The sequence below is a fragment of the Salvelinus fontinalis genome, chromosome 2 (assembly GCF_029448725.1).
Source record: "Salvelinus fontinalis isolate EN_2023a chromosome 2, ASM2944872v1, whole genome shotgun sequence".
Taxonomy (NCBI): domain Eukaryota; kingdom Metazoa; phylum Chordata; class Actinopteri; order Salmoniformes; family Salmonidae; genus Salvelinus; species Salvelinus fontinalis.
In genome coordinates, this window is record NC_074666.1 from 40,530,637 (window position 1) to 40,666,381 (window position 135,745).

The 135,745-nt window shown below is 42.2% G+C and overlaps 3 protein-coding genes and 1 pseudogene across 6 annotated transcripts; 2 read left to right on the forward strand and 2 right to left on the reverse strand.

Annotated features, from left to right (window-relative positions):
* Window positions 1-8,736: 8,736 nt before the first annotated feature.
* On the forward strand, window positions 8,737-13,216 carry LOC129867064 (phosphatidylinositol N-acetylglucosaminyltransferase subunit P-like; annotated as a pseudogene).
* Window positions 13,217-18,139: 4,923 nt separating this feature from the next.
* Window positions 18,140-25,701, reverse strand: LOC129867071 (protein ripply3-like). The gene is made up of 5 exons (XM_055940225.1): window positions 25,653-25,701; window positions 19,152-19,272; window positions 19,018-19,078; window positions 18,736-18,809; window positions 18,140-18,520 (listed from the first exon to the last, which is right to left on the reverse strand). The coding sequence occupies exons 1-5, from the start codon at window positions 25,699-25,701 to the stop codon at window positions 18,313-18,315; spliced, it is 513 nt and encodes a 170-aa protein (XP_055796200.1). The 3' UTR covers window positions 18,140-18,312.
* A 6,523-nt stretch (window positions 25,702-32,224) lies between these two features.
* On the forward strand, window positions 32,225-73,676 carry hlcs (holocarboxylase synthetase (biotin-(proprionyl-CoA-carboxylase (ATP-hydrolysing)) ligase)). Of its 4 annotated transcripts, none has more exons than XM_055874990.1 (11): window positions 32,225-32,623; window positions 33,078-33,224; window positions 36,800-36,962; window positions 37,303-38,357; window positions 38,575-38,757; window positions 46,693-46,976; window positions 65,965-66,032; window positions 66,220-66,380; window positions 71,392-71,506; window positions 71,676-71,889; window positions 72,110-73,676. In XM_055874990.1, exons 1-11 carry the CDS (start codon window positions 32,345-32,347, stop codon window positions 72,279-72,281), a joined length of 2,841 nt encoding a protein of 946 aa, XP_055730965.1. In that variant the 5' UTR covers window positions 32,225-32,344; the 3' UTR covers window positions 72,282-73,676. The 4 variants fall into 4 exon arrangements, with proteins under 4 accessions (XP_055730965.1, XP_055730975.1, XP_055730984.1 ...); XM_055875009.1 differs by having other exon boundaries at window positions 32,530-32,757; XM_055875000.1 differs by lacking the exon at window positions 33,078-33,224.
* A 1,182-nt stretch (window positions 73,677-74,858) lies between these two features.
* LOC129818785 (single-minded homolog 2-like) lies at window positions 74,859-98,821 on the reverse strand. The gene is made up of 11 exons (XM_055875028.1): window positions 97,354-98,821; window positions 90,918-91,000; window positions 90,141-90,230; window positions 84,373-84,481; window positions 83,405-83,490; window positions 80,326-80,525; window positions 79,545-79,651; window positions 79,047-79,194; window positions 78,700-78,865; window positions 78,002-78,425; window positions 74,859-77,365 (listed from the first exon to the last, which is right to left on the reverse strand). Exons 1-11 carry the CDS (start codon window positions 97,526-97,528, stop codon window positions 76,542-76,544), a joined length of 2,412 nt encoding a protein of 803 aa, XP_055731003.1. The 5' UTR covers window positions 97,529-98,821; the 3' UTR covers window positions 74,859-76,541.
* Window positions 98,822-135,745: the final 36,924 nt, after the last annotated feature.

The window sequence follows — 135,745 nt, forward strand, 5'->3', positions numbered from 1 at the left end:
TATGTGCAAAGTTTTAGACTGATCCGATGAACCATTGCATATCTGTTCAAAATGTTGTATCAAGACTGCCCAAATGTGCCTAATTGGTTTATTATTACATTTTCAAGTTCATAATTGTGCACTCTTCTCAAACAATAGCATAGTATTATTTTACTGTAATAGCTACTGTAAATTGGACAGTGTAGTTAGATGAACAAGAATTTAAGCTTTCTGCCCATATCAGATATGTCTATGTCCTGGAATTTTTTTGTTGTTACTTACAACCTCATGCTAATCATATTACCCTACATTAGCTCAACTGTGCTACGGGGGACACACCAATCCCATAGAGGTAGAGTTATCAGTAGTTTAAAAAATAACAACACAATATCAACGCTGTTGTTGGAAGTATTAATAGTTTTAAACTACTGTCAACCCTTAACTAGTGTATTGTGTGATTTTAGGCATGCTCTCTCTGTGGCGATGCTGTTTAGCAAAAAAATATATATTAAAAAATAAAACATCTTCTGTTTTGTATGTTATTTTGACATTAATACGTGTCACATATCAGTTTGCAAACAAAGTAAATAAAAGTAAAGCTGCATACAAACATGGTCTCTTTTTTGCTTTCTTGAGTAAAGCAGCTCCAAAATGCAAGTATTTCACTCTAGCTCAGTGCTTTCTGTGGTGGTGGGGCAGCCAGTGGAAAATACAGAGCCCAGGGGTTGGTAATGTTCTCTAGTTGTGCCGTGATTGGCTCAGTGTTCTATCACTCATGGGGACACCACGTCACCGCAGAATCTACGGGTAGAACTAAAGAATTCAAGCCCCTTGGGTGCTGCTATAGACTTACATTAGAAGTGCCCATCCAAGAAGGCTCAAGGTCATTGGACACAGATAAAATGACGTCAAATCACATATCTACCTTAGCTTTGATTGGACTGATCATGTCATATCATACTTTCAAAATCTTAGCTAGCAAGCTAGACAAGCAGTCATCATCATGCATCAAGTCGACAATCTACTGGAAAATCCTTTTCAATCCTTGTCATATAAAGATAAATTATAGATAGAACATATCGGTGCCACCGGCCATTGAACATAAACATTACACAACAAGTTGGAAATCGCAAATTCAACAAAGAGTGCAAAGGAGCCACTGCATCCCGGGTTTGATACCAGGCTGTGTCACAGCCGGTCGTGACGGGGAGACGCATGGTACGGCGCACAATTGGCCCAGCGTTGTCCGGGTTAGGGGAGGGTTTGGCCCGCTGGGATGTCCTTGTCTCATCACGCTCTAGCAACTTCTTGTGAAGGACTGGTCGGTCGACTTCGGTGGTCAGTTTGACAGTGTTTCCTCCGACGCATTGGTACAGCTGGATTCCGGGTTAAGCGAGCAGTGTGTCAAGAAGCAGTGTGGCAGCTTGGTTCTTGACCTTCGCTGAGTCCATAGAGGAATTGCAGTGATGAGACAAGATCGTAACTACCAATTGCATATCACGAAAAAGGGAGTAACGCCATGGGCCAGAAACATTTGAATACATTGGCCATGCTGTCAGTCCAGCATGACTTCTGCCGCATTCAAAAGAACTGGAAACTCGGATCTGGGAAATCTCAGACTTCAGTGAATTCAATACAACTGGGAACTCGGATAAAACTAGCTCCAACTGGGAAAATACGTCAAATAATTTTGAACGGTGATCCAACTCTTTCTAGAGCCCACAAGTAGGCCCGCCTCACCACCTTCCTGTTCAAGTGAGCACAGCACAACAAGCTGAGTCCAAAAATGTCTTGTATGCTGCTGCATAAATTATGTAATATGCCTGCAAGATATGTATATAATAATTTGCTTAGCCTACTGTTCTGACTTTGAGGTGCACATTTAGCCTATAGCCTGTTTTAGAGAAATGTAATCCTTGAATATTGTGAGTTTTCATTGTCTGCTTATATGTCCCCTTTATTTATCCTGCGGTTCTGACTTGGTGTACAGGGAGAATATTGTCAGAACAACCCATGTTCTGAAGTCTGTCGCCATACATTTCAAAAGTGCTGAACAAAAAGTTGTATTGACTACATCCATCCTAGCTCGCTCATTAATGTCTTGATCGGAATTACCGATTTCCTCCTATCCGCTCGTCGTCCCCTTATGCCATAGTTTGTACATCTCAATTGTCAGTAGGAAGCACATTTGTGTGCCATATGTACATCTCAATTATCAGTAGAAACCAAATTTGTTTAAGCAAGTCAGCCATATCAGCTATGTTTTTTAAAGACAGTAAATGAGGCTGAATGAACTGTTTTGCTGCCAGACAAGGATCTGCTGATAGCCAGGTGTAGCAGTGGTAAGATGTTGGGACTCTGCTGTTGGGAAAGGCCTTAACCGTTTGTCGTCACCGTTTATAGTGCAATTAATGTATTGTTTAGTGTTGTGTAGTGGCTTGCTGGCATGCATCAACAAGAAATGTGGGGATTTACCTGCTAAAATCGCTACTGCTCTCTCTAATTCCTCTCTATCTCTTTTTTTCTCTCTATGTCTCTCCTCCCGGAGGACCTGAGCCCGACCATGCCTGAGGGCTGCCTGGCCTGACAACTCCTGAATGTCTCTGTTACCAATCCACCCGGTTGTACGGCGGATCCAGTTCTGCTGTTCTGCCTGCAGCTGTGGACCCCTGACCTGATTCACCAGCATGCTACCTTGTTCCAGACTTGCTGTTTCGACCCCTTCTCTCTTGCACTGTTGGTGGTAGGTGCACGCGATTCAGTTGCCCTGCACGCCGGGTAGGTGACGTGTTTCCATTTTGAACCCTTTCATATGTCTTAAGGTACAAACTCTGCCTTCCCAGGTGGAGCAAATAAAGTGCACAATAGGCCTACCACTCGCCAATCATATGGCTCAGATTACCGTGTATGCAGTAACGTAGCAGGTGTAAAAGAAAACTACAGAAAAGTTGATACTATGATATTTCTAAACTTTTTAAACCAGGACTAGAGAGAGACTGTTAACGAATACAGCATTGAGCTGCTGTTTTTATGAGTGAGTTCATGTTTGTCTTTACTCAGCACTGTCAACACAGCTGCAATGAGTGGGAAAGTGTATCGATAGGCTAGCGTTGTTATTATTACCGGCTTGGGTCTTTTTTAATATTGAGGAATATTTAAATTTCTCTGGTCATATGAGTAACAACATGAATATGTGAATGAGGGAGAAATAATGAAGTGTAAATCGAGTTCCGCCATCAGCTGGAAGACAGTGTCCCTTTTTGGTCAGGGTCAGCGGAGGAAAGGGAGGGACGTTGAGAGGCGGACCCTCCGTCTACTGCCCTCTCCCTCTAATGAGACTGGCCATCAGATCAGCCCATTAAAAAAACAACGCAAATTATTTCAATTTATACTCATTCAGCTGAGCCTCATAAGTAAAACAACAACTATTACTGTTGTCATCATAAAGCCTACCTCAAATGTTGAAATATAATTTAAAACATTGGTCTGAGAAGAACAACAATGCATTGGCAGGGCAATTCAAGAAAAGCCAATATGCAGTGATAATGTGTTGGGCCTATAGACTACTACAGTAGTGTTTTTAATAGGTTAGTGTTGCATAGGCTTACGTTTTGTAAGTCATGTAAACAAACAAAAAATCTGAATGGTAGATCTCGGCTTGCATTTTGATTCAGAAAGTGATCTCGACTCAAAAAAGGTTGGTGACCACTGCCCGGGGCTGGGTTTCTACTATGCTAACATTTGAAACTGTTTTAAGATGGTCATACCAAGGATCATTTAGCTATTTGATTTGGAATTTTTTGACCCCTGTAGGTATAAAGAAAATATATAAAACATTTTTGATGAAACATTGAATTTGGCCTTACTGCTATTAGCCCATAGAGATGCATTGAATAACAGATTCATACATGTAAAAACTTAGATAAAAAATGCAAATCAAAAGGAAGTATGATTTGAAGTGTCTGTCCTATATCGGATAGATATAAGAAACCTCAGAAGTGTTTTTTATAATTTATCGTAGGAATTACCTGTATACCTTTACATGGAAATGCCCTATTCACTTCCATTCATTTTTTGGCTCGGTACCGGGTTACCTTCAGATAAGTCCAGTGACACTTCTGGAGGTCGTAGAGCAAAACAGATTACACCATTGTGTTCGTGAGAGTCCCGCCTTTCCATAGAGGGTTCATATGAGTGTGTAACCGCTCGGACAGTACAGATATTTTCGTGAGAATACTGATTCTGACAAATACCACTGTAGCTCAGCAACCTTCCACCGCATATGCGGAAGGATTGAGATGCAGCCAATGCAAAAAAAATAATATCCAGCTTAAACAGACAGATGGGGATTTTTTTTGTGTATGCCTCGAGTGGAGCATGGGGGGGCCTCAAGCAGAGAAATTATTTTAATAAAAATATAAGAAGGAGAATATTATGCCCAACTCATGAGGCCCCTTGACGATATGAGGCCTGAGGCAATTACCTCTTCTGCCCAATGGTAATTAGCCAGTGTTTGCCACCCCTCCGAGCCTGGTTCCTCTATAGGTTTCTTCTTAGGTTCCTGCCTTCTGGGGAGTTTTTCTTAGCCATTGTGCTTTTGCATCTGCGTTGCTTGCTCTTTGAGGTTGTTGGCTGGGTACCTGAAAAAGCATTGTGAAGAGCTTTATAAAAAACAGAGCCAATTTAAAATTGTTCTCTTCAAAACATGATTTAATCCTGTTCTGTTATTTTTTTTATAGTTATTTAACTAGTCAAGTCAGTTAAGAACAAATTCTTCTTTACAATGAAGGCCTACCAAAAGGCCTCCTGCGGGGACGGGGGCTTTATAAAAAATAAAAACATAGGACAAAACACACATCACGACAAGAGAGACAACACAACAGTACATAAAGAGAAACCTAAGACAACAACATAGCATGGCAGCAACACATGATAACAAAGCATGGTAGCAACACAACATGGCAGCAGCACAACATGGAAGCAGCACAAAACATGGTACAAACATTATTGGGCACAGACAACAGCACAAAGAGCAAAAAGGTAGAAACAACAATACATCACGCAAAGCATCCACAACTGTCAGTAAGAGTGTCCATGATTTAGTCTTTGAATTAAGAGATTGATATAAAACTGCCCAGTTTGAGTGTTTGTTGCAGCTCGTTCCAGTCGCTAGCTGCAGTGAACTGAAAAGACCTGCGACCCAGGGATGTCTGCTTTGGGGACCTTTAACAGAATGTGACTGGCAGAACGGGTGGAGGATGAGGGCTGCAGTAAATATCTCAGATAGGGGGGAGTGAGGCCTAAGAGGGTTTTATAAATAAGCATCAACCAGTGGGTCTTGTGATTGGTATACAGAGATGACCCGTTTACAGAGGAGTATAGAGTGCAATGATGTGTCCTATAAGGAGCATTGGTGGCAAATCTGATAGCCAAATGGTAAAGAACATTTAGCCGCTCGAGGGCACCGCTACCTGCCGATCTATAAATTACGTCTACGTAATCTAGCATGGGTAGGATGGTCATCTGAATCAGGATTAGTTTGGCATCTGGGGTGAAAGAGGAGAGATTACGATAGGGGAAACCAAGTATAAATTTAACTTTAGCCTACAGCTTTGATATGTGCTGAGAGAAGGACAGTGTACCGTCTAGCCATACTCCCAAGTACTTGTATGAGGTGACTACCTCAAGCTCTAAACCCTCAGAGGTAGTAATCACACCTGTGGGGAGAGGTGCATTCTTCTTACCAAACCACATGACCTTTGTTTTGGAGGTGTTCAGAACAAGGTTAGGGGTAGAGAAAGCTTGTTGGACACTAAGAAAGCTTTGTTGTAGAGTGTTTAACACAAAATCTGGGGAGGGGCCAGCTGAGTATAAGACTGTATGATCTGCATATAAATGGATGAGAGAGCTTCCTACTGCCTGAGCTATGTTGTAGATGTAAATTGAGAAGAGCGTGGGGCCTAGGATCGAGCCTTGGGGTACTCCCTTGGTGACAGGCAGTGGCTGAGACAGCAGATGTTCTGACTTTATACACTGCACTCTTTGAGAGAGGTAGTTAGCAAACCAGGCTTAAGACCCCTCAGAGACACCAATACTCCTTAGCCGGCCCACAAGAATGGAATGGTCTACTGTATCAAAAGCTTTGGCCAAGTCAATAAAAATAGCAGCACAACATTGCTTAGAATCAAGGGCAATGGTGACATCATTGAGGACCTTTAAGGTTGCAGTGACACATCCATAACCTGAGCAGAAACCAGATTGCATACCAGAGAGAATACTATAGACATCAAGAAAGCCAGCCAGTTGATTATTGACAAGTAATTCCAACACGTTTGATAAACATGAGTTGACAGCAGTTAAAAACCACTAATACTTCAGTTTCAAAACCCTGAACCATTTTGTTTCATTACCACCAGACCCCTGACGAAGAGTAGCATGGGTGACAGTGCCATCTAGTGGAATATAAATGAAACTATTACAGATATTATTTAATGAAGAATATTGACATTTCTATTAACTCCTTTTCAACTCATGTATATTTAACATTGCTGTTTAATACACATTTCGATGTCCACTTAATAAAATAATAACGTTTTTGAACATGTACTGATTGCATTATTTAATTTACCCACCTTGGTAGAGTGAGCACCTCTTGACAATTATAAACAGGGTAGCTCGGGCCCTGAATGCTGATTGCCTGAAAGCGTGGTATATGAGACCGTATACCACAAGTATGAAAAAAACATTACTTTTGACTGTTCTAATTAATTGGCAAGCAGCTGTGTTGTGCACAAGAACAACCCTTAGCCGTGATATATGGTCATACCACACCTCCTCGTGCATTATTGCTTAGATAACCACTAGAACTGAACAATGAGCCTCAATACCTCCCCAAATAGCATGAACGGGAAGGATAGGATCAGAAAAATAGAACGCATCTGGAAACAAACTCAATTTCAAGAAAAAAGGAGGACCTTTATTTTGAAGCTTTTTGTGCGATTTCGGACCAGTTAATGTCGCTGATATCACGGAGCTGGCGTGAAAAGAGTAGCTGTGTTCGAACACTCATACTAACCGCACTATTTGTGACTTATATTGAGTATGTAGTAAGCTAATTGGTCTTAGTATGCCAAAAATTCCCGGACGTCGTACTAAATTCGACAAAATACGAAGTATACAAGCACTGGACACTATTTCCGTGCTTTTAGGGACCAAATTGCAATTCTTCAGAAAACGGGCGCGGCTTCACAAAGTTTTCAGATTTTAGGAAAATGGCGGAAAATATGCAGCCGAAGTCCGACAAGAGCGGATACAAATGTATTGAGACAATGTTGAGCAATGTAATACATGAATGACTTTTCAATAATACATTTGAACTAGCCAGAGAGTATATTAACTATATGGTATCTAACTAACTACCCAATATTTGTCGACTTGATTATTCACATCATTCTTAGCTAAGTGGTATAGTCGTTGTGCGTTTTCAATGGACATTGTTCATTCTGGCTATCAACTCCGATTGCAGAACACTCTGAATGTGCCAGAGCACAGAATAACACCCGTTGAATATGGCCGTGTCAGTAAACGTTGGCAAACAGAAAGCTTAATTAAATTGTTGCCAGCAGCACAGTTACAGTCACCAATGCTTTGGTTAACATGCAAACAGCCTAAACAGCTCTGCTCGGGCAAGTAAAATGGTCAGAGTGAGATGTTCTCTCAGTTGTGTCTGAAAGTAGCAAGCCAACGTTAGCCAATTAGCTTGGGTGCTTGACTGCTGTTGTGAGGTCAGAACGCTCAGATCAACCCAACTCCTCAGCCAGAGCGTCCAGTGTGCTGAAAGCTCCAAGAGCGAAACGACAATCTGACAACTCTTGATTTAGGAACGCCCAGAGTACACACTGGCACTCCAGATTAAATTTACGAACACACCCGAAATCGTTAAATGTCTGGCTAGTCATTTCTTACGCTAGCAAGAGGTTGCATAGCAACAGCATCAACTTCCGGTAGAGAGGCGAAGCGCTAGTGCGCTCAACTGAAACGATAACCTTCATTTACAGTATATTACAATTAACTAATATGTCGTATATACTCAATAAGTATGTAGTATACAGTACGAAAGGAATGGGTATTGTAAGAAATTGTAATAGATACTGGAAACTAGTAATAACAACATTTCAACATAAGCCATCTTTTATACAAAATACACATACTCCTCATTTCTCTTGGACATATGCTGGACTCATTAAGACACCAACTACAGACACACACAATTCCCCTCCCCCATGATAACCATAGACACACAGAACTCAAGGTTGGAGCACAAAACAAAGAACTATCTCAGGAACCAATGGAACGTTGACACCAGGCCTGATCAGGACTACCCAAGACCCAGATCGACCAATCGGAAGGCCAGACTACAAGATTCAACCTACTTTGCTTGTCTATATAACCTGTACAAACTTTTTAGACTGTCTCTTTTCCGGACGATTCCATACGAATCAGACAGAAAGAGCCTTGCTGCAAGATTTTACTAAGATATCTTTACATGTGATTAAACGGCCTTATTATAAAATTATCCACCTCGTCCTATGTCTCCTCTTGTTCTCCTGTCTCCAGTAAACGTTTTATCAACAGTATTTGAACACAGCTTGTGTTTCTCGTTCATTGCTAATCAGTTGCTTGTTCTACTTCCCACTCGCTTGAAGTCTCATGACAAATTTACCAACACCCACTTCCCGGAATATGGAAGTAATAAAGATGGGTACAAGATTTAGGACATGGTTCTAAATTTCCCTCCCTAGCCCTACGAAAAAGCATAAAGTTATCTTCAAATGAAGCATGTTGATGTTGTGGTGAATATCTCTAATTATACATTAGCCTATTATAACCAAGCAATTAATCTGTCTATGTGTCATATTTACATTTTACATTTTAGTCATTTAGCAGACGCTCTTATCCAGAGCGACTTACAGTAGAGTGCATATATTTTATTACATTTTTACATACTGAGACAAGGATATCCCTACCGGCCAAACCCTCCCTAACCCGGACGACGCTATGCCAATTGTGCGTCGCCCCACGGACCTCCCGGTTGCGGCCGGCTGCGACAGAGCCTGGGCGCGAACCCAGAGACTCTGGTGGCGCAGCTGGCACTGCAATGCTGCGATGCATTTACCACTATCTCCGTCTCTTTTCTATGAATTCAGATTATGTGGTGGAAAATTTGCCCTCTCCCCTGCCAGAAAGGGCCATCTACGGCTTTGTTCTGTTCCTTGGCTCACAAGTTGGCTTCTGTAAATCACAATTGTGTGACTTTTGAGTTTAGGCTATGTTGATGACTGAAGTTGGAATTGGAATGTGACGGAAGATGGCAGAACCTGAGGTTTTGTTTGAAACTGCTAGTGAGTCTAGTGAAGCTAATAGTACAGAAAGTGAGAATGAGTGGGTTACATTGGCGAAGAAAAAGAGAAACGAGAATTAAAGCTATGTTGGAAAACAGGAAACCAGTAGACTCGTTTTTAGTCGGAGTCAGGGTTTTGGATCAATGCTACTTATCTGTTTACCGTCTCCAGGAAAATCTGGAATGAGTTGGAGGAAAGTGTGGCGTCGATGAGAGTCACAAGACGTGGTCTTATTTAGATTTTTTGTGTGTCTGCAGAGCAGAAGAAGCATGACTCAAAAAGATATTTGAGTGAAATCTTTCCTTCATGGATTTTCATAGCAGGGCGCCTATCAAGGGGGTTATTTCTGGGGTGGCGCAAGAAGTAAAGGCAGAGGATATAACTGAAGAAATCGATAGAGTGGTTGGTGCACATCGACTGACCTGTATGGTGGACGGAGAAAATAAATTAACTTCATCCATGCTACTGTTCTTTGATGAAGAGTCTCTCCCTTAACATATAAAGTTAGGATTCATGAGATACCCTGTAAGAGCTTTTGTGCACACGCCCCTTCAGTGTCATAAATGTAAAAGATTTGATCATGTGTCAAGTGTGTGCAGAAGGGAAAAAGATTGTATGCCAGATGAAGGGAAATGCTGCAACTGTGCAGGTGAACATGCTCTTGAATTCTTGGAGTGCCCTGAGGGAGAATGAGGTGGCAAGGTTAAGGAGTGTCCAGCATGTCTTCTATCTGGAGGCGGTGAGAAGATTGGACGGAACGAGTGGTGGGGAAGAAGCAATGGTATTAGAGCCACCACGACCAGTGAAGGTTTCTCATCAACCGAGGGATAGTGGAATGCTACATGTTAAAAAGGTGGACTTTGTATTATGTATTGCAATGGTCATAAACTGTACGGTACAAGCGGAGAAGAATTTTAAGAAAATTGGAATCATTGTGAATGCCGCTGAACGTTTTTTGGGTCTCCGTGATTTCACAGCCGAGGCCATGCAAGAAATCTTGTCGGTGAATGTACCCTCATCACAGGCCCCTGAGCCTGTGCAAGGATGTATTTTGTAGTGGACTGTGATTGAAGAAGTGTGATAGGTTTGACATGTTTATTTATTTTGTATGACGTAGTTTTCCCCATTTCCCAAAATGTTTTTTTAATTCAATACCCCGTCCAGCCGGTGGCGGTAATGCACCATTAACATTGGATGCCAACCGCCGTTAAACCCATCGAAGAAGAAGACTGAAGTTGGGGATTCAATGCCATATTATTCTCTGTAGACTATGTGAAAAAGCCAAATGTGCTCTCAAATGGAGTGTGTTAGCCTGACTTTTCAATGTACTTTTTTGTTGTTGTAATTTTTTACTCCTTCCCCAGTTTTATATTTGGTGTGAGCCTATGTTCCAGATAAATGGCTTCATTCAGTAGGGCTTACTTACTGGCCTCATCTGATGCCGCAGTCCACCACTCTCCTTCTTGGTCAAATAGACCTTACACAGCCTGGAGGTGTGTTGGGTCATTGTCCTGTTGAAAAACAAATGATAGTCCCACTAGGCACAAACCAGATTGGATGGTGTATCACTGCAGAATGCTGTGGTATCCATGCTGAGTAAGTGTTCCTTCAATTCTAAATGAATCACTGATAGTGTCAGGAGCAAAGCACCCCACATTATAACACCTCCTCCTCGATGCTTCACGGTGGGAACCACACATCATCCGTTCACCTACTCTGCGTCTCACAAAGACACAGTGGTTGGAACCAAAAATCTCAAATTTGGATTCATCAGACCAAAGGACAGATTTCCACCGGTCTAATGTTCATTGCTTGTGTTTCTTGGCCCAAGCAAGAATCTTCTTATTATTGGTGTCCTTTAGTAGTGGTTGCAGCAATTCAATCATGAAGGCCTGATTCACAAAGTCTCCTCTGAACAGTTGATCTTGAGATGTGTCTGTTACTTGAACTCTGTGAAGCATTTATTTGGCTTGCAATTTCTGAGGCTGGTAACTCTAATGAACTTATTCTCTGCAGCAGCGGTAACGCCAAGGTCTTCCTTTCCTGTAGCAGTCCTCATGAGAGCTAGTTTCATCATTGCACTTGATGGTTTTTGTGACTGCACTTTTGCGACTGCACTGTCAAAGTTCCTGAAAATTTTTCGGATTGACTGACCTTCATGTCTTCAAGTAATGATGGACTGTTGTTTCTCTTTGCTTATTTGAGCTGTTCCTGCCATAATATGGACTTGGTCTTTTACCAAATAGGGCTATCTTATGTATACCACCTGTACCTTTTCACAACACAACTGATTGGCTCAAACGCATTAAGAAGGAAAGAAATTTCACAAATTAACTTTTAACAAGGCACACCTGTTAATTGAAATACATTCAAGGTGACTACCTCACCTTTTTGAGTTTGAGAGAATGCCAAGAGTGTGCAAAGCTGTCATCAAGGCAAAGGGTGGCTACTTTGAAGAATCTCAAATATAAACTATATTTTGATTTGTTTAACCCTTTTTTTGGTTCACATGATTCCATGTGTGTTATTTCAAAGTTTTGATGTCTTCACTATTGTTCTACAATGTAGCAAATAGTAAAAATAAAGAAAAACCCTGGAATGAGTAGGTGTGTCCAAACTTTTGACTGGTACTGTATTTGATAGACCCAAAGTATCAGATCACACCATGTAAAGGAACAACCTCTAATCATTGTTTTCTCAATAAAATGCAACTAACTGGATTTATGTAAACATTAGATTATTCAAATATGTAATACAAATCTCCAACTGATTTTTGTTTTATTTTATAGCGCTATATACAGTGTATTTGGAAAGTTTTCAGACCCCTTGACTTTTTCCAAATTTTATTACATTACAGCCTTATTCTAAAATTGATTAAATAGTTTTCCCCCCCTCATCAATCTACAAACAATACCCCATAATTCAAAAGCGAAAACAGGTTTTTAGACATTTTGTGCAACAAAAAAAAAAATACAAAATGGAAATATCATATTTACATAAGTATTCAGACCCTTTGCTATTAGACTCGAACTTTAGCTCAGGTGCATCCTGTTTCTGTTGATCATCCTTGAGATGTTTCTACAACTTGATTGGAGTCCACCTGTGGTAAATTAAATTGATTGAACATGATTTGTAAAGGCACACACCTGTCTATCTAAGGTCCCACAGTTGACAGTGCATGTCAGAGCAAAAACCAAGCCATGAGGTCGAAAGAATTGTCCTTAGAGCTCCGAGACAGGATTGTGTCGAGACACAGATCGGTGGAAGGGTACCAAAAAATGTCTGCACCGTTGAAGGTCCCCAAGAACACAGTGACCTTCCATTCTTAAATGGAAGAAGTTTGGAATCGCCAAAGCTCTTCCTAGAGCTGGCCACCCTGCCAAACTGAGCAATTGGGGGACAATGCAGGAGTGGCTTCGGGACAAGTCTTTGAACGTCCTTGAGTGGCCCAGCCAGAGTCCTGACTTGAACCCGATCGAACATCTCTGGAGAGACCTGAAAATAGCTGTGCAGCGACGCTCCCCATCCAACCTGACAGAGCTTGAGAGGAGAATGGAATAAACTCCCCAAATACAGGTGTGCCCACACTTGTAGCGTCATACCCAAGAAGAATCGAGGCTGTAATCTATGCCAAAGGTGCTTCAACAAGGTTCTCTAATATCTGTTTCTCTGAATCTAGTCACCTCGACTATAACCTGTAGTCCACGTTATTGTCTTGAACAGATGTCTATGCCAGAGGTCAGAGGATGGATGACTGCCAGAAGAGGGCCATACCCATATTAAAGGATGTCTTCATCAGTGAAGTGAACATAATTTTCTATTTATCACCTCAATGACAACAGATTTTTCACATTCCGTTGGAAGAACAATTTTTATTTTTTTATTTCACCTTTATTTTAATAGGTAGGCCAGTTGAGAACAAGTTCTCATTTACAACTGCGACCTGGCCAAGCAAAGCAGAGCAGTGCGACAAAAACCACAACACAGAGTTACACATTAGCAAACGTACAGTCAATAACACAACAGAAATATCTATGTACAGTACAGTGTGTACAAATGTAGAAGAGTAGGGAGGTAAGGCAATAAATAGGCCATAGAGGTGAAATAATTACAATTTATCATTAACACTGGAGTGATAGATATGGAGATGATGATGTGCAAGTAGAGATACTGGGGTACAAAAGAGCAAGAGGATAAATAACAATATGGGAAGGAGGTAGTTGGGTATGCTATTTACAGATTGGCTGTGTACAGGTACAGTAAGCTGCTCTGACAGCTGATGCTTAAAGTTAGAGAGGGAGATATAAGACTCCAACTTCAGTGATTTTTGCAATTCGTTCCAGTCATTTGCAGCAGAGAACTGTAAGGAAAGGCGGCCAAAGGAAGTGTTGGCTTTGGGGATGACCAGGGAAATATACCTGCTGGAGCGCATGCTACGGTTGGGTGTTGTTATGGTGACCAGTGAGCTGAGCTAAGGCAGAGCTTTACCTAGCAAAGACTTATAGATGACCTGGAGCCAGTGGTGTTTGGCGACAAATTTGTAGTGAGGGCCAGCCAACGGGATCATACAGGTCGCAGTGTTGGGTAGTATACGGGGCTTTGGTGACAAACGGATGGCACTGTGATAGACTACATCCAGTTTGCTGAGTAGAGTGTTGGAGGCTATTTAGTAAATGACATCGCAGAAGTCGAGGATCGGTGGGATAGTCAGTTTTACGAGGGTATGTTTGGCAGCATGAGTGAAGGAGACTTGGTTACGAAATAGGAAGCCGATTCTACATTTAATTTTGGTTTGGAGATGCTTAATGTGAGTCTGGAAGGAGAGTTTACAGTCTTACCAGACACCTAGGTATTTGTAGTTGTCCACATATTCTAAATCAGAACCGTCCAGAGTAGTGATGCTAGTCTGGCGGGCAGTTGCGAGCATACGGCACTAAGAAGTATGGCATTACCTCAGTGAAGATGCTCACTAAGAAATTAACAAATAGCTGATGCTGTTTTATATGCACTGCAATGATAATTGCTTGACATAAGTGTGGTATTGTAACGGTGGTTCTCCTCCTCTTCAACCGAAGAGGAGGAGTAGTGATTGAACCAAGGCGCAGCGTTGTGAAATGACATGATTTAATTAAGACACGACAAAACAACTAAGACAGAAAACGAACTAGACTTGAATTAACTAACAAAATAACAAAACGACTGTGTAGACAAACCTAGACATACGAACTTACAATAAAACACGAAGAACGCACGAACAGGGAAAAATAGACTACAAAAAAATGACGATGTACAAACATACCGAACAGTCCCGTATGGTGCGACAAACACTGACACAGGAGACAACCACCCACCACGAACGCTGTGAAACAACCTACCTAAATATGACTCTCAATTAGAGGAACGCCAAACACCTGCCTCTAATTAAGAGCCATACCAGGCAACCCTTAAACCAACATAGAAACAGAAAACATAGAATGCCCACCCAAACTCACGTCCTGACCAACTAACACATACAACAAACTAACAGAAATAGGTCAGGAACGTGACAGGTATGTCATATGATACTTATTTAGTATTTGTCGAGCACTATCGCTTTGAAGGGGTCCCCTTACTATTGTAAATGTCTTACAAATTATTTCCTTTTTACATTTTGTTTGGGAATATGAATGACTTCAGCCTTGATTCACAAGTTGTCTGAAAAAAAATCTCAGAAGCTCCTCAAGAAGAAAGAAAGTTATCGAAAGTTATTAGAAAGTTATTTAATGCAATTCCTGAACATTTATCACCAACTTCATACATTTTCATTTTAAAAAGTTCATTATTCTCTCACCAACTTAGGTTTCATAATAATGTCTATTAAAACCATGTGAACTGATCTTAATGATTATATTTGTGCGTTTTGGTTTAACTTAAATAGTACTAATGTTGATATGCATTTCTCAGAGAAAAGTCAGTTGTCTTGTCTTATCTTGCTATCTTTCTCACTCCCACTATTTTCTGTCTATAGTCCATTCAATGCCTGCCAAAGGTAACTGGAAGTACAGCACAAATGTAAATTCTATATGCAAAATGTTTCAATATGCTGCTGAACTGAGGGTAGACAACCAATTTACCTCTATTTGCTGCATATTTTGTTTTGTTTATTTAGCATTTTAACATTGTTTATTATAATTCAACACTGTTGATCAATTGTATTAATCCTGCAACATACCTGTACGTTATAATTGTCCCCCATCCACTGTGTTGAGCCAGTGGTCTTATTTGAAGGCCCAGGGCAAGCAGAGGGCAGTTTTGTCACCATAACTGGCATCTCTCCTCACCGTGGGAATTTGCGGAGGTTTTAGATGCACCTTTTCAATCACTTGTGACAGGACAAAGATCTGACTTGTATATGAACCCTGGGAAGTGAGGTGACCTGACCACAGCAGCTCGCACATCATTTGCTCTTCAACCTCTTGTGATAATCCGTCATCACAGCCCCTCGACTAACTAATGAAAATGCAGATAGAAAATGTTGTGTAATGGAACATGTCAAATTAGTGGTGCTGTGTGGAACGAGATTAATTAGTCTTATATTTATCCAATGACTATTAGAATTTAACAGTCAAAAATATGAGACCAGCAACTTCTCGATTTTATAATGCTTAAGCCTTTGGGTGATGTAAATCATGCATTGTGCCTGTGGTTCTACAGTATGATGTGCTCTTTTCAGTTGAGGTGAGGTCAGTAGGTTTATGACCTCCTGAACTCGTCAGACTGCAAGTGAAATGGTCACAGCACCATCTTCTCATCTTCAGGATTTCGCTGAGACTCCTCAATCAGTCTGCTGCCCACCTCAGTGACCTAGCCACCCACTGGGGACTGACAACCCCCTGGCCCCATCCCCTCTCCCCTAGCCTGTCCCAGCCAGCCCACCAGACGGGTCAGCCGGCCACCTCAGCCAAGCTGCACAGATAGACCATCATAAACAAACAAGAGGTTGGGATCAGATGGCTGGCCAGTGTTTAACCTCTGGAGGACCACCAGTTCCTGCTGCCCTGTTCGTAAGCCAAGCTGGACCTGATGATGGAGAGCCCTGGCACTATACCGTTCCCTGTGTGTGTTCGTGTGTGTGTGTGTGTGTGTGGGGGGGGAGTCAGGGATTAGGAGTAACCGATTACATGTAATCTGACTACAAAACAATTACTGTAATCAGTTACGTTACTAGCAAAAAATATTGTAATCAGCTTACTGATTACTTTTAAATTCAGAAAGGATGTTTGCAAAAAAATATGACACCTTTCTGTTTTCTCAATGAAATTCAATTCAGCATTAAAAAAAGCCGCAAGTTTAAGTTTGTTCCAGCTGAGCGAGTCTGACCGCAAGTCAGAGACCACTATGATGACACACCAAATGGTTGGATGGATCCTTTTTGTCTTATTCTAATGCCTTTTGGAAAGTAATAAAAAAAAAAATAACTGAAAGTAATCAGATTACATTACTGGGTTTGGGTAATCAAAAAGTAATGTTACTGATTACAATTTTGGACAGGTAACTAGTAACTAACGGATTACATGTAGAAAATAACCTACCCAACCCTAGAGGGAGGGGATGGTGCTGGTTGTTTGAGGGCTAAACTTGTCCCCAGGCTCAACCTCAGCCCAGGCTTTGATCACTGGACCCAGTGTCATTAGGAGTGATTAGGAAGTGACCAATTCGACTTATTTCCAATGATTTTCCAGCTGTTTTCTGATCTCTCTGAGTTCCAGGGAAATATTCAATGGTGGACCATAGTGTTTAGAAGATCCCATATAAGATCCCAACTTTGGTCACCTTAAATGGATGAGGTTTGGGGTGTTTATACTCTTTTTCTGCCATTGAAATTCACAATATGATTCATGAGAGAGATGTTCTTTTATATGTACTGAAAGAGTCAGTTGATTTGCACTGACATACAGTATGCCTGACCTTCATGATCTATTTTCCTTTTACTTGTCAGGGTTCAGTGGGTCTGTCTCAAAGGGTCTGTCTCTTCCCGTTGTAGCATGAGCCTGTACTGGCTTGTCCTAGTGGTTAGCGCGGCCTTCTATGACCTCAAACTCTACATTTTGATAGGTTCATGCCATCTTATTCCATTTTCCCTTGTTTTGCACGCACTGTACTGCCACTTTCAAGCCTTTTAGAGTATTGGTCAGCCAATATTAAATCATTTATATTCACTGTTGTTTTTGCTTAGGAGTAGGTTACTTACTAGTTTACTCCCAAATAGGAGTAGTGTGAATAGCAAATACCTGAATGAACATGTGAATTGATCCTGAACAAAAGTATAAGTCCACGTCCACAAGAAGGGTAGGAAAATTATGATTTTGAAATAAATGTTTATTACTTAACTAAAATGATATCATTGAAATACTTTTACATTTCACTTGGCATCCATACCAACATATTCACTCACTAGCTAAGCCCATAACAGTAATATTCAATTATATGCACATACATTATTTACATTTCAACCAACAAACCATCTACACAGTCCCTCATATGTCCAGCAATGTATTACACACACTTTGTCATACACACATAAAAAATTATTATAAATACAAAACATAGAAAGCATAGAAAATGTTTCACTACAAACAAAAAGAAGAGACCAGCACAAGGCCAACTTGAGTTTGCATGACAAGGTCCTGAGAACATAGGACGTTGTCAAGGAAAATGGCCATATCCAGTTTAAAGGTGTGTTGACGTTGAACTGGTGTAAAAAGAATCACCTCAGTGAGGCCACATGCAGCCAGTGACCTGGCCCTTCCCGGCTTTCTGTGGCTGTCTCAGGTGAACACATTGGGTCCTACTAGACCCTCGCCATGGAAGTAACATGTCTCCTGTGACCTGCTGCACTGTCCGTCTCCCTTGTCTAATCACACCTGCTTGTTTCCAAAACAGTAAAGACTAGCTACCTCTCTAAATTCTCTCTGAGTGGATGGGATCTGTGATCCAAACTGTGTGAATGAACCTCCAGCTCTTCCTCCATATCTTCATCATCCTCAGAGCTGGAGTCATCGTTGTAGAAGTGGAGAGTGGCTTGGACAGGGAAACTGTCCAAGACCATCTTCCCCAAATGAGACACATATTCCTCAGTCCTGGACTTGGGCATGAAGAGCCTACGGATCAGATTGCTGTATTAAGTATTTTAAAATACATCTGTGTTTTACTATTCAAAGAAATTAGCATACCGGTATACAAAAATGGTCTTTATGAAAGTGATAACATCAAATCATAAAATGTATTCACAACACAGGTCTTTTCCACAAATTAGTTTAAATGTAGTAACAATTCCAACATACTATCTTCTCTCAACTGCTAACAGTCTACATACCTGACAGGGTGCTGGAATCCATGGGCACCTTTGGACATCTGTCTGGTTCTTGATGGCACATTCCCTTGGACAAACTAAACAGGACAAGTAGGCATGTTCATTTTCAACTCAAATGAATAAACCTATACAATACCAAATACAGCATTTCTAAGGACCTGTGTCAGTAAAGTATTGAATAATCTTGTTTACTAGGCTACAGGTTTCTTGTGATGATAGGTTGGATGAAATTTAATTACTTCATAATCTAATAGTAGGCCTAAAGTAATTGCATTATGTCCTTACTTTTTCTAGACATCCAGTTTCTCTATGACAGGGAATCCATGGTCTCCATATCACTGGAAAACTGCAATAGTAGAACATTTATTGAACTGGTTTTTATTTCCATATTCCAAACAGGCTAAATATAACGTTCATACCTTAGGAGTGGCTCTTCAGACTCCCTGTATCTTCCCATGCATCTCATTATTTGGTCTTTCACTGTGAGCGACGGCAACTGCATATCCTGACCAAGAGGGAGTTTCTTCTGTCTTCGACTGACTCACTACCTGCAAACTCCTAGACTGAGGGATACGGTCAGGTATGCTGTTTATCAAGGCTTTCCCATCTTGACTGTTCACTTGAATAAACAAAAGTGGATTTGGGTGGGGGGAGTCTTTGAGATCTGTCTTCGGCTGTCAAATTGCAGGTCCCCTTCCTCCACTGAATTGAAGCTTTTCAAAGATGGATCATGAAAAGTTAGTTATTCAGATAAACAATATTTTTTTGTTATCTTTTTCATGTTGTTATTGAACTTTAAGGCCCTGGCTGTCCTTCCATTTATTTTATAGGCCTATCCTATAGTTCTTGGTAAGTTTACTGGTAATATGCATTTGTACTGGGTACATTTAGATTAAATGGAATATAATTAGTTTAATTCTGATTTAAGGAAGAAACTGTATAAGAATTTGTATAACATTTGGTGAGTTAAGGGATATGCAAATAGCCTCTCACATTATGTTCTCCTAGTAGATATAAGTTTCTTTCCCTGAGTGTTTCAAATTCTCTCTCACTTGGCCTCGGCCTCACGCTTTGAAAGTTTGCGCTGCAGTCTGCACCAATGACTGTATATACAGTATGTCTGCACTAGTGATGGGTGGTTTGACTCATAACCCGTAGTCCCCGCGGTTATATCCGCCGGGCGCGTGGGTTTAAGGTCATGACCTATTGTGTGGATGAAGGGCGGATGGATGGCAGGCGGGTTGAAAAGAGAATACCTTTAAAAATCCATAAAAATATAATTATTGTGTAATTTATATTTATAGGCTACATTTTTTCCTTTCATTATTTTAGTCTCTCTGGCATTAGTGGGTAAGCCTAAACTTTAGGGCCTAACTTTATGCGTGCCAAATAGCCTACAGTCAATCACCAAACACTTTTGAGAACAGGCAGAAAAAGTACATGTACATCCACTGAGGCAAGAAGGACAATGTCTTGGTTTATTTCAATAAGAGAAAAGCTGCGATATGTTGACTTGAAAATAAAGACAAGGGACGGCCAGAAAAGTTATATTTGGTAAAGATTTGGTGAAGTGGTAAAAGAGGATGATAGCAGTGCCGCAATGTTGTGTGATATGAGGCACTATACAAAGTTGAGTCAGTCACAAAACTGGACTTCAAATAGGCTTATGGCACATGAAGGGAACTACAGTTCAGTTCAGATGGGTTCAATAAGACTGAAATCTGGACACTGACTGTAGGTCTATAACCTCACACAGCCTTAATATTAACTCCTGCAGAATTAAGCATTTTTTGCAGTAAATTTATCCAAATGTAGGCTAAATGTTGACTCGGGAAGAGGAGTGGAGAAAGATGTCTTTCTTTCAGCATCTTGAGAGAATGGGAATGCACAGTTAGATACAGTCTGTAGAGGTGCTATCAGCATCATAAAATCAGTATTTAAACCACATAAAATAGGCTATGCATCCAAGCTGAACTGAAATCTTATCAAACAATATTTATTTTTTTAACAAGGCAAGTCAGTTAACAACAAATTATTTTTTACAATGGCGGCCTACCAAAAGGCCACCTGCGGAGACGGGGGCTGGGAATAAAAATACAATTATAGGACAAAACACACATCACGACAAGAGACACCACAACCCTACATAAAGAGAGAGACCTAGGACAACATAGCATGGCAGCAACACAACATGACAACATGGTACAGTAGCAACACATAGCAGCAGCACAAAACATGTTACAAACATTGGGCACAGACAGCACAAAATGTTGAGTCGTTTTCACAGCTTTTTATTTCTTTACAACAAGTCAAACTGATGTCATTTGGACATTCATTCTATTGATTTATAACATTCTGGTGAGCAAGGGTTTATTTAGTCTTCTAGGAAAACTTTTGGACTAGGCTAATGACAGAAGATAAGCTGCATGTACTTGCACTGAACAAAAATATAAAACGCAACATGTAAAATGTTGGTTCCATGTTTCATGAGCCGAAATAAGATCATACATTTTCCATATTCACAAAAATCTTCTCAATTTCGTTTACATACCAGTTAGTGAGCATTTTGCCTTTGCCAAGACTATCCATCCACCTGACAGGTGTGTCATATCAAGAAGCTGATTAAAAAGCATGATCATTACACAGGTGGACCTTGTGCTGGGGACAATAAAAGGACACTATAAAATGTGTAGTTTTGTCACACCACACCATGCCACAGATATCTCAAGTTGAGGGAGCATGCAATTGGCATGCTGACTGAAGGAATGTCCACCAGAACTGTTGCCAGAGAATTTAAATGTTAATGTTTTTACCATAAGCCACCTCCTACATAATTTTAGAGAATTTCACAGTACGTCTGTCACAGTTTAGTGTGAACCCCTTTTCTCACCACCCAACACAGGATTTAATGTTCTCCAGCACACAACCAACCTAGATGACCAGGACAGGTAAGTATGCTCATGGTAAGTTTTAATTTAAATTCATGGGTTAACATGGATTGGACCCCGTTTCCCCACCTCCCACAGCAGACTGCACGATTTCCCGGACTGTGACGTCACAATAAGGCCTCCCCTCAGGTAGGTTACCCTCCCCCTGACTCCCTCAGGTAAATATCGGCTATGCAAAAGATCAGCTGCACACGGAATTATTTTGATATGGCACTGCAAATCTCACACCACTGAAGTATTGTATGGCACTGCAACAAGATAGTTATTCTAAGGGAAAGCACTGCAAACAATATGGTGAAAGGCACTACAATCTCGCTCTGGAGCTGTACACAATATGGGACCCACCCTTGGCCCTGCTCTACTCTGCCAACCCCTCTAACGGACGTTCTACTATAGGACAAAATAGGGAGGACAGACAAGACAACAGGGTGGGGATAGGTTCTCGATTTCTAGGGCCCGACGAGAAGCATATCCCTACAAAATAAACCTCTGTATGGTGATATCCAGATCCACACAGCTCCCTGTCCTGGAATGCGCCCGGTCTGACACAGAACCCAAACCGCTACGCACGTGCGCCATCGTGCATAAATGTATTTTGTCCCCCCACACCAAATGCGATAATGACACGCAGGTTAAAATATCAAAACAAACTCTGAACCAATTACATTATTTTGGGGATAGGCCCGAAAAGCATTAAACCTTTATGGCAATTTAGCTAGCTAGCTTACACTTGCTAACTAATTTGTCCTATTTGGCTAGCTTGTATTTGCTAGCTAATTTGTCCTGGGATATAAACAATGAGTTGTTATTTTACCTGAAATATACAAGGTCCTCTACTCCGACAATTAATCCACACATAAAACCGTCAAACTAATCGTTTCTAGTCATCTCTCTTCCTAGGACTTTTCTTCTCTTGACTTTATCTTGCGATTGGCAACTTTCATAAATTAGGTGCATTACCGCCACTGACCTTGTTCGTATTTCAGTCACCCAGTGGGTATAACCAATGAGGAGATGGCACGTGGGTACCTGCTTCTATAAACCAATGAGGAGATGGAAGAGGCAGGACTTGCAGCGCGATCTGCGTCAGAACTGATTTCTATTTTACACCTTGCCCAAACCGGCTGCGCGCGTGCGCTATCGTGCATAAATGTATTTTGCCCCCCCACTCCAAACGCGATCACGACACGCAGGTTAAAATATCAAAACAAACTCTGAACCAATTACATTCATTTGGGAACAGGTTCAAAAGCATTAAACATGTATGGTAATTTAGCTAGTTAGCTTGCACTTGCTAGCTAACGTTAGTTTGTCCTATTTAGCTAGCTTGCTGTTGCTAGCTAATTTGTCCTGGGATATAAACATTGAGTTGTTATTTTACCTGAAATGCACAAGGATCTCTACTCCGACAATTAATCCACTGTCACGATCGTGTGGAGGATTGACGGACCAAAACGCAGCTTTAGGAAAATAAGCCTGACGGATCTGACGGATCTGGCTGCTCATGGCTAGCTGACGGATCTGGCTGCTCATGGCTAGCTGACGGATCTGGCTGCTCATGGCTAGCTGACGGATCTTGCTGCTCATGGCTAGCTGACGGATCTTGCTGCTCATGGCTAGCTGACTGCTCTGGCAGATCCTGTCTGGTTGGCGGCTCTGGCAGATCCTGTCTGGTTGGCGGCTCTGGCAGATCCTGTCTGGTTGGCGGCTCTGGCAGATCCTGTCTGGTTGGCGGCTCTGGCAGATCCTGTCTGGTTGGCGGCTCTGGCAGATCCTGTCTGGTTGGCGGCTCTGGCAGATCCTGTCTGGTTGGCGGCTCTGGCAGATCCTGTCTGGCGGGCGGCTCTGGCAGATCCTGTCTGGCGGGCGGCTCTAGCGGCTCCTGTCTGGCGGACGGCTCTAGCGGCTCATGGCAGACGGGCGGCTTTGCAGGCTCATGGCAGACGGGCGGCTTTGCAGGCTCATGGCAGACGGATGGCTCAGACGGCGCTGGGGAGACGGATGGCTCAGATGGCGCTGGGGAGACGGATGGCTCAGATGGCGCTGGGGAGACGGATGGCTCAGATGGCGCTGTGCAGACGGCAGACTCCTGCCGGCTGAGGCGCACTGTAGGCCTGGTGCGTGGTGCCGGGACTGGTGGCACCGGGCTGGGGACACGCATCTCAGGGCTAGTGCGGGGAGCAGCAACAGGACGCACAGGACTCTGGGGACACACAGGAGGCTTGGTGCGTGGTTTAGGCACTGGTGGTAAAGGGCTGGAGACACGCACCATATAGCTAGTGCGTGGAGGAGGCACTGGTGGTACTGGGTTGGGGCGGGGAGGTGGCGCCGGAAATACCGGACCGTGCAGGCATACTGGCTCCCTTGAGCGCCGAGCCTGCCCAACCCTACCTGGTTGTATGCTCCCCGTCGCCTGACCAGTGCGGGGAGGTGGAAAAACCCGCACCGGCCTATGTAGGCGAACCGGGGACACCATGCGTAAGGCTGGTGCCATGTACACCGGCCCGAGGAGACGCACTGGTGACCAGATGCGTTGGGCCGGCTTCATGACATATGGCTCAACGCTCAGTCTCAGTCGGCCGATACGTGGAGCTGAAATGTACCGAACCGGGCTATGCACGCGTACAGGAGACACCGTGCGCTCTACTGCGTAACACGGTGTCTGCCCGTACTCTCGCTCTCCACGGTAAGTACAGGGAGTAGGCGCAGGTTTCCTACCTGACTTCGCCACACTCCCTTTAAGGCCCCCCCCAAGAAATTTTTGGGTTGTACTCACGGGCTTCCAGCCTTGTCTCCGTGCTGCCTCCTCATATCGCCTCCTCTCGGCTTTAGCTGCCTCCAGCTCTTCACGAGGAAGGCGATATTCTCCCGGTTGTGCCCACGGCCCCTTACCATCCAGTATCTCCTCCCATGTCCACGAATCCTGTGTAGGTGGGTCCTGTTGCCGCTTTCCATGCCGCTTGGTCCTGTATTGGTGAGTAGTTCTGTCACGATCGTGTGGAGGATTGACGGACCAAAACGCAGCTTTAGGAAAATAAGCCATCTCCTTTTTATTGATGAAGAAGGCAAACGAAACAAACACACTTACGAACTAAACAAAACAAGAAAACGATCGTGAAGCTAAATAACGATGTGCACACACAGGCTACAAACGTATCACATAGACAACTACTCACAACAAATGAAAGCCTATGGCTACCCTAAATAAGGCTCCCAATCAGAGACAACCGAAATCAGCTGTCTCTAATTGGGAACTCATTCAGGTAACCATAGACTCTCCTAGACAACTAAACATACATAGACAACGCTAGACACATGTACTCAACACAAACCCATATACTACACCCAACAACCCCTTTACCATAGAATCACCCAAAACCAACAAAACACAAACATTCCCCATGTCATACCCTGACCTAACTAAAATAATAAAGAAAACAAAGAATACTAAGGCCAGGGCGTGACATCCACACATAAAACGGCCAACCGAATCGTTTCTAGTCATCTCTCCTCCTTCCAGGCCTTTTCATCTTTAAATTATATGGTGATTGCATCTAAACGTTCATTGTATTACCACGACTACAGGCAAAACAGTTCGTCTTTCTATCACCCACCTGGGTAAAACCAATGAGGAGATGGCACGTGGGTACCTGCTTCTATAAACCAATGAGGAGATGGGAGAGGCAGGACTTGCAGTCAGAAATAGGAACAACATCTATTTTAGCCCTGGTGTCGCAGACGCTCGTTGGTGCAATAATTGAATAACATGGATTTCTAAATTTATTTTGCAACGCTCGCGCACGCGACGCGAGTGGTGTAGTCAACCTGTAAGGGGAACACAGGAAGAATCACGTCCCTTACTTAGAGGAGCTAAAGCTCATAGATGTGTGATGTACCAATGCCTCTCTCGGTCCTCTGCTCTTAGATCACTATTTTAGCTTCAGTTCGTCGTCAGCGCAGCTGCCCACTTACTCACTCGAATTCGCCAGTAAGAATTTGCATTCCGCAGACACTGGTCCATTGCGATCACAGCAAACACCCAAACAGACAAGACATGGAAACTTGCATAGGGGACCAGTCCCCTAGCCATTCTCCACTAAATTCCCAGGCCTGAATACTTCTACGATATCACGGCAGTCCGCAAACAATCGTTTAAGTGAATGCCGGGACCTACTGTGCTGGAATGTACGATCAATCATGATCTGCCCAATTCTGTACTACCATGAAAAAAAAAATCTAAACCAAAAAATAACTTCTACCACACCAAACACTACTTCTACTATGGTATATTTGCGATCTCACAATTTAAAGTGCATTCTGCCACCTACTGTGCAGGTTGGAAACAGGATTCCAAAAATTGATTAAAATACAAAAAAAATAAAAATTAACTACTTTTCTGTTAAAAAATCTATTTAAAAAATCCCTACACAGGCTCAAGGGGAACCTGAAAGGTCAGGTCTTCAAATATAAAATCCTTAAGTCCCAAAAACCTTTCTACCGCTGCCACAATAATGTCCAGTTTCTTAGATTTCTTTGAGACGTGCCGTACAGTTTAACTATAGCAATGAACTCCACAAAATCCACCTTTTTAACACTACCGTATCTTCCCTAGCATCACATGTTTTCTCAATTATTTTCATCGCATCCGCATAGGAGATTCGATTCATTGCTCTAACTTGCCACCTCAATCTTCTTCACCCTTACAGCACACTCCAGGAATTGGGGATCATTATCCCACCACAACTGCAACACTGTCGTCCTTCAACACATCATTCTTCAATACTCTGTCCATCTGCACACATTTGAAACATGGCCAATCCTTTACAATTCTTACACTGCAATGGTTTGGGGCGAAAGCTCAAACGGCGTATTTTAGTTAACCAAGCTTCACATGCGTAGTTATTTGCTCTTTATCAAAAAACAGGACCAACACTTTTTCTCCTTTCACCCAGCGGGTTAGTTCCCGGGCACCAACCACACCAGGAATTATCTTCAGGTTTTCAACCTGAACATCCGTCGTCGCCCCTGAGATGACTCCTTTGACGGGTGCTCTACTCCGATGTTCAAAACACAAAACTTCTGTTGTCCAGATTCTTTTGAGGCTGCCTGTTCTTCAGAAATCCTGGTCACTCTGAGACTCCACTTTTCCCAGCGCAAACTTCACAATTTTCAGCACCTCAAATGGGTCTCCAACATATTCATCCTTACTCAACAAATGCATCCCAACAAATACATGCCCCACCACCACAGAAAGCACTGAGCTAGGCTGAAACACCTGCATTTTGGAGCTGCCTGTGTGTATGTGGCTTTATTAATTGAACCTTTAATTTAAGGTCTGAATACTTATGTAATTACTTATGTAATTGGCTGTTAGCCAGCCTGCCAGCTTAGTGGAGTCTGCCACTAGCATAGTCAGTGTAGTCAGCTCAGCTATCCCCATTGAGACTGTGTCTGTGCCTCGACCTAGGTTGGGCAAAACTAAACATGGCGGTGTTCGCCTTAGCAATCTCACTAGGATAAAGACCTCCTCCATTCCTGCCATTATTGAAAGAGATCGTGATACCTCACATCTCAAAATAGGGCTACATAATGTTAGATCCCTCACTTCAAAGGCAGTTATAGTCAATGAACTAATCACTGATCATAATCTTGATGAGATTGGCCTGACTGAAACATGGCTTAAGCCTGATGAATTTACTGTGTTAAACGAGGCCTCACCTCCTGGTTACACTAGTGACCATATCCCCCGTGCATCCCGCAAAGGCGGAGGTGTTGCTAACATTTACGATAGCAAATTTCAATTTACCCCCAAAAAAATGACGTTTTCGTCTTTTGAGCTTCTAGTCATGAAATCTATGCAGCCTACTCAATCACTTTTTATAGCTACTGTTTACAGGCCTCCTGGGCCATATACAGCGTTCCTCACTGAGTTCCCTGAATTCCTATCGGACCTTGTAGTCATAGCAGATAATATTCAAATGTTTGGTGATTTTAATATTCATGTGGAAAAGTCCACAGACCCACTCCAAAAGGCTTTTGGAGCCATCATCGACTCAGTGGGTTTTGTCCAACATGTCTCTGGACCTACTCACTGCCACAGTCATACTCTGGACCTAGTTTTGTCCCATGGAATAAATGTTGTAGATCTTAATGTTTTTCCTCATAATCCTGGACTATCGGACCACCATTTTATTACGTTTGCAATCGCAACAAATAATCTGCTCAGACCCCAACCAAGGAGCATCAAAAGTCGTGCTATAAATTCTCAGACAACACAAAGATTCCTTGATGCCCTTCCAGACTCCTTCTGCCTACCCAAGGACGTCAGAGGACAAAAATCAGTTAACCACCTAACTAAGGAACTCAATTTAACCTTACGCAATACCCTAGATGCAGTTGCACCCCTAAAAACTAAAAACATTTGTCATAAGAAACTAGCTCCCTGGTATACAGAAAATACCCGAGCTCTGAAGCAAGCTTCCAGAAAATTGGAACGGAAATGGCGCCACACCAAACTGGAGGTCTTCCGACTAGCTTGGAAAGACAGTACCGTGCAGTATCGAAGAGCCCTCACTGCTGCTCGATCATCCTACTTTTCCAACTTAATTGAGGAAAATAAGAAAAATCCAACATTTCTTTTTGATACTGTTGCAAAGCTAACTAAAAAGCAGCATTCCCCAAGTGAGGATGGCTTTCACTTCAGCAGTAATAAATTCATGAACTTCTTTGAGGAAAAGATCATGATCATTAGAAAGCAAATTACGGACTCCTCTTTAAATCTGCGTATTCCTCCAAAGCTCAGCTGTCCTGAGTCTGCACAACTCTGCCAGGACCTAGGATCAAGAGAGACACTTAAGTGTTTTAGTACTATATCTCTTGACACAATGATGAAAATAATAATGGCGTCTAAACCTTCAAGCTGCATACTGAATCCTATTCCAACTAAACTACTGAAAGAGCCGCTTCATGTGCTTGGCCCTCCTATGTTGAACATAATAAACGGCTCTCTATCCACCGGATGTGTACCAAACTCACTAAAAGGGGCAGTAATAAAGCCTCTCTTGAAAAAGCCAAACCTTGACCCAGAAAATATAAAAAACTGTTGGCCTATATCGAATCTTCCATTCCTCTCAAAAAATTTAGAAAAAGCTGTTGCGCAGCAACTCACTGCCTTCCTGAAGACAAACAATGTATACGAAATGCTTCAGTCTGGTTTTAGAACCCATCATAGCACTGAGACTGCACTTGTGAAGGTGGTTAATGACCTTTTAATGGCGTCAGACCGAGGCTCTGCATCTGTCCTCATGCTACTAGACCTTAGTGCTGCCTTTGATACCATCGATCACCACATTCTTTTGGAGAGACTGGAAACCCAAATTGGTCTACACAGACAAGTTCTGGCCTGGTTTAGATCTTATCTGTCGGAAAGATATCAGTTTGTCTCTGTGAATGGTTTGTCCTCTGACAAATCAACTGTACATTTCGGTGTTCCTCAAGGTTTCGTTTTAGGACCACTATTGTTTTCACTATATATTTTACCTCTTGGGGATGTCATTCGAAAACATAATGTTAACTTTCACTGCTATGCGGATGACACACAGCTGTACATTTCAATGAAAAATGGTGAAGCCCCAAAATTGCCCTCGCTAGAAGCCTGTGTTTCAGACATAAGGAAGTGGATGGCTGAAAACTTTCTACTTTTAAACTCGGACAAAACAGAGATGCTTGTTCTAGGTCCGAAGAAACAAAGAGATCTTCTGTTAAATCTGACAATTAATCTTGATGGTTGTAAAGTCGTCTCAAATAAAACTGTGAAGGACCTCGGCGTTACTCTGGACCCTGATCTCTCTTTTGACGAACATATCAAGACTGTTTCAAGGACAGCTTTTTTCCATCTACGTAACATTGCAAAAATCAGAAATTTTCTGTCCAAAAATGATGCAGAAAAATTTATCCATGCTTTTGTTACTTCTTGGTTAGACTACTGCAATGCTTTACTTTCCGGCTACTCGGATAAAGCACTAAATAAACTTCAGTTAGTGCTAAATACGGCTGCTAGAATCCTGACTAGAACCAAGAAATTTGATCATATTACTCCAGTGCTAGCTTCCCTACACTGGCTTCCTGTTAAGGCAAGGGCTGATTTCAAGGTTTTACTGTTAACCTATAAAGTGTTACATGGGCTTGCTCCTACCTATCTTTCCGAGTTGGTCCTGCCGTACATACCTACACGTACGCTACGGTCACAAGACGCAGGCCTCCTAATTGTCCCTAGAATTTCTAAGCAAACAGCTGGAGGCAGGGCTTTCTCCTATAGATCTCAATTTTTATGGAATGGTCTGCCTACCCGTGTGAGAGACGCAGACTCGGTCTCAACCATTAAGTCTTTACTGAAGACTTATCTCTTCAGTAGGTCATATGATTGAGTGTAGTCTGGCCCAGGAGTGTGAAGGTGAACGGAAAGGCTCTGGAGCAACGAACCGCCTTTGCTGTCTCTGCCTGGCCGGTTTCCCTCTCTCCACTGGGATTCTCTGCCTCTAACCCTATTACAGGGGCTGGGTCACTAGCTTACTGGTGCTCTTTCATGCCGTCCCTAGGAGGGGTGCGTCACTTGAGTGGGTTGAGTTACTGACGTGATCTTCCTGTCTGGGTTGGCGCCCCCCCTTGGTTTGTGCTGTGGTGGAGATCTTTGTGGGCTATACTCGGCCTTGTCTCAGGATTGTAAGTTGGTGGTTGAAGATATCCCTCTAGTGGTGCGGGGGCTGTGCTTTGGCAAAGTGGGTGGAGTTATATCCTTCCTGTTTGGCCCTGTCCGGGGGTATCATTGGATGGGGCCACAGTGTCTCCTGACCCCTCCTGTCTCAGCCTCCAGTATTTATGCTGCAGTAGTTTGTGTCGGGGGGCTAGGGTCAGTTGGTTATATCTGGAGTACTTCTCCTGTCTTATCCGGTGTCCTGTGTGAATTTAAGTATGCTCTCTCTAATTCTCTCCTTCTCGCTTTCTTTCACTCTCTCGGAGGACCTGAGCCCTAGAACCATGCGTCAGGACTACCGGGCATGATGACTCCTTGCTGTCCCCAGTCCACCTGGCCTTGCTGCTGTTCCAGTTTCAACTGTTCTGCCTGCGGCTATGGAACCCTGACCTGTCCACCGGACATGCTACCTGTCCCAGACCTGCTGTTTTCAACTCTCTAGAGACTGCAGGAGCGGTAGAGATACTCTTAATGATCGGCTATGAAAAGCCAACTGACATTTACTCCTGAGGTGCTGACTTGCTACACCCTCGATAACTACTGTGATTATTATTATTTGACCATGCTGGTCATTTATGAACATTTGAACATCTTGGCCATGTTCTGTTATAATCTCCACCCGGCACAGCCAGAAGAGGACTGGCCACCCCTCATAGCCTGGTTCCTCTCTAGGTTCCTAGGTTTTGGCCTTTCTAGGAAGTTTTTCCTAGCCACCGTGCTTCTACACCTGCATTGCTTGCTGTTTGGGGTTTTAGGCTGAGTTTCTGTACAGCACTTCGAGATATTAGCTGATGTACGAAGGGCTATATAAATTAACTTGATTTGATTTAATATTTCAGTTGTATTTTTTTTTTTATAGATTTGCAAAAATTTCTAAAATCATGTAGATTGATGAAGGCAAACAACTATTTAATACATTTTAGAATAAGGCTGTAACATAACACAATTTGGAAAAAGTCAAGGGGTCTGAATATTTTCCAAATGCACCGTATCTGTGACCAACATATGCATATGCATCTGTATTCTCAGTCATGTAACCAATAGATTAAGGCCTAATGAATGCATTTCTATTGAATAATTTCCAACTGAACTGTAACTGTAATTGTTGCATTTATATTTTTGTTCGGTACAATTATAGACAAGTTGACTAGAAAATAGTCTCCCAAAAAATCGGAAATTATAAGCAAAAACATATCTAAATCAAGCTACCAAAAAAATCGTTAAGCTGTCTCTGACTGTAGCCTACAGTGCAATTTCGATTTTCACTGTCAGATTTTCACTGTCTCATAAGCCTAGTCGGGCGGTTGCAGGAGAGCAAACAGCTGACCCGAGCACCACTAGCAAAGACATTACAGTAGGAAGATAGACTAAAACTGCTTCTCTAATAGACATCCCTGATCACACTTGTCGGAGAGTTAATGGCGACGTTGCCTTGCTAAATTCATGCGTACAAACACGTCATTGGGTCTAACGATCGTCTCGCGCCAAACTGCGCATGTGCAAACCGTCTAATCAAAGGCTCTCCTTCGATATAAAGTTGTTTTTGACGAAACTGAAAACGTATCAGTTTGTTGTTCTCACGTGGTTGGAGTAATAACACGTTCATATACTTAAAACATTGGCTTGGATCTAGGTTATGCTTTTATTTGAGAAAATGAATAACTAAAGAAGATGTGTTCACTTCTCAAACCCCCGTGCTGGTCTGTTTCGCAAGGGTTCTCGGAAGTCTCGCGAGGTTGTGCCTCTGGGTTTAGAAACTGTGCTACTCGTCTGCGAGCATGCGTATTGACGATTTGTAGTGGGAAGAGCCATTCGGTCAACAACAGGGCAGCCACGGTCAGGTCGAATCTGAGCTCTGTGCAGAGAGGCCATACCATATGGGCTCAAAAACGGCTTTCCAAATGTAAAGAAAATGCTAATAACGTTGTGCTACGTCTACCTTTGGGTGCGCTTTCAAAAGTGCTACACAGTGGTAATTCGGAGCACCCTGCACAGATTGTGCGGGGGGAGCAAAACCAATGCAAGTAACGTTAGCTTTACATTCTGTGCCTTGAATCCACTGGGGAAGCCTCAACTTCAGAAAGGACAACCAACCTGCCTGCAAAGTGTCAATAAGCAGCTCAGTCCACCTCTGCCTGAGGACGTTTTTCTCAAGTTGGGCGACAAGGCTATTTACATAACCGAACCTCAGGTGACACGTTTGTTTGATATAGCTAGCTAGTATGTTAGCTACCATCCGAGGCCTTGACTTGTCAAAAAACATAAGCTACTCCGCTATCAAAGAATGGGCAAGATCAGCTTGCCAGCTAAATGACAGGCGTGAAGGTACGCATTCTGCTGCTCGGGTCCATTCAGAGCACGAAAATGTGAAATAGGCCTCCGTTATTAGCTATCAGTTTGTGCATGCTCTGAGGTAAATAGCTAATCCGTCAAAATCCAGTCAATTCTGATGTGAATTTGTCAGATTTTTGGTGCACATAAACTTACATGATATGTTAGTCATTTTACATAGTTTCGTATATGTGATAGTCTTACTAATGTCTAATGATCATACTAACTTTCTAAAACATGCTTTAATATCTATCCATACCATCAGTGTCCATACTGTAGATCAGTGTATATGTTGTCTGTATTATTGTTCCTAGGCATGTGAGGACCTCAGCAAGTGGACTCTTTTGTGGGGGTCCTCTCTGAGTTGTGGCCCACGGATAGAGAACATTTCTTTCATCATAGAGGCTACATCAGGACAAAGAGTGGGCAGCCAGGCTCATCACACTACAGAAAATAAAAAAGTATGGATCACAAGTATATTTATCGAGAAGCAAAGAAACTGTCAGTTTTTGTAGACTGTCAAGCATATACAGTGGCTTGCAAAAGTATTCACCCACTTGGCATTTTTCCTATTTTGTTGCCTTACAACATGGAATAAAAAAAATATTTATGGGGGGGGAGGTTCTCATTTGATTTGCACAACATGCCTACAACTTTGAAGATGCAAAATATTTTGTGAAATAAGACAAAGAAAAACAGAACTTGAGCACTCGTAACTACCCCCTCCCCTCCCACAAAAAAAGTCAATACTTTGTACAGCCACCTTTTGCAGAAATTACAGCTGCAAGCATCTTGGGGTATGTCTCAATAAGCTTGGCACATCTAGCCACAGGGATTTTGCCCATTCATCAAGGCAAAACTGCTCCAGCTCCTTCAAGTTGGATGGGTTCACTGGTGTACAGCAATCTTTAAGTCATACCACAGATTCTCAATTGGATTGAGGTCTGGGCTTTTGACTAGGCCATTCAAAGACATTTCAAGGTTTCCCCTTATACCACTCAAGTGTTGCTTTAGCAGTATGCTTAGGGTCATTGTCCTGCTGGAAGGTGAACCTCCGTCCCAGTCTCAAACCTCTGGAAGACTGAAACAGGTTTCCCTCAAGAATTTCTTTGTATTTAGCGCCATCCATCATTCCTTCAGTTCTGACCAGTTTCCCAGTCCCTGCTGATGGAAAAACATCCCCACAGCATGATGCTGCCACCACCATGCTTCACTCTGGAGATGGTGGTGTTGGGTTTGCGCCATAGTGTCATCTGATCAGAGTACCTTCTTCCATATGTTTGGGGAGTCTCCCACATGCCTTTTAGCAAACACCGAAAGGGTTTGCTTATTGTTTTCTTTAAGGAATGGCTTTTTCTAGCCACTCTTCCATAAAGCCCAGCTCTATGGAGTGTACGGCTTAAAGTGGTCCTTTGGACAGATACTCCAATCTCCGCTGTGGAGCTTTGCAACTCCTTCAGGGTCATCTTTGGTCTCTTTGTTGCCTCTGATTAATGCCATCCTTGCCTTGTCTGTGAGTTTTGTTGGGCGGCCCTCTCTTGGGAGGTTTGTTGGGGTGCCATTTTCTTTCCATTTTTTTAATAACAGATTTAATGGTGCTCCATGGGATGTTCAAAGTCTTGGATATTTTTTTATTTTTATAACCCAACCCTGATCTGTACTTCCCCACAACTTTGTCCCTGACCTGTTTGGAGAGTTCCTTGGTCTTCATGGTGTCGCAGACTCTGGGGCCTTTCAGAACAGGTGTATATCTACTCAGATCATGTGACAGATCATGTGACACTTAGATTGCACACAGATGGACTTATTTAACTAATTATGTGACTTCTGAAGTTCATTTGTTGCACCAGATCTTATTTAGGGGCTTCATAGCAAAGGGTGTGAATACATATGCACACACCACTTTTCCGTTTGTTATTTTTTGAAACAATTTCACTTCACCAATTTGGACAATTTTGTTTATGTTCATTACATAAAATCAATTTAAATTACAGGTTGTAATGCAACAAAATAGGAAAAAACGCCAAGGGGGATGAATACTTTTGCAAGGCACTGTATGTGACAAAACTAACACTGAACAAAAATATAAATGCAACAAGTAAAAATGTAATGGGTGGGGATAGGTCACAGATACCTTTTAAAGGTAGTGGCGTGGATCAGAAAGCCAGTCAGTATCTGGTGTGACCACCATTTGTTTCCCCTCATGCTGTGTGAAACATCTCTTTGGCATATAGTTGATCAGGCTGTAGATTGTGGCCTGTGGAATGTTGTACCACTCCTCTTCAACGTCTGTGCAAAGTTTCTGGATATTGGCCTGGAACTGGAACACACTCGTACACGTCGATCCAAAGCATCCCAGACATGCTCAATGGGTGACATGTCTGGTGAGTATGCAGGCCATGAAAGAACTAAGACATTTTCAGCTTCCAGGAATTGTGTACAGATCTTTGCGACATGGGGCCGTGCATTATCATGCTGAAACATGAGGTGATGGCGGCGGATGAATGGCATGACAATAGGCCTCAGGATCTCATCATGGTATCTCTGTGCATTCAAATTGCCATCAATAAAATGGGTCACTCTGTTCACAACGTTGACATCAGCAAGCGCTCGCCCACACGACTCCATACACGCTATCTGCCATCTGCCCGGTACAGTTGAAACTGTGATTCATCCGTGAAGAGCACACCTCTATGCCAGTGGCCATCGAAGGTGAGCGTTTTCCCACTGAAGTCAGTGACAACGCCGAACTGCAGTCATGTCAAGACCCTGGTGTGGATGACCAGCACACAGATGAGTTTCCCTGAGACGCTTTCTGACCGTTTGTGCAGAAATTCTTCGGTTGTGCTTATGGAACATTTTAATTTTAACACTTTAATTTCATGAAACATGAGACCAACACTTTACATGTTGCATTTATGTTTTTGTTCACTGTAGCAAGTGAGGAATGTGCAGTCTAATGTTTTGCTGCTCGTTTCATAGCAAAGTTTGTAAATAATAGATGCAAATGATATACTTCTTCCAGGTAAGCCTACTTTGCAGTTAACATTTTAATTGAGAAAGTTTTGGGGAAAGTATTTCTGTCAACCCACAAGACGGTTATCACATCAACTTGGCTACACATAGAGTGATAGACAAAAGCGTGCACCACACAGACAGACGGGCAATATTGCTGGAAAGTAATTGGCAGAATTGTGTTAGGTTTGGCTTTTTAAGCCAGTGGTGCTTAACCAGGTGTGGTGGGATAATGTCACTGTTGCGTTGATTAGATAGTAGCTTGTTAGTGTTGGATGCTTGTGAGATTTGTTTATGACAGTTTGCGGTGGAACACGTGAAAATTGCACATACTTTCAGAATTGTTTGGTGAGCTACTCATAGGTGGGCTGTGAGCTACTGTTAGCTTGCGATCGACTGGTTGGAGACCCCTGCACTAGTTACTGTTGCCTAGGGTCGGGTTTTTGAGACTATGCTTGTATAGTTCGGGGGGGGGGGGGATGCTCTCTTTTGCTGACTGGACAGAGGATTTGAACCTTAGACAGGTCACTTTCTTTCCTTCTGAGTGTTTACTTCCGCTCCATTGTTCCTCACGTCTGGGTGGGACTGCACTGGACAGTGAAACCCCACTCTGTTCGATTGGGCTGTTTTCCTTCAAAAGGCTCAAGGGAAGACAGAGCCTCTGGCCTTTTGGAAGTCATGTTTTAAAAAGCAGGTCTTTAATATGGAGGGTCAACTGACACTTGAGATGTTAAGATCCTGGAGCCAAAATGTTTTGGTTGGAGAGGAAATCCTTAATTCCCCTTAAGCCTTTTAAAGGTCCCTTTAAACACACAAATTGTTATTTTACTCAGGCAGCAGGTAGATTTTGCTTAGTTACTCAAAAGTGGTAAAGCAGTGCAGTATCTATGTTCTGTTGATTGTTGAACTAATCCCGATCCCAACTAATCTAGAAAACTAAGTCTGATATGATCCTCTTTTCCTTCCACCGTCCACTAACGGTTAAATCCTACTGACCTGTGTACTATGCTGTGTTTTCTAGGTGCTGAAGTGGTCAGACTACTGTCTCCCTCTGGCCTGTAGCCCAGTGCAGCCGTTCAGGGCCGTGGCTCAGGCCAGCGTTGACAACTTCAGCCGCCTTGGGGTGGCGTTTATGGAAGATCGCCTTCAGCTGGATAATGGACTAGTGCCTTCAAAGATAGTCTGTGAGTGTCGTTATTGCAAAAATGTCAATGGTTTCTCATCTCGTGTGTGTATATACAGTTTTATACCTATCCTCAACTTTATTGTAAACCTAGGATATTTAAAATATAAATGTTAGTATTTTTAAGGTTATTTTTAAAAGAGGCAATTTTTTTCCTAACTGCAGATAAGTTTCAGTTCTTGGCGAATGCCATCTCAGAACTTCACTTAGCTAGGCTATATCCAAAAACATGATACAAATCAGTTTTCCAAGTCTATTGTGACATTTTTTCACATTGCTTAAAACTGAGAGAGGGACACATTTTGCAATTCAAATATTGCCCTTTGTACTCATTTCCCCAGCTGTCCTGCTCCGAGAATCTGCGTTCAAAGAACTTCTGGAGAAGGGAAAGTCGGAAAAGCACATCACTTCCCTCTCCCTCAAAAAACAGACTGAGATCATCCTCTCTGAGCCTTCTCCCTGCGAGTGGGAGGTACTCTCAGTGAGAGGCGACCTCCAGCTAACACAAAATAGGAAGTGCAGCCTCCTCCAACCGCCAGAGATCCAGAGGGCTTTAGTGGAAAGACGAGGCTCCGAGCCCCTACGAGGAGCCAGCCCTGGGGTGGACAGCGGGGACAACTCACTTGGCATCAACCACCAGCACATGGAGGGCCACGGCCGCCACCTCCACCTCTCCAGCTGCCACGAGTGCCTGGAGCTGGAGAACAGCACCATCCTCTCCGTCAAGTACGCCTCGGTCGACAACATCCCTGACCTTCCCGATGACTACGCCACATGCACGGACAGCGGGGACGAGACTCTGGACGAGTTTGAGGAGGATGAGGCAGAGAGCTTTGTTGGTCAAAGCCGGCGGGTCAACGTTACCGGGAAGCCCCCCAACGTGCTGGTGTTCACGGGTGGCTGCCAAGAGAGGTTCCAGAGGATGCGTTCGCTGCTGGGCGAGTGCATCGACATGGACAGCTACACGGTGTACCCCCTGAGGCCCCAGCAAGCCCTCAGTGAACCCTGGCTGGAGAGTGCCACCCTGCTAGTGCTGGCCTCAGACGAACCCCTTACCCCCCAGCTCCAGGCCCGTTTCCTTGCATACCTGGAGCAGGGTGGCAGGGTCCTGGGGCTCTCCTCCACCCTCTGCCCCACGGGGCTGGCCCTGGTGCCCAGGAAGAGCAGGAGGAGCCAGATCTGCAGGCTAAGCTTCACCAAGGCTGATACCACAGAGCTGGATCTGAGCGTGCTTGCCAGCGGGAGTGTGTTTGTCAGGGAGCTGCAGAGTGGTGGGGACCCTGGAGAGACAGAAGTCTGGGGGGAGCTGAAGTGGGACGGAGATGGTGTAGACAAGGACATGGTCATCGTCAGGGTGACGCGTGGAGAGGACCGAGGGGAGGCTGTGCTGTGTCAGGTTTGCACTCCACTGTCTCGATCAGTCAAAGATTAATTTCACATGTAAAGCACTAGATTTGTAAATAAAATGCTCAATAAATGGAAAGTATTGCTGCTGTTCATGTTAACTAACTTATTTAGCAATTAATATACCATATTCATTCATTTAGATGAATGTGCATTTTACAACCACTTAACCTTTCAGCTGACCTTTGCCCTCTCACCACTGACCTCAGGTGCACCTGGAGACGGCCCCCAACTCTGAAGATATTGTGTCGTCTCAGGGTTTTGACGAGCTGAAGATGAGCAATGCGTGTCGCTACGAGGTCCTGACGGAGATCATTACCTCCCTGGGCCTGAGCTGTGAGCAGAGTCAGGCCCCGCCCGCCAGCCCTGTCTACCTCCTCGCCACCTCTGAGGTACGTACCTGACTCCTCCCTTGCTACCTATCCATTAACGCTAAAGCCTCTCCCAGCCAGAGCCGTGTTCAGTATGCACAAGGTTTTTGGAATGTGCAGATATTTATTCAGAAATATATTGTGTAGAACAGACATGCTTCTGACAGAGTTAAGGAGTCATGACTGCTCTATTCATGGTATTTCTATCTGCATCGGTCAGTGTTGCATATAGTGTATGCACCTGACTAAACGTGACCTAGGCTTCCCCACCCTACATTTGATCAGTAACAAATTCTATATTTCTACATTGGCCTGTGGTGTGAGCATGGCTGGCTAGCCTGCCCCACAATATCCAGACAACTGGGGATGGAAACCTTCAACTCTCTTGTCTGTTATTAGAGTTCTCACATTACTCCTGTCCTCAAGTTGGATAAAAAAAACTCCTACTGCTTTAACAATGTTAGCTCATCAGTCTCTCAACTAGATATGCCGTGAGGCTGACTGCTGATCAAAGGTCTGTTCTAGCTCTACTGTTTGTGTTCTTGTGGAGCCCTGCCCTCACTTATTTTGACTGGCCCTCTGGACACATAAACCTGCTCTAAGCCTGTTGCCTATAATGGACATGCATTTGCATGTATTAAGAATCAAAATGGTTTCCACATGTTCAGGCCCGTCTGGGGCGTGTCTGGACTAGTGCTGCCACAATAAACATTTACCCAGGCAATTATGGTCTGGTGGTGGTGGTGGGGGTGTGTGAGGCCTGACATGGACGTAAGAGTCTCTCACACACACACACACACACACACACACACACACACACACCCTATTGCTCAGTGCACAATGCAGTTTCTCTATGTGATGTCAGTGGTGACAGTTCAAAAAGTGCCACCAGTCTGTGTGCACCCAGTCGCTTACTAGCAGGCTGAGGCTATTAATGCTATTACTCCCAGTCAACGTGCTGCCTGGCAGGCTGAAGCTATTACTCCCAGTCAACTTGCTGCCTGGCAGGCTGAGGCTATTACTCCCAGTCAACTTGCTGCCTGGCAGGCTGAGGCTATTACTCCATTGTGTTTGAGGATGAGGCCCCTGACTTTTTCATTGACATTCGAAAAGGCCCGCCGGCAAAGTGCTGTGCTCTGCTGTGGTATGTGGGGAATTAGCTCTGGGAGTTAATCAGTGTTTGAGATGGATCACTGACTATTTACTCACCCACTTCAGAGGCATCTCAGAGGGTTATGCCAGGCTCTCGCCACTGATTGGCCTAACAGGCCTCTGAGAGCAGGAAGTGAAACGCCTCAGGACCACACACCAAGAGACCAGGGTTCCGGTCTAGAAGCATGGTTTCGACTGCAACTACAGTCTTGCTTCGGTACTGCAGTTTAACTGACGCCTGGCCAAGAAAGACAATTTCCATAGACGGCCACATAGAGAAGTCAGATTAGAAAATTCCTAATAAGACGCTTTAGTCATCACCTTTGTGCACAAAACATCCATTGAATTATTCAAATTATTGTTGCTGAGGCCGATTATTTTATTTTCTCTATCGCTCACAGCCGAAGATATTAACATTACGTTGAAAACTACGGTCGGAAATCTTGGATGCTCTCAATTTCTATATACCTCCTTGCCACAGACAGCCAGGCTGTTTCTGGAGGCTTCAGCCTTAGCAGTTATGTATAATCTAGATAAACCCACAAGGGCTAGAGAGTCTAGAGTAGGTCTGTCAGATAGGGAGAAGTGCTGAAATGCAGCACTTGAGTTGGGAAAAGATTGTGAAAATGTAATTATTTCAGCCTGGGTCTTAAGACTGCAGCCCAGGTGTTATGTTACTCTAGTCTGTTGTACCCTCTTGGCAGGGGATACAAATGACAGCAGAAGTTTTCCTATGCACCTGTGGTGAAATAACTCTCCACTAGATGGCAGAATATCTCTATTTTGCTCCTTATGAGTACTACAACTCCATCTCTCTGGTATTTCATAGTGTTTGTTGTGGTGATTCGTCTTAGCAAAAAAACAAATAATTCAGTCACTTTGATTAACTTTCTTGAGTATTCTTTATCAAAGTGTGCACTTACTGAAAAATAAATCAAAGAACGTACTACCCCAGTACAGTTGTACGTCAAAATAAAATTCACGCTGCCCACGATTTGTGAGCCCCAAAACCAATGCATTATCTCATAATGCCAAATAAAGACATCAATGTACCCTGGACAGGAGAGATGTCACACACCCGTTGCCTTCCGCTTGGCAAATCTTATGGGCCCACTTGAACGACTCTGACAAGTTAAGTTATTTATTTATCCATACACTTGGCCCTAGTTGGCCTCCCTCTGCCCGACAATGCAAACGTGTTTCCCGAAAAGGCCTAAAATGTAGTTTAATTATGACTGTTTGGACTGGGCTGTGACTTCTTCACCCCACTGCCCCAGCAACTTTGTTAAAACATACACCAGGATGATGAAAGCGAGGGCATGCAGGATCGCTTCCAGATTGTTCTTGGAAAATGGAAGGTGCTTTGAGGAATTGGAGGGGATTAGATAGTGTACCACAGAAATAGAATGAACTCTATAGAGTGTATTCTGTGCACCTTGGCTAGAGCGGATGGACTGTGTGCATCTGGCAATGCAACCTCTGGAATTTGTAGTGGAGGCCCTGGTGTTATTGTTATTACCCAGGTTCCTTTGCTCTAGCCCGTCACATGGCATTGGCTTGCTCAGAGGAACTCTGTGCTCAGACAGATTGATCAAGGGAGCGTTTATTTCCCTTTTCCCCTCTACTGCTCACTTCTTCTCTCCCTATCTCCTTACTCTCTCATCCCTCTGATTTCCCTGCTATTCTTTCTCTAATCTGACAAACCAATTATCAAAATCAAATTGTATTGGTCACGTATTTAGCAGATGTTATTGTGGGTGTAACGAAATGCTTGTGTTCCTAGCTCCAACAGTACCGTAGTATCTAACAATTCACAATAATACACACAAATCTAAAATAATCGAATTAAGAAATATTTACATATTAGCTCAAGCAATGTCGGAGTAGCATTGAATAGAATACAGTATATACATATGAGATGAGTTAAGCAGTATGTAAACATTAAAATATTACTAAAGTAACTAGTGTTCCATTATTGAAGTGGCCAGTGATTCCAAGTCTATGTATATAGGGCAGCAGCCTCTAAGGTGCAGGGTTACGTAACCGGGTGGAAGCCGGCTAGTGATGGCTATTTAACACTCTGATGGCCTTGAGATAGAAGCTGTTTTTCAGTGTCTTGGTCCCAGCTTTGATGCACCTGTAATAACCTCGCCTTCTGGATGATAGCGGGGTGAACAGGCCGTGGCTCGGGTGGCTGATGTCCTTGATGATCTTTTTGGCCTTCCTGTGACATCGGGTGCTGTAGGTGTTCTGGAGGGCAGGTAGTTTGCCTCCGGTGATGTGTTGGGCAGACCACACCACCTTCCCAGAGCCCAGCGGTTGCGGGCGGTGCAGTTGCCGTACCAGGTGGTGATACAGCCCGACAGGATGCTCTCAGTTGTGCATCTGTAAGAGTTTGAGTGTTTTAGGGGCCAAGACAAATTTCTTAAGCCTCCTGAGGTTGAAGAGATGCTGTTGCACCTATATCACCACACTGTCTGTCTGGGTGGACCATTTCAGATTGTCAGTGATGTGTAGGTCGAGGAACTTGAAGCTTTCCACCTCCACTGCAGTCCTGTAGATGTGGATAGAGTCGTGCTCCCTCTGCTGTTTCTTGAAGTCAACGATCAGCTCTTTTGTTTTGTTGACGTTGAGTGAGAGGTTATTTTTCTGGCACCACTCTCCCAGGGCCCTCACCTCCTCCCTGTACTGGGCTATAGTCAATGAACAGCATTCTTACATAGGTATTCCTCTTGTCCAGATGGGATAGGGCAGTGTAATGGTGATTGCATCGTCTGTGGATCTATTGGGGTGGTAAGCAAATTGAAGTGGGTCTAGCGTGTCAGGTAAGGTAGAGGTGATATGATCCTTAACTAGAAGTGAGTGCTATGGGGCGATAGCCATTTAGTTCAGTTACCTTTGCTTTGTTGTGTACTGTAACAATGGTGGACATCTTGCAGCAAGTGGGGACAGCAGACTGGGATAGGGAGACATTGAATATCTCCGTAAACACTGCAGCCAGCTGGTCTGTGCATTCTCTGAAGAAGCGGCTAGGGATGATGTCTGGGCCGGCAGCCTTGCGAGAGTTAACACGCTTAAATGTCTCAACTCACGTCGGCCACGGAGAAGGGGAACCCACAGTCCTTGGTAGCGGTCCGTGTCTGTGTCACTGTGTTATCCTCAAAGCGGGAGGTGTTTAGCTTGTCCAGAAGCAAGACGTCGGTGTCCGTGACGTGGCTGGTTTTCCCTTTATAGTCCGTGATTGTCTGTAGACCCTGCAACATGCGTCTCGTGTCTGAGCTGTTGAATTGCAACTCCACTTTGTCTCTGTACTGATGTTTTGCCTGTTTGATTGCCTTACGGAGGGAATAAGTACACTGTTTGTATTCGGCGATATTCCCAGTCACCTTGTCATGGTAAAATGCAGTGGTTCGCACTTTTAGTTTTGTGCGAATGCTGCCATCTATCAACGGTTTCTGGTTTGGGTAGGTTTTAATAGTCACAGTGGGTACAACATCTTCTATACACTTCCTGATGAACTCAGTCAGAGTATCCGTTTATTTGTCGATGTTATTCTCAGAGGCTACCCGGAACATATCCCAGTCCGCGTGATCAAAACAATCTTGAAACATGGATTCCGATTGGTCAGACAAGCATTGAATAGACCTTAGAACGGGTACTTCCTGTTTCTGCTTATAGGAAGGGAGGAGCAAAATGGAGTTGTGCGCCCACATTTTTTTTCTTTGTCTTAAACACTATTTAGATGTTTTCAGTTCGTACTAGTCAGGTTATGATAGTTTTTAAGATACAACAGCAGACACACTGGCAGTGCTTTCAATAGAGAAACCTGCTGAGCTCCCTGCTCCTTATCCCTGTAAGCCCAGAGATGTCAGACTTGTTAAGTGGCCCAACCAGTCTCCAGTGACCGCCCTCTCCTTTGTGATTGGCACAAAGCAGATAATTGAGGCATGCAGATCAGCGACCCTAATTGATTAACCATCACTGTATTTGCTAAATATGGATTTGGGCTAATTAGGCCGTCATCCTTGTCCTCTCTCGTTGCCAAGGGGGTGCTAAACACATACATTTACGTAGCAGATGGTGCCTTGAGAGGTTAAAAAATGACCTAATTTGAGGAGATGAAAGGAGCACCACGTATCCTCTTTAATAAACCGAGTATCTTCTTTTGGTGTGGGGTGGCAGAAATGACTATTAATCCACTCACTCAAAATTCTAGTAACTTTCCCCAAATTGGAGGATTAGCTGTACATTTTCACTTCCCCTAGTTATTATATTATGAGGAAATATAAATAAATGAAAAGTAAACTACAGAACACCACTAGAAATGTGCATGTATTTTTTTCATGTATTAGTAACATGGAAAAGAACATGGATACTTGAATAATACTTGATGTAATACTTAAACTATATTTAGCTGAAAATAAATAAGAATTAGTAAAATGTTTGAATGACCATAACATGATTAAATAGCAACATTATATACTTTAAATTGGTAGCTACCAGAGATGTGGACTTGAGTCACGTGACTTGGACTCAAATACCACCCGAGTTGCAAATTTTGCGACTTGACTTTCACTTGAGCATCAATGACTCAGGATTTAACTTGGACTGGAACTATCAAGAGACTTGAGACTTGGATTACCCCCTCCTAAAAGAGCAGCACCGTCTTCCGATCTGTTAAATTCTGTTATTACACCGTGAACATACATTTCTGGCAGTTCCGTTGCTCAAAGCTTAGAATTGCAATGGGTTATATGGAAAATGACAGTTAAATTCTGTTCTGCCTCGCGCCGCTGTGCCGGCAGGTGCGGAAAGGCAAGGGGAAAAATAGAGCACTGTCCTATATTTTCAGCGCTTATCGCTTGAAAATATGTGCTCTTAGCAAGAGTTTCCCTGAATGTTTATTCTGACCTCTCATTGTGCATGTAGTGGGCAGGGGGAAAACACTTGATTCTAATTGGAGATTTCAAAATGTCAGTCAAACATTAGCTGTACTATTAACACTAGCTGTAAATCGTAATTTGGATGGCCTTTCTATTAGTAATGATTCAAAAACCATTTATTTAATCATCCGTTAAGTTTATTATGTAGGCCTATGTACTGTACAAGTATGCCTAGTGTAAGGTAAACAGATAATATAACCTGAATTAAAAAATTGCATTGAAATTAGTATAAAACACTTAACAGAGTTCTCACCAAAGAATGTGCCACTATGCCTGTCATTACTTTAAAACGAATAAAACCAACTTGAAACTGTGTATAAATGATAATAGACCTACTGAACATTCATGCAGTTTCTTGACTGTGTCCAGCTCGCTAATAGCCTGCTACCCAAATGAAAGCTAGACAGTCAAGGCGCATCGACAGTTCCAAAAACGATGGATAGAGGAATATATATTTTTTTATTATACAAATTACAGCAAAGAAAATATAGGCAATTTTCAGTGTAGCCTTCCGGACCTCGTTGAAGACAGAATGCTGCCCCTGGGGCAAAATGAGTTTGACACCCCTGATGTAAAGAGACAATCAGCAGTTAAAACAAAGTTCTGCTCGTTCCTGTTACGGTAGAAAGCTGAGGGAAGAGGCTGGGGAAATGTAACCAAATTCATAGACAGCTATGGAAGCAAGGACTGACCATCCCTAATAACATGTTAAAACAATCATTTTGATATTAGTCTATATAGTGTTTGTTTACATCTACTTTGTTTACAAACATTGGCGTAAAACAAGCATATATTTGGGGTTCTGATGGTGTATGAGAGTTTAACGAAGCTAATGAGGCATAAGTTCTATCCTTTAAGAATCAATGGGTACATATCATATACGTCCAAAAATGGATGTAGCATCTGCAGATTGGCCCTTTAAGGCTCTAGATTGCAGGAAATGTCACTTATCTCTAAGTGCTCAAATATCTCTAAGTCTCCCCCTGCCTTACCCATCAGCACCACCTTGTTAAACAATCCTGGGGAGAACCCTGACTTAACCATTGATTTGAAGACTCGAAACACAACACTTGTGACTTGACCTGAGCTCTGGGACTTAACTTGAGACTTGCCCATTATTACTTGGGACTTGACTCGAGACTCAAAGGTTAAGACTTGCGACTTGCTTAGGACTTGCTAAATTGTGACTTAGTTAGTACCGTCTCTGGTAGCTACTATAAAGAATGACCTTTTTTCTTTTTTAACCCGTGTCTGATAAAATTCATCAAAGCAACAGATTACTTTTAATTCAGACAATTCACTTTGCTGTTCTTGGCTGAGTACAAAGGATCTAGCCTGCGGCGAATGCAATGGAAGCATTCCCCGTCTGCGTAGCATCCGTATACAGCATCGTATTAGATGAGGATCATGTCAAATCTCTCTGTGGAGAAGGGGCTTCTGCTGACTTCTTGAGCAACACGTTTTTAGTGTTACGCATTGCTCTAAAACACGGAGGAGATGGTTTCTGGTGGGACTCAAAGTGTCTGATCCTTTTGATGGATGAGAAGTGACTGGAACAGAATGTTTCACTACTCTGGGAATCAGCGCCTTATTAAGCCATGTAATTGATTATTAACTGCCGTTGATTATCTTATTTAAGACTGGACTTCGGCTTGGCTCTTTAACTCTATACTGTAAATATATATAATTGAAAAAGATGGCATCATAGTTGTCTGTTTTATACGTTTTAATGGAAGGATGGGAGACATTAGGATATGAAGAAAAATATATTTCATTGAAATGAGTGAAGTGAATGGTAATGAAATCACAGAGGATTTATTCAGTCTCTCATCACACCGGCCTTGTGTTCCTCTGTCCCCAGGAGCGCAGGGCCAACTTCCTCAAGTGGCTGCACACCCAGTTGGACAAGGAAGGGCTGCTCAAGTGTTCCAAGGCATTCCTTAAAGTGGTCCCCAGCGCAGAGCTTCAGGCTGGGCCCCCCCTGCTGCCCAAGGGGACCCTGGCTCTGGTCACGGATGCCCCAGAGGCCCAGAGCTGGGAGCAGTTCAGCCTGCAGACCTACAGCCAGCACCTGGAGACGCGCGCGCTGGGACGCACCCTTCTCTACACTCAGGTCACCCCTACCACCATGGACCTACTAGAGGGGTAAGTTAACATTCCCTGCCCCTGGCTCTGGGACAGGGAGGGAGTGGGGTAGTCTGTAAGTAAGGGCCAAATTCTTAACCTAAGAGTTAGTCCAAAGTCTCACAGAACTCTCCATTGACATCGATGCATGACTTAAGCAGAAGTTTGAGTTGGCTGCACTCATATCTCCAGTTAGCATCCGGGGTTTATTGGGTGTGGGTGGTTTCAGAGGAAGATGTTCAGTTTATAGTCATTGTTAAAGTAACATGGACACATACGATGACATACGCACTGTAATACCCTTGTCAGCGTAGCGCCACGAAGTGATTCCGGGTTTAGTAGTGGTGTCTAAATGAAAGTGAAGTTGTCAGATACCAATGTGGTGTGAGAGCGATAAAAAGAGAGCGAAAGCAAATTCGATTGAGAGTGAGTGGTTGGTCCACCAACCATGCTGTGGGTTGGGGGGGGGGGGGGCATTCCGCTGGGCTGGAACTAATTTAATGGCTGAGTGAACTTACTGCAGCAGAGGCAGGCTGTACCTAATACAGGTCTTTGTCTATATCCCCACATCTCATTGGGAACTTGCCAGTCAACAGGCAGATCCCAGGAACAGGTGGAAGCTATTAGAGCTGTCATGAAGTTTGAAAAATGGATTCTGGACCTGCGCGGAATTGATTGGAACTGACAGTGTTGTCATTAAGGTTGTAAGGTAACGAAAGAGGGAGGAAAGACAAGGACGCGTGAAAAAAACAGTTCTCCAGTTGTGAGTTTTGATTTCGCGCCCTCTGATTTTTTGGCGGTTTAATTTCCAGATGATCCCGTTAGTCTTGATTAAGTGGGATTATTCTAGATGAAAGCCTCTTGTTGGAGTCCTTTTCTTTGTTTTAGCCTATATTCCCTCAAGCACATGTAGTTATTTTTTATTTAACCAGGCAAGTCAGTTAAAAACAAGTTCTTATTTTACAAAGACAGCCTACCCCGGCCAAACCCTCCCCTAGCTCGGACGACGCTCGGCCAATCTGTACAACATGCTTTTCTCAATTTGTTTGCTGGCCCGTTCTTAGCTTTGGGGTCTGTTTTTGTGCAGATGGTAGTGGAATACTGTACGACCGATCCACGGCAGTTTAGGAGCTACTCAAGTATAGCTTTTCAGTTTTCTTTGGAGGGCCACCAGTACAGTGGATTTAATAAGCGTTTCCTTTATTATAAACTATTTAATTCAAGAGGGACTATTTTTGATGCATGGAGAGAGAGTAAAGGACCCACAGTAAATGCAAAACCAATAACTGTTATTCGTCCAAAAAGCAGATTTTAGTTTTTCTGTTATAAGCCAAAGTAAGACAGGAAGTGAAAATAGGTTGAATAATTCATGGTTATAATTGAACTGGCATAAAACAACAATTAGCTGTACATTCCTATGTAAATACTTTTTTATGGTGGTGTAGTGCTCAGTGTTGGCAAGGAAATGTAAATTCAAATGAGTTGCCGCGGGCAAGAAATGTTCTGACCAATGTATTACTCAAGCAAAAAATAAATAAATGATGGAGTGTATTCGAACAAAATTATGGCATTGTTGCATGCATATCTTTTTTAGCAAACAGTAAAATGGCTAAAACTATTTTTTGCACCTCTTCCTCAACTGAAGTTTATTTAATCATAGGCTATCCATGTCACTTTCAATAGTGTGTATAATTTCCAGATAAACTGTACAATCCATTAGACATTTTTTGTACATTCTTAATCAATATTTTAGTTCACAAATAAATTAGTTAAAGCAGTGGGAAGGAAAATCCTGAGAATGTAATAACCTTATTAATATACTAAAGCTAATGATAATATACAAAGATATATAGTTTATTTAACCAGGTAGGCCAGTTGAGAACAAGTTCTCATTTACAACTGCGACCTGGCCAAGATGAAGTAAAGCAGTGCGACAAAAACAACAGCACAGAGTTACACATAAACAAACGTACAGTCAACAACACAAAAGAAAAGAAAAATAGAGAAATCTATGTACAGTGTGTGCAAATGTAGTAAATAGGCCATATAGGTGAAAATAATTACAATTTAGCACAATACTACTGTTCACTTAGAAATGTCCTTGTTTTTGAAAGAAAAGCAAAAAAATGTGTCTATGAAAATAACATCAAATTGACCAGAAATACAGTGTAGACATTAATGTTGTAAATGACTATTGTAGCTGGAAACTGCTTTTTAAAATAAAATAAAATAAACATTTATATGGAATATCTACAGAGGCCCATTATCAGCAACCATCACTCCTGTTTTCCAATGGCACATTGTGTTAGATAATCCAAGTTTATCATTTTAAAAGGCTAATCTATCATTAGAAAACCATTTTGCAATTATGTTAGCACAGCTGAAAACTGTTGTTCTGATTTAAAGAAGCAATAAAACTTGCTTTCTTTAGACTAGTTGAGTATCTGGAGCATCAGCATTTGTGGGTTTGATTACAGGCTCAAAATGGCCAGAAACAAAGACCTTTCTACTGAAACTCGTCAGTCTATTCTTGTTCTCAGAAATTAAGGCTATTCCATGTGAGAAATTACCAAGAAACGGAAGATCTCGTACAACGCTGTGTACTGATCCCTTCACAGAACAGTGCAAACTGACTCTAACCAGAATAGAAAGAGGAGTGGGAGGCCCCGGTGCACAACTGAGCAAGAGGACAAGTACATTAGAGTGTCTAGTTTGAGAAACAGATGCCTCACAAGTCCTCAACTGGCAGCATTATTAAATAGTACCCGCAAAACACCAGTCTCAACGTCAACAGTGATGAGGCGACTCCGGGATGCTGGCCTTCTAGGCAGAGTTGCAACGAAAAAGCCATATCTCAGATTGGCCAATAAAAATAAAATATTTAGATGGGCAAAATAACAGACACTAGACAGAGGAAGATTGGGGAAAAAAGTGTTATGGACAGACTAATCTAAGTTTGAGGTGTTCGGATCACAAAGACGAACATTCCTGAGACGCAGAAAAAATGAAAAGATGCTGGAGGAGTGCTTGACGCCATCTGTCAAGCATGGTGGAGGCAATGTGATGGTCTGGGGGTGCTTTGGTGGTGGTGAAGAGGGAGATTTGTGCAGGGTAAAAGGGATCTTGAAGAAGGAATGCTATCACTCCATTTTGCAACGCCATGCCCATACCCTGTGGACAGTGCTTAATAGGAGCCAATTTCCTCCTACAACAGGACAATGACCCAAAGCACAGTTCCAAACTATGCAATAACTATTTAGGGAAGAAGCAGTCGGCTGGTATTCTGTCTGTAATGGAGTGGCCAGCACAGTCACCGGATCTCAACCCTATCGAGCTGTTGTGGGAGCAGCTTGAACGTATGGTACGTAAGAAGTGCCCATCAAGCCAATCCAACTTGTGGGAGGTGCTTCAGGAAGCATGGTGTGAAATCTCTTCAGATTACCTCAACAATCTGACAACTAGAACGCCAAAGATCTGCAAGGCTGCAAATGGAGGATTCTTTGACGAAAGCAAAGTTTGAAGGACGCAATTATTATTTCAATTAAAGATTATTATTTATAACCTTGTCAAAGTCTTGACTATATTTCCTATTCATTTTGTAACTGATTTCATGTGTGTCTTCATGGAAAACAAGGACATTTCTAAGTGACCCCAAACTTTTGTGTGTGTGTGTATATAAACCTTTCCCCCAAATGCAACTTTAATGATAGATTAATCAGTTCTTCAACTCATAAATGAGAACGTGTTCTCAACTTGCCTACCTGGTTAAATAAAGGTAAAATAAAATGGTGGATCATTTATTTTATAAGTAATAGGCCATTGAGGGGGAGCTTATTAAAAGGAGAATTGGTTGGGGGGTAAAGTGCCTGGCTCATCGGCTGGGGGAGCTGATGAAGACGGAGGATTGGTATAGGGGGTGGGGGAATATATTGATGGCCAGGCTGGGTCTGAGCTCAGTGGGGAGGCGGTGTGTTTGTCCAGAGTATTAGTGCTTTGTTTGGCCAGTAGCAGCTAATAATAGGCTGGCCCCAAGACAGATCACAAGGTCACAACCAAGCTGGAATATCAATGCTTTCAGCCAGTCCCGCTGGGTTGTGAGCAGGTTACACACTCACTAACCCCGCCGCTTCACACTCACTAAACCCGCCGCTTCACACTCACTAAACCCGCCGCTTCACACTCACTAAACCCGCCGCTTCACACTCACTAAACCCGCCGCTTCACACTCACTAACCCCGTCGCTTCACACTCACTAAACCCGCCGCTTCACACTCACTAACCCCACTGCTTCACACTCACTAACCCCGCTGCTTCACACTCACTAACCCCGCCGCTACACACTCACTAACCCCGCCGCTTCACACTCACTAACCCCGCCGCTTCACACTCACTAACCCCGCCGCTTCACACTCACTAACCCCGCCGCTTCACACTCACTAACCCCGCCACTTCACACTCACTAACACTTCTCATACAGTCTGATAGATTACATAGAGGCTAGATTCCCATCAGTCATATTGTATATTTTTTATTCAATTGCTACTCAATTCGCTACTTAAGAACGTCTCATGACTTATCAAACCAAAAGCCTTTGAGACATTTTACAAGGACGCAGATATCTTGCACATACAGTTGAAGTTGTAAGTTTACGTACACCTTAGCCAAATACAATTAAACTCAGTTTTTCACAATTCCTGACATTTAAAAATACCCTGTCTTAGGTCAGTCTTAGGTCAGTTAGGATCACACATTTATTTTAAGAATGTGAAATGTCAGAATAATAGAGAATGATTTATTTAATCTTTTATTTCTTTCATCACATTCCCAGTGGGTCAGAAGTTAACATACAGTCAATTAGTATTTGGTAGCATTGCCTTTAAATTGTTTAACTTAGGTCAAACGTTTCTGGTAACCTTCCACAAGCTTCCCACAATAAGTTGGGTGAATTTTGGCCCATTCCTCCTGACAGAGCTGGTGTAACTGAGTCAGGTTTGTAGGCCTCCTTGCTCGCACACGCTTTTTCAGTTCTGCCCACAAATCTTTCTATAGGATTGAGGTCAGGGCTTTGTGATGGCCACTCCAATACCTTGACTTTGTTGTCCTTAAGCCATTTTGCCACAACTTTGGAAGTATGCTTGGGGTCATTTGCGACCAAGCTTTAACTTCCTGACTGATGTCCTGAGATGTTGCTTCAATATATCCACATAATTTTCCTGCCTCATGATGCCATCTATTTTGTGAAGTGCATCAGTCCCTCCTGCAGCAAAGCACCCCCACAACATGATGCTGCCACCCCCGTGCTTCACGGTTGGGATGGTGTTCTTCGGCTTGCAAACCTCCCCCTTTTTCCTCCAAATTTTGTCCCATAGTGTTTATACTTGCGTACTATTGTTTGTACAGATGAACTTGGTACCTTCAGGCGTTTGGAAATTGCTCCCAAGGATGAACCAGACTTGTGGAGGTCTACAATGTTTTTTTCTGAGGTCTTGGCTGATTTCTTTTGATTTTACCATGATGTCAAGCAAAGAGGCAGGAGTTTGAAGGTATGCCTTGAAATACATCCACAGGTACACCTTCAATTGACTCAAATTATGTCAATTAGCCTATCAGAAGCTTCTGAAGCCATGACATAATTTTCTGGAATTTTCCAAGCTGTTTAAAGACACAGTCAACTTAGTGTTTGTAAACTTCTGACCCACTGGAATTGTGATACAGTGAAATCATCTGTCTGTAAACAATTGTTGGAAAAATTACTTGTCATGCACAAAGTAGATGTCCTAAACGACTTGCAAAAACTATATTTTGTTAACAAGAAATGTGTGGAGTGGTTGAAAAATGAGTTTTAATGACTCCGACCTAAGTGTATGTAAACTTCCGACTTCGACTGTATCTTTGCTCCTTGTCTCAGTCGTCATCTCTATTGTATATGTGTGATACTTTGGCCACAGTCAGACTGTGAAAATGGTGTCATAAAAGTGTCAGTTCATTAGTTTGCTGCAATGTTTGATAGTCCATAATCATTTCTCGTGGGAGATGGTGGTGTGGGGCATCAAGACGGATCAGTGGCAACCCGTCACCCAGACAGACATCTTCCTCGCATTCTCCATCCGACTGACATTTAAACTGGACTGTTTTGTGGAAGTGTTTATTTGTGAACAAGGTGGGATAAGACCCTATGGTGTTCCTGAATGCTACTCCACTGGGTCCACTGAGCCATAATGATGCTTTTCCTGCTCAGGTGAACCTGATCCCTGCGCCTGGAGCGCTACGCTTCCTTTTGTCCCGGTTCCTCTCATTCTCTCTCATTCTCTCTATCTGAGTCCAGGCGGCAGGTCCGTCAAGAAAAACCCCAGGGCCCACTTTTCCTCTCCTCTAACTTCTCCTTTTTCTTTCATTAAGCAGAGAGGTTGGGCCTGGTGAGAGGAACAAGTGATGGACGTAAAATGCAAATTACTTGAAAGATGACCACCAGCGGTGTAATTTAGCAGTGAAAACCCACGCCATATTTGGTTTGAGTTGCAGGGACATAAACAGGACCCTGTTAAGCTAATGGGAGCATAACACTTCCCTCCTCTGGAAGTAGGAATAAGACAAACACGGTGAACAAGGGGCTCTTCTGGTTAAAGCAGCCCCGTTGTCGGGCCAAAGCCCTGGCAATCAGTGTTTGTTTTGACTGGGAATCCAAAATCCAAACTGACACTGTATGGAATTAGGGTCCTGTTTCCTGTGCAAAATATGAACCTTGTACGGGTAGAAAACAAGAAAGGGGAGCGCGAGCGAGAGAGAGAAAATGGATGCCCCATAACTGCAGCAGCAGGTTTGTACATAAAAATCGAATTGGTCCAATTGACCTTGCATGCTCTACCTGCAATTATCTAAAATTGTAAGCAGATGCCTAAAGTCCTCATTTCATATTCTGGTGAACATCTGGCGCGGCTGACCAGAGTTAAAGTTTACATCTCCAGCAAGTCGGCATGCTAAGGAGCTGGAGTCTGCAGGTCGGGCTTTGAGGAGAGGACCCTGCAGGGCACAGGCCTCATAGAAGCATTCAAGTGGAGCAGGAGAGAGAGAGCGAGAGACACACACACTCGCACAAGTGGGAGAATAGAGAAACACCCTGACACCCTCCGGCACAGATGAACAACAGGAGTTAAAATGAAGAACACATTTTGTCATCGGAAATTCAATAGGCATCATCAGGGTGGAGGAGAATAGGTGCTCAGGACTTTGTGATAAAGGTTCTACATATGTCATGAAAACGCAAGCTCCAAGGAAAGACTGAAATCCTGTCCAAGACATCGTTCTTTAAACAAAGACATCACAGCTCTAAAGAAAGAAATCGAGTGGCGTCCCTCCGTATGTTCTGATGACTAGCGTTTCTGACTAAACCTCTAGGGCCATTTTAAAGGGTCCAGCAGAGTCAGGGAAAAGAGGGCGACCTGCCCTCGCCCGCCCTCAGAAATAGACGACGCCTCCCATTGATCACCTCTAAGGGTGCTATTTGAAAATGATAATTTGTGCCAACAGGATTACCTCAATTAATCACATTTACAGATTAGTTTTTCCTCTCCTATCGATCAGCACCTTTATTTCGGCTGATGATCAATGCAAACTAGCTTAGGCTAACCACGGCAAATCCAATTGTGAAAAAGAGCATCGACAGCAGAAATAATCTCTTAATTTGAGATATTTTGATCTGGGGGATTGGATGGAAGAGTGTTTTCATGATAAATGGCTTTCAGTAAAAGGTCTCCAAATTAGAGATTTAGGCCTATATCACTCTGCCTGATGAGTTATGATTTGAATTGAAGTTTTATCAGAAAATAAAATCCAGTCAAGTCAATTAATTTTGTCATTGAAAATTACTATAATGACTTGGAGCCAGTCATCCACGTCAGTGTGGGCAAAAAACGGGTTACTGTTTATTTGCCGTCACCCGAACAGCCATTCCCTGTGACAGGCAGCATGCTGTTGAGAAACATCTTCACCTGGCCTGTTTAAGAATCAACAGAGCATAGCTTCATCCCTAGGCCTAGGGCTAACCTTTGGGCTGAAAATCCTCTTTTTGTCTGCTATGTGTAATGTGTACCTCCCCACACCATTCTCTCCTATACCCCCGAAAACAAGGTAAGCGGCTGGGCCTTTACACTAATCCAGGACCCACACACACACACACACACACACACACACACACACACACACACACACACACACACACACACACACACTATATGTCAGTCTAGGGAGGTATGAGTTACCACTCCTCCCCACTTGTCCCTCTGACCTATTGGCGCTGAGTAAGTGACCCCTCTGGCTTAGCTGCCCCCCCAAGACAAAGCCCTGGGAGCCTATCTCTGGTCCGGCCAGCCAAACAAAGGCCTGGCCGGACTTAAAAGGGCCCTGCTCTTCTTCTGGGAGAGGTGGTCCCATCTTTCATCCCCAGACATGTTACTTTGTAATGTCTTTTTTCTGGGCTTGTTGTAATTATGAGCTGGACAATGGTCCCAGCCTGGTCAGTGAAGATGAAATGAATGCTTCTGCTGGGTGGGGTGGTTGAGTACTAAGGGTTACTGCTGCTGGATGGGGTGGTTGAGTAGTAGGGGTTACTGCTGCTGCGGTGTTGGCACTCAGTCTCTTCCTCTCTCTCGCTCACTTGCTCTACCCATTTCTGCCTCTCTCCTAATCTTAATCTAGCTGTACCTCTCCTTTCCCTACTTGAAGGTATTGCTCATTCAGGTTTGGCAATAGTTGACCTGTAACTGTTCGGTCTTAAGACGTCAGTTCCTTGTTTTTAAAGTCACAGCATTGTTTTGATTTGAATAGGTTAAGTGTAGAGAGATGGAGGGGAGAGTGAGAAATAAATAGAGAGAGGGAGGGAAAAGATTGTGTGTCTTTGTGGGTGCACAGTGCAGGTTGAGGATGTAGTCCCTGCACTTGTGGCCACTGCTGTTTCTAATCAGGGCCATGCTGCTGATTTTGAAGAGACCAACCTGGAGTAACACAGCTGTTTTGTGCTACTGGCCTTGGCTCAGGGGGAAGCAGGCCGTATCGTTTGGCTGCCGCAAGCAACCCAGATAGATTGGAGGGAGGTGTGCAATCCGTCTTGCTTAAAGACAAGAATTTCCTTCATATTTCGAATACAGTTCTTTGTCTGAGTCACATGTTTTCTGGCTCAAGGGAACGTTGCAATCTTATTGCAGCAGTACAAAGGGAGTTTTATATTTACGTTTTTATAGTCCTGCATCCTAAATGCTTTATATTCCTACAGTACCAGTCAAAAGTTTGGACACACCTATGGGCTCCCAAGTGGCACAGCGGTCTAAGGCACTGCATCTCAGGGCTAGAGGCGTCACTACAGACACCCTGGTTCGTTCCAGGCTGTATCACAACCGGCCGTGATTGGGAGTCCCATAGGGCGCCACACAATTGGCCCAGCGTCGTCCGGGTTTGGCCGGTGTAGGGCGTCATTGTAAATAAGAGTTTGTTCTTAACTGACTTGCCTAGTTAAATAAAAATCTACTCATTCAAGGGTTTTTCTTTATCTTTACTATTTTCTATAGTGTATAATAATAGTGAAGATATATCAAAACGATTAAATAACACACATGGAATCATGTAGTAAGCAAAAAAGTGTTAAACAAATCAAAATGTTATATTTGAGATTCTTCAAAGTAGCCACCCTTTGCCTTTATGACAGCTTTGCACACTCTTGGCGTTCTTTCAACCAGCTTCATGAGATGGTCACCAGGAATGCATTTCAATTAACAGGTGTGCCTTGTTAATTTGTGGAATTTCTTTCCTTAATGCGTTTGAGCCAATCAGTTGTTGTGACAAGGTAGGGGTGGTATACAGAAGATAGCCTTATTTGGTAAAAGACCAAGTACATATTATGGCAAGAACAGCTCAAATAAGCAAAGAGAAACGACAGTCCATCATTACTTTAAGACATGAAGGTCAGTCAATGTGGAAAATATCAGAGCAATCGGGGGAGAAGGGCCTTGGTCAGCGAGGTGACCAAGAACCCGATGGTCACTCTGACAGAGCTCCAGAGTTCCTCTGTGGAGATGGGAGAACCTTTCAGAAGGACAACCATCTCTGCAGCACTCCACCAATCAGGCCTTTTTGGCAGAGTGGCCAGACGGAAGCACATGACAGCCCGCTGGGAGTTTGCCAAAAGGCCCCTAAAGGACTCTCAGACCATGAGAAACAAGAATCTCTGGTCTGATGAAACCAAGATTGAAAACTCTTTGGCCTGAATGCCAAGCGTCACGTCTGGAGGAAACCTGGCACCATCCCTAAGGTGAAGCATGGTGGTGGCAGCATCATGCTGTGGGGATGTTTTTCAGTGGCAGGGACTGGGAGACTAGTCAGGATCCAGGGAAAGATGAACGGAGCAAAGTACAGAGAGATCCTTGATGAAAACCTACTCCAGAGCGCTCAGGACCTCAGACTGGGGTGAAGGTTCACCTTCCATCAGGACAACAACCCTAAGCACACAGCCAAGACAATGCAGGAGTGGCTTTGGGACAAGTCTCTGAATGTCCTTGTGTGGCCCAGCCAGAGCTCAGACTTGAACCCGTGTGAACATCTCTGGAGAGACCTGAAAATAGCTGTGCAGCGACGCTCCCCATCCAACCTGACAGAGCTTGAGAGGATCAGCAGAGAAGAATGGGACAAACTCCCCAAATAAAGGTGTGCCAAGCTTGTAGCATCATACCCAAGAAGACTCGAGGCTCTAATCGCTGCCAAAGGTGCTTCAACAAAGTACTGAGTAAAGGGTCTGAATACTTATGTAAATATGATATTTCTAAAAACCAGTTTTTTTCTTTGTTTAGATTGAGGGGGGGGGGAAACAATCAATTTAATCAATTTTGGAATAAGCCTATAACTTAACAAAATGTGTAAAAAAGTGTCTGAATACTTTCTGAATGCACTGTACATACAGTCAGGTCCATAATTATTGGCACTCTTGATAAAGATTAGCAAAAAAGAGTGTATAAAATAAATAACAGGACATTTTAATCCAAAACCTGTTTGACTCTGCCAGGAGTGGATCTTCCAGTAAGATAGTAAACCCAAGCACTAATAAAATCCACAAAGAAATGGACTGGCCATCTCAATCACTGGACTTGAACCCCATTGAAAACCTGGCTTGCTAAAATGAAATGGAAGCCATTGGACGTCTATTACGGAATGCTAACAAAATTGGCACAAGTAATAACGAATTCCATGGAGGCTGGTCGCTAAATATGCTAACGAGCGCAAAGAAATAAATGAATTGTAAAGACAGGCAATCCAGCTCATAAAATTATACATAGGTAAGAGATACCGAATGTACTTTTTGGTGAGTTTGGACATTTACAAGTGAGACATTGTACAAATTAACAAAGTTTATATTCATGCTTGTCTGAAGGAAGAACAGTACTGGCTCTGGAGCATCATGTGTACACATTATTTCTGTGTGGAGTCTGGAGTCGCTAGGGCAACGGGTCTGCCTGCTCTGCTCGGATAAGAGGGAGGGAGGAGACAGCCAAGAACGGAGAGGAGAAAAAAAATGTAAAGGAAATCAAAATAGCAGTGAGGGCTGTACAGATTTCTTAAACATGGCAGACAGATAACACTATATGATGCTCCCGCCTGCTTATTAATTCAGCCACTTACTTCAATAACGCAGAATTCCAAGTTTAACTTGCTGGTTAACGCAACCCCAGTGTTTTTCACACAAATAAACGCAAAAAATTTGACTTGCTGTGTTTTGTAAACGCAGTCTATCAACAGACAGTGCTCTGACTGGTGTGTCGCTACTTTTCTCCAGTACTTTTCGGTGTTGCCTACTTTTTGTGTAAACTATTTTTGTCTCTTAAAATTTTAAAGATGAACTTTATGCAAAGCATTAGGAAATGTAGCTGGCTACATTCTTTCTATGATAAACATTAGAAATGTGATGGCCATGCGTAGTTTTTGAAAAAAAATACCTTGCTTTTTCATTGTAAGCTCATTTACTTTCGTGGCTGCCAGCCAAATAGCTTTGCACTTCTGTTGTCATCTGATAAAAATGGAGCAATTTGCTGCGGAATGTGCTGCACTCATTTTCTATAGTTGCACACCCCTGATCACTCTATTGAGGGGGGGGGGGGGGACAAAAAAACTTGACTTTCAGTATGAAAAGCTATCTCCCATTGTGCTATTTACAGACAAACACGTGACTGGCTCAACTGTTTTGGCGAACTACGGTGATCTTCATAATGTGACCGGTGAAATGAACAATGTGATCTGCTTTATTTCCTAACTTCTGCGCTAGTTGACTGCAGGTATTGTACTTATAAAGTAGCTACAAATATAAAAATGTATTGAAAAACTTCAAAGAAATAGTTGACGTATTGATAAACCATCCCATGTCTATTTCCAAATACCCCTGTATACCGCCCAAGCTTAGTTTCCTTGTCCATTTGTGTCACTTGCAGGTGAAAGCCCTTCCATTGTAGCCGTCTAATTGTTAATTGTGGGCCTTTTCTTTCCGTTTTTGTGGACGTTATTGAGAATTTTTCGAATGTGTTTGGGCTTTTCTGAGCCAGCGGTGACCTCTGTGGCACTCTGTGTATGTGCTTTCAAAATTAGATTGACTTTCTAGAGGAATGCATTAGCCCCCCAAGCTTTACAGCCCTGGACTGACTGAGCTGGCCCTTATTAGAGATGGTTCTTCATTCAAACACACACACACACACACATGCACGCACACACACACACACACAAACACCCATACCCCCCACCTCCTTCTTTATTGACAATCTCTCATTGAGCGTATAAGAGCATTACCATGTTTAGGACTGAGTTGTTTTGTGTGATCTCATATTTGCATTGTAGAAATGTATTTCACGCTGCTTTGCATGCTAAGCTGGCCCAGGGAGAAGAGGGGGAACTTTTTAGATGTGACAAAGCCCAAGAAAAAAATACATTTGGGGGGGTAAAACACCCTCCACCCAGACACGGTTAATTTTGGTTCCCAGCTTTGGGACAATGCAGCTTTTCTCTCTCCTCTCTCTGTGGCTGGGCTCTGTACTGACTCTATAATAGAGACCAGAGCAGTCTGGGAGGAGGAAACAGACTTGAAGTGGCTCTCCCTTTCTTTCTCTGTCTCTCCCTATGGCACTCTCTCACTCTTACTCATAATATTCCACCATTCAGTAGGCCTATTTTGACTACAGTTCTGTTTTTTAAAAAGTGCTTTTGAGACCTTGGACTAATAATGACGCTGGACTTTTTCCAAATTTTGTTACGTTACAGCCTTATTGTAAAATTGATTAAATATTTTTTTCCCTCAATCTACACACACTACCTCATAATGAAAAGGCGAAACAGGTTTTTAGAATTTTTTGCAAATGTTTTAAAACCAAAAAAACTGATACCTTATCTACATAACTATTCAGACCTTTTGCTAGGAGACTCGGAATTGAGCTCAGGTGCATCCTGTTTCCATTGATCATCCTTGATGTTTCTGCAACTTGATTGGAATCCACCTAAATGGTAAATTCAATTGATTGGATATGATTTGTAAAGGCACACACCTGTCTATATAAGGTCCCACAGTTGATAGTACATTACAGAGCAAAAACCAAGCCATAAGGTTGAAGGAATTGTCAGTAGAGCTCCGAGACAGGATTGTGTCGAGGCACTGATCTGGGGAAGGGTACCAGTGGCCTTGGTCAGCGAGGTGACCAAGAATTCGATGTTCACTCTGACAGAGTTGTAGAGTTCCTCTGTGGAGATGGGAGAACCTTCCAGAAGGACAACCATCTCTGCAGTTCTCCGCCAATCAGGCCTTTATGATAGTGGCCAGACGAAAGCCACTCAGTAAAAGGCAGAGGCCAATAACATCCCTACTTTGAAGCATGATGGTGGCAGCATCATGCTGTGGGGATATTTTTCAGCGGCAGAGACGGGAAGACTAGTCAAGATTGAAGGAAAGATGAACGGAGCAAAGTACAGGGAGATCCTTGATGAAACCTGCTCCGGGGCGCTCAGGACCTTAGTGGAGCAAAGGTTCACCTTCCAACAGGACAACAAGCCTAAGCACACAGCCAAGACAACGCAGGAGTGGCTTCGGGACAAGTTTCTGAATGTTCTTGAGTGGCCCAATCGAACATCTCTGGAGAGACCTAAAAATAGCTCTGCAGCGACTCTCCCCATCCAATCTGACAGAGCTTGAGAGGATATGCAGAGAAAAATGGGACAAACTCCCAAAATACAGGTGTGCCAAGCTTGTAGCGTCATATCCAAGAAGACTCTAGGCTGTAATCGCTGCCAAAAGTACTTCAACAAAGTACTGAGTAAAGTGTCGGATTACATATGTAAATGTGATATTTCAGTTTTTTATTTTTAATAAATTAGCAAACATTTCTTAACCAGTTTATGCTTTGTCATTATGGATTATTATGTGTAGATTGATGAGGGGGAAAAACTATTCAATCCATTTTAGAATAAGGCAGTAACGTAAAAAAAATGTAGAAAAAGTCAAGGGGTCTGAATACTCTCCGACTGCACTGTTTGAATCAGTGGCCCACGATTTGGGGTGGAAATGGCCTATTCTGAAGGTTGACTTCCTTATGGATATTGCGAAAGTGCTTTGAGTATTCATCCAGATGATGTTTTCATGAAGTGCTTCAAACTTTCTACTCTTCGACAGTAGTCAGTCGAGTATGCGTAGGCTATTTCCTATTTACACGGCATCTTTTCACATTACCAGTAGTACATCTCTTCATTCACCCACTTCCCACTGCATCTCAGCCATGATCTTCCTCCTCTGCTGTAAACAACGGAAAAACACACTCACACACACACCTCTTACACACAAATTGAAGAAAACATGCACACCCACACGCGACCCACACCTCCAGCTGTATCAGACACTTTATCAGACACTTAATGGTGGACAGCGGTACCCTGGCAACCTGGTGAGGAGGTCAGCAAAAGTCTTCCTAGCCTAGTTAAGGCACTGATGTTCTTATTAAAAGCAAATTTCTGTGGCTGAAGGACTCCAGAGAGCCAGCTGAGCCCCCTGTTCGCTTCACCTCGCGCCTTGATTGGCGAGGGGGCGGCCGTCGTCACGGACCGGCGCGCAGGGTTCTCCCTGGTCCTGCCAAACAGCGTCAGCGCTCAATTAGGGCACCTGCGCGGTGCTCCGAGCCTGGCCACCTCCTAACTGGCCTCAGACGCGGAGAGGTCATGCTCCTGCTAACATGGTTCACAGACATGGTTCACAGACATGACTCGCACAGCTCACACTGCGGCACACAAATACTGTGTGCGTGTCTGTGTGAGGGAAGATTTGGAAGAGCAGTGCGAGATTTACTATGACATGGCAGTATACAGGATTTCATGCCTTTTTTAAACTAAACCATGCATGAAAGCTATTTTCTTAACATAAGTTCATAGCCAAGTATTACTCAACATCATCATAATTGATTAACATTAATAGCATGTTGCTACTTTTATTTTTATTCAGTCAAAATTTTATTTATCTTAGTTTGGCGAAGAAAGTACAGCAGAATACTTAATATTCAAGTTATTTAAAACATTTTCCCTGTGTCTAGAACTTTTTGAAGGCTTCAGTTTTTTGACCGCACAGGCTTTTGTTGAGCAAGGGATGGCAGGTTTTTGTTGAGCAAGGGATGGCAGGTTTTTGTTGAGCAAGGGATGGCAGGTTTTTGTTGAGCAAGGGATGGCAGGTTTTTTTGCCGTCGTGCCATTATACCACGTCCAATTTAATTACTATCAGTTTGAGACAACAAATTCCTACATCTGCAAATCAGCGTTTTGTTTTAGTTTTTTTTACATTTTCTCACGGTTCTCTTTTTTTGCTTCCACCACACTCAGCCATGCATAGCTCTGACATATTTGCGTAGATCAAGGAACTTGCTGCAAACAATATCAATCAATCAATTTTATTTTATATAGCCCTTCGTACATCAGCTAATATCTCGAAGTGCTGTACAGAAACCCAGCCTAAAACCCCAAACAGCTAGTAATGCAGGTGTTTGGGGTTTTAGGCTGGGTTTCTGTACAGCACTTCGAGATATTAGTAATTCCACCTCAAAAAGCACAAGAAAACGGATTTCGACACCCACCATCTGATTGTTCTGAAATCGTTTCTGTTGTCAGAAACAGATAAGATTAGCATTCATGAAAAATTTGTTTGTTGAAATATACACTAAACCAAAATACAAACCCATCATGCAAAAATGTACAGTTTATATAAGGAAATCAGTCAATTGAAATATATTCATTAGGCCCTAATCTATGGATTTCACATGACTGGGAATACAGATATGCCTTAATAAAAAGGAAGTAGCGTAGATCAGAAAACCAGTCAGTATCTGGTGTGACCACCATTTGCCTCATGCAGCGCGTCACATAGAGTTGATCAGGCTGTTGATTGTGGTCTGTGGAATGTTGTCCCACTCCTCTTCAGTGGCCGTGCGAAGTTGCTGGATATTTGCGGGAACTGGAAAACGTTGTTGTACACGTCGATCCAAAGCATCCCAAACATTCTCAATGGGTGACATGTCTGGTGAGTATTCAGGCCAAGGAAGAACTGGGACATTTTCAGCTTCCAGGAATTGTGTACAGATCCTTACAACATGGGGCTGTGCATTATCATGTTGAAACATAAGGTGATGGCGGCGGATGAATGGCACGACAATGGACCTCAAGATCTCGTCACGGTATGTCTGTGCATTCAAATTGCCATCGATAAAATGCAATTGTTTTTGTTGTCTGTAGCTTATGCCCGCCCATACCATAACCCCACCGCCACTATGGGCACTCTGTTCACAACGTTGACATCAGCAAACCGCTCGCACACACGACACCATACATGCTGTCTGCCATCTGCACAATACAGTTCAAATTGGGATTCATCAGTGAAGAGCAGACTTCTCCAGCATGCCATTGGCCATCGAAGGTGAGCATTTGCCCACTAAAGTTGGTTACGCCAAACTGCAGTCAGTTCGGCGTCAGTCACTCCTGTGTTGTCTTGACTGTGTGCTTAGGGTCGTTGTCCTGTTGGAAAGTGAACCTTCGCCCCAGTCTGAGGTCATGAGCGCTCTGGAGCAGGTTTTCATCAAGGATCTCTCTGTACTTTGTTCCGTTCATCTTTCCCTGGATCCTGACTAGTCTCCCAGTCCCTGCCACTGAAAAACATCCCCACAGCATGATGCTGCCACCACCATGCTTCACCTTAGGGATGATGCCAGGTTTCATCCAGACGTAACACTTGGCATGCAGAGGAAAGAGTTCTATCTTGGTTTCATCAGACCAGAGAATCTTGTTTCTCATGGTCTGAGAGTCCTTTAGGGGCCTTTTGGCAAACTCCAAGCGGGCTGTCGTGCCTTTTACTGAGGAGTGGCTTCCGTCTGGCCACTCTACCATAAAGTCCTGATTGGTGGAGTGCTGCAGAGATGGTTGTCCTTCTGGAAGGTTCTCCCATCTCCACAGAGGAACTCTGGAGCTCTGTCAGAGTGACCATCGGGTTCTTGGTCACTTCCCTGACCAAGGCACATCTCACCCGATTATTCAGTTTGGCTGGGCGGCCAGACTCTTGGTGGTTCCAATCTTTTTCCATTTAAGAATGATGGAGGCCACTATGTTCTTGGGGACCTTCAATGCTGCAGACCTTTTTTTCGTACCCTCCCCCAGATCTGTGCCTCGACACAATCTTGTCTTGGAGCTCTACGGACAATTCCTTCGACCTCATGTGGACTCCAATCAAGTTGTAGAAATATCTCAAAGATGATTAAAGGAAACAGGATGTACCTGAGCTCAATTTCAAGTCTCATAGCAAAAAGTCTGAATACTTATGTAAATAAGGTATTTCTGTTTTTATTTTTACTTTGTCATTATTGGGTATTGTGTGTAGATTGATGAGGATGTTTTTTCACTTAATACCTTTTAGACTAAAGCTGTAATGTACCAATGTGGAAATTCAAGGGGTCTGAATACTTTCCGAAGGCACTGTAGCCTCATTGTTTTTGTGTTACTGTTTTTTTTAAACGTTTTAACTCTGCATTGTTGATAAAGGGCTCGTAAGTAAGCATTTCATGGTAAAGTCCACACCTGTTGTATTTGGCGTATGTGACAAGTAACATTTCATTTTAATTGATTAATTGCTGACCAAATGATTAGATAAGAACATGTAGGTAGCCTAGCGGTTAAGAGCTTTGGGCCCGTAACCAAAAGGTTGCTGGTTCAAATCCCTGAGCCAACTAAGTTAAGTCTGTTGATGAGCCCTTGAGCAAGTCACTTAACCGTAATTGCTCCTGTAAGTCACTCTAGATAAGAGCGTCTGCAAAATGACTAAAATGTAAAAAGATTGTGTTTAAAAAGCATTAGCTCCTGGGCCTGTGTGTATTTGTGGTGTGTGTTTGGGGTTAAAGGAGAGGTGCAGAGTTAACACCACCTACCTGAGTAGTTTATCTTTAACTGAGTGTGATTAATGCAGGGTGGCCATCCAAAGCGACACTAGTAGCTCTGGGCCTTCTAGAAAGGAAATATTAACTACCAGGCATCTGCAGCCAAGCTACTTGAGAGAGAGGAGAAAATATTTGAAAATGATTGATCAACAGAGTCCTTTTTTTACTCTCAGTGCAAAGGCAGTTGCTTGTGTTTTTGTGTTTGACTAATCACACATGAAATGGGCCTATGTTTTTGGTGAGTTGTTGAAGTAGACACGTCACACGCAGTGTAGCAGGGCTAAGGGCCCAGCACTGACGGGGTGTGTGTGTGAGAAAGTGATAGAAGGACCTTCCTCCTCAGCTAGCTAAAACTTTGAGAAATGATTTCTGTGACACCAATGATTGAATGCAGAACTAAACTAGTGACTCAACTACTATTTTTCTCAAAGGGTGTCATTTACAGAGTGTTGTCAGTGTATGAATAATACTCTTATCACTAATCAGTTATGTGAAGGCAACACTTTCATATTCTGACACCTTCTCTCCCTCCTGTCCTCCAGGTTGATGCTCCAGCTGCCTGAGGAAATGGGGTTAACTGCTGTAGCGGCTCGACAGACCCAGGGTAGAGGTCAGTTTCCACCACAGCGCTCTCTCGCTCGCTTTTTTTCTGGCTCTCTCTCCCTCACTTAGCTACTACTTTTCAATTCACCTACATTGGTACATTTTTGTACCTCGTTCCAATGAACAACCTAAAGGTGGATTGTTACATCATGTCGCCTCTTACTGTGTTTTTTGTTGCATTTTCCGTATGTCAGGCCGTGGGGGGAATGCGTGGCTGAGTCCTCTGGGGTGTGCCATGTTTAGTGTGCATGTGCAAGTGGCTGTGAGCTCCAGACTGGGCCAGAGGATCCCCTTCCTGCAGCACCTGGCTGCCCTGGCTGTGGTGGAGGCCGTACGCACCCTTCCCGGTTACCAGGTACAATCACTACATACTACTGCTGCATGGTTACCACCAAGCTACACTATATATACAAAAGTATGTGGACACCCCTTCAATTAGTGGATTTTGCTATTTCAGCCACACCCGTTGCTGACAGGTGTATAAAATCGAGCACACCGCCATGCAATCACCATAGACAAACATTGGCTGTTGAATGGCCTTACTGAAGAGCTCAGTGACTTTCAAAGTGGCACCGTCATAGGATGCCGTGAAGTGGTAGGCCACAAAAGCTCACAGAATGGGACAGCCGAGTGCTGAAGCGCGTAGCGCATAAAAATCGGGTTGCAACACTCACTACCAAGTTCCAAACTGCCTCTGGAAGCAACGTTAGCACAATAACTGTTTGTCGGGAGCTTCATGAAATGGGTTTCCATGGCCTAGCAGCCGCACACAAGCCTAAGATCACCATGCAATGCAAAGTGTCGGCTTGAGTGGAGTTAGCTCGCCGCCATTGGAATCTGAAGCAGTGGAAACGCGTTCTGTGGAGTGATGTCTCACGCTTCACAATCTGGCAGTCAGATGGACGAATCTGGGTTTAGTGGATGCCAGGAGAACGCTACCTGCCTGAATGCATAGTGCCAACTATAAAGTTTAGTGGAGGAGGAGTAATGTTCTGGGGCTGTTTTTTATGGTTCGGGCTAGTCCCCTTAATTCCAATGAAGGGAAATCTTAACGCTACAGCATACAATGACATTCTAGATGTGCCAACAGTTTGGGGAAGGCCTTGTTCCTGTTTCAGGATGACAATGCCCCCGTGCACAAAGCAAGGTCCATACATAAATGCTTTGTTGAGATCGGTGTGGAAGAACTTGACTGGCCTGCACAGTGCCCTGACCTCAACCCCATCAAAAACCTTTGGGGTGAATTGGCACACCGACTGCAAGCCAGGCCTGATCGCCCAACATCAGTGCCCAACCTCACTAATGCTCCTGTGGCTGAATGGAGGCAAGTCCCCGCAGCAATGTTCAACATCTAGTGGAAAGCCTTCCCAGAAGAGTGGAGGCTGTTATATCAGCAAAGGGGGGACCAACTCCATATTAATGCCCATGATTTTTGGAATGAGATGTTCAACGAGCAGGTGTCCACTTACTTTTGGTCATGTAGTGTATCTCCAAGCTACAGCCATAGACCTGCCCTATCCCAATCTATGTCACTAAGGTTAAGCCTGTCATCACTAGAATACTTTACTTACTGCACTGATACATTTACCATTGGGAGCACTCCTTATGCCGAATAAAGGGCTCCAGGTTTCACACAGCTGTTTATGGCCAGTCAGGTGTCCCTCCTTGTTCTGTTCAACGCAATGCACTTCCCTCTCCAAATGGATGGTATGTCTAACTCACTGATCAAAGGGTTCTGTGCTAGAACTCTCCTTTCTCCCCCTCTCTCATTTAGCATCTATTTTACATGCTGTAAGGGCCCTATTTTGCTTTCAGGAGTGTTTGTGTGTGTGTGAGAAAATATATGCGCTGCAGTGTGGGGGTCTGTGATGAGAAACACACTGGTGTCACACTGCCCAGTTGTTTATGGGCTCTGGCCAGTCAGCCAAAGTGTAGAACAAGCCAATGCATGGCACAGGAAATAGTACTGGACGTGAAGAAATAACAGCCAACACTTTGCCTAAATATTTCTCTCTTAATCAAAACTAGAGGCCAGGTTTACATGTAGCTGGATATGCAATTGTTGGAGGTAATGTAGGTCTGTCAAAGCCATTGTAGATGTGTGCCATGAGTTATGGGTAAATATAAACAGACATAGTGGCCGTTTTAAGGGATGTGCTGCAGATGGGGAGAACCTAACCTTCAATCCAGGCCAGACTCAGAAGAGCTGTTCAGGTTTACAGACATACAGTATGGTATTTTGAACCCGTGTAGACGCTACATTTGCACGGTTATGTCATTTCTTGTACCGATTGGTTTTACAGACAGGACATGTAAAACTAATTATTTTGATCTCTGTCTTAGCTTGTTCTATAACTAACTATTTCCATGTATAGCATGTCATGTCTTACATGTATTACTACATATTTGAATATTTAAGTAATAATGCCAGAGAATCTGGTGTTTGGAGGATATATTGGCACGGTCCTCCAAACACCGGCTTCAAGGGCATTATCACTTTTATACAACAGGTTACCAACATATTCAAATAATGATTGACATATATCAATAAAATGTTATTTTGATTAATTTATTCATACTATTTCATCCTTCCACTAGATATAGTCCCGACACAAATCTAGGGTTGCTACCCAAGCTGTCTGGTCGTTTGTTCTATCGGTTCGGTTGCCAGAGACACGACCCAGTTGTTCAGTCTTTTTGTTCTGTATCTATGGACGCGACACAGTCCTTCGTTCTGAATGGTCCATTACCATACTGGCTGGCAATGTTCTTATCCCTTGCTAGCTAGCCAACTACATCTAACTTACAGTCATGTCAAACAGTGCTGCCAGAATAACAGCAAAGTAGCTGGATTTGCGTTTGTTTGAACTGTTTTCTAATTACATTTATTTGGATACGTCCATAACAATGGACGTATCCATAACAATGGACGTTGCCTGGCATAGAAAATGTGCTATCTCATCAGGATACTGTTGTTCAGAGGAGCTAGCCAACAACACAACTAACACAATCACTTCAAACTGAATCTTGAAAGACCGCAAACTAGCTGCACTTCGTTTCATTTTTACCTGTTTTCTATTGATAGTTCTTTGTATATAGTGAGGGAAAAAAGTATTTGATCCCCTGCTGATTTTGTACGTTTGCCCACTGACAAAGGAATGATCAGTCTATAATTTTAATGATAGGTTTATTTGAACAGTGAGAGACAGAATAACAACAACAAAAATCCATGTCAAAAATGTTATAAATTGATTTGCATTTTAATGATGGAAATAAGTATTTGACCGCTCTGCAAAACATGACTTAGTACTTGGTGGCAAAACCCTTGTTGGCAATCACAGAGGTCAGACGTTTCTTGTAGTTGGCCACCAGGTTTGCACACATCTCAGGAGGGATTTTGTTCTACTCCTCTTTGCAGATCTTCTCCCAAGTCATTAAGGTTTCGAGGCTGACGTTTGGCAACTCGAACCTTCAGCTCCCTCCACAGATTTTCTATGGGATTAAGGTCTGGAGACTGGCTAGGCCACTCCAGGACCTTAATGTGCTTCTTCTTGAGCCACTCCTTTGTTGCCTTGGCTGTGTGTTTTTGGGTCATTGTCATGCTGGAATACCCATCCACGACCCATTTTCGATGCGGTGAAGGTGTCCTGTCCCCTTAGCAGAAAAACACCCCCAAAGCATAATGTTTCCACCTCCATGTTTGACGGTGGGGATGGTGTTCTTGGGGTCATAGGCAGCATTCCTTCTCTTCCAAACACGGCGAGTTAAGTTGATGCCAAAGAGCTCCATTTTGGTCTCATCTGACCACAACACTTTCACCCAGTTGTCCTCTGAATCATTCAGATGTTCATTGGCAAACTTCAGACGGGCATGTATATGTGCTTTCTTGAGCAGGGGGACCTTGCGGGCGCTGCAGGATTTCAGTCCTTCACGGCGTAGTGTGTTACCAATTGTTTTCTTGGTGACTATGGTCCCAGCTGCCTTGAGATCATTGACAAGATCCTCCCGTGTAGTTCTGGCTGATTCCTCACCGTTCTCATGATCATTGCAACTCCACGAGGTGAGATCTTGCATGGAGCCCCAGGCCGAGGGAGATTGACAGTTATTTTGTGTTTTTTCCATTTGTGAATAATCGCACCAACTGTTGTCACCTTCTCACCAAGCTGCTTGGCGATGGTCTTGTAGCCCATTCCAGCCTGGTGTAGGTCTACAATCTTGTCCCTGACATCCTTGGGGAGCTCTTTGGTCTTGGCCATGGTGGAGAGTTTGGAATCTGATTGATTGCTTCTGTGGACAGGTGTCTTTTATACAGGTAACAAGCTGAGATTAGGAGCACTCCCTTTAAGAGTGTGTTCCTAATCTCAGTTTGTCACCTGTATAAAAGACACCTGGGAGCCAGAAATCTTTCTGATTGAGAGGGGGTCAAATACTTATTTCCCTCATTAAAATGCAAATCAATTTATAACATTTTTGACATGCGTTTTTCTGGATTTTTTTGTTATTGTTATTCTGTGTCTCACTGTTCAAATAAACCTACCATTAAAATTATAGACTGATCATTTCTTTGTCAGTGGGCAAACGTACAAAGTCAGCAGGGGATCAAATACTTTTTTCCCTCACTGTATATATATAAACATTATGCTGATTTTGACTGGCTGAGAAAAGCTGCTTGCCTGTCTGCCACATCCCATCTCCTGACATGTTCATTACTATGGGACAGCTGGAGATCGAATTTGAATATTGAAACAATGTTGGAGAGACAGACCGCAAGGTTTATATACAAATCTCCATTGTTGAAAACTACATGTTAGTGTAAAAGAAATGTGAGAATGTCTCGATGCTTTTAATAGTGTAAATTAAGTTTATAAATTGCCTGACTGGGCTGATGAGACAGTGGATTGCGCAGTCCGATGGAACAGAGTAAATAGTCATTTTAACGTCATAGGTGGTAACTTGTGGAATAGACACTGGCTGGAATGCGGTTTTAACTAATCATCATTCAGGATTAGACCCACCCGTTGTATAAAAGTGGATACGGTATAGTGTACTATATCTCTGTATTTAATAGTACTTTTATGTATTGATGTGTTACACCAACAAAAAAAGATATATATATTTTACCTCTATTTAACTAGGCAAGTCAGTTAAGAACAAATTCTTATTTTCAATGACGGCCTAGGAACATTGGGTTAACTGCCTTGTTCAGGGGCAGAACAACATTTTTTTTTTTTACGTTGTCAGCTCAGGGCTTCGATCTTACAACCTTTCGGTCACTAGTCCAACACTCTAACCTCTAGGCTACCTGCTGCCCCAGTGTATGTGTGATATAGAAGTGTATCTCAAAGTCAGTTTTGGTCTTGTTGTAGGACATCGACCTAAGGGTGAAGTGGCCTAATGACATTTACTACGGTAACCTGATGAAGCTAGGAGGAGTGTTGGTGACATCAACAGTCATGGGACCAACCTTCCATCTCCTCATTGGTCAGAATCCTCTTCTACTTATGTTTATCCAAGTGCAGTATAATAGAGCTTCTGTTAAGGACTTAACCTGTTAACTTGTAGAAAAAAACAGTGCTTGAATAAAATACCATTTGTTATTCTTGGTGAAGTGTCTTCTCAATTAATGTCTTTAAACAATCTGCTTCTCCAGGCTGTGGCTTTAACGTCAGCAACAGCAACCCCACCATTGCCATCAACGACCTGGTGATGCAGCACAACCGAGAGCATGGCACAAGCCTGGAGGCCCTTAGCTTAGCCCAGCTCATCGGCCGCACCCTCACCTGCCTGGAGCAGCTCATCTCTGACTTCCAAGAACGGGGGTCAGAGGCCGTCCTACCCCTCTACTACAAGAGATGGATGCACAAGTAAGATAACTTGGATGGATATTATTTTATACTCTGTAGGCTACCTGTAAAATCTACTCCCGTTGCTACTGCTGATCATAATATTAATTGCCATTCAAGAGGAACTTCTTTCCCATACAGACACATTCATTAACACCTCTCACTCTTCAGACATAACATCTAAACATGGGAATTGTGTTTACACTACATTGACCTTGCTGTGCCATCCGTCTTGTCTCAGTGGGACCCAGGTGCGTCTGTGGAGTGAGGATGGCCCCCAGGCTGTCGTGGTGGGCCTCGACGACAACGGCTTCCTGCAGGTGCGCTCCGAGGAGCAGGGCGTGGTCTCTGTGCAGCCTGACGGCAACTCCTTTGACATGCTAAGGAACCTGGTGGTCACCAAGCAACGCTAGGACCCTGTAAGGATCCATATAGAGTAGCCCCACCTGGTTGCCTGAAGGGCATTTTAGCCAGGGGCATCATGAAAGAAGATTAGCCAGCTCCTACGTAGCTTGAGTTGGAGATACTCTTAACTATTTGTGAGATCTCACACAACTAATCTGCTAGGGAAAAATACTACTTAATTTTTTTCTTGTTTTTTACTTGAGAAAATAAAGAATTGACCTGTCAATTACTTATCTGCAAGTATAAATACAAATGTTTGCTTATTTTACTTGATAGATTGGCTGAAACTTATTGGGAACTAAAGCATCTGAAAATGTTCGTTAGGATACCATCCCATGGTATTTAGGTAGCTGTTTTTAAAAGTTGGCCTTAGTTTAGTGTAGTGCGGTGGTAGTGGAATTACTTGACTAGTTCATGTATTACATCAGGGTTTCCTAACAGCATACATTTTTGTTGTAGCCCCAGACAAGCACATCTTTATTACATGATCAAATTATAGTTGGCAGCTACAGGATTTCTAAAATACAGTAGTTTATGAAGAATACAAAATTAGTTATTCACCGAACTCACTTATATTCAATTGTACAATAGCATGGTTTAAGTGTAATTTTGTGCAAAGGTTGTGAAGTCAAATTGTCAACACTGATTATTTCCTTTCGTAATGTAGTATTCCATGTAATACCTAGTTACAACACTCAAAGGCTCTTGAGAAAGTGCTAGAGGTCGAAACAGTCTTCTTTTCCAGAGGTGTTGACGCGAGTGCTATTAACATGTTAAAACACGTCTTTAGCTTATCGCTTGGAAATGTACCAAATCTGCTTTGCGTAAAGACGTTGTGATGCTATATTGACATGGGAGGTCACACTTAGATGCAAATGTATTCACTGAGTGCAAACACAATGTGATAGAGTGCCCGAAGGCTGGCACCTAATCCCAATTGCTGGACTGTTTAGTATTGGTTGCTACTGAGCTACGGGATAGCCCAAGCCTGTTGCCCTGAGTCATGTATTAACTTATGTTATCTTATAACTCCATCAATTTAAGAACTATAAGTTCATATCACTTAGCCTTGCATTAGATGTTTTGGAGGTTAGAGTGAGATGTTTTTGTTACTCTTTAGGACAGGCATGCTGGATTGCATTCCTTACTTTAAGTTTCAGAGACTATAACTGATACTCAATGTCTAACATAAGATACATATTTGTAAGATAGAGGGGATCTGTATATTTTGATAACGCACACAATTGATGTAAAACATCAGCACTCTATAACTATGTAATTATGTAATAAAGGAATACTGGTTGCAGTTGTATGATGAAAAAACTGTTTGTTAGCCATATATAAATATCAATTATCTTGTCATTCCAATAAGAGCTATTATTAAAAACCTATACTGAAATAAATGGCCTTGGATATATCATTTTTCTGACTTGCAAAAGTTTGTAGACCATGATACCTTTGCATGGGTATTAGGCATAAGGTGTAGACACATGAACGAATCCCCTAGAGCGGAATTGGCTTTCAAGTCTGCCTCAAAATAATGTTGTTTGCAACAACCCAGTCTCCCATCTAAAGGCATGTCATTGGACAACAAGAAGGGGCCTCTTAAACGAAGGGAGGTAGGTTTCCTGTTGCTTTCTTTGCTCTGCTCTCCTTTCTCCATGCCCCTTGAACTGTACTAAAGAGAAAGACACTTGATTGAGTCCAGCTTTGCCCAGCAGTAGCTGTAGAGTGGGAGAGGGAGGGGGGAAGTAAATTCCCTCCCTCTTCCGGTGGGGGAGTGATGAGGTGTGGGTGAGCCCCTTGGTGCAGGTGACCAGGAGGGAGATGAGGAGAAAATATGCATGCTAGCTCCACAAACTGGATGCAGCCCTCAGCTCCATTACAAGCTCATTTCCCCCTTCTCAGATTTTAATAAATGTACCCAATATGATTTTATCAAAGTTTAACATTGTGCTAACAGAATGCATTCAATGGCAACATTGAGGTAACATTGAACCAGTGCCTGGTTTTACTGTTACTTTTTGAGGAAACAACATCTGAACGCTGTTGAAAACAACTGGCTTCCAATGTAGCGATTTTGATCAATGAAGATTTAGGTCTTAGCTGCATCGTACTGATGTAGCTGATGGTGTGCGTGTGTACACTCTGGAGCATCAGCTACAAAGACTCCAGAGTTTCTCAAGCCTAAAGTTCATTAAGCAAATAGCTTACCTCTGGATCCATAAATGGCGCCTCCTCAATATCCCATTTAACAATTTCAGTGGCAGGTCTCAAGGGTCCAAAGGGATCTATCCTCTTTAATATTGGCTGCATAATACCACATCTCAATCCAGCCTCCCCAGAGAGACAGCAGAGCCCTTTGGCTCACCTTCAAATATCAGCTTTTCTTCAAGAAAATCTAGCCATGTTGTTTTAAAGGGTAGTTAGATGGGAATCCTTGGCTTCTATGTTTACGCTAACTCTATTCTATAAGTTATAGAAAACAGAATGAAGTGAAGGATGTAAGATTGAGAAAATAATGGTTGAGAGCTGATATGTTTGCTGAACTTTATTTGACAAGCATTCTGACATGTGTACTGGTTAGATAGGGAATGGTTGACTGACTTCATATCCCATCGTGATGAAACCTAAAAGACTAGCAGGGAAAACAAGTATATGGAGTGGACATACAGTATTTACATAAACTTTCAAGAGGCTTTGAAAACTAGTGAAAGGTGCATTATTGTATTTGAATGTTTTTATGCTCTATTTGAAACATGCAAAACCCAGTGGTTACCTGTAATGTTTATTTGGTGTTACATTGTACATTTTCTGACCTCTGAAATTCATAAAGCACAAATTACACTGTGGCTCTTTAAGGTGGCTTTAGAAATAAATGGGACCATTGTTGATATACTGTACATAACACTGATATGAGAATAATACCGTTTTTTTATGGAAGTGCCTAATACTTTCAGAGCTTCTGCTGGTTTGAGTTTAGGTGTAAACATGGAGTGTCTCCAGTGGTCCTTGGCTGTCATCGGACTGTGTAGATGTGGACCCCTGGATGTGTGACGGGCTTGTCCAAATAACTCCCTGAATGTCTATATGTGTCCTAAGGGGAATGTGGAGGGGTGTATGGATACAGAAGACCACAGTGGATGGACAGTTACTTGCAGTCATTGGGAGAACACACTCCCACATACATACATTTGGAGGGCCCATTTTACCAGGTTGATGGGATACAGGCAGGAGGACGTAAGGTGTATTTCAAGATGACCTCATAGAAAGTAAGCAAGAAGGTTATATGTAACTATTATATAAAAGTGCTCCATATTCCGACATTTGACGTGATTGATATCACAGCAATGTCCACAGACCTCTTCAATAACCAGATGATATTCACGATGCATTCTGAGGAATAAAGAGCTGAAAATAGAAACGGACAATGACTGTCTGGCATGACATTTCATTTGAATTGTTTATTCAGAATGAAAGCAAACTACCTTGTTTTATTTCATTTCATTTCCCCCAATGCAGTAGATTTTTTTTCATTATACTTGTTAGACCCTGGTTTCCTTCATAAATAAGCAAGCTGCTTTGTGTTGCACAATAATAAATAAACACATTACGTTTCCAATCTCTGCCATGGGTAGAATAAACCAAATTAATTCCAACTTCAAAAGAGGATGAAGGACATTTTCCCTCATTACTGTTTGCAAGACAGTGTCCACGTTCAATACTTTTGCAACTGTAATTTTTCGGTTGGCATAACTTATCCATGCATTGGAAACAGTTTGCACTTGAACTAGCTTGCAAATTGGGTTGAACTCATGCTACATTCTATAGTCTCTTCTTGTTCAGGTCTGTAGGATTGGTACCTCTATGAGTTACAACATTAGAGGGGTGTATTCTTCACAGGCAATTTGTACCTCAAATTATGTACTGTATGGCTCAAAGGTGATTGAGGTCTTATCAAAAGAAATGGCTTTGAACTAGAATGTGACAATGCATTACATATGCTATTGGCTAAACTGTATGCCAAAAATATAATATATTCAAGAAACCTGAAATTCCTGGCTGCTCCTTACAGGAGTCTGATGTTGGTTTATCTGTGTAGAAAGCATCGGGAAAAACAGAAATGGGGGTCCCCAGAAAGTGACTCGACTTATGTCTGACACAGTAACATAGTCACTGATATAGCTTTTGGTCATGGTCTGTTTCTGACCAAAAAGGCTGAAGTCTAAGGGTGTCTGTCCCTTCTTGACCTTCAACCCCAGGCTGTGTCACCTCTCGTTGGTGATGATGACGGACGTGCCGATGTAATGAGGGATCTCCCTGTGGGTCTCAGGGGAGGAGCCAGAGGCGGGGCTTTGGCTCTTGTAGCCATAAGAACCCATTTCATCACCACGGTAACCGTAGCTGTCCGACAAATGGCCGAGGGCAGCGTAGGGCGGGGCCTGGAAGGAGCTGTGTTTGGCCAAGACGTGGTGGAGGTTCAAAGACATGTACGGAGCCTGGGCCGGCAGGCCTGCCCCAACTCCCACCCCCATCCCAACCCCAACTTCAACTCCCACCCCCATCCCAACCCCAACTTCAACTCCAACCCCCATCCACATCCTCCTCTCCCCCGCTTCAGGCTCCAGCAGCTTGGGGGTCCTCCGCTCCCAATTGCTGTCCGTGTTCTCCAAGGGGCCAGTGGCACTGTGGCTGTAGGGGGACTCCATCATACACAGCCTCCTGCGCTGCTCTAGCACCACCTGCATGGGGAAGGGCTGGCCCAGGCCGTGGAGGGACCCGGACTGCTTATAGCTCGCCTTCTCCAGCACAGAGCTACTCAGCAGAGGACAGGACAAAGGCTTCTCCCCTACTATGCAACCACCTCCCTCTGAGCCCTTGTGGAGGTGGTCTCGATTGAACGGCAGCTTGCTGTCCTGTTTTGTGGCCTGTGACTGGGAGGGCAGGCGGTCCTCTGTGGTCTTCCTCTGGCCAAGCGTGTGATGCTCGTAGGGCTCTTCCTTGTACCTGCTGATAGGGCGCAGGGTCGCGCAGCTGGAGAGGACGCCATGGAGGGGTTCGCTGGGGGGGTACCCCCTGCTCGCTGTAGAGCCTGTGAAGAAATGAAATGCTCCATGAGATTCAGACTAAAATGCTATAGAGGCTATAGCCAGACACCTCTAGAAGTTTGGTAAGTCGCTGGTTAAAGACTTGCTGCCACACCAATCTGTCCCTTATACATTTTTAAATGATGGGGCACTACTACCACATAGCAATTCAATTGGTACAGGACTTTTAGTAATGGTGCAACAAATATAGCCTCTTACAAGGCACGCCTCAAAATATGTTAATGAGCCAGAAACAATAATACCATGGATCTACTAGTAGTCAAAAGGTTTTTGGCACTCAAAAAATACGGTACGGTACTATATTCTGTGAGACTGAACTACAGTATCATTTGAAATATAGCAATTCTTTCCCCGCCCACAAATGTTCCCAGAATGCACCATCATGTACAGTATGCTGCAGTAAAATGTTTCTCAGTATTTGATTGTTGATAATACCCCAAATTACTGTATCAATTACAGTTTTCAGTTACAGTGTACCATTTCTGGTTAAATGTAGCAATGCTAGTGTAAACTGATTATATCAGTTAGTGGTGCATTTAAAAGCTTATGGAAAGAGCTCTGCGTTCCTCAGCACTGATTGGGAGCCCGCCTTTCTCCATGCTTTTGAACCAGAGCCATACCAGAATACGCTGCTGCAGTGGCAGTGGTGATGGCACACGATGCAACAGAGGGCCTCAGGGCATGACCGGAATGGGTTTTGGCATTGGCACAGCTCCAGCGCCCCTCGCCCCCTCGATCCTGCAGGGAACTGAGCAGCTGCCGGGAGGCCAGGCTGGGGGAAGCCGGGGAGGGCGAGGTGGTAGAGAAACCCTGGGTGGGTCGCAACCTCCTCTGGGAGTCCGTGTGGGGTAGGTGTCCATATGGGTTGGGGAAGGAGAGGCCATACGGGGCGCTGATGCTACACAGGACCTCTCCAGCTTCTGGGCCTCCAGAGGGGCCAGAGCTCTGCCCCTGGCAGGGGGTCAGGGTGTAGGGGGGGCTCTCCTTCCAGGCCTCTCCTTGGGGGGAGCAGTCCAGCTTGTCTGGATGGTAGGTGATGTTGGGCTGGAGGTGGAGGCAATAGACAGCAGGTTATGGTGGTGTTGTTCTTTTCTATCAAAGACAGGCAATGAAGACAGTGCTGAGTACAGCTCATTTGTTGAGCTATGACAAAGAATCAACAAGTCACTTTGTTATATTTTCCTTTTCAAGAGGAAAGTTACTGATTGTGAATAGTGTCTCCTCTTTTTCCAAGCTGGCAAAAGCTATTCATCATAACATCGGCTACTGTATGTGCATATGAACATTATTAGTAACTTGGTGTGAGGAGCAGTAGTACCTGAGGGTAGGGGGCTGTTTTGAGTTTGCTCTTGATCTTGACTGCTTTGGCTTTAAGTTGTTTGCGGGGGTCCTGAGAGGAGGCCGGGCCACTCTTAAAGGCCAAGCTGGATTTGGCCGCTCGACTCTGCTCCTGAGACAGCTGCATATCTTTATACTCTACATCCCTGTGACGAGACATATACATTCAGCACAGAACAGCTTTGATTAGCATAACACACACACACCGGGTGCACCACCTTACAAACCCAAACTTTCTTCCCCAAGACTATTAAATGTATGTTTTTTTAGGACATGATTCACCTGTTACAGCACCACTCAGGTCAAAAGGTAAAAGTGTTGACTCACGTGAGAACATAGTTGACACTGACGATGCAGTGGGGTCTGGAGGAGCGGCTGTTGTGGACGATGGTTGCGTAGCTCTGCACCCACACCCAGCCCCCGTGCTTGGACAACATACGGTAGTACTTAGTGGTGACCTGCCCTTTCACCAACACTGCAGAAGAGGGAGGGGTGAGAGAGAAAGATGGGGGTGAGAGATCAAATCCCAGACTGCACTGTGCCTGAATAAAAGACTGAGGGAGAGAAAGAGAAGTGCACATATAGCTATAGAATGCATACAGAATGCTTGGGAGAGAGTGACTGCAAAAGGCTCAGTTCCATTGACATACTCATGAATACCTTGAGTCAGTAATACTGTATCCTTTTAATTTCTCTTAAACCTGCATGCATATTCTGTGAGAAACTCCACAGTTGCCACTTACAGAAACACTAGCCCTCTCAAGGAGAGTGTGGGTTGTTTAGTTAGAAGTGTCACAATGTGTTCACAGAGGGGGACTGACTCACAGAGGTGGTGAGCGAAGCGTAGATGGAATGCGTCACAGCCGTGCACATGGTGGTACAGTGTCTTCTCGATCAGGTCCTGGGGTTCGTGTCCCGTCAACTCAGCCACCCTTGAATCCAGAGTTCAGGAGTCAAAAGTAAAACATTTTAAATCATGATGTTCACATCCTTTGTTGTGTTTGTTTTTTATTTTAATTCTATTTTTCTGTCTCATTTTACATACATTGTATGTTTTTTCCCCTCCCTCCCTCCCTCCCTCCCTCCCTCCCTCCCTCCCTCCCTCCCTCCCTCCCTCCCTCCCTCCCTCCCTCCCTCATATTAATACAACAGTAGCTAAAACGTGGAGAGGTCTGTCCATAATAAAGCTCTGCTCTACCTTCTTAACAGCGCTATCAACAATGCAGGTCCTACGGGCCCTAGTTTTGTCGCACCTGGACTACTGTTCAGTCGTGTGGTCAGGTGCCACAAAGAGGGACTTAGGAAAATTGAAATTGGCTCAGAACAGGACAGCACGGCTGGCCCTTGGATGTACACAGAGAGCTAATATTAATAATATGCATATCAATCTCTCCTGGCTGAAAGTGGAGGAGAGATTGACTTCATCACTACTTGTATTTATGAGAGGTATTGACATGCTGAATGCACTGAGCTGTCTGTTTGAACTACTGGCGCACAGCTCGGACACCCATGCATACCCCACAAGACATGCCATAAGAGACTGTATAAACTGCCTTAATTTTGCAGGACCCCAGGAAGAGTAGCTGCTGCCCCCTCACTCCCATACCTGGAGTCCAGGAAAATGAGCTTGAGGTCCAGGCTGGCCCTGAACATGAACATGTTACTATGGAGCTTGATCTCTGTGATACCACTGGGAGGCAGGGAGTGGCCCACCGCCACCAGACCCACGATCTGATAACACGAGTCAAACAGCGCCATGTCCATCACGTACTGACGGATCTTCAAATATCCACTGCAGTGGATCACCTGCGGAGCAGAGAGATGAGAGGGGCTTTACACAGCAATACAGAGATAGATACAGATATAGATATAGCTAGACAAAGAGGCTTTACACCTTGCCTTATGTGTCCAGAATGTGATTTTGTGTCCACATTTAGGTGGATCCGAGAGATAGATACGGTAGATTGAGATACAACAAACTTGCTCTCACTAACTCCGCAAAAGCAAGAGCAGGCTCAAACTCAGCCTGCACCCCACTAAGTGCCCCTCTCCACCCCTCCCCCTCCTCCACTGCTCCCCTCCAGCCCTCCCTCCCTGGAACAGCCACGTGCCTAGATGCTAATGGCGCTATTTATCTTCCTCACTTCCTGTTAACCTATGCTTGTCCGGCCATTCAGTAGCGGCCGCCCAGTGCACACAAATGATTTATTCTACTACTTAACATAAACGGCTTGTTTATTGGCAATGTACAGTTGAAGTCGGAAGATTACATACACTTAGGTTGGAGTCATTAAAACTCGCTTTTCAACCACCACATATTTCTTGTTTAACAAACTATAGTTTTGGCAAGTTGGTTAGGACATCTACTTAGTGCATGACACAAGTAATTTTTCCAACAATTGTTTACAGACAGATTATTTCACATTGTATCACAATTCCAGTCGGTCAGAAGTTGACTGTGCCTTTAAACAGCTTGGAAAATTCCAGAAAATGATGTCATGGCTATAGAAGCTTCTGATAGGCCAATTGACATAATTTGAGTCAATTGGAGGTGTACCTGTGGATGTATTTCAAGGCCTACCTTCAAACTCAGTGTCTCTTCGCTTGACATCATGTGAAAATCAAAAGAAATCAGCCAATCAGCCAGTCTGGTTCATCCTTGGGAGCAATTTCCAAACGCCTGAAGGTACCACATACTTTGGTGCGAAAAGTGAAAATCAATCCCAGAACAACAGCAAAGGACCTTGAAGATGCTGGAGGAAACAGGTACAAAAGTATCTATATCCACAGTAAAATGAGTCCTATCTCGACATAACCTGAAAGGCCGCTCATCAAGGAAGAAGCCACTGCTCCAAAACCGCCATAAAAAAAGCCAGCAACTGCACATGGGGACAAAGATTGTACTTTTGGAGAAATGTTCTCTGGTCTGATGAAACAAAAATAGAACTGTTTGGCCATAATGACCATTGTTATGTTTGGAGGAAAAAGGGGGAGGCTTGCAAGCCAAAGAACACCATCCCAACAGTGAAGCACGGGGGTGGCAGCATCATGTTGTGGGGGTGCTTTGCTGCAGGAGGGACTGGTGCACTTCACAAAATAGATGGCATCATGAGGGAGGGAAATTATGTGGATATTTTGAAGCAACATCTCAAGATATCAGTCAGGAAGTTAAAGCTTGGTCACAAATGGGTCTTCCAAATGGACAATGACCTCAAGCATACTTCCAAAGTTATGGCAAAATGGCTTAAGGACAACAAAGTCAAGGTATTGGAGTCGCCAACACAAAGCCCTGACCTCAATCCCATAGAACATTTGTGGGTAGAACTGAAAAAGCATGTGCGAGCAAGGAGGCCTACAAACCTGATTCAGTTACACCATCTCTGTCAGGAGGAATGGGCCAAAATTCATCCAACTTATTGTGGGAAGCTTGTGGAAGGCTACCCAAAACGTTTGACCCTGTAACGATTGTTCTCCTCCTCGTCTGAGGAGGAGCAGGGATCGGACCAAAACGCAGCTTTTGTGGAATACATAATGAGATTTTATTGAAACAAGACTAACACGAAACACACTTGATAAATTACAAAATAACAAACGACGTAGACCGACCTGAACATGAGAACTTACATATAACGAAGAATGCACGAACAGGAACAGACTAGACAAACGAAACAGTCCTGTGTGGTACAAACACTGACACGGAAGACAATCACCCACAAACAAACGGTGTGAACAGCCTACCTTAATATGGTTCTCAATCAGAGGAAACGTAAAACACCTGCCCCTGATTGAGAACCATATCAGGCTAATTACCAATGATCCTAAACATAGAAACACATAACATAGACTGCCCACCCAGCTCACGTCCTGACCAACTAAACAAAGCTAAACAAAGGAAAATAAGGTCAGGAACGTGACAGACCCAAGTTAAACAATTTAAAGGCAATACTACCAAATACTAATTAAGTGTATGTAAACTTCTGACCCACTGGGAATGTGATGAAAGAAATAAAAGCTGAAATAAATCATTCTCTCTACTATTATTCTGACACTTCACATCCTTAAAATAAAGCGGTGATCCTAACTGACCTAAGACAGGGCATTTTTACTAGGATTAAATGTCAGGAATTGTGAAACTGAGTTTAAATGTATTTGGCTAAGGTGTATGTAAACTTCCGACTTCAACTGTAAGTTTACAACAGATATCAATTGCAATCTGCTAGGTGATGTATATTATAGGGGACGAGGGGAAGAGAGGGAAGAAGTAGAGAGTGAAGAATATTGCCGTTGCATCCAGAGAGGAGGATGGTGGAGGAACGACTGTGGACTGGGTTTTAGAAGAGGTAGTTGTTGTTGGAGATTTGAGTGAGTCAAGTGGAAATGCTGCAGCTGCTGAGACTCTCAGACAAACAATATGCAGTTTCAAATAACCTGCGAACACTGTAATAACACTATAATAACATTATAGCCTTAATTGAACAAAGAAAATGTTAATCTCAAAATAGAAGAAAGAAGAAATATTTGTTTTGAACTGACACATTTCAATTGTAGGTGTTAATTTGAATTAGCTACTTTCTCTCTTGTATTGATATTCATGAAATGTTTACTACTTCCAGAAACGCAGATTGTCATGGAATACAGTAACTAAGAAATGTGATTTCAAATATTTAATTTCATTATAGTAGTACCTTATATCCTCCACACGTCAGTCCTGCATTACGCTTGGCCAATACACACTTCATCCTCAGGAAAAAAGAGCGCTCAATTTCGTACTCTGTAACACACACGCACACACACAGAGAGAGAGGAGACATAGACAAATAAAAACATTTCACCACCACAGTCACACACACAAACCCTGGTTAAATGTCCTTGAGTTGTTCTTGTCTATTAATGTTCTGTATTATGTCATGTTTCATGTTTTGTGTGGACCCCAGGAAGAATAGCTGCTGCTTTCGCAACAGCTAATGGGGATCCTAATAAAATACCAAATACCAATACCAAATGTGGATGTTGTTAGCCCAAGTGTGTGTTTGTGTGTGTGTGTGTGTGTGTGTGTGGTGTGTGTGTGTGTGTGTGTGTGTGGTGTGTGTGTGTGTGTGTGTGTGTGCATGCGTGCATGCGTGCATGCGTGCGTGCGTGCGTGCGTGTGTGTGTGTGTGTGTGTGGGGGGGGGGGGGGGGGGGTCTTATTAAACTCACCCAAAGATGGTACTCCACAGAATGTCGAGTGCTGTTATCACATAAGACTTAAGATGCTGTTCCTAGACTAACATAATGAAAACCTGCCTGCTGCTCTGAGAGAGAGAGAGGCTGCCTTAGTATTGTCTTGTATTATGCATCATGGTGCTACACATTGTACTTTGTACACAAGTACTACGTTGTTATAGTTGCCTTCCTTCTTACGGTAGAGGTAGACCTCATTGAAGTAGCAACACTGTTGCTTCTAAACGTACAGAGAGTTGAGTACATTTTGCATGAGGGAAAATCGTGATCAACTGACTTGGTTCGGAGACAAAGAGATAGAAGTAGAAAGGGAAAGGGATGGGAAAGAAAGACAGAGACAGAGATAGAATAAGAAAGACAGAAAGAGAGGAAGAAAAAAGGAGAAAGAGAAAATAGAAAAGGAGAGTGAATGAATCTAGCATGTTAGGCACCTTGCAGGAAGTGATGGTGGAGGGGCTGATGGGCGCTGAGAACGGCTGTCATCTCATCATGGTCTGATTGGTGGATGTACTCAAATATACTGTTGCCCGTCAGCTCCACCTGACGGAAACAAATCAATCAAATCAAATGTTATTTGTCACATGAGCCGAATACAACAGGTGAAATGCTTACTTACAAGCCCTTAACCAACAATGCTTAAGAAGTTTTAAGAAAAATAAGTGTAAAGTAAAAATGAGATGAATAAAAAATAGAAAATAAAATAACAAATAATTAAACGGCAGCAGTAAAATAACAATAGCGAGGCTATATACAGGGGGTACCGGTACAGAGTCAATGTGTGGGGGCACCGGTTAATCACATCACATCAAGTTTCATCAGCCTGAAATTTGAGAAAATGACAAGTTGCATTATATACGTTAGAGACCAGCATATCATTTCTTCAGTGACATGTCATCCCTAACAAATCAAATCAAATGTTATTAGTCACATGCGCCGAATACAACACCTTACAGTGAAATGCTTACTTACGAGCCCCTAACCAACAATGCAGTTTAAAAAAAATATGGATAAGAATAAGAAAAAAAAAGGTATAAACAACGCAAATAAACAAACAAAAAAACACAATCGGTTTGGGGCACGTAAAACGTCTGCCTTCTTCTCTGGCGCCATCTTAAAACAGCAGTGAAGAAGACAGAGTCTTTCTGAATGGTGTTTTGAGGTCTTTTGATCATTTAGCAGGATGATACTCTGTCATTACAAGGGATTACATTATCAAAGAGAAATGCCTATTGAAGGGGGACACTGACTGTGTGTGTGTGTGTGTGTGTGTGTGTGTGTGTGTGTGTGTGTGTGTGTGTGTGTGTGTGTGTGTGTGTGTGTGTGTGTGTGTGTGTGTGTGTGTGTGTGTGTGTGTGTGTGTGTGTGTGCGCGTGCGCACATGTGAGTGTGTGTGTGTGTGAGTGCCTGTGCCTGCATGGGTACATGCATATGTGTGTGTGTTGGAAGTGAGGAAGGGGACAAAAATTGATCTCTGCATCACTTTCAGCTCCGCCTCAAAGGTGGATGATGTCAGGAAACACTTGGGTTAATTTATGAAAGAACCAATCATTTGCATGAGAACACAGAACACCGTCTAGGCTCCTCTCTGATCTATTTTACCTCTCAAATTTGGGGGCTGGGTCACTCAGCGAGCGGATCACTGCTCCCCACTTCAACAACAAATTGGTTTCTTTATAGTGTGGAGTTAGGCTCGAGTAATCCATGCTTGTAGTGAGAGAGCATTGGGACTGATCATAGAGGACTGCTCTGCTTTTTGGTGTCACAGAAATGGTGTTCAGGAGCAACAAGTGAAATATGTGTGTAACAGTGGAGGCTCCTCAGAGGAGGAAGGGGAGAACCATCCTCCTCAGTGAATTTCATAAAATGTTTTATTGTAAAAAAAATTAAAAAGCTATCCTTTTTAGATAAAACTATACTCAATTTAATCACATCCCAAATAATTTATTAAAACACTATTTTGCAAAGAAGGTCTACAGTAGCCTCAACAGCATTCTTTAGGGTGGAACCATGGTGTAGCCGGAGGACAGCTAGCTTCCGTCATCCTCTGGGTACATTGACTTCAATACAAAACCTAGGAGGTGCTTGTTTCTCACCCCCTTCCATAGACACAGTAATTATGATAACTTCCGGAGGACGTCCTCCAGCCTATCAGAGCTCTTGCAGCATGAATTGACATGATGTCCACCCAATCAAAGGATCAGAGGATTAATCTAGTACTGAAAGCATAAGCTACAGCTAGCTAGCACTGAAGTGTATAAAATGTGGTGAGTAGTTGACTCAAAGAGAGAGAAAGACAATAGTTGAACAGTTTTGAACAAATGAATATCTTCCAAAATGAAGGAGAAGCAAGAGAGAAATAGAGATTTCGTACTTTTTTTCCAGTTTCAGTTTCACTTACTTAGCTAGCAAATGCAGCTAGCTAGTTTAGCCTACTGAAACACCCTGCTCAAACAGAGGGATGCTATGTTAGCTAGCTGGCTTTGACTTTCCCAACATGACACTGGAACTCTTCCAAGTCAAGGTAAGCTTTTGATATTACTAATTTATTGATCTAGAAGAAAAAGAAACACACAACTATTTAGGCGAGGTGCTAGCTAGCGGAGTAGAAAACTTAAAAATAAAGGAGAGCCGCACACTTACTGCTTACTGACTGTACACTGTAACATTACTGCATGATTGTAGTGGGTTTACTAACACGTTAGTGCTATTAGCTATGCTGACTATGACTTTACTTTAGCTAATATGGTGACAACAATGTAGGCTGTGTGTAGCGGTTTGGCTTGGAATGTTTTTTTTTGCCTGGTCACACACAGCTGATGTGTTGTGCATGGAAGTTCACAAATGAAGGGAAGAGGTGAGAGAAGGAATACAGCGTGGCTGCTATGAAAGTGAATTGTGTTTACGAATGATCAGGGGTGTATTCATTCTGCTGATTCTGTTGAAAACCATTTCTTAAACGGAAACAAACGGAACAAAACAGGGCTAAACATACCTGAATTTGTCCAATATAAACTCTTGTTTGCAACTGCAGACAAGATTGTGCAAAACAGTATTGAATGTCACTGTCTGTCCATGTCTCACTGTCTGTCACCTCAAATTTGTCTCTCGACCTGTGTGCACCGACGCTGTAAACTGTCATTCATAGGCTAGGTTGTAGCAACCTTATGATGGGTATATGGAAAATGTGAGTATCATGTAGTAGCCTAAACCTATCGCTGTTACATTGAACTGGGTGAATGGAATGTGAATGAGAGTCATACAATATGATGTAATAGAAATAAGGCCATGCTCATGGAAAAAAAAATCGTCCCTCATCTTAAACGGCACTGACCGCCACTGGTGTGTAAAAGCACCAATGTAAGTTAAGATATGTGGGTTACTGATACTTAACAGGCATCTAGATTTTACAATGGAAGATGGGTTAACCTCAGTGTTTAAACAGAGGCGTTCTCAACATACTGTTTTGTCTTTCACAGTTAATTTTAAAACAACACTAACCTTAGCCCACTAAACACACACACACACACACACACACACACACACACACACACACACACACACACACACACACACACACACACACACACACACACACACACACTGACTTGCACTGGCCCTGCATACTCACCCTACCCACACACTCACACATACTACACTGACACTCCAACACACACACACACACACACACACACACACACACACACACACACACACACACACACACACACACACACACACACACACACACACACACACACACACAAGATATCAACAACAGTGGATGGTCCATTTGAATAAGCTTGACAGCTTACACAGGTGTGCACAAGCATAATTTACATCAGGCCTGCGTGCAAGAGCGCCACATTCAGAGTGGGTGGTTGGGCTGTTTTTATTGGATTGAGTTATTGCTGTTGCTCAGCCCCCTGTTCTCTCGAATGCTTTCTGAGCACAGCCGTCAATGTGTCTGTCCAAGTTTGCTTAGGGGAGGTACATTCAAGACATCAGCATTTCTGTTTGCTATCCACAGCTCAGTACACAATCTCTTTACATGAGTGCAGTGTTAGGATGACAGCGGTTCCATACTTTAGGTTCTGGTCACTTTCATAAGCAGAACACCCCTATACTGTAAGTAGCTCAACTAAAATCAATGTGGGCACCTACATTTAAAAAAACTGATTCATAAAATAGTTGCTTAGGTCAGGACCACTACTTCTAGGGCACCCCCAAAAGTCTACGTTCTACCCTTTTGGAAAGTGAACCAGATAGAATGACGGTATGCTCGAAGTGGAGGCCAAGACTATAACACATCAGAGACAGTACTTTAAGGATAAACCTCTGTTTTGAGGGAGGCTGCCGCTGACTCCATTTCGCTATTCTCAGTCACCGCGTGTGAATAATGAGATGATTCAGTGGGAGTCCACGTGTGGAGAGTGGGTTAGTTAGACAGAGCATCTCTCTCTGGGGGAACACCAATACTGATGAAGTGGGCATGTCAAGCAGCGAAAAATGCTGATCACGCTGTCCTAATGGAATATATATAAGCCAAACCAGCAACGATACACTGCTTCTCAGTCAAACTGCCTGGACCTCAGTTAAGGCAGGGAAAACAGAATAAAATACACTATATACAGTATACAAAAGTATGTGGACACCCCTTCAAATTAGCGGATTTGGCTATTTCAGCCACACCCGTTGCTGACAGGTGTATAAAATTGAGCACACCGCCATGCAATCTCCATAGACAAACATGGAATGGCCTTACTGAAAAGCTCAGTGACTTTCAACGTGTCACCGTCATAGGATGCCACCTTTCCAACAAGCAGTTTGTCAGCTGTTATTGTGAACTGGAAACGTCTAGGAGCAACAGTGGCTCAGCCACGAAGTGGTAGGTCATAGAAGCTCACAGAATGGGACCACTGAGTGCTGAAGCGCGTAAAAATCGTCCTCAAAACTTGAGACATCTGTGGCTTTGTGTTGTGTGACAAATTGCATATTTTAGTGGCCTTTTATTGTCCTCAGCACAAGGTGCACCTGTGTAATGATCATGCTGTTTAATCAGTTTCTTGATAGGCCACACCTGTCAGGTGGATGTATTATCTTGGCAAAGGAGAAAGGTCACTAACAGGGATTTAAACACATTTGTGCAGAACATTTTTGAGAAATAAGCTTTTTGTGCGTATGGAACATTTCTGGGATCTTTTATATCACTTCATGAAACATGGGACCAACACTTTACATGTTGCGTTTATATTTTTGTTCAGTATAATTGTGTAGATACTCAGAAAAACCCTTGTAGAATGGCCAAGATCAGGGTGATCAGAAAAATCTGAAAAATAACATTGTGTCAGCTAGGCTGGATGCTGTGTGAGAATTAAGGCAAACTGACAGGCTCACGGTTGAACTCGTCATCTTTCTTATAATCCAGAGAACATAAAACAATATAGAGGTAAGATAGATATTGATTTTGAGATATGACATGTAGTGTTTTCATATTTTAGTATACGCTTTTCACATTAATGCAAAATTCCTGTTATTTCGTGAAAATGTATCAGAAAAACAAGCGTATCTCTGTGAGATATCAACGTACCGCAAGCTCTTTTTTTCCAGCTCCTACCACCTTCATTTCGCTTTCTGCAGAAGACCACCACAACATGTCAAATCCTCAAAAGTCACTGCGAGAAGTGGCACCACTCTATCAACAGAGCTTGGTGCTTATTATCAGATGTATTAGGTTACGGAATCCGACTTTTTGAATTGGTAATGATATTTTAGAGAAAGACCCCACTGATAGATTCAGAACATAAAGAATCATATTTGTCTTGGTAAGATGTAAAGTGAAATTTCATCACCAAAGCCTGTTTTCACGCTCTCTGGGCAGAGTGGGTGGACTGCCTACAAATTGTAAAATGAACAGCGCCCAAACACAAAGGAAAATAACTCAACAACACCTAGAATAGACTGACAGATCATATTCTGTGTCCACCCCATACCTTCTCAATTATCTGTGCTAGGTGAACTTAGGCAAACTTTGCGTAGCATTCTGCAGTCTGTTTTACTGACTGTCAAATCAATGGTTGAACAGGCATATCAGGAGGCAGATGCCCCTTAGTTGACCTTGGTTGTGTTGAGGGAGGCAGACACAAAGCTTGTGGCATACGCAATGGCCCAGGACCAAAATGGAGGCAGAGTGATGTCTTACCTGGGATAGGCCGAGGTGGACTGACGCAGTCTCAGAGATGTACATGATTTTGCCGTCTGAAGCGACAACAAATACGAAGCCGTCCAAAGTCTGGGGAACAAAACGTGTTAGACCCGAAAATATACCATCCATTTTGTATAATAACATGCATAGAAGGTCAGTTAGAATTGTAGATATTAGACATTGCTTAAGAGAGCCTTTTATGTCTACTCTTTTGTAGTCTTTCAAAAACCACACTCTGTTCTATCACATCTGGCTCTAATCATGGCATGAAATCCACTACAAATTCTTGGCAAAGCCAACAAATTCCATTGCAAAAACATTGAAACATCAATGGCATTTCCTCTTCAGACACTACTGTCCTAAATACATACAGTACCATATAGTGGTCTTTTACCAAATAGGGCTGTCTTCTGTATGCCACCCTTACCTTGTCGCAACACAACTGATTGGCTCAAACGCAGGAAAGGCCAAGAGTGTGCAAAGCTGTCATCAAGGCAAAGGGTGGCTACTTTTCTCAAATATAAAATAGATTTTGATTTGTTTAACACTTTTGTGGTTACCACATGATTCCATATGTTTTATTTCATAGTTTTGATGTTTTCACTATTATTCTACAATGTAGAAAATAATAAAAAATAAAGAAAAACCCTTGAATGAGTAGGTGTGTCCAAACTTTTGACTGGTACTGTACGTTGTATACATAGTACTGCACCATTGTGTTACATATTTGTGTTGTGTATATTGGGTCATATATCTGTGTTGAAAATATCCCACCTGCAGTAGATGGGAGCCCAGTTCTTTTGCCATGTTGTCCAGAGGGCTGATTCTGGTAGGCTGGCCCCAGGCCTCCCCCAGCCCTGTAGAGGAAACACACAATAGGTGTAGAATACATTACCGAGCTGCTTCCAGGAGAAGAGTACACTATGAAGAGGACCCAATATATAGCCTGACATTATTTTTTGACTGGTCTGGTCAGATACTGCAATCTCAATGGTACGGGTTAATGACAATGTCTTCTACGCCAAATGAAAAGATGGACACCAGCCAGCATTAAAGGGGGCATCAATCACGACAACTGTCCCTTGAGATGCTGCTCATAATGGTTTGAGAAATATTGAACCTTGTAATGTATAACATACAGTTACTCCTCCTTGGTAATACTAAAGGATTTCAAGCTGCTCTATCCTGTCTCATTATGTTGTGTGTATTTGTTTTAAATCACATAGGTTGGAAAGTAGTGTATGTATTTGCAGCTGATGCAAAGTGAGTGCACAGAATCCTACAAGCACACATGTCCACCAGTCCTGTATAAGGTTGGACTAACGGGAGATGTCACATATGAGAGTAGATTTCAGAAACACACCCTTATGCAGTACTTTTGCTGTTTTTAAAGATTTTATTTTAGTTCGTGCTTGACTCAGATCCCATTATTTGCTCATGCCCACATCCATAATCCCCTATGTCACTAAGAACAAGGTATATTTTTCCTACAGTCACTCTTACTTGCTGTGATATTATTTGTCTATTATGCTGGACACTGGGACATGCAAACAACCTACTGGGCACAAACAGGTTGAATCAACATTGTTTCAATGTAATTTGTAATTTGGAAAATACTGTCATCAACTGTTGTTTGAGGGTGACATTTCAACCACAAGATTGTCATCATGGTAACCAAATTTCAACATAGATAAATATTGTATAAAACATGTTGAATTTGTACCTTTAAACAACGTCAGATCTTCAACGTAGCTTTGATATTTGTTACTGACTATTATTGTGCTTTCGTTAGAATGATTGATAAGAGAGCTCCACTTAAAAAAACTAAATAGATTCACTAAATAGTCTTTCTAAAGAGTAGGTTTAACAGAGCAAAGGAAGTGTGACCATACCTTATCACTCAATGATGCTATTTAGCCCTATATAGCATTTATAACGTCATCAACAGCTTTTGTTTAAATTCAACCCAGAATTTTACTTAAAATAAACAATGCAATAGGCCTAGGGTTTCAAGCTCTGGTTGATATCAAATCTAGCGATATTTGGTGATGTTGAATTGTGTTCGGTTGTCAGCGCAACCAAATATCAACATTTGATGGTGTATCTTCTGCTTCAATAGTTCCATCACTAATAATTAATATGTTGGATTCACGTCTCCATTTTAGCTGGAAATCTAAGTTAAAGAATAGGACTAAATCAAATCAAACTTTATTTAAAGTGAATTTAAAGTTTTATTTGATTCAGTCTTATTCTTTAACGTATATGTTAGGTTGAGATGGAGACGTGAATCCAACATATCAATTATTAATTTGTAGACAAACTAGAATTAAAGCCAGACTAAATCAGTAGCATAGATAGAACTATCCAAGCAGAAGACACATCTCCTTCAAATGGTGATATTTGGTTCCATTGACAACTAAACAATTCAATATCACTTTTGAAATACAATAAATAGCCTATTAACTTGTTGACAAGATAAGAAATGATATGTTGGATTCACGTCTCCAACTCAACCAAAAACAAAAGCTGAAGAATGAGATTAATCCATTGGTTCAGATGGAACTATCCAAGGAGTAGATACATCTCCTTTAAATGCTGATATTTGGTTGCTCTGTCAACCAAACACAATTCGATATATAACTTTTTTAATACAGTAAATAGCCTAAAGTTAAACCTTAAAGGGAAACTTCAGTATTTTGGCAATGAAGCCCTTTATTTACTTCCCCAGAGTCAGATGAACTCATGGATACCATTTTTATGTCTGCATACTGTATGAAGGGCGTTATAGGTCGTTTCGCTAGCCAATGCTAACATGTTTTAGCACAGTGACTGGAAGTCTATGGTATCTACTAGCATGATAGCATTTACCATATACTTCCAGTCATTGCGCTAACGCCAGTTAGCAATTGAGCTAACGCTAGTTAGCAACTTCCTTCAAACTGCACACTGGGACATAAAAATTGTATCCGCGAGTTTATCTTACTCTGGGGAAGAGTAAGATAAACCCAAATCCTGAAGTATCCCTTTAAAATGAGTAACACATCCATGGTTATATTCTGAGGTTACTGTAACTATACATTTATTCTTATCATATACAGTGCATTTGGAAAGTATTCAGACCCCTTGACTTTTTCCACATTTTGCAACGTTACAGCCTTATTCTAAAATGGATTAAACTGATGTTTTCCTTCATCAATCTACTCACAATACCCCATAATGACAAAGCTAAAACAGTTTTTTTGAAAAAATATGAAATATCACATTTACATAAGTATTAAGACCCATTACTAAGTCATTTGTTGAAGCACCTTTGGCAGCAATTACAGCCCTGAGTCTTCTTGGGTATTATGCTACAAGCTAGGCACACCTGTATTTGGGGAGTTTCTCCCATTCTTCTCTGCAGATCCTCCCAAGCTCTGTCAGGTTGGATGGGGAGAGTCTGGCTGGGACACTCAAGGACATTCAGAGACTTGTCCCGAAGCCATTCCTGCGCGTTCTTGACTGTGTGCTTAGTGTTGTTGTCCTGTTGGAAGGTGAACCTTTGCCCCAGTCTTAGGTCTTGAGCGCTCTGGAGCAGGTTTTCATTGAGGATCTCTCTATACTTTGCTCTGTTCATCTTTCCCTTGATCCTGACTAGTCTCTCAGTCCCCGCCGCTGAAAAACATCCCCACAGCATGATGCTGCCACCACCATGCTTCACCGTAGGGATGGTGCCAGGTTTCCTCCAGACGTGACGCTTGGCATTCAGGCCAAAGAGTTCAACCCTGGTTTCATCAGACCAGAGAATCTTGTTTCTCATGATCTGAGAGTCCTTTGGGTGCCTTTTGGAAAACTCCAAGTGGGCTGTCATGTGCCTTTTACTGAGGAGTGGCTTCTGTCTGGCCACTCTACCATCAAGGCCTGATTGATGGAGTGCTGCAGAGATGGTTGTCCTTCTGGAAGATTTTTCCATCTCCACAGAGTAACTCTGGAACTCAGAGTGACCATCAGGGTGACAGAGTGACCATCAGGTCCTTGGTCACCTCCCTGACCAAGATCAGCTCTAGAAAGACTCTTGGTGGTTCCAAACTTCTTCCATTTAAGAATGATGGAAGCCACTGTGTTCTTGGGGACCTTCAATGCTGCAGACATTTTTTGGTACCCTTCTCCAGATCTGTGTATCGACACAATCCTGTCTCGGAGCTCTACGGACAATTCATTCAACCTCGTTGCTTGGTATTTGCTCTGAGATGCACTGTCAGCTGTGGGACCTTATATAGACAGATGTGTGCCTTTCCAAATCATGTCTAATCAATTGAATTTACCACAAGTGGACTCCAATCAAGTTGTAGAAACTTCTCAAGGATGATCAATGGAAACAGGATGCACCTGAGCTCAATTTCGAGTCTCATTGCAAAGGGTCTGAATACTTAAGTAAGGTATTTCTGTTTTTTATTTTATATACATTTGCTAAAAACCTGTTTTCGCTTTGTCATTATGGGGTATTGTGTGTAGATTGATGAATATGTATTTTAATTTAATCAATAGCATTCGCTCCTATGGCCTATTTATTGCCTACCTCCTCATGCCTTTTGCACACAATGTATATAGACAAATTTTTTCCCCCTACTGTGTTATTGACTTGTTAATTGTTTACTCCATGTGTAACTCTGTGTTGTTGTCTGTTCACACTGCTATGCTTTATCTTGGCCAGGTCGCAGTTGTAAATGAGAACTTGTTCTCAACTAGCCTACCTGGTTAAATAAAGGTGAAATTAAAAATTACAAAATTAAAATGCATAGGCCATTGCAGGCCAATTGCTGTAATAATCTGTGAAGAATCTCAAATGGCACTGATCACTTGCACCATGTATTTTTAATGTAGTCTCAACTGCAATCCCGATCAATTGGTTCTGCTATTATATGAAGCACTGTTATAACACATGAATCTCCTATTTATTTTACTAGGCATGTCAGTTAAGAACAAATTCTTATTTACAATGACGGCCTACCCCGGCCAAACCCTAACCCGGACGTAAGTAGCTGCGACAGAGACGTTGCACTTGCACCCCCGCTATAGGCATAAGTGGAAGCAATTTAAGGTGGTGTGAAAAAATGTGTTTGCTTATTTATTAGTCTTTTTAAAGAACTGCCTCAAACTAAAAATAAATTAGGCCTATATTTGCGTAATTTGCACACGTTGCACATGGAATGCACGAGATAAACATGCATAATTTGCGTGAGGTGATAGGCCTATATTTCACAAACTTTTGCGCATCATATTGAATTTTGCCTCGAGTCCAAGTTTCTGAATCCCCAGAATAGTTATTGACAGTGCTTGACTTGGACTGAAATAGGTGCCGGTACTCAATTTGGGTGCCGGTAGGCCTACTCTTTATATTTAGGTGCAGGTGCCCCACAATACTTTTGATTTACTATTCTAGAAGAGGAACGGGAGCTCGCTCAACCAGTAGAAAATGATGGTGCCGGTACTCAGCTCCGATGAGGTCATGCCCAAGTCAAGCATTGGTTACTTGCAAAATAAGCCTACAGATTTTACAAATGTGAGGGACAGTGGCCATTAATAGACTCGTTGGACGGAGTTCACATCTCTCTCAGTACCAGGATGTCGTGAATTACATGTAAACCCAAACAATATTCAATACATCTGATGTTAGAATAATCAATATGTCAAACGAGAAAGTAAAAACCAAAATGTTACGGCAGACTGTATTTTGGCCTAGCCTTGGCCTACTTATTAATTTGAAGTGACTGTTAATTTCTACAGTTAATTAAAAACGAAGGCCTATATTTCGTGTGAAACGTTGTAATTAAGATCAAACAATCCTATCTAATCATATTTGCTATAACTTGGAGTGCTTAAATAATAATTCACCTGTAAATTAATGTAATTTAAAACGGAGGCCTGTGGTCTGTACTTTTGAAAGAGGCAGCATAATTATTTTCTCGAAGTAGGTTCTTAGCTTATTAATTAGTTCATAAATCCATTTCTGTTTTGTCATGGAAGTTTTGTTTATTTTAAATTACAATAGTATGGCTATTTAGTTGTTTTAGGGTAGTGTCTGATTTTGCTCCATAAAAACAACAACGAATTGGCCTAATAATTGATGAGAATATTAATTTATTTGATTTCCAAATATTTGAAATGACATCAATCACATTTTTGATTACTATAATTAAATATGATCGAGACATTAATAGATGTAGGATTACACGTTTTGTTTTTGTAATATTGTTATACAGGTTAATTATTTATAGATTCCACAAGATTTTAATGGTGAAATGGTCCAGCCCTGAATGGTCATACATTTAGCTACTCAAATCCATAACTAACGGGTGGCCCTTTTAGTCCGTGCCTAAAGGTTTCTGTGACTTTATGAGTGATGACAGATTAATTCTAAAAGAGGAAGAGGGCTGTTTTCCTCAGGTTTAGCCTGTCGAAGTGTTCCTTTTATTGACCATAATTGGATGATTTATTATAACTCATAATCTAGAGCCACATGTATAGGAGTGAAACATTATTAATGGGAAGTTATAATCTTGTAAAATAAGTACTTTTTAAAATTGTATGACCAGGTGGGAAAGAGGAAAGTTGGTGACAATTATAATGGCACTTTTAGGCATGCATGGTCATATCCCCCTGGGCAAACACTGGGTGAATCAACGTTGTTTCCTGGCCAAAAAATCTGTGTGATGACGTTGAATCAAAGTGGAAAATTGGTTGGATTTGCAAAAAGTCATCAATGTAAAGGAATGTCGTAATTGGGTACCCAACATTTAATATAAATCCATTGACATGTTGATATTTTTTGGATTTCACATTGAATTCACATTAGTTGACAACTCATCCAAATGTAAATCACAACTAGACGTTGAACTGATGTCTGTGCTCAGTGGGATGCATATATTTATAATTGGCAAATTCTACTGGAGATTCATTTCCGACAAATAACTCTCCTTGTCCATAGAAACATTAACTAGGGGAATGACAATGGTAATCTACATGACCCCAAAAATGTACATATATTTCAAAATTAACGCAATGAAAAGGCATGCATTTTCTTATATTTTCTGGCCCTTTCTAATATGTATTTGTTAAAAGTATAATACAAAGACTAATATTATGTTTTAAAAACTGACATGTGCCTCTTCTCCTGAAGACATAGGCCTAATTATGATTAATCATAATTGATAGTGGTAGCATAACTTACCATCCGGAAACACGGCTCTCATCTTCAAGTAACTGGTTGTCAGCCGAATGATTGAAGCCTTATCCAGTTGTGAGGTGATGGCCGAAGGTAAAGGCAGTAATTTCGCCAGTTCATAAAATTCTCCATTTTCTTTCTCTCGTCTCGTCTTCGCCGCATTCTTGGACTTTTCCTTCATCTCTGACTGTTGTAAATTAATGCCCGTTGCAACACAGAACACCTTCCTTTTCGCCCTCAAAACGTAGATTTTTCCTTTTTATCTTTGAATCAGAAAATTCACTTACCAATTACATCATAACAATATTGTAACATATTTTTTTAATTTCTTGAACGATCTAGATGAAAAATAATCACTCTCCTGTCTCCTTATAGATTGCAGATACTTGCATGTTCACTAAAAACAACCTGTTGCATGTAATTAATTCCAATTAAATATTACAACCATTAGCCTACATGTTGATATGTAATGAATGTTCGAAATGTTGGTCTCCAAAACATTGCTTTGCGACGCCTGTGCATAACACAATATAGGTGGTAAACAACGTTACCCTGTTGTTACCCAGAGCCCTGTAATCATTTGAAAAGCTTTTTCTTTGACTAGGCTACTTTTCATTCAAAAGAGTCTGGGAGGACAAATCTTCAGTAGGCTCCCTACAGTCTCCAAGTGGTGGCATGAGAAACAGGTTGCTCTCTACTGAGCAAGTAAACTCCGGGAATATGTAGACTGTCAAATATCACACGGATGAACGCCCCGTTTAAACAGAAAAGACTCCCTTGAAGTATCAGAAAATCTCTCAAGTTCAGGCACACCATCAAAAGACGATTTGGGTGGATTCGCTATACCTCATCGGTGCGAATGTGTAGGCCTATTCATTTGCGTAAATAAAACGCTCATTTTGATCTCTTTATTAACGAAAGCAAGCCTATATTAACACTATATCCTACTGTTAACGTTAGCAAAGAATTGGACGCAAAATTATTCGTGCGTAATGGCAATGCGTAGGGCTCTCCAACTATTCAACTTGTCGAATAATTACAACATCCATGCCCAAGACACATTTAAAGACGTCCATGATGTAGATGTTTTACAGCATATCAATTTGAAGTTACCTGCGCCTGGAATGTTATTTTTCACACTTCATTCCAGAGTGTGTTTGCTGCCATAACCACCAGAAACCTGTCTTCGATGACGCACTGGCACTGCAGTTAGGATGATTAGTGAATAAGGACTATATGTCCTTCCCATGTAATGTCCACCTTGTTTAATCGACTCAGGAAGACATCAACTGAGTTCTCCATTTCCTTATTTCAACGCCAGGATAAGGATATTTAACTAGGCTACCAATGGGGAGCATGCGAAGTTGTCTCAGACAGTGCTAGGAATAATAACGCAACCTTTTCGTCTTCAAGAAGTCTCGTTTTTTGGCTTCAGTAATCCTTAAAGACAGACCGATTTTCCAAGCAGCACCCGTCAATTCCTTTTGCAGAACCAAATGCGGACTAAGGGAGAGGGGCGGTGCGCAGGCAAGAGGGCACAGTTACATCACGGAATCTTTACCGCCTGGATCAAGCTTCAGTGCAAATAAATTGTAAAAAAATAAATAATACTATATCAACTCTAGTGTGGGGCTGACTACATGACAATAGACTGCATGTCTCCTCCTAATTAATCTGGTCACATATAGGCTCCTGGGCACAAACTGGATGAGTCAACGTTGTTTCAACGTAATTTGTCAAAATATTGTGATGTGGAATCTACATTGAAAATACATTGAATTTGAAAAAGTAATAAAGGTAAACTGTTGTTTTGAGGGTGAAACTTCATACACAGGATCATGTCATCATGGTAACCACATTTCAACAAAGACAACCCGTGTATAAACTGTATTGAATTTGTATCTTTAAAACAACGTCAGATCTTAAATGTTATACCCACTATAAAAAAAATATATATACAGGCTGGGTAGCGCATCTTACTGGAGAGTAAATATATCAACTGCTACCCTTTGGTCTCCCATCCAGGGTTTTACCCAAGCTCAGCCATGCTTAGCTGTGATATGTGGCACTGACTATTACCAAAGGTCTGTCATGAGAATGATTGTTGTTTGATTTCCACTTAAAACGAAATATACTGTGTTGCTGTCGAAGTCATTCCTAAGGGTAGGTTTAACAAATGTTATACAGTAGGCGTTAATCATCAATTATGTTATTTAGGCTTATATAGCATTTGCAAAGTCATCAACAGTTATTGTTTCAATTCAACCCAGAATTCAACAAAAAAAATAGGCAATACAATATGCCAAAGGTTTCAAGCTTTCAAATGCTATGATATTTTGTGATATTGAATTGTGTTTGGTTGCCAACAACCAAATATCAACCTTTGAAGGAGATTCATATTCTCCTTGGATAGTTCCATCTGTGCCACTGACTTAGTCTGGCTTTAATTCCATTTTGTCTGCAAATTAATCATTGATATGTTGCATTAAGGTCTGCATCTCAACCAAAAATCAAAGTTAAAGAAAAGGACTGAATCAAATCAAACTTTGATTAAAGCACATTTATAGTTTGATTTGATTTGGTCCTATTCTTTAACTTTGATTTTTGGTTGAGATGGAGACTTGAAAAAAACATAGGCCTATCAATTATTAATTTGTAGACAAATTGGAATTAAAGCCAGACTAAGTCAGTGGCACAGATGGAACTATCCAAGCAGGAAATTAATGTCCTTCAAATGTTGATATTTTGTTGTTTTGACAACCAAACACACTTCAATGTCACTTTTGAAATGCAATAAATAGCCTATTAACTTGTTAACACATTTTATGTTGGATTCACTTCTCCAACTCAACCAAAAATGTAAATTGAAGAATGGGATTAAGCCAGCTCAAATGGAACTATGCAAACAGTAGATACAACTCCTTTAATTAAATGTTGATATGTTGTCGCATTGTCAACCAAATTCAATATTACTTTCATAGTAGGCCTAAGTAGCCTAAAGTTAAGGCTATCTCACAAACTAATGTAACATTCAACATTAAAATGAGCAACACATCCATGGCCACAATTTGAGGTTACTGTAACTATACATTTCTTCTGTAGGCTAATTATATAAATTGTTCATGTTCAAGATAGCATGCATAGGTTGTCGCAGGACTGTGAAATCTTCTCAATTGCTGTAATAATCTGCTCAGAATCTTGAACTGCACACTCCAGCATCCAAACAGTTCACCGTGCACCTGCCATTTGATGAATGGAAATAGACGTCTGTTACAAAACACCAAAAAGTGATTTGCCATTCTATGATTGTCATTAGGCCTACGGTCTTGTAGCCTGAATTGATTGATGTGTCTTGCTGACAAGTGGACCTTTCTTGTAAAAAGAAAAGTTGGGACACCTGAAAAGGGTCTGGAATAGCCTATGGGACACAAATACAGCTGTGTCTGTCTGGAGGTCATTGGTGCGGGGAAGAGAGTAGAATGTGATTGAAAGAACCTGAGCCAACTATCCCTGGTTTATACCACGAGAGAGAGATAGGGGCTTGGTTTAATTTGGAATACGCTTTTGTTTTAATATTTACCACTGTAGCAGTACAACATTGTATTTTAAACAAATAGGAGAATGATTCAAATTCGAGAAACCCCCCTCACCCCCTCCACATTGTGTCAATTTCAATGCGATGTAAGAAGCAAGAAAACCATCACCTAGGCTATAGATCTAGGTCTGTCATTCATTTTCTATTTTGTTGTTAGCCTGTAATTTCTGTTTTGCAGGCCTACTGTGTACCCTAATTAAAAATGTAATTAATTTTGTAATGTACTAAAACAAGCATTGTGAGAGTTCATTATTTAGCACCAAACATGTATTCAGGACAAAAAGTGAATTGCTTTGCCACATTATCTGCAGTATTACTTTAGTGACTTGTTGCAAACAGGACGCATTCTTAGGAATATTTTTTATTCTGTACAGCCTTCCTTCTTTTCACTCTGTCAATTAGGTTAGTATTGTGGAGAACCATCCTCAGTTTTCTCCTGTCATAGCCATTACACCCGGTAACTGTTTTAAAGTCACCATTGGCCTCATGTGCTTCTACATCTGCATTGCTTGCTGTTTGGGGTTTTAGGCTGGGTATCTGTATAGGACTTTGTGACATCTGCTGATGTAAAAAGGGCTTTGTTAAAAAATGTATTGATTGATTGATGGTGAAATCCCTGAGTGGTTTTCCTCCTCCCCGGCAACTGAGTTAGGAAGGACACCTGTATCTTTCCTAGTGACTGGGTGTATTGATACAATATCCAAAGAGTAATTAATAACGTCACAATGCTCAAAGGGATATTAAATGTCTGTTGTTTTCTTGACTTTTTACCCATATACCAATAGGTGCCATTCTTTGCGAGTCATTGGAAAACGTCCCTGGTCTTTGTGGTTGAATCTGAGTTTTAAATTCACTGCTCAACTGAGGGACTTTACAGATAATTGTATGTGTGAGGTACAGAGATGAGGTAGTCATTTAAAAATCATGTTAAAAACTGTTATTGCACACAGAGGGAGTCCATTTTGACTCAATAGTAAACTTTGTGATAAAAGCACTAAATTTGGCACAGAGGTATATGTAAGTACCCTGAAAATATACACAGTTGAAGTCGGAAGTTTACATACACCTTAGCCAAATACATTTAAACTCAGTTTCACAATTCCTGACATTTAATCCTAGCAAAAATGCCCTGTCTTAGGTCAGTTAGGATCACCGCTTTATTTTAAGGATGTGAAATGTCAGAATAATAGTAGAGAGAATGATTTATTTCAGCTTTTATTTCTTTCATCACATTCCCAGTGGGTCAGAAGTTTACATAAACTCAATTAGTATTTGGTAGCATTGCCTTTAAATTGTTCAACTTGGGTCAAACGTTTCGGTTAGCCTTCCATAAGCTTCCCTCAATAAATTGGGTGAATGTTGGCCCATTCCTCCTGGCAGAGCTGGTGTAACTGAGTCAGCTTTGTAGGCCTCCTTGCTCGCACATGCTTTTCAGTTCTGCCCACAAATTTTCCATAGGACTGAGGTCAGGGCTTTGTTATGGCCACTCCAATACCTTGACTTTGTTGTCCTTAAGCCATTTTTCCACAACTTTGGAAGTATGCTTGGGGTCATTGTCCATTTGGAAGACCCATTTGCTACCAAGCTTTAACTTCCTCACTGAAGTATTGAGATGTTGCTTCAATATATCCACATAATTTTCCTTCCTGTTTCCTTCCTGCCTGTAAACAATTGTTGGAAAGATTACTTGTGTCATGCAAAAAGTAGATGTCCTAACCGACTTGCCAAAAATTTGAGATAAAAGATTGAAGGCACCGGTGCCCATATTGCCTATATCGCCCACATGGGCGGTCATCTTAGGTCATACCGGTATATCAGATGAGCTCAATCACCAATTTCTCAGCCTCTGAGTATCACAGAAACACAACACTTTCAATAAATAACAGAAAAATGTTCATGACAAGTTACTATGGATGCAATATATCAAAATAACTGTTCAAAACCTTTTAAAATATATATTTTTTTTACATCAAATGTGTCAATAAATGTGTGAACATTTAAAAAGATATGCTTATTTTGGGGAATAAAAACCATTTACTTGTGTTACCAAAGATTAATCAAAGAAAAAGTGTTAGTGCTTGACAGACAGTATCTCTGCAATCATTACCAATATGGGGTAAACAATGACCCTTGTTGGCACTTTTAGGGTTATAAATATAATGGCGCTTTTAGGGTTATAATAAACATGAAAATGTTAATGCAACTCATTTGCCACTAGATCTTTTCTCATTAGGATAGCCTACATCTATTCCGGATCCATAGGTCTAAAAGAAAACTGAATTCCGTTTCAATATGCTTGTAGTTTGGTGAACTGGGAAAGTTCTTATATGCTTAATATTTAATCAACAAATTAAATTAATTATTTAGATATCTTTTCAAATGGCATTGGCTTAATATTTTTGGTTCATACATATTTCAATCCTAAATTCATGTTTCGGTTGCCAAAATAATTCACATATGCCTACCACTATTTATGCAATTAATGATCCAATAAAAATCTAATGTAGTCTACAACTAAATACACCAAGACTATGTTTACGGAACATCACATAATTCTAAAACGTGCAAGTTCTATTGATGTATATGGCAAAATTCTCTAGCTTGATATCATATGGAACATGCATAGTATTTGGTCAACTTGCAGCTGTACACATGAAATCAGCCCAAAATTTGACAAGAAGTCCCTTGGCAAAAGCTAATGCAGCCAGGTAAAGTTATGAAAATTAAGGATGAAATCAAAGTAACTGTGGTAGGCTAATATAAAACACTTAAAAAATCTGTGCATTCATTCAAAATCCATTCAGCAAACAAATAATCTTTCAAACATAATTTAGGTTTAAGAGCAATTTAATCTGATACTGACCAAAAGGCTCATTAACAGCTTCTACCCCCAAGCCATAAGACTGCTGAATAGCTAATCAAATAGCTGTCTTAACTATTTGCATTGACCCCCTATTTTTTTGCACTGAATCTCTTGCACTGGCTCTATGCGCATTCACTAGACTCTACCCACACACTCACACATACTACACTTACACTCCAACACACATACGCACACGCACACGCACACGCACACGCACACGCACACGCACACACACACACACACACACACACACACACACACACACACACACACACACACACACACACACACACACACACACACACACACACACACACACACACACACACACACAGATTGCATATGACTACACACACACACATTTATTTTTTATGTACCTTTATTTTATCAGGCAGGTAATTTTAGAAAAAATTCCAATGCACATAGAAGACTCCGCAACGCCTCTCATCTTTTCCCTAACCTGACATTTAACACATTACTATCACACATATGGCACTATAACATGAGATGGATAATTGCTCCTTGAGGAAAGAAAACATGGGAGTCCTTCATCCCTTCAGTTCTTCACAGTGTGAAGTGCAGCCTTTTGAAAAGGGCCTAATCAGCTCATTTATTTATGTTCCAGTGTTGGCTGTGATACTCAGGCTATCACTTTCTGCCTGGCTGTCACCTCTGATGGATTAACAGAGCGCTGGGACGATATGGAAAATCCTGCTGGAAGAGGAACTTGGAGTAGACGCTAAAGGCCAACACTTGTGGTTTCCCCCATCTGCCCGCCTGATCATCTCGCCCTCCCCATCCTAGACGTCCATCTATGTTCCTGGACTGGCCAATGTGGATCTATTGGACTCTAGAATAACTGTGAATGGAGGATAGTGAGTTTTACTGCCTGGAGCTGGGATTGGCAACCCCTTTTTGAAGGCCCTTGGATTTATTTATATTTTTTCTTTAGGAACTCAGTCGGGGTCTCAACTTACGAGTTAGAATAGTAGAATACACAAGGTTGAATTGTTTTATTTAGTTTAGTTTTATTTGTTTTATTTAGTTTATTTGGTGTCAGTTTAGTAGTGCATCATCAGTTTTTCTCTTGTTATGTCAGTCACTGATAGTCACTAAATTAGCCTATTTCAGCTAAAAACAATTGATTGGTAAATTAGTCTAGTGGTCAGCTATCCAAACTTAGTAATCGTGGTTGAATTACCAGCTGGGGCCCCCACTGATTTTGTTAGTTAGTTTCACTCAGATATCATATTAAAAACTGCAATCATTTCTCTCCACCATATGGCAAAATGTGTAGAATTGCAAGAAATTAGTTAAGAAATTACAAAATTGTCTCTCCGCCCCATGGAAAAATGTGTAGAATTGCAGCAAACTTGCTTTAAAACAGCAACATTTTCTCTATGTCCAAAGCGAGCAACTGCTGCCCCTCATGATGAGTTCAGATTTTTTGTGGTCCCCACCTCCATAAAAGTTGCCCATCCCTGGCCTAGAGGGTGTGAGTGTGCAAAACCAAGCTGTGTGCCAAGATAAAATATGAACCCAGAAGTCATCATCCTACATGTTGTACTAGGACACTAACTTGAATAAAAGTCTGATAAGTAGGTGTGTGTGTGTGTGTGTGTGTGTGTGTGTGTGTGTGTGTGTGTGTGTGTGTGTGTGTGTGTGTGTGTGTGTGTGTGTGTGTGTGTGTGTGTGTGTGTGTGTGTGTGTGTGTGTGTGTGTGTGTGTGCGTGTGTGTAAGAGGGAGCGAGTAACAGAGGAAGCCTGAAGAGTGCTGGAGAATGAAATGGAGCAGAGACGGTGAGTAGTTTAACCCCTTATTAACCTCTGTTTGGGGAATTTTATACACTAATTTAACTTTCACACTTCCATGTGTGCAGCTCCTGCCCAGGTCATTGTGTTCACAGCAGCCTCTGGGCTTAGCCTCACCTCACCTCAACCTGATATCACACAGACTACTGCACACACACCAACATTCACAAGTACAGCCAATATGAACCACAGTACTGCAGCCTGGTACCAGCAGAATATCATTCTATATAAATTAGTTATGCGATGTTACAGAAATGTGGATTGTCCACACGCTCCTATTCCATACTACATTATTTTCGACTACAGTTAATAATGAGCATGCAAGTTGAAGGATATGTTTGGGATAATACAGAAATATTATTACGTTCTAATGTGTCACTCACTGTGGTAGCAGATTATTACAAAGAAGCACATTACAGTATTTGGAGCAGCTCAATACATTGAAACGTGTGGAGAAATGGCCATGGAAATGTACATTTAATTTTACATTATTTAATATCATATCACTTTTATAAAAGGGTGAATTCATTTGGATTCTCCCGCTCACATGAGAGGTTTTTTTCTCGAGGGTTTCCATGCTGTCAATGTTTATCTCATTGACATTCAAATTAATTGAGGTGGAACACATTGCTTATTATTTAGTTTAGGCTGGTGGGGAATAATATAAAATAGATTATGAAAATAAATAGTGCATGAAAATAAACATTCGGGGAGGGATGAGTGATGAGGATCCAAAATGGGGCTAAATGCAAAAAGGTAATAGTATGTACTTTGCTTTCCCCCAGTCAGTCCTCTCAGATTGCATTTTAGGCTGCCTACACTCACTAATGCAGAAAGGTTGTTTTTCACCAGTAAGTAAAGTAAAATCCAATTCTGGCAAGAGAGGAACATGCTCTCTTGAAGCTTGGTTCATACATCATTGAGTTCTGGGCATATAGTCTCTACTGCAGGAAACTGTTGCTGCTGTAGTTTGTAGGAACATAGGTAGGCTACTTATGGAGTTTAACTACGAAGGACAAACATTTAAACAGTTCTGCTCAGTCAGTTTTACTATAGACGGTGTTGGAGTGCATAAGTGAATTAGAAAGTGTGCAATTCTCAACATTTAAATGAGATAGCTTTGCAAGTTTGACTCTGAGTGCAGTAAATGTTGTGTTGAAGCTTTATAGTGTACATCAGGAACACCGGCAACCCAGGGACCCCCATCATACGTTGGCAAACGTTTTTTTCCACATCTTGTCTTATCATCAGGTGAATGATAATGGAAAGAAGAAGTAATCAACATTTTAAAATTAATAGATTTGGTAGATCATTTATAATTATTTTGACCTCCCCACACTATAACATAGCCTATTAGCTAGAAATGTAACTCCAAACACATTTTCAATAAGAGCGGCTGTTTAGCTGGTTAAACAAAGGTTAGCCTTTTTGTGTTAGCAAAAATGTATGTCCAAGTTCAAAAAAATGCTTACCAGCAACCAGCGGCACTTGCCACATTTGTAGCCTATTCACAGCTGCTTTTTCAAAGTCTATGTCAGATACTCCAGTGAGTGTAATTTGTTCCAATGACTGTAATTGGCTCAATATTACACGATTAGATAAAAAGGTGCTATCTAGAAACTTAAAGGGTTCTTCGGCTGTCCCCATAGGAGAACCCTTTGAAAAACCCTTTTGGTTCCAGGTAGAACCATTTAGGATTCCAGGTAGAACCCTTTTTGATACCCCCCCTTTCGAAAGAAGATACACACTGTGCATAGATTTCATTTCATCGTGTAGTTTTGGTTTACATTTGATTGAGTTGTCAACTAACATAAATGAAAAAAATATGGAATTCCCTAACTTTTTGCAAATCCAATCAGTTTTCCACGTTGTTTCAACGTCATCAAATTACTTTTTTTGTTGAAATGACGTGGAAACAACATTAATTCAACCAGTTTTTGCCCAGTGGGTATTCTCATCTTTTCTACTGTAGGTACAGTACCAGTCAAAAGTTTAGACACCTACTCATTCAAGGCTTTTTCTTTATTTTTATTATTTTTTACATTGTAGAATAATAGTGAAAATAACAAAACTATGAAATAACACATATGGAATCATGTAGTAACCAAAAACGTGTTAAACAATCAAAATATATTTTAGATTTTAGATTCTTCAAAGTAGCCACCCTTTGCCTTGATGATCAGCTTCACCTGGAATGCTTTTCCAACAGTCTTGAAGGAGTTCCCACATATGCTGAGCACTTGTTGGCTGCTTTTCCTTCACTCTGCGGTCCAACTCAAACCATCTCATTTGGGTTGAGGTTGGGTGATTGTGGAGGCCAGGTCATTTGATGCAGCACTCCATCACTCTCCTTCTTGGTCAAATAGCCCTAACACAGCCTGGAGGTGTGTTGGGTCATTGTCCTGTTGAAAAACAAATGATAGTCATACTAAGCGCAAACCAGATGGGATGGCGTACTGCTGCAGAATGCTGTGATAGCCTTGCTGGTTAAGTGTGCCTTGAATTGTAAATAAATCACTGACAGTGTCACCAGCAAAGCACCCCCACACCATCACACCTCCTCCTCCATGCTTCACGTCGGAACCACACATGTGGAGATCATCCGTTCACCTACTCTGCGTCTCACAAAGACACGGTGGTTAGAACAGTAAATCTCAAATTTGGACTCATCAGACCAAAGGACATATTTCCATTGGTCAAATGTCCATTGCTCGTGTTTCTTGACCCAAGCAAGTCTCTTCTTCTTATTGGTGTCATTTAGTAGTGGTTTCTTCTTCTTCGACCATGAAGGCCTGATTCACGCAGTCTCCTCTGAACAGTTGATGTTGAGATGTGTCTGTTACTTGAACTCTGTGATGCATTTATTTGGGCTGCAACTTCTGAGGCTGGTAACTCTAATGAACTTATTCTCTGTAGCAGAGGTAACTCTGGGTCTTCCGTTCCTGTGGCGGTCCTCATGAGAGCCAGTTTCATCATAGTGCTTGATGGTTTTGCGACTGCACTTGAAGAAACTTTCATAGGTCTTAAAATGTTCTGTATTGACTGACCTTCATGTCTTAAAGTAATGTTGGACTGTTGTTTCTCTTTGCTTATTTGAGCTGTTTTTGCCATAATAGGGACGTGGTCTTCTACCAAATTGGGCTATATTCTGTATAGCTACCCTACCTTGTCACAACACAACTGATTGGCTACAACGCATTAATTAAGAAGGAAAGAAATTCCACAAATAAACTTTTTAAAAGGCTCCAGAGTGGCGCAGCAGTCTAAGGCACTGCATTTCAGTTCTCAGTACTAGAGGCTTCACTACAGACCCTGATTCGATCCCGGGCTGTGTCACAACCGGCTGTGATTGGGTGTCCCATAGGGCGGCGCACAATTGGCCCAGCGTCGTCCGGGTTAGGGTTGGGCCGGGGTAGGCCGTCATTGTAAAATTAGAACATTCCTAGTTAAATAAAATAAAATAAAAAATAAAAAACCTGGTAATTGAAATGCATTTCAGGTGACTACCTCATGAAGCTGGTTGAGAGAATGCCAAGCGTGTGCACAGCTGTCATCAAAGCAAGGGGTGGCTACTTTGAAGAATCTCAAATATGAAATATGTTTTGACTGTTTAACACTTTTTTTAGTTACTACATGATTCCATATGTGTTATTTCATAGTTTGATGTCTTCACTATTATTCTACAATGTAGAAAATAGTAAAAATAAAGGAAACCCCTTGAATGAGTAGATGTGTCCAAACGTTTGACTTGTACTGTATGTAATTCAAAAACATTTAATTATTTTGTTGCTCGTGATATTCATAAAAGCATTGAAATAATATATATATATTTTTTCACGGACCCCCTGCAGTACCTCAGGGCCGCGGACCCCTGCAGTACCTCAGGGCCGCGGACCCCCTGTTGAATACTGCTGATGTACATATACGGTAGTTAATGTAGTAAGCCTAAACGTCTTTAGAATTTCAATACTGTATGTTTATTTCCTAAAATTTCTTTAGCCTAAAAACCTTTTGAATACAGCAAAACAACTTCCATCTTGGTCAAAGTAAGCAGCGGGGTAAACACGCATATGCCCAGTTCGATCAGGACGTCTCTCTGGTTCTCGGGTGAATTTGTTTGAAAAACGAAAATATACGAGCCATCGGGGAGAGAGATGATTGATGATATATGACTGGGTTTGATGCCCAAATGAACATCTGGAGATCATTCTCCCCCCATCAACACTTGATTTCCTGTTATGCTTATCTTGCAATAACGGAGCATGTGTGCCCAGCTGAGCCATAGGGTCCATGGGAGCCGAGCACTCTTATAATTACACTCTGCAGTGCCTGTTGTGGTTTCCGAAGGAGCTTGTTTTAGAATGGTGGATCTTTAGACTAGGCCTAAGATATGCAAAGACAGCCTGGGTATAGCCTACTGTAGCCTGTGGAGCTGCAGAGAATAACTAGAGAATTATTATGAGCAAATTCCGTGTTCATTTTACCAGCAATTGAAGTCAAACTGACTGTACCTTTGCTGTGGAATTCTGTATGGTTTATTAGGCACATGGCCAGAAGATTAGTGGTGCTCATAATGATGGTGATGGTTAATTGGTTTTTAGCACAGCTGGCTGGACAGGGGGAGAGATCAGATATGGAGAATAGCACAGTGTGTGACAGCAGGCAGGTCACCCATGATACAAATCAGTTTTCGACATCCATCCATTTCAGAGGACATCGGGAGATGATGTGAAAACTGGCCACTGGGGGCAACAGTGAGCGCTGTTACCTTCATGTAGACTTTGGTTTTTGCTAGGGACGGGATGAAGAATGAGAGTAAGCACTTGCCACTGGTTCCAAAGGTTGCATGTTTGAAACCTGCGATAGAAAGTTATTTTTGTTTTCAAGCCTTTCCCAAACCTTAACCCTGATCTTAACCATTCAGAGTTAATGCCTAACCTGAAGAATTCTGAGTTAATGCCGAACCTTAAGAATTCGGTGTTAATGCCTAAACTTAACCTTAACCAAACACTTAGAAATTTGACGTTTGGAAAACATGAGAAACATGGATAAACATCTCATTCTGACGTGAGACTGTGAGAGCTTGTTAGTGATAAATTGATGGATTTTATTCTTCAGTTAAAAAACACATATACACACAGTACACACATTTTAAAAACGTGACAGGGATATCTCAAAAAAGTTAGAGACTTATTTTCATTGTGGTCCCTAACAGAAAAGTGGTCCTCTTTGATGGTGATGAAGATTGAAAAGTCTTTCTAGCAGTCGGTTCCGGGTGATGGAAATGGAGTTGAGGCAGTGGGCTGGAAAGGCAGTATAGCTTGAGTGGAAGGGGCATCGATGGTACAGCCAGAGAGAAACAAAGACAGTCTGACAAACAGGCCCTGAGCTCTTTGTCAGTGCACCACACCTGCTTCTCCGACATTCAGTTCCTCCACAGGAGAGGTTCCTCCACAGGTACTGGTCATCCATTGCTGAAAATGTGGCACCCACTTGGGTGATGCCACGGCTGCTGAAAAACCATTCAAAAGCCATCACACATCGACACTGGTTAGGATCAGTCCCTTCTCTGCTATCCCCGGACACTGCATGTAGTTGTTGTTGTCATTCTCAGCAAATGAAACAAAAAAAGCCAGTGCTGCATTATTTAAATCCAAATACCCTATCTAGCTAGCTATCAAGCCAAACAAATAGGCTTTTCATCTTAGTCCTGCAACTCTGGGATTCAAGACAACTCTGTGATTCTCTCTCTCTATCTAAGTCTTGCTGTAGATATAGTTTTAAGGTTATAAGAGTGATTTGGAGTGGTAATAGGAATGTTTTTGGGTGGTGGTAGGGGGTTGACTTGACTCACTGTCCAGCTGGTGATGGGACAGAGAAGAGTAGAAAGATTTCCGGTACCCTGGCCATAGCACAGCCTGTAAACTTAGACGCGCCACTAATTATGAAAACAGACATAAGCCTATTGCTGGATAACTGATAACTGTTATATTCCTACACAATATCTTGTGAGCCACTTTACATAGCTAATTCTTTACTCTGAGGTGCTTGATTTGCCATCACAAACATCTCACAAATGCTTGTCTGAGGATAGGTCAACCAAATAAATTTTGTTTGACCTATCAATTATAAAACTTGTCAATTATAAAAGATAGATGTTTCCTAAAGAACTGGTGGTTTCGTGGAATGGAATTGTACTGTAATTTGAAAGAGTTAGTATTTTGAAGGTGTTGAGTGTTTGTTAGTTTGTATAGCACCATTGCATCCTATGAGGGGACACAATTCCGTCCAATGATTTCAAAAGTGCAAAATTCTTCTAACATCTAGAGCTGGACTGGTTCAGATACAGAACATCAGCAGGCAGAGATAAGATGTTGCTATTGTAGGAAAAGGAGTTTATGTTAGAAACAAGAAATCTGTAGCCAAAGATAATATTTCTACAAGGCCTTAAAGTACCTTGAGAAAACAGTACAGTCCCACCGGCCACAGGTACCAGTTCAACGTCTAGTTTTGATTTACATTTCGTTGAGTAGTCAACTAACATGAATTCAATGTGAAATCAATTAAACATTTCACCATGTCATTGGATTTAGGTTAAAAGTTGGGTGAAAAAAAGACAAAATTATTTTACGTTGACGCCTTGATTTAACGTCATCCCATTGAATGTTTTGGTTGCAATGATGTGGAAACAATGTTGATTCAACCAGTTTTTGCCCAGTGGTGTAAGATTGCTGTATTACTGCTCTTCAGTATCTTCCATTGAAGAAATTCAGTCCTCAAGTCATTCTGAAGGCAAGGGCAGAAACTGAAGATGACGCAGACTATCTGGGAAGTCTCTGTGTTCCCCACCATGATGTAAAGACCCCAAAGTATCAGGCAGCCCTGACTAACCACATCCACAGACACATAGAGACATCTGCACCCGCATGACGTTGGGGGCATCTGTAACCTCTCCAAGGGGCCTCCCTTTAAATACTCAACATTGCCGAACAGCCAAAAACTCACTTTTTGACGAAAGATTGTTATGCCCCTCTAGTTGCATGTGTGGCATTTCTCAGTCACACATTATCAACAAGACTAGAAATGGGTGCTTATGTGTGTCAGATTTCCCTGAGGAAATGGCTTCACCGTCCTGTGAGAAAGAGAAGGCCTTCGTACACTCACTCACTCATTCCTGCTGCATGCAACCCACCCCATTCATACTGTACGGACCTACTGGCCTAATAGAAAAACAGAAAGATCCTTGAGCAAAGATCAACAAAGAATACCCAAGTGAATTAAATGATTTTGAAAACGCAAATAAGGGAATTAACTGGAATGGTCTCTTGGCCTACACAGATGTGGAAGCTGATAGTCAGGTTTTTCTATCCACAATCCAGACTACAATAAATGGCTTCCTAAAGAAAATCAAATCCAAACCTGGCCAAAAGAGCACTCTAGATTGGCTAAATGGAGAAATCTGGAAATTTATGAAAGAATGAGATTATGCTCTAAAATCCAAAATAGAGCATGACAGACGTAGGTTTACCATGTTGAGAAATAAGGTGATGAAGGAAATCAGACAGGCCAAGGCAAACTTTTTTATTAACATAATTGGTGAAGCAAAGAGAAATTCTAAATTGATCTGGGAGAATCTAAAAAAGTGAACAGGGAAAGACCAGAGTAACAATGCAAAAATACTAGAAATCATGGTAAATAACAATCTAACACAAGATACAGTCGAAATTGTAATAGCCTTCAATTCCTACTTTATTGACTCTGTCAGGGTACTGACACAGAACCCCTCCACTGGTTTCTTGGGCTCAGTGCTAGCGAACGATGCTCAACCTGTCTTTATCATAAGGGAGGTTTAGGAGTCAAAGGTGAACGAGTTGATTAGCTCACTAATGTAACGGTTTTCCTCTTCCTCTTCATCAGAAGAGGAGGAGCAGGGATTGAACCAAAATGCAGCGCAGTTTGAAGACATAATTTATTAAAGAATAACACGAAAACACGAACTTGACTAATAAACTAACAAAACAACAAACGGTGTAGACAGACCTGGATGACGGACTCACATAACACGAATAACGCACGAACAGGGAAAATAGCCTACACATAAATTAACAATGAACAAACAAACCGAAACAGTCCCGTATGGTGCGACAAACACTGACACAGGAGACAACCACCCACAACGAACACTGTGAGACAACCTACCTAAATATGACTCTTAATTAGAGGAAGGCCAAACACCTGCCTCTAATTAAGAGCCATACCAGGCAACCCAAAACCAACATAGAAACAGAAAACATAGAATGCCCACCCAAACTCACGTCCTGACCAACCAACACATACAACAAACTAACAGAAATAGGTCAGGAACGTGACAACTAAAGAACTCTAAAGCCAAAGATATGTTTGGGGTGGACTCTACCTTTCTTAAAAACTACAAAGAGTCACTCATTGGCCCCATTACTAAGGTCACCAACACATCTATTGGTCAGGGGGTGTTTCCAAGGGTATGGAAGTCGGCCATAATAATGGCCATCTTTAAATCGGGTGACCCTGCTGACGTGAGTAACTACACGCCCATTAGTATACTACTTGTGGTGTCGAAGGTTGTTGAAAAGTGTGTAGCAGAGCAACTGATTACCCACCTCAACAACAGCCCCTTCACATTACACTCCATGCAGTTTGGCTTCAGAGCGAAACACTCCACAGAAACGGCCAACTGCTTTCTTCTGGAAAATGTGAAGTCCAAGATGGACAAAGGGGGTGTTATTGGGGCTGTGTTTCTAGACCTAAGGAAGGATTTTGATACTGTTAACCATGAGGTTCTCATCACAAAATTGTCCAAATTCAACTTTTCCCCCGATGCCTTGAGATGGATGAAATCATACCTTGAAGGCAGAACTCAGTGTGTCAGAGTGAGCAATGAGCTGTCGCCCACTCTTAGCTATGATGTGGGCGTGCCCCAAGGGTCAATACTGGGGCCCCTCCTGTTCAGCCTGTACATTAATGATCTGCCTTCTGTCTGTACTGGGTCTGAAGTTCAAATGTATGCAGACGATACAGTGATATTTGTGCATGCAAAGATCAAACAACAACCTGCACAAGAACTCACTACTGTAACGGTCCAGGTTACAAAGTGGCTTGGTGACTCGTGTTTGCATCTCAATGTGAAAAAAACTGTCTGCATGTTCTTCACAAAGAGGGCAACAGATGCCACTGAGCCAGATGTCTATGTGTCAGGGGAGAAGCTCCAGGTAGTATCTGATTTTAAGTACCTTGGCATCATACTTGATTCCAACCTCTCTTATAAAAAGCAGGTGAAAAAGGTATTTTAAATAACTCAATTCAACCTAGCTAATTTCGATTTATACCAAATTGTTTGACTACAGAGGTAGCAAAAACGTACTTCAAATCTATGATACTCCTCCACTTAAGATACTGCTTGACTAGTTTGGGCCAAGCTTGCTGTACAACATTAAAGCCCATTCAGTATGTCTACAAACAGGCTCTCAAAGTGCTTGATAGGAAGCCCAATAGCCATCATCACCGTTACATCCTCAGAAAGCATGAGCTCCTGAGTTGGGAAAATCTTGTGCAGTACACCGACGCATGTCTTGTATTTAAGATCCTGAATGCCCTGGCTCCCCCTCCACTCAGTACTTTTGTTAAACAGAAAACCCAAACATGTGGCAGCAGATCCACAAGGTCTGCCATGAGAGGTGACTGTATAGTTCCCTTAAGGAAAAACGCCTTTAGTCAATCTGCTTTCTCTGTGAGAACTTCCCATGTCTGGAATACACTGCCATCAGACACACATAACTGCACCACCTACCACACTTTCACAAAAACATGAAGACATGGCTAAAGGTCAATCAGATTTGTGAACATAATCCCTAGCTGTGTATTGCCGCTTTCCATGTTGTCTGTTGTCTGTAGCTTGTGAGGTGTGGAAACACTTTGTTGCTTTTATGGGTTTTGTCTTGTTGCTTTTTGTGCTATGTTGCTCTGTCTGTATGCTACATCTTGCTTGTCCTATGTTGCTCTGTCTGCATTGCTACGTCTTGCTTGTCCTATGTTGCTCTGCGTGTGCTCACTGCTCAATGATTGTCTGTATTGTAATTGTTTTTAATAACCTGCCCAGGGACTGCGGTTGAAAATTAGCCGGCTGACTAAAACCGTCACTTTTACTAAAACGTTAATTAATGTGCACTGTCTCTGTAAAGATAAACTCAAACTCAGAGGATGAAATACAGGCAGTCCAATGACGAACAGTTAGAAGAAAACACAACACTCTAACTTTCCTAAGCAGGATTTTTAAAATACCCTTTTTTGAGTCTCCCGGGTCCAAGAGTTGAGTCCATTAACAATGTCCATTCCTGCTGTAATGCAGCCCACAGGGTATGAGTATGTAATTTAGCTTGTGTGAAGTCTTGGAGGAATCATATGTACAGCTCTGGCAAGTCAGGGATGTCAAAACGCTTCCTGGTGATAGTGGGGAATGTTCCTCTATACTTGAACTTGACTGATTACACACAGTTGGCCCTTCCTGTGGTTGAATACTAAGGAAATAGCCCCATGACAACACCAGAAAGTTAAGTCAATATTTGATTTGAAAGGTTATAATATTTGTCATGAAATCTGCATCCGGCAACTGAAGAAAACATTTTTAAAGTAAAGATTGATGTATATGTTGTTTGTGTTCTGGGACTGTTCACATGATTTGTATCTGTCCAATTGCTCCTGTAAATTTAGGGGCATGGCATTTGATAAGGGTAATGGTTTAGTGTGTGGCAAAATTTTAAGTAGCATGCAAGCATCCTCCTCTGTTTCAGTGGATGATGATCCATGTGGAATTCATTCATTAAAAGAGTTAGACATAACAAGAAAGATTGGAGATATGTTTCAGTTCTAAAGGGAGAAAATATCTCTCTTTCTTAACACACACGGTGATCCCCAGGGTAGTTTTATTAAAACCTTTAGAGAATTAGCCAAGTTTATAGATAATAATAGCACAGCTGCAATCCCAGTTTGCCAGGAAGATTCTTCCATAATAGACCTCACAGCATATTAAGGCAAACAGAGACACTATGCTCTCCTGTAAACACGGATATTGGACAAACAATAATCATTCTTTCTCACTGAAAGGTTCAATTTACCAAAGTAATGCAAAGGTATTTAACGCATAGAGGGTATTCGGCTTTAATGAACTTTTCTCTAATTTGAAATGTCCTTTCTAGGTTACATGAAATCATGCACCACATGCTTTAAACTTCTGCGCCTCAGTTGAGTTTTGTTTGAATGTGTCCATATTTACCTCTTAAATGTAAACTGTGCTGAAATGTTGGGAATGTGCTATTTTCAAGACAATTATTTTCTACCACATGGGGTGTGATGATAACCTGCTATGACGATTGTTTGGCTTGGTCTTTGTTATTTGATCTTTGCACACCTGTGGACACATGAGTAGCCTACTTCAGAGAGAGGTCAAGATATCTGTGTGAACTGTAAACTTTTCCGCAGTCTGCTGTGTCAGCTAGGCAAGGCCTACATTGCGCAGTGATTCATCAGTGCGATTTTACAACAGTCATTATGTTGGAAATTATCTAGGCCTTTTTGACATATAATTCCGAAGTAGCCCTGTAGAGCTAGGCTATATTTTGGCGAACATTGACTTTGACCATACACTCAAACATTGACTTTGACCATACACTCAAGGAATGTCCTCTTATGTATATAATTTCACACACAATGGGCCTGTTTTAATACTTAAAAATAATACATTTCTAGATCATTTAAAAAATATATATATATATTGTCCATTTAAGCTATAAAAAGTCACAAATCCGATGCAGAATTTAAATGTTTACATAATTTAGGCCACTTTTTGGAGCTACTGATTTTACTCGAAGGATATAACTTCACATGAACTGAATATTAACTTAAAGGGTTGAAAATAATGCATGCATTTTTCTGTATTACATTTACTAAATTGTTCACTTTAACAATTACATGAATAATAAATAACGATGGTAAAATAATAACAAACAATGATGCTGATGATTTAGACTAATCTACTATTATTATTGTTATTAGCATTAATATTGTTATTATTATTATATCTTACTAATAATATTGGTAACATAGCCCAATGCTTCTGTAATAGTGCTGATGTAGGCTACTGTAGCCTTAATAATATTCCACATTCTTGTGTCTAACTTTTGATATCCATTTTTATTGAGCTTAGATTGAGACAGCCTTCAGTTCCATCTCAGCCTCTGGCCAGCCCTGACAGTGCAGCACAGTAGCCCACTTATTCACACTACACCAATTCACATGCTCATGAATAAGGTAAGATAAAAATAAAAAATAAATGATTGCTCAAATATTCTTACTCAGGATTCTGACTTCATGGTGGGTAGGCTATAGATTTGTACTACGTTGGATAGTCCTAAATCAGTGATTGAACAGGATCAGTGAGGTCAACTTGAACATTAGGCCGCTGATAAGTGGCCTTGTGGCAGTATTTCTGGTGCTTTTCAAAGATGCCCATTCGAGTTTTATCAAAGGTGCTATCACTTATGAAACATTGTGAGTGATGGTATATAACTGGCTACTGCACACGCACATGCATACATTGACACTTTTCTTGAAGTTTTTATTTAAAAAAAATTAAAATGTAAAAGTAATATTCCAAGCATAAAGTATTGTACACACACTAAAGGTTTTAAAAAAATTTTTTTGAGAAAGATAGTGTTTTTTAGACACACCTGCAAACTTCAAGGACATTCAAGGAGTTGGTCTGATGGTGACTGTAATGTCATCGTCTTGAGGAACGATAAAGGAGCAATAGAGAAGAAAAGAGGAAAGGCACCCCCCCCCCCACCCACCCACTTGTGCCACGTCATGACACACCTGGACACCTGTTGAGATGTGCCTTTTGTTATGTAAATCAGATGTTAAATGAGGTGAAAAGGAGGCTGGAGTAGGACTTTAAACAGTACTTTAAACAAGGGTTCCCCCTAGTGGATACAACGTTCATAATAGCCTCCTATGAAATACATTTTACTGTATTTGGGCATTGTCAATAAATCCACTACTCTTTCATCTTTAATAGGGTAAATGTTTGGAGATCAACATCACTTGTTCAACTGCAGACAATGTCATCCTTGTGGTCTGGAAATCTGATAATGATCCTCATTTAATTGTTACAGAATCAAATGACTTGAACTGAGTAATTCCACAAGAGCCAACTTTTGCTGTTTTCCTGGGCGAAACTCATACCACCCTTTTATACCCCTTACACCAAGGGTAGGCAGCCCTGTTCCTGGAGTGTCGCAGGTACAGTACTGAAGGATTTCCTTCCAACTAGGCACCACGCCTGACCAACTGAGCTAATTGATCAGTTCAGTGATTGCCTAAATTCAACACACCTGGTCTTCCAGGTCGGTTCAATCAAAAACAAAAACTGGCACTCCAGGACAAGGGTTGCCTACCCATGCCTTATACCCTTTTCACGTTACTGATCCAAACCTAGCCAACCCAAGTTGAGATACTGAGCTGACCTGGTTAAGCATCTGCCATAGTTGCTGTAATCGTGCTGGGAAGAACAATGTGAAAATAAGGCCTATGAGTGACGAACACGTCTGATTGTCAATAGACTCTTTTTGTTTCAGTTTCAACCTCTATATTGCCTAAAGGGGGTTGTTAGGTCACCATGCCTCACCTTAGTGTCTCATCAGATAAAAAACGACTTCGATCTCTTGGAATGAGTTGGCTGCCATAATGGTTTTGTCATTCTGGCGTCCACCATGTTGCTTTTGCCACCCTCCAGACCCGTGAACACATAAAATAAGCAAAACATGGCTCTGTAAAGTGGTAATTACAAGCCGTGTTAGTGATGCATTTACCCATCTAGTAATCCTAATGATTAGCTAATGGACTGTGCCATGCCTTCCAGGGCCTCGGTGCTAAAGAGCTCCATTGGCTGTTTACGCAGCCATACAAGTGGTCACGGTTTGTTTTTGAACCATTACATTGGTCACTTAGGGTCGTTTGAGGAACCTTAAGTGGTTTGCGCCTAATGTTGCAACGCACGCGTTCGTGACCGATAACTAGGTGCTTGGTCAATTTTTCCAATGTTGCGGTATTATTTCTCCATAAAGAGTGTCATTAATTGAAGTCATTAATTCACTAAAGGGATGTAATGAGTAGAAATGTATGGCAGGTCAGGTTTGCACCTGTGTCGTATTATAGGCCCTTTCATGTGCGTGTTGAGACATGACTGCAGGTTGCAGTGAGGGTTGGGTTTATTTGGGCCGGCCAGCTGGCTTGTGTTGGGTGTTACAGGGTGGACCTCTTTCTCTCTCTCCCTCTCACTCTTTTTCTCTCAACCACACAACCTCTCTCCCTCTCTTACACAGAACACATTCTCTTGTGTCTTTCTCTCACACAAGTTCTCTTTCTCTTTCTCTCAGGGAGGTCGATGTCCCTCATCTCACAATGTTAGAGGCGGTAGCCCATCTGTGGAGCATGTGGAACACATTTAGAGCTCAGGCCGTGGAAATCCTGTGTGAATCCAGAACCAGCGCTTTGCCTCTGAACCAACCCATGTGCAAAGCCCTGTCTAATTAGCCTTACTTAACCTCCAGTGTGTTTTCACAGACCACAGGCTATTAACGCACACAGAGACACACACAGACACACCATCACACAGGTACACCCAAACTCCACAGGCCAGTGTCCAAATGACTCAGGCACTGACCAGAGAGCAGACGACGGCAGCCAGAGTTGAATAAATAGTTCCCCGAATCAGAAGAGAAAATAAGGGAAAAGGAAAAAGACAAATCCTGAAATGAAAGAATGTTTTCATTAGCCCTGCCACACACACACATTCATACATGCACACACACACACACACACATACACAGATTGCTGAAGAAAAACAATAGTCCCTGGTAACTAATTGTCACTGGTATAACATTTAACAAGTGGTCCTTTCTCTGCGAAGAGCTGGGGAATTAGTTCTGATGAAATCCAGACCCTCCTATCAGTACCCTCTAAGGGATGGAAGACTTGCTCTGGAAAATGAAGTTCTGCATCTATAATATTGCGACCTCTGTTTGATCCTGGGGCCCATGCGCCCTGGGGAATAATAGTTCTTAGTCAGTTAGGTGGCCCCTAGACCCTGCTCTCCTCCCGATGGCAGACATATGGCTTCCAGTTTTGTGTGCGCCATACAACAGATGTCATCTTTGGGCAAAGCAGCCCATAAACGAACTCACAGACATCCATGATGTCTTCATCACTGAAATAGACAAACCCTTGCACTTACAAACAGGTTTATCAGACTGATTTAGGATTTACAGAAGAGAAAAAAACAAATTCCTTTCGAGCTTATCAATTTAAAAACGCACAAACTCCGATATATTTAATGTTCATAAACTGTACCTTTAAAAAAAGTAGGGGTGTGGATCAGAAAACCAGTCAGTATCTGGTGTGACCACCATTTGCCTCACGCATCTCCTTTCCATAGAGTTGATTAGGATGTTGATTGTGGCCTGTGGAAGTTGCTGGATATTGGTGGGAACTGGAACACGCTGTCATACACGTCAACCCAGAGCATCTCAAACATTCTCAATGGGTGACATGTCTAGTGAGTATGCAGCCCATGGAAAAACTGGCAAATGTTCAGCTTTCAGGAATTGTGTGCAAATCCTTGAGACATGGGGCCGTGCATTATTATCCTGAAACATGAGGTGACGGCGGCGGATGAATGGCACGATAATGAACCTCAGGATCTCGTCACAGTATCTCTGTGCATTGAAATTGCCATCGATAAAATGCAATTGTGTTCGTTATCCGTAGCTTATGCCCGCCCATACCATAACCCCTACGCCACTATGGGCACTCTGTTCACAACATTGACAGCAGCAAACAGCTCACTCACACAACACCATATATGCTGTCTGCCATCTACCCAGTACAGTTGAAACTGGGATTCATTGGTGAAGAGCACACTTCTCCAGTGTGCCAATGGCCATCGGAGGTGAGCATTTGCTGCAATCAGGTCAAGACCCTGGTGAGGACGACGAGCAGGCAGATGAGCTTCCCTGAGACGGTTTCTGACAGTTTGTGCAGAAATTCTTTGATTGTGCAAACGCACAGTTTCATCAGCTGTCCGTGTGGCTGGTCTCAGATGATCCTGCAGGTGAAGAAGCTGGATGTGGAGGTCCTGTTGTGAGGCCGGTTGGACATACTGCCAAATTCTTTAAAATGACATTGTTAACAGCTCGGGTTAACATTCCTGATGTCAGCATGCCAATTCCATGCTCCCTAAAAACTTGACACATCTGTGGCATTGTGTTGTGTGACAAAAGTGCACATTTTAGTGGCATTTATTGTCCCCAGCACAAGGTGCACCTGGGTAATGATTATGCTGTTTAATCCGCTTCTTGATTTGCCACACCTGTCAGGTGGATGGATTATTTTGGCAAAGGAGAAATGCTCACTAACAGGGATGTAAACAAATGTGTGCACAAAATTTGAGATAAATAATAATTTTGTACAGTTCAATTTAAATGTCAATGGTGTACCAGCTGGGTCATTCCTAATTGGATGTGCCTTTTCTGTCCCCAGGAAATATCACTTCTTATTTAGAGTAAAATAGTGTCAAATGTGGATTCCAAAAGGCATTAAACATATAAGGTCCTTTATCTTAAAAACACAAAAATATGGATATTGAAAAGGAATTTTCTGCATTTTGAACACTTTTTTTCAGTGGATGAAGGTGTTTTAGCCATGTACCCAGGTGTTATTTATCAACTTCAACAAGAAATATAAGCCATAAAATAAAATTCCTTTATTATTTCATTATTATTTTATAGTTGTTATTTGTTATTTTATAGTTGTGGTTAAAATCTCTTTCAAGGATTTTTTTTTTCTTCATGATTATTGTATTTATTATTATTGTATTTTGCATTTTCTGTGTGTCTCTAATATCCCTTTCCACCCTATTAGCTTGTAGTAATTATCCTTATAGAAAACAGTCCTTTCCCACAATGACATTCCCGGTGGGAAAACGGTGCAAAGCTAAATAATTATAAACATTTCGTTTTTTTCCCATGTTTCATGATGCTAATCTGTTTTTCTCACTCATATATTTCCACCCTGTTAGGCTAAATTATACAGAACATTTATCACATTTCATATACAAGTTAAAATCCTCTTCAAGTGTTTACTATTATGCTAGCTTAATCTCAATCACCCACAGATGTCACGATCGTCATAATGATTGGACCAGGCCAACAGATGTATAATTCCCCTAGATAATCCACCCTTAATCACACCCCGACCTAACCAACATAGAGAATAAACAGCTCTCTATGGTCGGGGCGTGACAGTACGCCCCCCGTACCCCCCGCCCCCCCCCCCCCCCCCCCCTCCCCCCTTCCCGCCGCATCTACTGGCGGCGGCGGCGGCTCCGGTGCGGGGTGAAGTACCCACTCCGCTCGTGGATACGTCATCGGAGGAACTGGACCATGGATCGTCGCCGGGGACTCCGGGCCGTAAATCGTCGCCGGGGACTCCGGACCGTGGTTCGTCGCCGGGGACTCCAAACCGTAGATCGTCGCCGGTGGCTCCGGACTGGGAACCCTCGCAGGAGACTCTGGACTGGGAACCCCTGCTGGAGGTTCCAGACCGTCTCAGGAGCTCTGGACTGGGAACTGTCGCCGGAAACTCTGGACTGGGAACTGTCGCCGGAAGCTCTGGACTGGGAACTGTCGCCAGAAGCTTGGTGCGTGGGGCCGGCACTGGTGGTACCGGGCTGGTGACACGCACCTCAGGACGAGCGCGAGGAGCAGGCACAGGACGTACTGGACTGTGGAGGCGCACTGGAGGCCTGATGCGTGGAACCGGTACAGGTGGCACTGGGCTGATGACACGCACCTCAGGGTGAGGTCGAGGAGGAGGCACAGGACGTATTGGACTGGGGAGGCGCACTGGAGGTCTAGAGCGTAGAGCTGGCACAACCCGTCCTGGCTGGATGCTCACTTTAGCCCGGCAAGTGCGGGGCGCTGGCACAGGACGCACTGGGCTGTGAAGGTGCACTGGCGACACAGTGCGTAGAGCCGGCGCAGGATATCCCAGACCGAGGAGGCGTACTGGAGACCAGGAGCGCTGAGCCGGCACAACCCGCCCTGGCTGGATGCTCACTTTCGCCTGGCAAGTGCGAGGAGCTGGCACAGCATGCACCGGGCTGTGGATGCGCACTGGAGACACATTGCGTATCTCCACAAAACATGATGCCTGACTGGTCCCACGCTCCTCACGGCGACTGTCTTGCTCCAGACACCAAACCATCCACTCTACCTCACCACTCCCCTCAACTATCCCACAATACTCCTCGCTCAGTCTATCCCAATATTCCTCTTCGCTCTCAGACTCGCCCCTCGGCTTCGCCAACCAACCCGTGTGCCCCCCCCCCCCCCCCCCCAAAAAAAAAAAATTGGGACGCTGCCTCTCGGGCTTCCGTCGTGGTCGTGAACTTCGGAGTCGCCGTTGATCCTCCTTTCTCTCCCGGGCCCAGGATGTCTGCTCCTCCTGGCCACGCTGCTTGGTCCTTTGATGGTGGGATCTTCTGTCACGATCGTCAAAATGAATGGACCAAGGCGCAGCGTGCGTAGAGTTCCACATATTTTAATAAATCGAAACTCACCAAACAAAACAAACAAGCACAAACGAAATGTGACGTTCTGGGCTGCTCACAGGCAGCTACACAAACACAAGATCCCACCAAAACACAATGGGGAAATGGCTACCTAAATATGATCCCCAATCAGAGACAACGATAAACAGCTGCCTCTGATTGGGAACCATACCAGGCCACCATAGATGTATAATTCCCCTAGATAACCCACCCTTAATCACACCCCGACCTAACCAACATAGAGAATAAACAGCTCTCTATGGTCAGGGCGTGACAACAGAGCTATAATAAGGAATCATAGAATAGTCTGACATGTAAGCTTTCAAATGATATCAAACTCAACTATTTATATTTTTCAGTAACAGATGTCTAATGGTATGGTGGGGTATGCAAAATGTGTAAACTTTGAGCACCTTGATCTCCTAAATGTTTTGTTATTCAGGTCCAAAAAGTCACTTTCTGACCACTTCTATCATGGGAAAACAAAATGGGTGCTCTCAGAAAGTGTACCCACTGAGCACACTACTTCATTTTAACTTGGACATTTTTGTAATATTTATTTGAAAAGTTGATCAATGAAATTTCAACATATATTCACCCACTCAAAAAAACGATGCTTTCTTGGATTTGACTTTGTTGACCTTGTCAAGAAAAAAAGTCTGATATTTTGATTTAGTTGTCACCTGCTTTTTCAACCATTAAAAAAAAAAAAAATCTCAAATGGGAATACAATGTCAGATCTTTTGTATTTATACAACTTAATATGTTATCACTGTGCCTCATTTAAATATTACAACCAAATGAAATGCATTGCAGTTGAGATTACATTAAAAGTACATAGTGCAAGTGATCAATGATGTTTGAGATTCTGCCCAGAGTAATATAGCAATTGTTAAGATCTCCACAGACCTGCGACTTTTGCATGCTATCTTGAACATGTATGCTCTTCTATGATTACATAAGAAGACATTAACAGTAACCTCAAAATGTGGCCATGGATGTGTTACTTAACATTAGACAGTATACACTGAGAGTACAAAAATTAAGAACACCTGCTCCCAGGTGAAAGCTATGATCCCTTATTAATGCTGTTAAATCCACTTCAATCAGTGTAGATGAAGGGGAGGAGACAGGTTAAAGAAGGATTTTTAGGCCTTGAGACAATTGAGACATGCTTTGTGTATGTGTGCCATTCAGAGGGTGAATGGGCAAGACAAAATATGTAAGTGCCTTTGAACAGGGTATGGTAGTAGATGCCAGGCACACTGGTTTGTGTCAAGAACTGCAACGCTGCTGGGTTTTTCACGCTCAACAGCCAACATTCAGCCAACTTGACACAACTGTGAGAAGATTTGGAGTCAACATGGGCCAGCACGCTATGGAACGCTTTCTTTAAGTATTTCCATATCAGTTGTAAAATTCGACATTAAAAGTTTTGGACAAAACTGAAATAACAGACCAAAATGTTTTCGCTGCGGAGCATTCCCACAATATGTGGATTAGAAAGCCATTGCTGCCACAATTGTGCCAGCATAACTTAGATTTGTATCCATCTTTGAGATACGTACAAGGGTTATGTAGGCTCTACACAATATCTTGTACTGAGTGATCTTATACATAACACATTTTGAAGTGGCCAGACCCCTTATCCAAATAGCATCCCATTGCGATGGGTGAGAGAAGTGTTCAGCTCACGCTCCAATGCCAACTGAATGGGGGAATATGCGTTAGGGATGGAAAAACACAGCAGTCTATAACAGCCTATTCTGTACCAAAGGCAGGTTCAGCACCCTCCTTTTAATGAACCTTGTATATGACTGCTAAAAATTAAGGATCGCTCGAACCATAATCTGCCTTCACAATTATAGAATATCATCTTTAACAATCTGACCAATAGTTGAAATACTGTGGCTTTGCCAGAGTCTATTATTCAAAGTGTAAACAGGGGGTTATACTAGATGTGACACATTTGAACCCAAGACATAATAAACCTGACTACTTCTTCCGAGTCTCTAAGTTGCGAGCACTGTTGTTGTTGACCAATTCTGATACCATGTTAAGTGAGGGGACACGAACACCAGAGTTGGTAGGAAACATTAGTGACTTTATCTGGCTTCAACACAGTATTTATCAACTCGGTCACCTTGCGCCCCCTTACGGAGAGGGACATGTAACCACTCCCACACCAGGGAGACAGACCTGTGTTCAGACATTATCCTCTCCTCTAACCACTCCCAGCTGCCAATCTTATATTTTGATTTGTAAGCCCATGTAAGGGGATATCTTGAATTATAAACTGGGTGGTTTGAGGTCTGAATGCTGATTGGCAGACAGCCATGGTATATCAGACCATATGCCATGGGTATGACAAAACATTTATTTGTACTGCTATACGTTGGTAACTAGTTTATATTAGCAATAAGACACCTCGGGTTTGTGATATATGGCCAATATACCAAGGCTAAAAGCTGTGTCTCCACGTTGCGTCATGCATAAGATCAGCCCTCAGCCGTAGTACACTGCTCAAAAAAATAAAGGGAACACTTAAACAACACAATGTAACTCCAAGTCAATCACACTTCTGTGAAATCAAACTGTCCACTTAGGAAGCAACACTGATTGACAATAAATTTCACATGCTGTTGTGCAAATGGAATAGACAAAAGGTGGAAATTATAGGCAATTAACAAGACACCCCCAAAAAAGGAGTGATTCTGCAGGTGGTGACCATAGACCACTTCTCAGTTCCTATGCTTACTGGCTGATGTTTTGGTCACTTTTGAATGCTGGCGGTGCTCTCATTCTAGTGGTAGCATGAGACGGAGTCTACAACCCACACAAGTGGCTCAGGTAGTGCAGTTCATCCAGGATGGCACATCAATGCGAGCTGTGGCAAAAAGGTTTGCTGTGTCTGTCAGCGTAGTGTCCAGAGCATGGAGGCGCTACCAGGAGACAGGCCAGTACATCAGGAGACGTGGAGGAGGCCGTAGGAGGGCAACAACCCAGCAGCAGGACCGCTACCTCCGCCTTTGTGCAAGGAGGTGCACTGCCAGCGCCCTGCAAAATGACCTCCAGCAGGCCAGTTTTATTGCTTCTTTAATCAGAACAACAGTTTTCAGCTGTGCTAACATAATTGCTAAAGTGTTTTCGAATGATCAATTAGCCTTTTAAAATGATAAACTTGGATTAGCTAACACAACGTGCCATTGGAACACACGAGTGATGGTTGCTGATAATGGGCCTCTGTACGCCTATGTAGATATTCCATAAAAAAAATCTGCCGTTTCCAGCTACAATAGTCATTTATAACATTAACAATGTCTACAATGTATTTCTGATCAATTTTATGTTATTTTAATGGACAGAAAATGTGCTTTTCTAACAAGTACATTTCTAAGTGACCTCAAACTTTTGAACAGTAGTGTATATGTTTTTTCTGATAGTGGATATAAAGTTGAGAATCTGACATTGTTTCAAAGGTACCGAATTGAAAACATTTCATTTAAGGTTTGGCTATGTTAAAAAATGGTTACCGTGATTTCACCCTCAAAACAACATTTTGATACTTTTTTCAAATCCAATGTATTTTCCACGTAGTTCCACGTCACAATAGATTGACAAATTACGTTGAAACAACGCTGATTAAACCAGTTTAATTTAGCCACAGCTAGCTAAAAAATAAATGAAAGCGATTTGGGTAGCCATGCAATCAATTTTTTTTTCTCCAAATTCAGCTTTAATTAAGGCAGCTGATTTCAGTTGATTTGGCCATGAAACTTGTACTGTACAGAAAATTCTTCATAACGTTTGTGTTAGGAATAGAATTAATCCATTCCTCCTTTACCTCACTTGTTTGGCTTCTCATTTCGACCACCTGCAAATAGTACTTTGGGTTAGCACTGATGAAGACCCACAGTGTATTATCTGTCAGAAGACTCCTAGCACAAAGCAGAGGTCCAGATGGAGGGATTTGCCATTGCTCAGACTAGACCCCCAACAGGTAAAGATAACAATAACAGGTCTATAGCCGTACTCAAGCCCTCTCCACCCTCCTCTCAGCTGCACTAGCTCTCGCCCTAATTTGGGTCCTCTCGCCCACTTACAATAAACACACAGTGCCTGCTGCTCAGCCTCCCAGATTAGAGAACAAGCCCCGCCATTAAGATTTATTAAGGTTAAAATAAACAGATCATTAAATTACACCAGATCTATTTCCTATAGCCATAAGTGGGGGGGATATAGCTGTCAGGCTCATTTTCTGTTTCCTATTAATAAATGTGAGTCCAATTACACGCTGTTCAAAACTGTCCAAAACCGACTTTATTTTTTTGAAACATTTTGACGCCAATTAAAAATAATGTCTGCAAGAAATTACAGTGATTATCTGCGTAGAATCTGTGTAGTATTTCAGCCCCGGATATTCACTGTGACTTGACCTGTTCAACAGCCAAGTCTAGGGCATTTTGCCATCTAACTCAACCTTGTCTCAGTGCATTTAGTATTATTTCGTACGTAAATCCGAGACACTCCATTTAGTGTGATATGTTACATTTCGTATGTATTAATTTGTGGATGTCCATGATGCATTTCATATATTTTACGAATAACAATTCATATGATATGTTACAAATTTGCAAAACATAGAATGTGACAACCGTATAATATGTTACGAATTCCAATTTGCTGCGGCTAATGTTAGCTAGGTGGCTAACGTTAGCTACGCTAGGGGCTAGCGTCAAGGTTAGGGTTAAGGTTAGGAGTTAGGTTAAAGGTTTAAGGTTACATTATATAGACTGACCAGGTGAATCTATGGTGAAAGCTATGATCCCTTATTAATGCCACCTATTAAATCCACTTCAATAAGTGTAGATGAAGGGGAGAAGACAGGTTAAAGAAGGATTTTTAAGGCTTGAGACAATTGAGACATGGATTGTGTATGTGTGCCATTCAGAGGCTGAATGGCCAAGAAAAAAGATTTAAGTGCCTTTGAACGTTGTAGGTTCCAGGAGCACCGGTTTGTGTCAAGAACTGCAATGGTGCTGGGTTTTTCACACTCAACAGTTTCCAATGTGTATCAAGAATGGTCCACCACCCAAAGGACATCCAGCCAACTTGACACAACTGTGGAAAGCATTGGAGTCAACATGGGACCCATTGGATTCAACATGGGCCAGCATCCCTGTGGAACACTTTCTTTAAGTAATGCCATATCAATTGTAAGTCTGCATGGAAGGCAGCAGAGGGAGCTCTTCTCTAAAAATATGTTTCTGGTCAACACCATAGCTTGAAAAGCAACAGTCAGACTGCAGTTTCTTCCAAAATTAGGATTAATTTACCCTCCCCAATGTATAACATTAACCATTAGGTGGAGTGGGGGGGAATATGGACTGCCTTTAAAATGAATGTGCAGTAGGAGCAAATTCATATTACCCCGATAGCAGTGATATCACTAACTGACGGTATGCACTATGCAGGGCCAGTGCTAATGAGAGAATGCATTGCTACAGGCTAGCCGGGCCTTATTAAAAGGCTGTAAGAGATCTTGATCAATAACCGCCTTCTATTAAATGATGACTTGCAGGAATAATCCTCTCTCTTGTCCCGAGACTTTACCATTCATAAGACACTATTCAACAATACCACTTTACCCTCTAATGTTGCACATTATGTAATTCACCCAGACAGCCGATGAAACTGAGGGGTATTTCTGTCTCTAATAAAGCCCTTTAGAGGGGGAAAACTCATTCTAATTGGCTGGGACTGGCTCCCCAGTGGGTGGGCCTTGGCTTCCACGTACCTTTTTCCGTAACACAGCAAGTAAGAGAACATGGGTAACATAATAATGCATCCCAAGACTTATGCCCATTGGTTGAAAGAGTGGAAGGAGAGGCCTTGTGCTGTGAGATGTTGCTTTATCTGTTTTTTGAAACCAGGTTTGCTGTTCATTTGAGCAATATGAGATGAAAGGGAGTTTTATGCAATAATGGTTCTATATAATACTGTAGACTTTCTTGAATTTGTTCTGGATTTGGAGAATGTGAAAATACCCCTGGTGGCACATCTGGTGGGCTAAGTGTGTGTGTCAGAGCTGTGTGTAAGTTGACTATGCAAACATTTTGGAATTTTCAACACATAAACGTTTCTTATAAAAAATAAGTAATGTAGTCAGTCTCTCCTCAACTCTTAGCCAAGAAAGAAAGGCATGCGTAGTATTTATTGTGCCTTCAGAAAGTATTCAGACCCCTTGACTTTTCCCCCAAAAATTACATTACAGCCTTATTCTAAAATCGATTCAATAAAACATATTCAGATGCCATATCAAGTATCCCTTGGGGACCTCTCCTCATCGTTACAACAATTTAATCTATATGTTTTGACCATGACAGTTTACACTATAAGGTAACACCAAGTAAGTTAGTCTCCTCAACTTGTTCAACAGCCACACCATTCATTACCAGAATTACCAGATTTGGCTTTCCTGGATATAGCCACTATATTGTGATCACTGCATCCAATGGGTACAGATACAGCTTTAGAACAAAGTTCTACAGCATTAGTAAAAATGTGATCAATACATGTGGATGATCTTGTTCCTGTAGTGTTTGTAAACATCCTGGTAGGTTAATTAATAACCTGAACCAGGTTACAGGCACTGGTTACAGTGAGAAGCTTCCTCTTGAGTGGACAGCTTGATGAAAGCCAGTCAATATTCAGGTCCCCAATAAATTAGACCTCTCTGTTTACATCACATACACTATAAAGTATTTCACACATATTATTTAGATACTGACTGTTAAACTTGGTTGCCTATAGTAACACCCCAAAAGAAAAAAAGGCTTTAGACGTGCCAAGTGAACCGCCAACCACAACACTTCAATAACACTGGACATAAGATATTCTCTAAGCATTACAAGTATATGGCTCTGAATACATACAGCAACACCTCCCCCATAAGCATTCCTGGCTCTTCTATAGATGTTATATCCTTGTATTGCTACTGCTGTATCATCAAAATAATGAAATAAGTGTGTCTCAGAAATGGCTAATATATTAATGTTATCTGATGGTAGCAAGTTATTGATTTCATGAACATTATTTCTAAGGCCACATATATTAATATGGGCTATTTTCAGCCCTTTCCTGGGTAGCTTATCTGAGATAGACATAATATGCAAAAGAGCAAACAAAGCGTAAGAAAACACTATACATTCAGCAGTCCATTAATCAGTTGGTGTGTGTAAGTGTGTGTGTGTCGCGGGGTTGAAGCTACGAAACCATAGGCTTAGCTCTCTCATCCCTTCCAGGCTTTTGGGATTCAACAGCATGATCATTACACATGTGCACCTTCGCTGGGGACAAAATAAAAGGCCACTCCAAAATGTGCAGTTTTGTCACACAACACAATGCCATAGATGTCTCAAGTTTTGAGGGAGCGTGCAACTGGCATGCTGACTTCAGGAATGTCCACCAGAGCTGTTACCAGAGAATTTAATGTTAATTTGCCTACCATAAGCCACCTCCAACGTTGTTTTAGAGAATTTGGCAGTACGTCCAACAACCACAACTCACAAACCACGCGTAACCAGGCTAGCCCAGGACCTCCACATCCGGCTTCTTCACCTGTGGGATCGTCTGAGACCAGCCACCCGGACAGCCGATGAAACTGAGGGGTATTTCTATCCCTAATACAGCCCCTTTGAGGGGGAAAACTCATTTTGATTGGCTGGGACTGGCTCCCCAGTGGGTGGGCCTATGCCCTCCCATGCCTACCCATGGCTGCACCACTGCCCAGTTATGTGAAATCTATAGATTAGGGCCTAATGTATTATTTTAAATTGTCTGATTTCCTTATATGAACTCTAACTCAGTAAAATTGTTGAAATTGTTTCATTTTGCATATATATTTTTATTCAGTATAGTTTGGGGAATGGCCTAATCTCTGAGGTATGATCCTCAGGGCCAGATGCTTTGATGGCAGGTAGCCATATGCAGGGCAGCTGGCATAGAAACCCCCCGCTGAGAGAAAGAAGTTCCAATGACAGAGCTTAGCCGGTGGTGATGGGTTGTCGGTACCTTTTTCCGTAGCACAGCAAGTAAGAGAACATGGGTAACATATAAATGCATCCCAAGACTTATGCCCATTGGTTGAAAGAGGGGAAGGTGATAACTGCAAGAGTGTGCCCATAGGTTAAACAGCAAGCGTGAGGAATATGCATTATTGTGCCGTGCTGATAGGCTATAAGGTAAATAGGTGAATGACATTCCATGCGTTGCTAAAAGAAAAGAGGAAAAACATTACACAATGCTGATTATGATAACTTTTGTAATCACTAATATATATATTCCCACTATGCCTGTAGAATAGGAAACTATGTTAATTATATTATGCTTACTGTATTAGGATAAAGTGAGCTAGCCATTCAGACCAGCCTTACTGATTGAACCAACGTAAACTACATAACACTACCTGTTATGAAAAATACTTGGCTTGATAGAAATATATTCTAGAGGGTATCCTATATTCAATACATTAGTAGGCCTTGTTGTATGCTTGTGTCCCAAAATAGCAAATGTACCTTGGTCCAGGGTCAGCTCCAGCGAGATTCCTGGGTTGTCCAGCCTAAGCAGTTCAGGTATTATATTTGTGACAAAAATAAATATACACGGGCTCCAGAGTGGCGCAGAGGTCTAAGGCACTGCATCGCAGTTCTATAGGTGTCACTACGGACCCTGATTTGATCCTTGGCTGTATCACAACTGGTCGTGATTGGGAGTCCCATAGGGGGGGGGGCGCACAATTGACCCAACGTTGTACGGGTTAAGGGAGGGTTTGGCCGGGGGGCTTTACTTGGCATATTGCCCTCTAGTGACTCCTTGTGGTTGGCCGGGCGCCTGCAGGCTGACCACGGTTGTGAAGTGAACGGTGTTCCGACACATTGGTGCGGCGGGTTAAGCGGGTGGGTGTTAAGAAGCGTGGTTTGGCGAGTCATGTTTCGGAGGAGGCATGACTCGACCTTTTCCTCCCAAGCCAGTTGGGGAGTTGCAGCAAGGAGACAAGATCGAAATTGGGGAGATAAAGGGGGTAAAATAAATTAGTAAAAAAATAAGTTTTAGAACACCTACTCATTCAAGGACTTTTATTTACATTGTAGAATATTAATGAAGACATCAAAACTATGAAATAACACATATGGAATCATGTAGAAACCAAAAAAGTGTTAAACAAATCAAAATACATATTATATTTGAGATTTTTAAATAGCCATTCTCTCAACCAGCTTCACCTGGAATGCTTTTCCAACAGTCTTGAAGGAGTTCCCACGTATGCTGAGCACTTGTTGGCTGCTTTTCCTTCAATCTTTTGGTCCGACTCATACCAAAACAACTCAATTTGGTTGAGGTTGGGGGATTGTGGAGGCCGGGTCATCTGATGTAGCACTCCATCACTCTCCTTCTTGGTAAAATAACCCTTACACCGCCTGGAGGTGTGTTGGGTCATTGTCCTGTTGAAAAACAAATGATAGTCCCACTAAGCGCAAACCAGATGGAATAGCGTATCACTGCAGAGTGCTGTAGTAGCCATGCTAGTTAAGTGTGCCTTGAATTCTAAATAAATCACAGACAGTGTCACCAGCAAAGCACCTCCATACCATAACACCTCCTCCTCCATGCTTTACTGTGGGAAATACACATGTGGAAATCATCCGTTCACCCACAACGTGTCTCACAAATACACAGATGTTGGAGCCAAAAACCTCCAATTTGGACTCAGGAGCAAAGGACAAATTTCCACCAGTCTAATGTCCACTGCTCGTGTTTCTTGGCCTAAGCAAGTCTCTTCTTCTTATTGGTGTCCTTTAGTAGTGGTTTCTTTGCAGCAATTCGACCATGAAAGCCTGATTCACGCAGTCTCCTCTGAACAGTTGATGTTGAGATGTGTCTGTTATTTGAACTCTGTGAAGCATTTATTTGGGCTGCAATTTTTGAGGATGGTAACTCTAATGAACTTATCCTCTGCAGCAGAGGTAACTCTGGGTTTTCCATTCCTGTGGTGGTCCTCATGAGAGCTAGTTTCATCATAGCGCTTGATGGTTTTTGCGACTACACCTGAAGAAACTTTCAAAGTTCTTGAAATTTTCTGGAATGACTGACCTTCATGTCTTAAATTAATGATGGACTGTAATTTCTCTTTGCTTATTTGAGCTGTTCTTGACATAATAATGGACTTGGTATTTCACCAAATAGGGATATCTTCTGTATACCCCCCCACCTTGTCACAACACAACTGATTGGCTCAAACACACTAAGACAGAAAGAAATTACATAAATGAACTTTTAAGAAATCACATCTGTTAATTGAAATGCATTCCAGGTGACTACCTCATAAAGCTGGTTGAGAGAATGCCAAGAGTGTGCAAAGCTGTCATCAAGGCAAATGGTGGCTATTTGAAGAATCTCAAATATAAAATATATTTTGATTGTTTAACACTTTTTTGGTTACTACATGATTCCATATTTGATATTTCATAGTTATGATGTCTTCACTATTATTCTAAAATATAGAAAATAGTAAAAATAAAGAAAAACCCTGGAATGAGTAGGTGTTCTAAAACTTTTGACCGGTAGTGTATATAAAAAAGAATTATACAAAGAAGGGAACAAAAGTTTGCAAGCTAAAATTAAAGTTTTTGTCATGTTCCTTATAAGGATTGGACCAAGGCGCAGCGTGGTATGCGTACATTATTATTTATTTAAAGAATGAACACTGACCAAACCGAACCGTGAAGCTATACAAAAAAAAAATGCTGACAGGCAACTACACATAGACAAGATCCCACAAACACCAAAAGGAAATGGCTACCTAAATATGATCCCCGATCAGAGACAACGATAAACAGCTGCCTCTGATTGGGAACCATATCAGGCCACCATATACATACAAATACCTAGACCTACAAAAACCCTAGACAATACAAAAACTAGCGTACCCAACCTAGTCACGCCCTGACCTAACCAAAATATAAATAAAACAGAGATATCTAAGGTCAGGGCGTGACAGTTTTAACACAAACAAAATGCAGGCATTGCCTGCATGTACCGTACTTCAGTCTTGTGCACGTGCCTTTGGTCCCAAGCAAACAAATCTTGATTGTCAAACAGAGATCCACATTTTAAAGTTGATTAATAACACTTTCCTGTGGATATTTGGTTTAAAATGTTTACCAACTGAAAAACCAACACAACAGACAATAGTTCAAATTAAGTTTATTCAACATTCTGACTTGTAAAGGGACAGGTTTGGATTTTCCTTACATAAATGTGCGTGGCGTTGCCTAAATAATTTGAAGGTGTCGCCACGTTTTGTGCCTATAACCACATGTAGGCCTAGTCAGTCACTAATAATCACTAGAGGATTGTCTGGGAGTAT

Excerpts from the sequence above, each read along its gene's own strand:
- LOC129867071 (XM_055940225.1), bottom strand. The coding sequence starts at position 25,701 with ATGGACCAGTGTCTGCGGAATGCAAATTCTTACTGGCGAATTCGAGTG. Across the intron at positions 19,079-19,151 it reads TCTGAAGAGCCACTCCTAAG|TTTTCCAGTGATATGGAGAC; the intron begins GTATGAACGTTA and ends CTACTATTGCAG. Across the intron at positions 18,521-18,735 it reads GGATTCCAGCACCCTGTCAG|GCTCTTCATGCCCAAGTCCA; the intron begins GTATGTAGACTG and ends TCTGATCCGTAG.
- hlcs (XM_055874990.1), top strand. The coding sequence starts at position 32,345 with ATGCTAATAACGTTGTGCTACGTCTACCTTTGGGTGCGCTTTCAAAAG. Across the intron at positions 32,624-33,077 it reads TTTACATAACCGAACCTCAG|GCATGTGAGGACCTCAGCAA; the intron begins GTGACACGTTTG and ends TATTGTTCCTAG. Across the intron at positions 71,890-72,109 it reads TACAAGAGATGGATGCACAA|TGGGACCCAGGTGCGTCTGT; the intron begins GTAAGATAACTT and ends GTCTTGTCTCAG.
- LOC129818785 (XM_055875028.1), bottom strand. The coding sequence starts at position 97,528 with ATGAAGGAAAAGTCCAAGAATGCGGCGAAGACGAGACGAGAGAAAGAA. Across the intron at positions 83,491-84,372 it reads CCACCATCACTTCCTGCAAG|AGTACGAAATTGAGCGCTCT; the intron begins GTGCCTAACATG and ends TGTGTGTTACAG. Across the intron at positions 79,652-80,325 it reads CTCATTTTCCTGGACTCCAG|GGTGGCTGAGTTGACGGGAC; the intron begins GTATGGGAGTGA and ends TCTGGATTCAAG.